Source organism: Sylvia atricapilla, chromosome Z (assembly GCF_009819655.1).
Source record: "Sylvia atricapilla isolate bSylAtr1 chromosome Z, bSylAtr1.pri, whole genome shotgun sequence".
Lineage (NCBI taxonomy): Eukaryota > Metazoa > Chordata > Aves > Passeriformes > Sylviidae > Sylvia > Sylvia atricapilla.
Window position 1 is genome coordinate 88,067,066 of NC_089174.1, and position 139,440 is coordinate 88,206,505.

The following is a 139,440-nucleotide window of genomic DNA, read 5'->3' on the forward strand; positions in this document are numbered from 1 at the left end:
ACACCCCAATCCCTGGGGACTGTCTGCAATCCCTGGGCAGGACAGGAGCCCTGTGCCTGTCCCAGCGCAGTGCACACCCCAATCCCTGGGGACTGTCTGCAATCCCTGGGCAGGACAGGAGCCCTGTGCCTGTCCCAGCGCAGGGCACAGCCCAATCCCCGTGAGGACTGTCTGCAATCCCTGGGGAGGACAGGAGCCCTGTGCCTGTCCCAGCGCAGTGCACACCCCAATCCCCGTGAGGACTGTCTGCAATCCCTGGAACCCACGGGTGGGATGTTTCCCCCGTGGCACCCAGAGCTGTCCCCGCAGGGCGCGGGGCTGGCCGAGGGCTGAGCAGCCCGTGGCACCGAGGGGCTGCAGGAATTCGTTTCCCGGCGTTCTGGAAGCTCTCGGGCCGGCCCGAGGATGCTGCACATCCCGTAATGTGTTCTGACACACATCAGCTGTTGTTTTGCAGTCTCAAAGGAAACCTTGTGGAATCTCATCCCTTTGACTGGATTCAATTAGCCGCGAACGTCGTCCTTTTTTAAGCGCAAACTCAAGGCCTCTCTCGCGCTGGCAAAAGGAAGCGAGGATGGCAAAAAAAAAAAAAAATCTCTTTTCAAGGCATTGTTTCTTTGGAGCCCCGCTTTACCTTTGCTTCCCTAACAAAGTCAATTAATAAAGCGAGGGGTAGCCGAGTTGTTTCTATAGCGATCCCCATGGAAACATCAAAAAATGCCACAAACGCTCGTCCTCAGGCTCCAGCTCCGCGGAGAGCGGAGCTCGGGGGAGAGCGGTGCCACGGCTCCTGCCTTCGGGCCGGCTCCCTTCAGGAGCTTCAGCCTCAGCTGCCCCAAAGCGGAGTTCTCACTCCGTCCCTCTGGGCGGAGCTGGAGCTGCTCGTCCCTTCCGCGGGATGTCCTTCCAAAGGTCCTGTCCTTGGAGGGGACAGCAGGGTCCGGAGATCAGGCACATCCCAGGGCTCAGCCCCCAGCCGGGCTGGGCTGGCTCCCGCTGCGAGCAGCATGGTTATTGCAGCATTCCCTTCGTATTTTTACAGCTGTTTTATTACTAACCGCGTCCAGAGCGCGCCAGGCAGGGTTTGTTGGAGACACCTCAGGAAAAGGAAGGATGTAAATAACAGATGGGCGAGGAGCAGGCTCCCAAACAGGCACCGAGATATTCCCAGCTCGCTTGGGAGGAATCTAAACAGACAGATTGGAGATAAACAGGCCGAGCGAGGAGAGGAGAGGAGAGGAGAGGAGAGGCTGCAGAAAGTCACAGCTGCCCGGGGAGCCCCTCCCATCCCGCGGCGGCCTTCCCTGCACCCCTCCAGCCTGGAGATGGGCCCTCAGGGTCATCCCAGCGCTTGGCCTTGACCTCTGCCCTCCTGTGCCATCCCGCGGCGGCCTTCCCTGCACCCCTCCAGCCTGGAGATGGGCCCACAGGGTCATCCCAGCGCTTGGCCTTGACCTCTGCCCTCCTGTGCCATCCCGCGGCGGCCTTCCCTGCACCCCTCCAGCCTGGAGATGGGCCCTCAGGGTCATCCCAGCGCTTGGCCTTGACCTCTGCCCTCCTGTGCTTTGCCTGACGCCGAGTTTGCCGTGCGAGGAGAGCAGGGGCTGGGGTTACATTGTGCAGTTCCAGGGGCTGTTTTGTCTCTTCACCTCGGGCTCTGGGCCTGCAGTTGTGCTGCCTGTCCTCGGTGTGCAGCGGGAGGGGGATTTGTCCTGTGTCCCCACGTGTCCCCAAGGCACGGGTGCCTGTCCCCGCCTGCGGGGCTCCACCACGAGAGCCTTTTCCTGCCTTCCCAGCCGCGATGGGGACAGGGACAGGGATCAGACAGGTCATTAACAGCTGATTAACGCCCTCCGAGTGCGGGCGTGGCCCCGGGCAGAATTCCCCGATGGAAAAGGTGCAGAGCTGCAATCCCCATTCCTGCAGGGATTCCCCGGGGCTCTGTGCAATCCCCATTCCTGCAGGGATTCCCCAGGGCTCTGTGCAATCCCCATTCCTGCAGGGATTCCCCAGGGCTCTGTGCAATCCCCATTCCTGCAGGGATTCCCCGGGGCTCTGTGCAATCCCCATTCCTGCAGGGATTCCCCGGGGCTCTGTGCAATCCCCATCCCTGCAGGGATTCCCCAGGGCTCTGTGCAATCCCCATTCCTGCAGGGATTCCCCAGGGCTCTGTGCAATCCCCATTCCTGCAGGGATTCCCCAGGGCTCTGTGCAATCCCCATTCCTGCAGGGATTCCCCGGGGCACTGCTGGAATCCCCATTCCTGCAGGGATTCCCCGGGGCTCTGTGCAATCCCCATTCCTGCAGGGATTCCCCGGGGCTCTGTGCAATCCCCATTCCTGCAGGGATTCCCCAGGGCTCTGTGCAATCCCCATTCCTGCAGGGATTCCCCGGGGCTCTGTGCAATCCCCATTCCTGCAGGGATTCCCCGGGGCTCTGTGCAATCCCCATTCCTGCAGGGATTCCCCTGGGCTCTGTGCAATCCCCATTCCTGCAGGGATTCCCCGGGGCTCTGTGCAATCCCCATTCCTGCAGGGATTCCCCGGGGCTCTGTGCAATCTCCATTCCTGCAGGGATTCCCCGGGGCTCTGTGCAATCCCCATTCCTGCAGGGATTCCCCAGGCTCTGTGCAATCCCCATTCCTGCAGGGATTCCCCAGGGCTCTGTGCAATCCCCATTCCTGCAGGGATTCCCCGGGGCTCTGTGCAATCCCCATTCCTGCAGGGATTCCCCGGGGCTCTGTGCAATCCCCATTCCTGCAGGAATTCCCCAGGACACTGCTGGAATCCCCATTCCTGCAGGGATTCCCCAGGGCTCTGTGCAATCCCCATTCCTGCAGGGATTCCCCAGGGCTCTGTGCAATCCCCATCCCTGCAGGGATTCCCCGGGGCTCTGTGCAATCCCCATTCCTGCAGGGATTCCCCGGGCTCTGTGCAATCCCCCATTCCCTGCAGGGATTCCCCGGGCTCTGTGCAATCCCCATTCCTGCAGGGATTCCCCAGGGGCTCTGTGCAATCCCCATTCCTGCAGGGATTCCCCAGGGCTCTGTGCAATCCCCATTCCTGCAGGAATTCCCCAGGGCTCTGTGCAATCCCCATTCCTGCAGGGATTCCCAGGGCTCTGTGCAATCCCCATTCCTGCAGGGATTCCCCAGGGCTCTGTGCAATCCCCATTCCTGCAGGGATTCCCCGGGGCTCTGTGCAATCCCCATTCCTGCAGGGATTCCCCGGGGCTCTGTGCAATCCCCATTCCTGCAGGGATTCCCCGGGGCTCTGTGCAATCCCCATTCCTGCAGGGATTCCCCGGGGCTCTGTGCAATCCCCATTCCTGCAGGGATTCCCCGGGGCTCTGTGCAATCCCCATTCCTGCAGGGATTCCCCGGGGCTCTGTGCAATCCCCATTCCTGCAGGGATTCCCCCGGGCTCTGTGCAATCCCCATTCCTGCAGGGATTCCCCAGGGCTCTGTGCAATCCCCATTCCTGCAGGGATTCCCGGGGCTCTGTGCAATCCCCATTCCTGCAGGGATTCCCCGGGGCTCTGTGCAATCCCCATTCCTGCAGGGATTCCCCGGGGCTCTGTGCAATCCCCATTCCTGCAGGGATTCCCCGGGGCTCTGTGCAATCCCCATTCCTGCAGGGATTCCCCAGGGCTCTGTGCAATCCCCATTCCTGCAGGGATTCCCCTGGGCTCTGTGCAATCCCCATTCCTGCAGGGATTCCCCGGGGCTCTGTGCAATCCCCATTCCTGCAGGGATTCCCCAGGGCACTGTGCAATCCCCATTCCTGCAGGGATTCCCCGGGGCTCTGTGCAATCCCCATTCCTGCAGGGATTCCCCGGGGCTCTGTGCAATCCCCATTCCTGCAGGGATTCCCCGGGGCTCTGTGCAATCCCCATTCCTGCAGGGATTCCCCGGGGCTCTGTGCAATCCCCATTCCTGCAGGAATTCCCCAGGACACTGCTGGAATCCCCATTCCTGCAGGGATTCCCCAGGGCTCTGTGCAATCCCCATTCCTGCAGGGATTCCCCGGGGCTCTGTGCAATCCCCATTCCTGCAGGAATTCCCCAGGGCTCTGTGCAATCCCCATTCCTGCAGGGATTCCCCAGGGCTCTGTGCAATCCCCATTCCTGCAGGGATTCCCCGGGGCTCTGTGCAATCCCCATTCCTGCAGGGATTCCCCGGGGCTCTGTGCAATCCCCATTCCTGCAGGGATTCCCCGGGGCTCTGTGCAATCCCCATTCCTGCAGGGATTCCCCGGGGCTCTGTGCAATCCCCATTCCTGCAGGGATTCCCCGGGGCTCTGTGCAATCCCCATTCCTGCAGGGATTCCCCAGGGCTCTGTGCAATCCCCATTCCTGCAGGGATTCCCCGGGGCTCTGTGCAATCCCCATTCCTGCAGGGATTCCCCAGGGCTCTGTGCAATCCCCATTCCTGCAGGGATTCCCCGGGGCTCTGCTGGAATCCCCATTCCTGCAGGGATTCCCCAGGGCTCTGTGCAATCCCCATTCCTGCAGGGATTCCCCGGGGCTCTGTGCAATCCCCATTCCGGCAGGGATTCCCCGGGGCTCTGTGCAATCCCCATTCCTGCAGGGATTCCCCGGGGCTCTGTGCAATCCCCATTCCTGCAGGGATTCCCCGGGGCTCTGTGCAATCCCCATTCCTGCAGGGATTCCCCGGGGCTCTGTGCAATCCCCATTCCTGCAGGGATTCCCCAGGGCACTGCTGGAATCCCCATTCCTGCAGGGATTCCCCAGGACACTGCTGGAATCCCCATTCCTGCAGGAATTCCCCAGGACACTGCTGGAATCCCCGTCCCTGCAGGAATTCCCCAGCCCCGGGGCTGTGACACTGCTGCCATCCCCATCCCTGCAGGAATTCCGCAGCTCTGGGAATGTGTCACTGCTGCAATCCCCATCCCTGCAGGAATTCCCCAGGACACTGCTGCAATCCCCGTCCCTGCAGGAATTCCCCAGGACACTGCTGCAATCCCCATCCCTGCAGGAATTCCCCAGCCCCGGGGCTGTGACACTGCTGGAATCCCCATCCCTGCAGGAATTCCCCGGGGCTGTGGCTGTGCACAGCGGTGTCGGAGCTCCATCCCACCCTCATTGCGGCACTCCAGAGGATTCCCGGCTCCCTGTGGCAGAGGGATTCCCGGAGCTGGCTGCGGGAAGCCGTTCAGGAGAAGGGAAAGGCGGGGAATGGTGCCGCTCCTGTGCCGAGCTCGGCGCTCTCTGGGCACATCAATTGCCCCGTTATTGCCGGGCTGCCCTTTTCCAGCAAAGGCTAAAGGAGATTTGTAGGAGCACTTAGCACGTGTAAATCCTCACCTCTCTGAGGAACGGGGCCGTAAATATCCCCGGTCTCCTGGCCTTTTGGGGATGGAACCTTTCCCCCTCCTCTGGCTGCAATTAGAGCCTTACTCTAACATTTCAACCCTCCGACTGCTCAGAGGCAGCCCAGATCCGTGAAAACTCCGATTTGAGGGATCATTACAGCCCCTGTGGCCCTCCAAACTCCCCAATCCTGCTCCTGGCAGGATTCCTGCCAGGATTCCTGCCAGAGCTCAGCCCATCAGGACAGAGGGGACAGGGAAATGACAATCCCACCAGGACAGGGAAATGACAATCCCACCAGGACAGAGGTGACAGGGAAATGACAATCCCACCAGGACAGGGAAATGACAATCCCACCAGGACAGAGGGGACAGGGAAATGACAATCCCACCAGGACAGGGAAATGACAATCCCACCAGGACAGGGAAATGACAATCTCACCAGGACAGGGAAATGACCATCCCACCAGGACAGGGAAATGACAATCTCACCAGGACAGGGAAATGACCATCCCACCAGGACAGGGAAATGACAATCTCACCCGGACAGAGGGGACAGGGAAATGACCATCCCACCAGGAGAGAGGGGACAGGGAAATGACAATCCCACCAGGACAGAGGGGACAGGGAAATGACAATCCCACCAGGACAGAGGGGACAGGGATGACAATCCCACCAGGACAGGGAAATGACCATCCCACCAGGACAGGGAAATGACAATCTCACCCGGACAGAGGGGACAGGGAAATGACCATCCCACCAGGACAGGGAAATGACCATCCCACCAGGAGAGAGGGGACAGGGAAATGACAATCCCACCAGGACAGAGGGGACAGGGAAATGACAATCCCACCAGGACAGAGGGGACAGGGATGACAATCCCACCAGGACAGGGAAATGACAATCCCACCAGGACAGAGGGGACAGGGAAATGACCATCCCACCAGGACAGAGGGGACAGGGATGACAATCCCACCAGGACAGGGAAATGACAATCCCACCAGGACAGGGAAATGACCATCCCACTGGGCACACGGGATGGGGTCGTGGTTTTGGAGAGGAACGAGCTGGAATGTTGAATACATCTCCCCCAGTTTTTCCCTTTCCATCTGTCGCCGCTGCCGTGCGAAGCCGGGGCTCTAATAACGAGATTTCGGGATTATTACTATTATTATTACTATTATTAGTACTGTTATTATTATTGTGGCAGACATGTGGCTGATGGGACAGACCCAAAGAGGGAACAGAGCCCCTGGAAGCAGGGATTTCCTGGAAGCAGGACAAGCGGTTGTGGCCTTGCCCTCAAGGAAAGGAGATCAGTATTTCCGTCCTCACAGCTCCCTCTCCAGCTGGGAAATCTGCTCGTGGTTCCTTTAGGGAAAGAATCCCTGCAAAATCCCCTCCTTTGCTCCATGCAGATCCTTGACCAGAGCTTCTCTCTCTTGCAGGAAGGATCCCCAATTCCCCAGGGAACTCCCGAAGTTGTGGATTGCGGAGGATTGCTCCCCCGAGGATTTCAGCACCAGGGTAAGAGCTGCCGCAAAAGCTGCTTTGGCTCAGACTTTTCAAGGCCTGCAGTTTGTTTTTTCGCTCAGCCAGAGGAGCCGGTCCAACATCTCTGGAATTGTTGAATTTCCCTGTTGCTGTAGGGATTGATGAAATCAAAGCCCGGCTGCTGATGGTCCCCACGGCGATGCGCTCGGAGCTGAGTCACATTCCCTGGCTCCGGCTCCGCGGGAGCTTTGGCCAGGCCGAAGGAGGAAGCGAATTTCCTCCCAGACACATCCCACGGGATGCTGGGCAGCAGCTGCAGCCCCCCCGAGGCTCAGCCTCTTCCCCAAACAGCCAGCGACGAGCTGGGGACAAGCCCAGATGGGAAACGAGCTCCAGGACGCGTGATTCCCCCTTTCCTGAATCCCTGCCATTCATTTGGAGTCCCTCTGGGTGGGGTTTTTCCCTACAGCCACCCAGCATTTCCATTCCCAGCCCTGTTCCTGCGGGCAAACACGAGCACCAAATCCCTTGGAGGGGCTGGCCTTTGGGATTTTCCCCTGGGAACGGGGAGAAAAGGGGACAAAAGCCACATTTTATCCAAAACTTCCCCTTTCTGCTGAGAGGTGGCACCTACAGATTTTCACCAGGCTCTGGACACCCAAATCCCAAAAAAAACCCCCCAAAGGATCTTGTTGCCCCTCCCTGCCCAACCTTCACACGGCCCTTGGCAGGAAAGATTCCAGAAAAAAGGCCCAGGAAGCTCTTCCCCAGCACCCCTTGGCTCGGGAAAACCCAAATCCCAGTTTTAATGAGCGATTAATTAACGAAGGGCCGAACTGACTGGGGAAAGGGGGGGTTTGGGGCTGCTCCCATCCCGGGATGAAATATTCATGGGCTCGGCACCGGTCTGCAGCCATTAGCGCTCATTTGCATATTGATGAGCGCTCATAAATGTTGAATTGAGCGCAGAGGAGCCTGAGCCGGGCGGGGCCGGATTCAAAAAGGCACAAAAAGAGGCGAGGAATTCCTGGCTGCGCCCAGCTCCCACCACCGGGCACCTCCTGCTGTTGTCGCAGCTTTTTGGGGGGATTTCTGTGCCAGGAATGGCACAGCTCCTGCCAAACCCTAGGGACAGAGGAGGCAGCCACTGGGAACACCCCAGTTCGTACTGGGGCTGTGGTCATTAATTTGGATTTTATTTTGGTTAATGCACCGGGTTTGTAGTGCTTTAGGTGCTGGCTGTACTCCTTCACTTTGATTTTTTATTCTGGGAGAAAAGTCTCTAAATCTGTCTAGGACAGATTTATGGCCAGCAACAGGAAAGAGTGACATGAAACTGGGACAAACTGGTTTTTCTTCCTCACGCACTTTTCACTTCTTCACTGGCGCATCCCACGGCGGTTTCGAGGCACTTTGATCGCCTTAAAACTCATCAGTTTTATTTTGATTACTTGAAAGCAGACATTAGTTTTTAGGGAGAGGAGAGGGGTTTTTTAGAACTCTCACAGAGACAGTTTTTAGTGGCTCCCGTGCCACAGATTTCCCCCGATTTTGTTCATTTTGAAGGCAGTCACTAATGAGTTTTTACTCTCTGTTGAATCAACTCCAGGATGAGGCAGTGAGGAGAGAGCACAGGCTCAGCACCTTTCACAGGGAAAAAGTGAGATTTCTGCAGGAGAAGTGGGAGTTCTGCAGGGAAAATGGGATTTCTGCAGGGAAAATGGGATTTCTGCAGGAGAAGTGGGATTTCTGCAGGGGAAATGGGATTTCTGCAGGGAAAATGGGATTAATACAGGAGAAGTGGGATTTCTGCAGGAAGAGTGGAGTTTCTGCAGGAAAAGTGGGATTTCTGCAGGAAAAACAGGATTTCTGCAGGGGAAATGGGATTTCTGCAGGGGAAATGAGATTTCTGCAGAAGAAGTGAGATTTCTGCAGGGAAAATGGGATTTCTGTAGGAAAAACGGGATTTCTGCAGGAAAAGTGGGATTTCTGCAGGGAAAATGGGATTTCTGCAGGGAAAATAGGATTAATACAGGAAAAGTGGGATTTCTGCAGGGGAAATGGGATTTCTGCAGGGAAAACGGGATTTCTGCAGGAAAAACAGGCAGGAAAAGTGGGATTTCTGTAGGAAAAGTGGGATTTCTGCAGGAAAAACAGGATTTCTGCAGGACTCCCACTGCCCTGCAGAACCCAAAAGTCACCCAGCACAAACCACATTGTCTCCTGCTGCCGCAGCTGGGAAATGTGTTCCTTACTCCAGGTACCGCTCTGCTCATTAGCCAATTAGCTGGAGTGCCTCCCGGTGCATTAATTGCTGCTCCGTGGGACCTCGCTCCTGGTGCCTGGCAGTCCCTGGGACCCTCAGCACCCCGAACAGCGGTCAGGGAATCATTTTGGGCTAAAAAACCCCACCTCCGATGGTGTAAATGATGTAAAAGCATCATTTCCAGAGAGCCGTCACTTGGTGCCACCCAGCTGGAATCCGGGGAGAAAAACCCCCCAGGAGGTGTCAGGGCAGGACAAAGTGACCACTCCTCGCCCTGGGACTGTCCTTGGCCATTTGGGGGTCACGGGGAGTTTCCCAGGCAGCAGGGAGAGGGGATTCAGCCCGCGGTGGCTGCAGATGGTGGCAGAGATGCCCCAAGGCCCTGCGGATGGGCGAGGAGGGGCTGCGCCGCCCTTCCCGCAGCTCTTCCTTCTGCCTGGCTGCCCACACGGCCAGCCCAGAGCGTCCCGGAGGAGTCCTGCCACGGCCCCCCAGCCCTGCGGGACAACTCCAGCCCCTGCTGGCCAGAGGTGGCCCTGAGGGTGTCCTGCAGCACGCACGATTCCAGCCTGAAGGAGAGGTGTCACCCCTGGGACAGCCTGTGCCCAGGCTCTCGGGTACCCCGCGGTGGGATGGCAGAGTGAGCCCGGAATCCTGGCGTTTCTCCTCGCCAGGGCAGAGCTGGGAGTGCCTCCTGCCCTCTGGGGAGAGAACTGCGCTCTCCCTGAGCTGGGAACCCCCGCCTTGGTGTTCTCCAGGCGCCCAGAGATTCCTGGCTGCACACGGAGGAAAAGCCTCGCTGGGAATTCTCCCCGTCCGGCTCCGACAGGGGACGTGTTAATCGGGAGGGCAGGTATTAATCAGGAGGGCAGGTATTAATGAGGAGGGCAGGTATTAATGAGGAGGGCAGGTATTAATCGGGAGGGGAGGTATTTATTAATCAGGAGGGCAGGTATTTATTAATCAGGAGGGGAGGTATTTATTAATCAGGAGGGGAGGTATTTATTAATCAGGAGGGGAGGGCTGCAAATATTTGCCCGTTGCCATAGAGATGGGGAGCCCACACACGCACACACACACACAAGGAGTACCTTTTTCCCACATGCCTTATCATCGCTGCCTAATCATATAATCGCCGAGGCAGGAGAATAAACACCATTAATTAACAGATTGATAAACCAGAGGAGGAGGAGGAGGAGGTGGAAAAAAAAAGCGCTTTTGGAGCAGGTTTTTGGGGTTTTCTCTGGTTTCCTGCAGGAAACTTCAGCGGCTCTTCGTGAGCTCAGCCCAAGGCTCCCTTCCCGAAATAAACGTCGTGACAAGTGTTGGAGCAAACAGACAGGCACGGCGGGGAAGTGTCACTGCACCGCCAGGGACAGCCCAGAGCAGGGCTGGGGGACACGGAGGGGGCACGGAGGGGACACCAGGCCAGCCCGGGGTGTCACCTGCAGGAGCCCCTCTCGCCCTGGGAGTTTGGGGGGTCCCTTCAGAGTGGGAACGGGATTTTTCCTGTCCAGCAGTGAAGTTCCAAACGGAGTTGCTTCAGTTTGTAAGGGATGACCCAGAGGACTGAACCCCGAGTTTCCTGGGGTGAAAGCTGCTCCTGCTGCTGGCGGTGGAGAGGAGCCATTCCCTGGTTCCTGCAGGGCAGAGACCCCTTCCCTCTGTGCCAGGGGCTCTGACCCGGGACACCCAGGGCTGGAAAATCCACAGGCGGCTCTGCACCCCTGAGCTGTGTCATTGCCATCAATGCCGTGATTGGGGCCGAGTTGGGGGTCATTTGGGGCTGCTGGCACACTGACCCCGCCCGGGGCGGTGTCCCATCACCTTGGCCGAGGCTGCCCGGCCGAGGGGTGCCGCAGAGGCTGAGCTGGAGCAGAGGCTGCACGGAGCTGGAGAATGGCAGTGCTGGTTATTGAAAGGCCTTAACGGGCTCAGCTTGGGCAGGACAAGGGCTGCACCCCGGGTGCGCTTAAAATGGACACAGAATGGGCACAAAAGGGACACAAAAGGGACACAAAATGGGCACAAAGTGGTCACCCTAAAAGGGACACAAAATGGGCCCAAATGGGACACAAAATGGACACAAAATGGACCTAAAAGGGACACAAAACGGTCACCCTAAAAGGGACACAAAAGGGACACAAAACGGTCGCCCTAAAAGGGACACAAAATGGGCCCAAAAGGGACACAAAATGGTCACCCTAAAAGGGACACAAAATGGGCCCAAAAGGGGCACAAAGTGGTCACAAAAGGGACACAAAATGGGCCCAAAAGGGACCCAAAATGGGCACCCTAAAAGGGACACAAAATGGTCACCCTAAAAGGGACCCAAAATGGGCCCAAAAGGGGCACAAAGTGGTCACAAAAGGGACACAAAAGGGACACATGGCCACGGGGTCTCACACTTTGATAAGTTTGGAGCTCTTTGCACCTTGAGGTTGAATTGTCCAGTTTTAAGTTGAGGCGGTGAGGTCCCCTCCTCCTCGTTGGCCGCGGTTTGCGCTTTGGGCCTGAACACTTGCCCTCGGTCTTTACGCGGAGGAGGATTTGCCGCGTGTCCCTGCTCTGGGTGACACTGCCAGCTCAGGGGCTGGGATACACGGGAGCAGAAGCTCAGGGCGCGGCTGGGAGCACGGCCACCCTTGGGTGCCGCCGGGAGCCGCTCGGCGGCTGAGCGATGTGGGTGCTGCCGGGCTGACAGGCTCATTATGGAGCATAATTGCCAGGCAATCTGCCGGGAAACAGCGGGTTAAAGCCCCTGCGAGGCGCTCGTTCCTCTCCTTATTAATTAGCACGCGTCCACTCCGCCAGATCCCGAGCCCAAACTTCATTTGTTATGTTCAGCCGAATGCATGAGTAGCTTTGGAGTAATTATTTTCCAACATCATCTAATACCTCTCCGCACATCAATTAAAAATCCTCTTAACAAGGAACTGCATTTTGTTTGAGATCAAATGCCTCGTCCAAAGCTGTATCAATCATGTCGAGCTAATTAGTGGGTCTGCTTTATATCATTTGTTTTACTTTATTATTCTATTATACACTTCCTAATGAAACCAATTGAACAATTTGGAAATCTTTGTTCAATTAATTGAAGGCTTAAAGGCCAGCTCCCTTTTTTTTTTTTTTTTCTTTTTTTTTCTTTTTTTTGCCTTTAAAAAGCACCGATGCCAAGGGAAATGAAATTCCCTGCGTGTTTTCTATCTCCTCCTGCTCCGGGGTAAAGGCTCCACAGCTCCTTTGAAGGCTGGGAGCCTTTTCCCCGTGCTGGGAAAGGAGCTCGGGGATCTCCTCGTGGGAAACACCAAAACTGCCCGGTGCCGCTGCAGGAGCAGGGGTTTGGTGCTGCCTGAGCAGCCCCTGTGCAGCCACGGTGAAAAGCTGCTGGGCTAAATCGAACTGACAAACCAGCAGATGCCGAGGGGCTCGCGGCAAATGGACTGCGTCGCCTTTTTCCCATTCAGAGGGAGGGTTAAAATAGGAATGGCTTTCGCGTGCCGTCAGCCGGCCGCGGAGAAATCGAGGGGTGTGCTGGAAGCGCGGCAGCAGAGGGAATTCAGATTTAGACCTCCTCAAATCTGGCCTTCGAGCTGAGTTTCGACTTCTCAGCCATGGAAAAAAACCCACCTTTTTTTTTTTTTTGTGTGTGTTGTATTTAAAGGCGCAGCTCTGTCGGAAAGAGGAGCCCAGCAGGATCCACGGGGGCTGGGGTGTCTGGGGGCTCAAACCCCACCCACTGGGGTGGTTTGTGGGTGCCCTGGGGTGGTTTCTGTGTTGTCTGTGTGCACACAGGGTGCCCTGGGATGGTTTGTGGGTGCCCTGGGATGGTTTGTGGGTGCCCTGAGCTGGTTTGTGGGTGCCCTGGGATGGTTTGGGGGGTCCCTGGGATGGTTTGTGGGGTCCCTGGGGTGGTTTGTGGGTACCCTGGCGTGGTTTGTGGGCGCCCTGGCATGGTTTGTGGGCGCCCTGGGGTGGTTTGTGGGCGCCCTGGGGTGGTTTGTGGGCGCCCTGGGATGGTTTGTGGGTGCCCTGGGGTGGTTTGTGGGTGCCCTGGGGTGGTTTGTGGGTGCCCTGGGGTGGTTTGTGGGTGCCCTGTGGGCACACAGGGTGCCCTGGGATGGTTTCTGTGTTGTCTGTGTGCACACAGGGTGCCCTGAGCTGGTTTGTGGGGTCCCTGTGGTCACACAGAGTGCCCTGGGATGGTTTGTGGGTGCCCTGGGATGGTTTCTGTGTTGTCTGTGGGCACACAGGGTGCCCTGGGATGGTTTGTGGGTGCCCTGGGATGGTTTGTGGGCGCCCTGGGGTGGTTTGTGGGTGCCCTGGGATGGTTTGTGGGTGCCCTGGGGTGGTTTGTGGGTGCCCTGGGGTGGTTTGTGGGTGCCCTGGGATGGTTTTTGGGCGCCCTGGGATGGTTTATGCATGCCCTGGGATGGTCTCAGAGCTGCAGCAGCTGGCCTGAGGCAGGACACGGGTGGTCCCTTTGATGTCCAGCCCAGGTAGGAGAGGCTTTGCTGCGGGCCATTTGGGAGCCGTTAGCATCCCTCACGCTGCACACACAGCCTGCTCTCCATCCGCAGCATCCCTTTTGGATTAGGCCTGCTTCCTGTTTGTGAGCTGCGGGCAGAGGAGCGGCTCCAGTTGGCGTGCAGCTCCCGAACAACAGCACACACACACACACAGCGCAGAGCTCAGCTCCACGGGGAAAACCAGCCACGGGCGTCTCTCTCCTCCTGCAGAGGAATTTAGAAGTTAGCATTTAGGAAGCACAGCCCTCTCCTCATTGATATTTTGTTGTGGAGCTCGCGGCGCGTTGGCAGCGGGTCGGGACAAAGGTGGGCAGAGGCGCCCCTCCCGCTCCTGGCGCACACAGCCCGGGCTCCTCTCCTCCCCCCGAGGCAGCCGGAGCCATCTGGAAATTAATTCGGAGGCGAGTGTAAAGGGAGAAGATTGGGGTGATCTAATGCCGGCGGTGCCATTATTCCGTTTGTTCCCGGCGAGGCGGGGCCACGGGCGGAGAGCCGCCGAGGCGGCGGGGACATTGTGCGCCTCCGCTGCTCTAAAGGGCCAATTAGCCCCCTTCAGTCCTTGAGTTTCGGGAGTTGCGCGGATAAAAGTGGCGGCCTTTCATCTGGAGGACTGAAGTGCCGCTCCTCCAGGCGGACCAAAGCCGCATGGAGTGGGTTGGCTTCTTTTCCTCCTTCGCGCATTATTCCCCAATGGGATTATTAAACATTAGTGAATAGGGGATTCAAGTTGGCGGCATTGACGGCTGATTAATTTTTTTATATTATTATTATTATTATTAGGCAAAAAAAAAAAAAAAAAATTCACTCACCGTCAAAAATATAACTTGAACCTTTGAAGGGAGCTTCCAAGGAAAAACAGAGCGGTCGCTGTTTTCCCGGCTCCTTTGGGGAACGGTGCACGAAGGGGGAGTTTTCTTTGAGCTGCCCAATCAACTCCAGATTTGAGTCCTGGAACTGAGGCACTTGGAGGTGTCCTGCCCCAGGAATGCCCCAGAGGAGGTGCCCAGGAGCTCGTGGGTACCCAACCCCAGCCCAAATATCTGACTGAGGGCAGCTCCTGGAGCCCCCGGGTCACTGAACCCCGATATCTGACTGAGGGCTGTGTGGGGCAGCTCCCGGAGCCCCCAGGTCACTGAACCCCGATATCTGACTGAGGGCAGCTCCTGGAGCCCCCGGGTCACTGAACCCCGATATCTGACTGAGGGCTGTGTGGGGCAGCTCCTGGAGCCCCCGGGTCACTGAACCCCGATATCTGACTGAGGGCAGCTCCCGGAGCCCCCAGGTCACTGAACCCCGATATCTGACCGAGGGCAGCTCCTGGAGCCCCCGGGTCACTGAACCCCGATATCTGACTGAGGGCAGCTCCTGGAGCCCCCGGGTCACTGAACCCCGATATCTGACCGAGGGCAGCTCCTGGAGCCCCCGGGTCACTGAACCCCGATATCTGACCGAGGGCAGCTCCTGGAGCCCCCGGGTCACTGAACCCCAATATCTGACTGAGGGCTGTGTGGGGCAGCTCCCGGAGCCCCCAGGTCACTGAACCCCGATATCTGACTGAGGGCAGCTCCTGGAGCCCCCGGGTCACTGAACCCCAATATCTGACTGAGGGCAGCTCCTGGAGCCCCCGGGTCACTGAACCCCGATATCTGACTGAGGGCAGCTCCTGGAGCCCCCAGGTCACTGAACCCCGATATCTGACTGAGGGCAGCTCCCGGAGCCCCCGGGTCACTGAACCCCGATATCTGACTGAGGGCAGCTCCCGGAGCCCCCGGGTCACTGAACCCCGATATCTGACTGAGGGCAGCTCCTGGAGCCCCCGGGTCACTGAACCCCGATATCTGACCGAGGGCTGTGTGGGGCAGCTCCCGGAGCCCCCAGGGGGATGCTGCTGCTGCCTGCGCTGCCAGGGTGGGATGGAAGGCTCCATGAGCACGGCCAGGAGCACTCACACACACACACACACACCCCCCTGGCACAGGTAGGCAGCAATTGCTGCACAGCTGCTCATAAAGATGCATGGCTGTGCAGAGCTCCAGCTGCGCTGCACCGCGCCGCCTGCCTCAGCTGCCAGCCGTGGGACAGCCCTCAGCAAGGCTCCTCCTCGGCTTGGTGACTGCTCCCGGCCCTGGGCTGTCCCCACCCCGATCCTGGGCTGTGTGTGACCGGCTCTGGGTTGGTGACAGCTCCCAGCCCTGGGCTGTCCCCAGCCCGATCTGTGTGTGACCGGCTCTGGGTTGGTGACTGCTCCCAGCCCTGGGCTGTCCCCAGCCCGATCTGTGTGTGACCGGCTCTGGGTTGGTGACTGCTCCCGGCCCTGGGCTGTCCCCACCCCGATCCCGGGGCTGTGTGTGACCGGCTCTGGGTTGGTGACTGCTCCCGGCCCTGGGCTGTCCCCACCCCGATCCCGGGGCTGTGTGTGACCGGCTCTGGGTTGGTGACTGCTCTGAGCCCTGGGCTGTCCCCAGCCCGATCTGTGTGTGACCGGCTCTGGGTTGGTGACTGCTCCCAGCCCTGGGCTGTCCCCAGCCCGATCTGTGTGTGACCGGCTCTGGGTTGGTGACTGCTCCCGGCCCTGGGCTGTCCCCAGCCCGATCTGTGTGTGAGCGGCTCTGGGTTGGTGACTGCTCCCGGCCCTGGGCTGTCCCCACCCCGATCTGTGTGTGAGCGGCTCTGGGTTGGTGACTGCTCCCGGCCCTGGGCTGTCCCCACCCCGATCCCGGGGCTGTGTGTGACCAGCTCACGGGCTCAGGTCACCCCGCAGGGTCTGAGCTGGGAGGGATTTGAAGGTTGTCTCTCGCCCCGAGGGCTCCAGCCCACAACTCTGAGGAAAGGGAATCCTGCAGCTCCTCCATGGATTCAGGGATCCGAGGGATTAGGGGCTTTAGCTGTAAACCCAGCTCAGGCTGCTCCACAGCGCTTCAAAACTCCTAATTTCCCAAAATCTCCGCATCTCCCGGCCAAGATCTTTGAGCAGATTTGCCCCAGACTGTTAATCCCACCTTTCATCCTTTGCTGGGCTGTTTTTAGAGGCTGAGCAGTGTAATCCTAATTTAATCCTGCCCGCGGAGGGAGGCAGAGGGGCAGGGCTGCAGTGTGCGAAGACGGCCGTGGGCTTCAGCAGGGAAAGGTTTCCCAGGAATTCCCTCTGTATTCCCGGGGGTGGGAGGGGCAGAAAGGGGATTTCAGGGGTTTCCAGGTGGCTTTTCCCCCCGTGGAAGGTGAGTGGGGAACTTGGATATCTCCACCAAGAGCAGCCTCGGAGACAGCCTCAGTTTCCTCCTTCCCTGAGCCCTCCCGGCTCCTGCTGGAGCTGCTGCCGGGATAAAACATTTGTCACCTTTAGTTCTGAATTCCAGAGTGACCCCGGAGTGTTTCCTCCTGCCCTGAGCCCTCCCGGCTCCTGCTGGAGCTGCTGCCGGGATAAAACATTTGTCACCTTCAGTCCAAGGGACGAGCAGAAGGCAGAGAGCAGGGCCCAGGCCCCAGCCTGCAGCCCCTTGCCCCAGTCGGGATTTAGGGGATTAGTGGGATGGATCACCTCACTTCCCCCAAAGATTCCCGGGGCCCGTGCTTTGTGCCCGCTAAGCCACTGTAATGATCAACAATCCTTTTTATTAACGGGCCTAAAAATAGCAGCTGCAGCCAGCCCTTACGTAAAGCAGCAGGGCCGTGTGCCAGCCCCACGGAGCCGCTGCAGCCTGCGCCTTGCCCTGGGGGAAAGGGGCATGTGGGGCTTTTTCCAGCACAGAAAGTGGGATTTTAGGGCTGTTGGGCCTCAATCCACCAAATTTTCTTTTTTTTTTTTTTTTTTGGTGGATATATCTTCAGCTTTATTTTGAGCTATTGGCATGTTGCTGCCAGGACACCCCACATCCCTCCACTCCCACGGGAGGATTTAATACCGGTTTTACCCCCAGCAGAACTGTGACCACTCACTCACTCACACACACACACATCAGGGGCTGCTTCCTCCTTTGGCCAGCAGGTTTAGGGGGACATCAAACCCTCTGGGATTCCCTGGATTCACTCCGAGATCACCGGAGCACCTCGTGGGCTGTGCCTTTGGGAATGAGGCCAGCTTTGGCCGAAAGGGAACAATCCTGTCCCTCCTCAGGGAACCAGCTGTGGGTGCCCGGCCCAGCTGCAGTGCTGTCCCCAGAGCCCTGAGAGCTGTCCCCAGCTCTCCGTGTCACAGCAATCAGGAGAGAAGAGCCTCCTCCTGCTGCCGCAGCCTGTCGAGTGCCTGGTGCCGCGTGATGAGTTGGCACAGCTCCGGCCGAGCGCTGGGTCCTGCCAAAGGCCGTGCCCTTGACTTGCACCTGCCCCTGATTGCAGGAAATGGATGGCTTCACTTCCCCCTTTTAGCTGGCTGGGTTTGTTTTCCTCTCTACCGCTTCGCTTTGGTTCTTTTTTTTTTTTTTTTTGGGTGCAGCTGTGAAACTGCTGTAAGGAAATCTTGTTTGTCTCAGCCAGAAAGTTGAACTTCTTCTCTGGTCTCAGGAGGCTGCCAGGAGTGCAATCCTCTGCCTCAGCCTGGCTTCGGGAAGCAATGATTCCTTTAGGGAAGCCGTGCTAATGGATTTTTTGTTCCTCGTTTAGGAGCTGGGATGTCCCTGCGCTGGCCAGAGCTGGATCTCTCCTCCCCGGGCTCTGCAAAGGGTGAGTGCAGCCAAAAATGGCCGTTCTGTCTCTTGCATCCAGCGGAGCAAAGAAAGAGCTTTTATCCCTGGTGCGGAGTTCTGTGGCACAGACAAGAGGGGCGAACCCACCCGGGTTACTCACTGAGGCGAGGAAAAGCCCTCGGGGACGGCTCATGGACAGCCAGGAAATGTCCTGATCCCCTGTGACCGCTGGGGACCCGCAGGCACATGAAACAGGGTGGGGACACTGCTGCTCCGTGCAGGGCTTTGGTGGCCGTGCCATGGACGGGGCAACAGGATGTCACCATCCATCAACGGGGAAACTTGGTGCAGAAGTGCCACCACTGGGGCATTGGTGAGCCGTGTGACACTTGAGGAGGTGCTCCTCGTGCCCGGGAGGGTTGGAATTTCCACCCTGGAATCGTCACCCGGGCCCCTGGGCTTGGGAGGGCTTGGAAGGATGCTGGTGGGTGGAGGATTTGCAGGTGGGAAGCAGACGTGGAGAACAGCCTGAATTGACGGTGAGTCCAACAAATGGAGTGTGACAGGGGAAAAAAAAAAGAGAAAAAAAAACCCACAAAAAAAGGCCAAGTCTTGCCTGGCTTTGCTTCCCGGGAATGACACGAAGTCAAGTATCTTATTAAGTTCAAGAGAATTACATTTTGCATGCTCCAGCGAGAGACACGGGGCCCTTTGGAAAATCATAATGAACGGCTTTTCTGCCGCCCTCATTTACATGCCTTTGATAAATGGCCGTAACCAGATTAGGGAGATAAAATAAGCACTCTATTAATTACAGTGATTATTATTTAATAGAAAATGGGATTGCGGGCGCCGTGGCCGGGCAGAGGGAGGCTTAGCAATGCATTATATGGATGTGCTGCTTTATCTTTAGGAGGGAGATAAGTGTCCCGGCTCTTCTGCAATCCAAAGAATATGTTCATTACCTGGGCGAGATTTATAAGTATAATTGAGGGTAATCATTTAAAGCTCTTTTTGCCTTATTTGGTGGACGAGGCAGGGCCGCGGCTTTAATTAAGCTGGGTAAACGCCTCGCTGAAGTTATCACGCAGGGGCCCATTTGTAGGAAATTACTGCCTCGTTCCGGAGGTTCGGGGGGCTGGAGCAATCCCGGCCCCGCTCAGCTCCATCCGCAGCCTCCGGGGGAAATTCAAAGCTGCCGCGGCCCTGGGCTGTCAGCAGCGTGTCCGGGATGGGGCCGGAGGGCCGCTGACGAGCAGGGCGAGGAGAAAAGGGGCTCAGAGGGGACAGTGTGACCCCTGTGTGACAGGGTGGCGCTGGGCTGGAATGGCCTGTCCCCGGTGACACGGCTCCGGAGCAGGGCGAGGAGAAAAGGGGTTCAGAGGGGACAGTGTGACCCCTGTGTGACAGGGTGGCGCTGGGCTGGGATGGCCTGTCCCCGGTGACACGGCTCCGGAGCAGGGCGAGGAGAAAAGGGGCTCAGAGGGGACAGTGTGACCCCTGTGTGACAGGGTGGCGCTGGGCTGGAATGGCCTGTCCCGGTGACACGGCTCCGGAGCAGGGCCAGGAGAAAAGGGGCTCAGAGGGGACAGTGTGACCCCTGTGTGACAGGGTGGCGCTGGGCTGGAATGGCCTGTCCCGGGTGACACGGCTCCGGAGCAGGGCGAGGAGAAAAGGGGCTCAGAGGGGACAGTGTGACCCCTGTGTGACAGGGTGGCGCTGGGCTGGAATGGCCTGTCCCGGGTGACACGGCTCCGGAGCAGGGCCAGGAGAAAAGGGGCTCAGAGGGGACAGTGTGACCCCTGTGTGACAGGGTGGCGCTGGGCTGGGATGGCCTGTCCCGGTGACACGGCTCCGGAGCAGGGCGAGGAGAAAAGGGGGCTCAGAGGGGACAGTGTGACCCCTGTGTGACAGGGTGGCGCTGGGCTGGAATGGCCTGTCCCGGGTGACACGGCTCCGGAGCAGGGCGAGGAGAAAAGGGGGCTCAGAGGGGACAGTGTGACCCCTGTGTGACAGGGTGGCGCTGGGCTGGGATGGCCTGTCCCGGTGACACGGCTCCGGAGCAGGGCGAGGAGAAAAGGGGCTCAGAGGGGACAGTGTGACCCCTGTGTGACAGGGTGGCGCTGGGCTGGGATGGCCTGTCCCGGTGACACGGCTCCGGAGCAGGGCGAGGAGAAAAGGGGCTCAGAGGGGACAGTGTGACCCCTGTGTGACAGGGTGGCGCTGGGCTGGAATGGCCTGTCCCCGGTGACACGGCTCCGGAGCAGGGCGAGGAGAAAAGGGGCTCAGAGGGGACAGTGTGACCCCGCGGGTGGCGCTGGGCTGGGATGGCCTGTCCCGGGTGACACGGCTCCGGAGCAGGGCCAGGAGAAGCGGGAGGAGGAGGAGGCGGTGCCCCGTGTCCCGGCCTGCCTGCCACGGGGAAGGGAATGAAAGATAAATGGTGCCATCTGTGCCCGCACATGCCGCGGCGGCGGGGGAGGCCGAATGCTAACTGGAGCACGAGACGTGGCTGCCGGAGCCACCTAGGCAGAAAATGAGCCTGTGCCCGCCTCCCGCCGCATCCTCGGGCCGGCTCTGTCCCCTGTCCCCTGTCCCCTGTCCCCTGTCCCCTGTGCCCCCTGTGCCCCCCGCCGCTGCCGTGTCACCTCTCCGGGTGCCGTGTGTCACCTCTCCCGTTGGCAGCATCAATCCATCCATCCTCCTCCTCCTGCGGAACTTCTCCTGGCAGCCCTGGGCTCACCCTTCTGCTCGAGGCGTTGTTGTTTTGGGCAGAACGCTCGTTTGGGAGCCGCTGATTGATTGATTGATTGATTGATTGCTGGGGTTGGTTCCCGAGCAGGCCGGCAGCGGGCTGGGAGGTGACACACGGTGCTTGTCACATCTGTCACACTGCTGTGGGGGTCAGCAGCGTGTGCCAGCACTGCGGCACGGCCCCGCTCGGGTCACGGCTCCTGGGCTTTGTCACCGGCACCGGCCGCTCCCTCAGAGCCCGGGAACGCTCCGAGCGCACATCTGGATGGCAGCTGGAGCCCGGGGCACCCCACACGGGGCTGCTCCTCCAGCAGGGCCCCCAGAGCCCAGGGCAAACCTCCAGGCTCCGGGGGTTTGGGGAGCTGGGGTAAAACACTGTCAGTGCTATCCCCATGATCATTCCGGGGATTTGGGGTTCTGTTATCCCCCTGATCATTCCGGGGATTTGGGGCTCTGGGGGTCAAACTGTCAGTGTTATCCCACTGCTCACTGCAGGGATTTGGGGTTCTGTTATCCCCCTGTTCATTCCAGGGATTTGGGGCTCTGGGGTCAAACACTGTCAGTGTTATCCCTCTGCTCACTGCAGGGATTTGGGGCTCTGTTATCCCTCTGCTCACTGCAGGGATTTGGGGCTCTGGGGTCAAACACTGTCAGTGTTATCCACTGCTCACTGCAGGGGTTTGGGGTTATATGTCACAGGGGATCCCTGAGCCTTTCCCCTCGGAACACACGTTCACACAGCTCCCTTCCCTTCAGGACGCCACGAGGAATCAGGGGAGTGGTGGTGGTTAATAATAAACCAGGCAGCAGGCAAAGAACAGATTGCAGTGGGAATTACTGTCTTTCCCGAGATTGGAGGGCTTGGGGGGGAACTTTTTTGGGGTTGTCGCTGTCGTTTTTAGCTGCGAGATCCCAGCTGGGCCTGAGAATCGGTGTGTGTGTGTGAGCGGGGAGTTATTTCCCTGCTTGTCTGTGCCTCCACGGGGAGGCTTTAGCAGATATCAGCCACGGGGTGACACACACAATTCCTGGGGGAAAGAAAAAAAAACTCTGCTCAGGAGAGAAAAGCGGTGCTGGGACAACAATGCGAGTGTCAAAAATCGGAGCCCATAAGGCCTGTAATGGGCGCCTGGTTGGGAGCAGCCGGCGCAGACCACGGCAATAAGGAACCACAAATGCATAAAGGAGGAGCTCAAAGCCAGCCTCAGGAGTTCGCTCAAGAGCGGGGAGTGACCTGTGATGAAGAGATCACTGCCAGCAGCGCTCCCATCGGAGCAGCCGCCTGGAAATCCGGGGATGCCTGTGCCCCACCGAGGGCTGCGGGTGACACGGCCCAGGGGCTGGGACACTTGTCAGAAGCCTGCTCGCATCGGCCCCCGCAGCTTTTCCTGCCGAGGGGAGGGAGCGGAGTGACGGCGCGGGCGGGTTCGTGCCCAGCGTGCTGGCCTGGCTGCGGGGAGAATTCCCGGCGGAGCAGAGATGGAAAAGCGCCACAGGGCTGAGGAGCAGCTGCCGAGCTCAGCCCATCGCCTGCTGCAACAACAACCGCAACAACAACCCCATCAGAGCGGGCCGCGGTGGAGCCACGTCCCCAGCCGGGAATCTCCCATCCCTGTGCCAATCCTGCGGCTCTGCCGCTCCCCTTCGCCCCTTCCCAGCCCCACCGAGGGAAACGGGAGCTTCACACCTTCCCCAGGAGCAGCTGCCTCGCTGAGACTGCTCGAGCTTCCCCACGGCGACATCCCAAACGCAGCAGGGAGAGGAGCCCCAGATTCCCGCAGAAAAGCTGGAAAGCCCAGCTGGAAAACCCTGCCAGCAGAGCGCTGGGGGTGCACAAGGGATTCCTGCTCTGGGGCTGAGGTATTCGGGTTGGAAAAGCCTTCCAAGCCTCCCCAGTGAAACCTTTAACTCCCTCCATCCTGCCTCTTCTCACTCTTTTCCAGCAGGGAATTGTCCAGTGAAACCTTTAACTCCCTCCATCCTGCCTCTCCCAAGGCTTTCTCACTCTTTTCCAGCAGGGAATTGTCCAGTGAAACCTTTAACTCCCTCCATCCTGCCTCTCCCAAGGCTTTCTCACTCTTTTCCAGCGGGGAATTGTCCAGTGAAACCTTTAACTCCCTCCATCCTGCCTCTCCCAAGGCTTTCTCACTCTTTTCCAGCAGGGAATTGTCCAGTGAAACCTTTAACTCCCTCCATCCTGCCTCTCCCAAGGCTTTCTCACTCTTTTCCAGCAGGGAATTGTCCAGTGAAACCTTTAACTCCCTCCATCCTGCCTCTCCCAAGGCTTTCTCACTCTTTTCCAGCGGGGAATTGTCCAGTGAAACCTTTAACTCCCTCCATCCTGCCTCTCCCAAGGCTTTCTCACTCTTTTGCAGCAGGGAATTGTTTTTCCCGATAGCCAGACTGATCCTCCCCTGAGCTCCAAAATCCTGCTTTGGAAATTCTCCCATGGCCCTGGAACTCGGGAACTCGGGACACTCTGCCTAAAACAGGGCAGGGGAGGAAGGATCGCTCCCGTTGCCTCAGGAAAGTCAGGGAAGGAATGGAAAATCCAGGTGCTTTCAGATCTTCCAAGGCTCCACCTAAATGACAGAGAACGCAGGAGCTTTTCATTGTTTGAGTTTGGAATAAAAGACAGATAATTAGGAAATTGGGAGCCTATTAATTTCCCAAATTTACTCAGGCACGAAGCACTGAGCTCTGGTGATATTTGCTTACCTCGTCATTATGCAAAAATATATTAGCTAATTATTTTGACTAATGCAATTAAGATATGCATATTTAGCAGAAACTCCACAATAGAAACGTTCCAGTCAGCAGTTGCCGCCTTGCACTCGTGGGCAGCCGAGAGGGAAAAAGGCAGACAGGGCTCTCTCTGGCTCCCGCTCCCTGCCAGGGCTGCCAAAACCACCCTCGGGACGCTCGGGGCTGCCTTTCGTGGCGTCGTGGAATGTTTCTGGCTGCTCTTAGGGGTCTCTGGGTCAATATCCCAAAATCCCATGTGGGAAAAAGCCTTTCCCCGTGTCCCGGCCTTGTCCCCAGCCCTCCGCAGCGCTGCTGCAGCCCCTTGAGGCCCTGCGAGATGCTGGCAGCTCTCCCCGGAGCTTCTCCTCTCCCGGGGAAGAGCCCAGCGCTTCCAGCCGGGCTCCGGAGGGGCCGGAGCATCTTTCCGGGGCTCCTCATTTCGGGTGTCATCCCGCGGCCCTTTCCCCGGAGTTTGGAGCGGCTCAGCGGTGGCAGCCTTGCGCTCGTGGCGTTCCCGGCGTCCCGAGAGAGGCCACGGGGAGCTGCAGAGGGCTGGGAAATCATCTCTGCTCTCCTCTCCCGGGCTGGCAGGAGGAGCCACTGCCGCCTTTCTTTGCCTGAAGGCAGGCGCGGGGATTTTTGCAGGGATTTTTGCAGGGATTTTTTTGCAGGGATCTTTCCGGGCCGTGTGCGGCCCAGATGTGGCTTGGGGAGTGCGGCTGCCGGAGGCGCGTCCCCAGAGGCAGGAGCGGCAGGGACACGGAGCTGGGAGTGTTTGGGTGGCTCCCCGAGGCTCGGCTCCAGCTCTGCCCGGCGCTGGCTGTGCTTCCAGCGGAGCCGCTTGGGTGAGTTCCTCCCCGAGCCATGTGGGCTGTCAAATGGCTTCTGCTGTATTTTGTTGCCCTTTCAAATATTTCTCCGAGAGTGGGATGTACCATCTGCTGGCCAATCTGGCTGTGTGTGCGGCGGCGAGGCTCCCAGCGCCGCGCCCATGGGCGCTCAGCACCCCGAGGGGGCCCGCACCTGGCTCCCGGAGCCCCGCACGGTGGGCACAGGTGTCCCCAGAGCACCGCAGGGTGGGCACAGGTGTCCCCAGGGCACCGCAGGGTGGGCACAGCTGTCCCCAGGGCACCGCAGGGTGGGCACAGGTGTCCTCAGGGCACCGCAGGGTGGGCACAGCTGTCCCCAGGGCCGGGCACAGCTGTCCCCAGGGCACCGCAGGGTGGGCACAGCTGTCCCCAGGGCCGGGCACAGCTGTCCCCAGGGCCGGGCACAGCTGTCCCCAGGGCACCGCAGGGTGGGCACAGCTGTCCCCAGGGCACCGCAGGGTGGGCACAGCTGTCCCCAGGGCCGGGCACAGCTGTCCCCAGGGCACCGCAGGGTGGGCACAGCTGTCCCCAGGGCCGGGCACAGCTGTCCCCAGGGCACCGCAGGGTGGGCACAGCTGTCCCCAGGGCACCGCAGGGTGGGCACAGCTGTCCCCAGGGCCGGGCACAGCTGTCCCCAGGGCACCGCAGGGTGGGCACAGCTGTCCCCAGGGCCGGGCACAGCTGTCCCCAGGGCACCGCAGGGTGGGCACAGCTGTCCCCAGGGCACCGCAGGGTGGGCACAGCTGTCCCCAGGGCCGGGCACAGCTGTCCCCAGGGCACCGCAGGGTGGGCACAGCTGTCCCCAGGGCCGGGCACAGCTGTCCCCAGGGCACCGCAGGGTGGGCACAGCTGTCCCCAGGGCACCGCAGGGTGGGCACAGCTGTCCCCAGGGCCGGGCACAGCTGTCCCCAGGGCACCGCAGGGTGGGCACAGCTGTCCCCAGGGCCGGGCACAGCTGTCCCCAGGGCACCGCAGGGTGGGCACAGCTGTCCCCAGGGCACCGCAGGGTGGGCACAGCTGTCCCCAGGGCCGGGCACAGCTGTCCCCAGGGCACCGCAGGGTGGGCACAGCTGTCCCCAGGGCCGGGCACAGCTGTCCCCAGGGCACCGCAGGGTGGGCACAGCTGTCCCCAGGGCACCGCAGGGTGGGCACAGCTGTCCCCAGGGCCGGGCACAGCTGTCCCCAGGGCACCGCAGGGTGGGCACAGCTGTCCCCAGGGCCGGGCACAGCTGTCCCCAGGGCAACGCAGGGTGGGCACAGGTGTCCCCAGGGCACCGCAGGGTGGGCACAGCTGTCCCCAGGGCCGGGCACAGCTGTCCCCAGGGCACCGCAGGGTGGGCACAGCTGTCCCCAGGGCCGGGCACAGCTGTCCCCAGGGCACCGCAGGGTGGGCACAGCTGTCCCCAGGGCACCGCAGGGTGGGCACAGCTGTCCCCAGGGCCGGGCACAGCTGTCCCCAGGGCACCGCAGGGTGGGCACAGCTGTCCCCAGGGCCGGGCACAGCTGTCCCCAGGGCACCGCAGGGTGGGCACAGCTGTCCCCAGGGCACCGCAGGGTGGGCACAGCTGTCCCCAGGGCCGGGCACAGCTGTCCCCAGGGCACCGCAGGGTGGGCACAGCTGTCCCCAGGGCCGGGCACAGCTGTCCCCAGGGCAACGCAGGGTGGGCACAGGTGTCCCCAGGGCACTGCAGGGTGGGCACAGCTGTCCCCAGGGCCGGGCACAGGTGTCCCCAGGGCCGGGCACAGGTGTCCCCAGCGCTGTCCCCACAGCAGGCAGGGGCCCCTGGGTGCCAGCACGGCCCGGGGCAGGGGCTGAAGCTGGCCGGTTTGGGGTCCGTGGTGCCACGAGGAGTCACCTGGCTGGGGGCTGTGGTGTCCTCACGGTGTCCCCTCTGTCCTCAGGCACAGGCAGGGTGAGGACTGCCCTGCGCTGGGCGCTGCTGTGACACAAGAGCCGAGTCTCAGAGCTTTTATCTTTAGTTTCTTGTCGGGTCCTGCCGAGTGCAGAGCGCTGCCCGTCCGCAGAGAGCAGCAGGAGCATTGCTGACTGAGCGATCCTCGTCGCTGCCCTGCCACGTGCCCTTGGGGACATCACGGCGGCGCTAATTGCCCGGGGATTGCTCGGGGCTGGAGGATCAGCGGGGTGCTATCAACGCTCTCCTCCCGGCGCGGCTGAGCAAATCATCTGGGCAGATAATCTCCTTAAGCGTGGCCGATGCTGAGAACAGCCTGAGTAAGGCCCACACCTGGAGTAGGGCAGCCCGTGCCAGCAGTGCGGCTTCTCACCCCAAAACCTGCTCCTCGGCGAAGCCATCGAGTGCAGCTCGGCTCTGCTTCCTCCCCTGGGGATGGGCTGGGCACTCCTGACTCTTCCAGGCTCTTTGATTCCTCCAGGAGTTTCCTGAAAACGGGAATTTGGTGGTGGCTGCGGGCTCTGCCCCTCCTCGGCTGGATTTTCATCTTCCCTGCGTTTAGGGGACTTGAGGCCGCCGTGATAGCGAACTGGAAAAGCCGGGGGTTGTAAGATCAAGGCAGGAAACCCGCCGGGTTTATTCCTGCACGCCCGAGATCCCAGCACATCCCAGCTGCTGCTCAGGGTCGCCCCTCCACAGGCAGCGATTTGATCTCCCCTCCCTCGCTGCGGTTTGGGTTTTTTTTTCCCCTTTTATTCCTTATTATTTTAGAGACGCTTAACAAGTGTGATGGGAGCGGCTTTGGGGGCAGATTATTGGCGGCGGTGGCTGGAACGCAAATCCCATTAGGAGCCTGTGGCACACATCTGACAGCGATATCTGGCAGCCCCATCTCGCTCCTGAAGGGAAGCCGCCGTGCAACTTAATCGGGAATTACACCCTCTAAATACCCGCCGAGGAGAGAGTGGACTTTGCAAACCCAAAGCCCTTAATCTTCTTAGGTAATGAGGGGAAAAGCGACGGGCAGAGAGGAGAGAGACGGCGCTGGAGCTCTCCGAGGGGGAAGAGCGGCTCCGGTGATTGCGGGCTGCAGGAAAACCCCGGCTCTTCCTCTGGAAAGGGAACAGCAGCTGCCGGCAGCCGCCTGAGGAGGCCTTTTCCTTGCCTTTTTTCCCGTTAATGCGGGGCAGCAGGCGGATCCCGGGACATGCCGGCAGAGGATGAGGATGCCGCAGGCTCAGGGGCTGTTGGGGCAGAGCCTCCCGGAGCCCTGCGGGCCCCCGGAGAAATCCTGAGGGCGAATTCCCGCTCTGCAGAACTCCGTGATGGCCCAGGAGAGGGCTGGACACACACACAGCTCTCCAGCCGAGGGGGTCATCATTAACGCTTAGGGTGAGGGGGGAATAATTACTGAGGTCGTCACTGCACACAGAGAGGGTGAACTGAAAATTGGGGATGTTTCTCACCCAGCAGAGGAAAGAACTCCATGTCCTGATGTTTTTATCCCCCATGGATCAGGGAGGGAGCGCTGGGTCCCACGGGCACGGGACAAGGCCCTGAGCACACCCAAAACTGAAAATTGGGGATGTTTCTCACCCAGCAGAGGAAAGAACTCCATGTCCCGGGGTTTTTATGCCCCATGGATCAGGGAGGGAGCGCTGGGTCCCACAGACACGGGACAAGGCCCTGAGCACACCCAAAACTGAAAATCGGGGATGTTTCTCACCCAGCAGAGGAAAGAACTCCATGTCCCGGGGTTTTTATCCCCCATGGATCAGGGAGGGAGCGCTGGGCCCCACGGACATGGGACAAGGCCCTGAGCACACCCAAAACTGAAAATGGGGGATGTTTCTCACCCAGCAGAGGAAAGAACTCCATGTCCTGATGTTTTTATCCCCCATGGATCAGGGAGGGAGCGCTGGGTCCCACGGACACGGGACAAGGCCCTGAGCACACCCAAAACTGAAAATCGGGGATGTTTCTCACCCAGCAGAGGAAAGAACTCCATGTCCTGATGTTTTTATCCCCCATGGATCAGGGAGGGAGCGCTGGGTCCCACGGGCACGGGACAAGGCCCTGAGCACACCCAAAACTGAAAATTGGGGATGTTTCTCACCCAGCAGAGGAAAGAACTCCATGTCCCGGGGTTTTTATGCCCCATGGATCAGGGAGGGAGCGCTGGGTCCCACAGACACGGGACAAGGCCCTGAGCACACCCAAAACTGAAAATTGGGGATGTTTCTCACCCAGCAGAGGAAAGAACTCCATGTCCTGATGTTTTTATGCCCCATGGATCAGGGAGGGAGCGCTGGGTCCCACAGACACGGGACAAGGCCCTGAGCACACCCAAAACTGAAAATTGGGGATGTTTCTCACCCAGCAGAGGAAAGAACTCCATGTCCCGGGGGTTTTTATGCCCCATGGATCAGGGAGGGAGCGCTGGGTCCCACGGACACGGGACAAGGCCCTGAGCACACCCAAAACTGAAAATTGGGGATGTTTCTTACCCAAGAGAGGAAAGAACTCCATGTCCTGATGTTTTTATCCCCCATGGATCAGGGAGGGAGTGCTGGGTCCCACGGACACGGGACAAGGCCCTGAGCACACCCAAAACCGGGGATGTCACCCCAGCAAAATCAGGAGCGCCAACAAAAGAAGGAACAGCATTTCCAGGGCAGCTGAGGCCCCACGAGGCTCTGAGAAAACTCAGAGAGCAAGGGAGAAGCCTAAAGGAGTTGGGGGTTTGGGAGACCCGTTTTCATTAGGGTTTCCATCGCAATTTTGCCTAATTAGTCTCCAATAATTAATGCTGCGATGGAATCAGAGGAAACGCTGGCGAGGCAGCCCCATGGAAGCCATCCGTCTTTGGATAGTAATGATTATGTTCTTTTTTATTATTAAAGATCCCATTAGAAAGAATTTATGATTTTTTTTTTCCCCCCTTTGCGAGGGAAATCATCAACATTCCGGCGGCTGCTCCCGGTTTTTTGGTGCGGCTCCGTAATTAGGCACAGTTAAAAAGAGATTTTGCCTGAATGGCTTTTGGGGGGGAACATTACCCGTCCAAATTGCAGCGCCGCCGATTTATTCCCAGGGAAAACAGGCTCCCGATCCATCAAACTGGCTGTGAGGAGAAGACGGGAGATCCAGGGGAGAACAGGTGGGCAGAGAGGATGTCCCGGTGCTCCTCGGTGGGACACAGCGGCCAAAACCGTGCCGGGGTTTGAAAGTGGCAGAGAGGGGCTCCCTCAGCTCTCCGTGGACATTCCCAAACCATCAGGCTGGGAATTTTGTCGGGATGGAAACAGGATTTTTTTGGGCCGGGGTCAAGGTGCAGGTGCCCACCTCCCAGCCGCCCTTTGGAGATCGTCCCCACGCTGGGAAATTTGCAGCCATTTGATGCAAACGTTGGGTTTTGATGAACGAGTGGAAAGATCCACAGAGTTTGACGCTGTCGGATGTTAACGAGCGACGCCTGCACAACTTCCATTTCATTGTGGGGAATTCAGCTTGTCATTTCATCATTTCCAGCCCTGAGCCTGGCAGGCAGCTCCCTTCCTTCCCTCTGCAGGCAGCGTGGAGCAGGGAGCCTTTCCCCAGCCCCAATCAAATGGAATTGGTGATTTGCATGCACCTTTGGAGTCAAAATCAAACATTTGCCCTGCCTTGGCCCTCGTTTAATTAAAATGATGAGAAGGCGCGATAGGCTTTTGGTCTGAGGCAAAAAGGATGCACAGCCCTGAAATTTGGAACAAACATAAAAAAAAACGCGAAAGGCATGGTTGGAAGTGATAAGAAATGCCAAGACTATGTATTACACGGGATCACGGGATGAAAATAGAAAATATCCGTAAAAAAAAAAAAAAAAAAAAATCCCGGCGTGCCGTGAAAGTGGTGTAGGAAGGGCTGGATTGGATTACAGGCTTTATGGATAAGCGCTGGGCAGCCTTGTCACCCAGCCCAGGGGCGGGGAGGGAAGGAAACGGGCATTTTCTCTGGGATGTGGGATTATTTGCATTTGTGAGCGCAGCCTCATTTCGTTAATTGGGTGTCGCACGCGTTGGAAAGGAGTGGAAATGCGAGTTCTGGGAAAGAACTGCTCGGTGCGGGTTGGAGCACAGGCAGGGAAAGGGCTGCAGAGTTTGGAGAACGCCTCGTCCCCACCGAAGTAACAACAAAAAAACCGGAGTTTAATTTAAAAACTGTAATTTCAGATGGCTGTTAGAAGAGCCGATTGAAACAGAGGGTTGTTGGTTTTTGTTTTTTTCTTCTTCCAAAATCACCACTTTGAACAGCTGAGTTATTTTTAGCCCCCAAAGCTTGGCGCTTTCAAGTTGCCCGTTTGATAGCGGTAAACCAAAGAAGAAAGGTTTGGAAGAAATCTCAGCCCATTTCACCCTCGGAGTGTGGGTTTAGGCCGGTCCCTGCGTGTCCTGGAGCCGTGGGAAGGCTGCTCCAGGACATCCATCCCACCCGGACACTGGGCAGCGCTGAGCTGGCTCTCAGGTGGGAATGGGAATGGGGATGGGAGTGGGGATGGGAATGGGAATGGGGATGGGAATGGGGATGGAAGGCGAAACTCCAGATGATTTGGGAAAGGGATGCCCAGTGCCTGAGCTGAAACTGAGGGGCTTTGTGCCACTGGCACCATCCGTCCCCTGAAGGGAGAGGGCAGGGTAAGGAAATTCCCGTTTTTCCCTGCAAGTGCAGCAATATCCCCAGGAGACTCGACTGCCCAGCTCCCCCTGTAATAATCCGTGCTGTCACCTTGAAACCGAGGCGCTCCTGAGGACAGCGCCTCCCCTGCTGCCTTCCCTCTGCCAGGCCCAGCGGCTCCGTGCGGTGGTCCCAGAGCAGGAAAAAGGCCCCTGGAAAGTGCCAGGATGCAGCAGATCCATGAAGCGGGCTGTGCTGGCGGCCTGCCAGGCTTGGAGGGCTGGCAGGAGTGGCCTGGCCCTGCGGGAGTGGGGCTCAGGCACCACATCATCCATCCATCCATCATCTATCCATCCATCCCTCCATCCCAGGCTCCTCCTGCAGCCTCCAGGCTCTCCCTGCCCTGCTCCAGCCCACCGCTAACACGCTCAGCCACGGAGCCACGGCCCCCCCTCTCCTCTTCTGCCTCGCCCACAACATCTGGTCACCCCGTGGCCTTTTTTTAATCCGGCCCTGCCTCTCCGTCGGCACGTTCCGTGTGCCAGCAGCTGAGCCGCGGCCGCTGGCACCGCGGAGCCGTTGTCACCGCCGCCGCTGTCCCTGAGGGAGCAGCCCTGGGGGACACGGGGCGGGCCCCGAGGGCTGCTGTCACCCGCAGCAGGGCCGAGTTTGGGGGTGTTGGCTCCGTCTGGGGCTGCCCTGGCGCTGCCACCGCCGGGCACACTCCCCCTCTCGCGTGGGCTCCCGACCGAGCCGTGTGAAATGTTGCCGTAATGTCCAACGAGCCCCTCAGGACCGCCACATTTCAGAGGCCTGATGTGGGAAAAGAAAGCCCAAGGATGTGAGAAGGAAAAGAGCTGGGCCTGGAACGGGGATCTCCAGCGCCAGAACGGGCTGGGGCTGTCCCAGGGCAGCAGGAGCATGGCCCCACAGGAGCAGGGACACGCGTGCGGTGGCGGTCCCAGGTGACATCCGTAATCCTGGCACTACCCAAGGCCAGCTCCACTCTGTGCCACTGTCCCCCTGCAGCTCCCTGAGCCGTGCCAGGAGCGCTCCGGGCTGTCACCGCAGGGTCACACAGCGCGGGCTGGGCTGCTGTGGCCAGCTCTGTGCCACTGTCCCCCTGCAGCTCCCTGAGCCGTGCCAGGAGCGCTCCGGGCTGTCACCGCAGGGTCACACAGCGCGGGCTGGGCTGCTGTGGCCAGCTCTGTGCCACTGTCCCCCTGCAGCTCCCTGAGCCGTGCCAGGAGCGCTCCGGGCTGTCACCGCAGGGTCACACAGCGCGGGCTGGGCTGCTGTGGCCAGCTCCGCTCTGTGCCGCTGAGGTTTGAGAGGCTGAGGCCAGAGGAGAGGGCAGTAACCTCCCCAGCGGTGGGAAACGCTGCTCCTCGTTCCTCAGGCAGGCACGGAGCAGCCTGGGCTTGTTCTCCGAGGCGGGAGTGAGTGTTTTCTCACCAACATCGCTGCACAGAGAGCCTCGTGCACAGCTCCGGCCTTCCCACTGCACTGCTTCAGGAGCCAAACGGCCCCAGCGCCAGCCGAGCCGCTGGCCTTCACCCGCCCGCCTCGGGTGGCCTTTGGGGACAGGGTTCCTCCTGGGAGGGCGGGCAGCCTGCCACAGGGCGTGTCCTGGCGCCCTGGCACTGTCACACGCCGGGCTGGAGCAGCCCGGGACAGCGGGCCGTGTCACTGCCATGGGGACACTGGCACTGTCCCCTCCATGGGGACACTGGCGCTGTCACTGCCAGGGTTACACTGGTGTTATCACTGCCATGGGGACACTGTCATTGCCAGGGTTACACTGGCTGTGTCACTGCCATGGGGACACTGGCGCTGTCATTGCCAGGGTTACACTGGCTGTGTCACTGCCAGGGTTACACTGGCGTTATCACTGCCATGGGGACACTGTCATTATCACTGCCAGGGTTACACTGTCCGTGTCCCCGCCGTTCGGACAGTGTCCGTGTCCCCGCCGTTCGGACACTGTCGCTGCCAGGGTTACACTGTCCGTGTCCCCGCCGTTCGGACACTGTCATTGCCAGGGTTACACTGTCCGTGTCCCCGGCGTTCGGCCCCCGGCCGTGTCCCCGCCGTTCGGACACTGTCATTGCCAGGGTTACACTGTCCGTGTCCCCGCCGTTCGGACACTGTCATTGCCAGGGTTACACTGTCCGTGTCCCCGCCGTTCGGCCCCCGGCCGTGTCCCCGCCGTTCGGACACTGTCATTGCCAGGGTTACACTGTCCGTGTCCCCGCCGTTCGGACACTGTCATTGCCAGGGTTACACTGTCCGTGTCCCTGCCGTTCGGACACTGTCATTGCCAGGGTTACACTGTCCGTGTCCCCGCCGTTCGGACAGTGTCCGTGTCCCTGCCGTTCGGACACTGTCGCTGCCAGGGTTACACTGTCCGTGTCCCCGCCGTTCGGACACTGTCGCTGCCAGGGTTACCCTGTTCCCGCCGTTCGGACACTGTCGCTGCCAGGGTTACCCTGTCCCCGCCGTTCGGACACTGTCATTGCCAGGGTTACCCTGTCCCCGCCGTTCGGACACTGTCGCTGCCAGGGTTACCCTGTCCCCGCCGTTCGGACACTGTCGCTGCCAGGGTTACCCTGTCCCCGCCGTTCGGACACTGTCATTGCCAGGGTTACCCTGTCCCCGCCGTTCGGACACTGTCGCTGCCAGGGTTACCCTGTTCCCGCCTTTGCGGCGCGGGCCGCCGTTCCCGCCCTCAGGCCGGCCGCCAGGGGGCGCTGCCGCTAACGGCTCTCCCCTCACGGAGTTGGCGGGAAGCGGCGCCGGGAGCGCGGAGCGGGCGGCTCGGCACGGGAGCGGCCTCGGGGATCGCCCTGACACCTTCCGCAGCCCAGGTAATTCCAAACTGTTCTGGGGCGCTTCCAGGGACGGGGCAGCCGACGGTGCTCCGGGAAACCTTTGGCGGGGCTCGGCACCCTCACGGCCGGAAAGTGCTGGCCGAGGCCCCGGCTGGCCGCGGCCCTCAGGCGAGGGGAGGCCTCTCCCGCTTGCCTTGGCGTTCCAGGCCTCGCCCAAAATGCCCGTGCCGCCCTCCCGGAGCCCCCTCAGGCGAGGGGAGGCCTCTCCCGCTTGCCTGGGCGTTCCAGGCCTCGCCCAAAATGCCCGTGCCGCCCTCCCGGAGCCCCCTCAGGCTCTGGAAGGGGTCCCAAAGCCTCCCCATCCCGGCAGGGGAACATCGGCCCTCTGAGGCTGGAATGAAACACATGACAGATGGCTTAAAAAAAACCGAAAAAAGCAATTATCAAAGGGGAAGGCTTTGGAACGTGTCCTTTGAAATCCAAATTTGTTTAGCATTTTTAGCAGCTGAAATAATTTTCGGAGCATCTGATGAGAGCTTTGAGTGCTTCCTTCCCTCCTCTCCCTCGCCAAACCATCCGTTCGAAGGCTGCCACTGGCACAGCCAGTTCCCTGCTTTAGTGCTCTTGGAATTTTTCATTGGGGAACGCTGGAGTGAGGGGCTGAACCGCCATATCCCGCCTGAATGTCCTTTGGAAACGTTCTGGGCCTTTGCAGAGGATGGAAGAACCGTATACGCTGCGATTCTTCAAATGTAACCGAGGCATGGCGATGAGTCTCATTAGAGCTTCCCTTCCTTCCTCACTCTCTCCTGATCCTCTGATCCCCCTCCACCAAAAAAAACCGGGAATTAATCATTCCCTTTGTCCATTAGCCGTGGCAAGTCCCAGCTCACTGGGAAAACTAACGCCAGCCCACAGCTGAGGGGTGAAGGAAGCACCTTTTGCTCACAGGCAGCTGCTCAAGTGTCCTGATGTTTGGAGAGTGCTCCAAGACATTGCATTTCCCTGAGGGGACGGTGGGGAGTTCCTTGGTCCCATGGCAGCAGGTCGGGGCCATGGAGAGCTTTTCCAGCCTCCCCACACGGCAATTTCCCTGTTCCACCTCGGGCCCGCGGGCAGCTGAGGGCTCACAGCCCCACTCCCCCCGCCGGGAACCTCTGGAGAGGCTTCCCAAAGCCGCGGGATGAGTCTCAGAAAAGAGGATAACAAGGTCCTGGAGGAGATTAAAGTTCGCTCCTTCTGGTGTGAATCGGGAGGACAAACAGCCTCTAATCCCGCTCCGAAGGGGAGAGCCGGGCCCTTTAAGTCTCTTAAGCCGCCGTGGCTCGGGCTCGGCCGGGAGCTGCCCTCCGGCTCTGCTGGCTGCTGCCAGCCTGGGCACGGGGGGCCGTGAGCCCCCAAATCGGCCTTTTCCCTGCTGTCCGGTCAGTGCCGTGGCCACGGCAGCAAGGCTGGGCACTGGGTTTAATTGTGGGTCTCCATCTCTGGGGATTGCCAGAGCCGCGCTTACAATCCGGCAGCGTCCCTAGAAACATGTAACGCGGGCTCGGAGCAGCCTCCCGGTGTGACACTTGTTTGTCCCTGTCATTAGCGCTCATGGAGGCAGGGCCCGGCTTGCCTAGGATGGATGGGGCAGTGAAATGAAGCCGGTGGAATCAGGGAGGCTCGGTCAGGAAGGCAGAGCGGAAAGTGTGGGGGCGAGTTTGGAAACACGCCGGGGCTTTGGGGGCTTTGGGGGCTGACCGAGATGTGCCTCACCCCGAGGGACGGGCAGGAGGTTCTCATTCGAAGCCTCCCTGCCCGTTCGCAGGCTTTCCAGCAGGGATCACTCCATTTTCACCGCCCGGGGACTGGTGAGGTGCAGTGAGCATCTCGCTGTCCCGGGGAGTGCTGGAAGGCTCCGGCCGGGCCGGGAAAGGTTCCCTCTGCAGGAGGAGAGCGCTGGCGGTGCGGTGAGGAGGCGGGAGGCGCTGCCAGGTGCGGGGCCGGAGCGGGCTGGCGGCCGCTGAGGCGCGCCTAATGTAATTACACCGCCGCTCCTGCGCTGCAGCGGCCGGCCAGGCAGCACTAATCCCCGGCGCTGAGCTGCGGGGCCGCGGCCGGGAACAGCTGTCGGACAGCGGGGCACGGCACGGCGGCCTCCGGCTCTGCCGCCGAGCCTCTGCGGCCTTCCCGCCCCGGTGCTCTGACGGCCTGCGGCTTATTCCCGGGGACCTTGCGGGGAATTGCTCCCGCTTCTGGGTTTGTCTCTTTGTGTCTGTGAGGGAGACGGTAAAAAAGGTAAAATATTTGTCTGTGCGCACCTAAAGGCGTTGCCGTAACGCGCTCCCGGGAGTCGATTCTGGAAAGTGCAGGAGGTGTTCGGGAGCCTCTGACCCCCCCAGAAATAGTCAGTGGCTCTTTAAAACACGGATTTATCAGGTACGGCACAGCCTCCCCCAGGATACGCAGCTTCCTGTGCCTGGGGGCATTTTCCAAAGGGTTTTCACTGCCTGGACTTGTTCCAAGCCGAGGATTCTGGGTGAGCAGCAGCTCCAAGCAGAGACACGGGCATTCATCGAATCCATAATTGTGGTGTATTCATAAAGCTCACGAGGTTGCGGTGTGTGGGGGTAACGAGGTGTCTCTATGACGGGATAGGTATTCCGTGTGAAATTCCCTGTGTTATGAGCTAATGTTTATTAGACCATCCTCGGGTCGGGGAAGCAGCGATCGCAGTGGAGGCTGGTTTTTAGCGGGGATCGGAGCAGGGCCGGTGTGTGATCCGCTCCCTCCGCAGGCGGGGTCCGGCACTCCCGGCACGGCCTGGGGGGGATTGGAGGGTCACCGTGAGCAGGGGCAGCTCCCACTGTGGGAATGACGCCCCGGCTGGTATTTCCCCCGCGCAGATAATGATCGCCATTTCACAGCCACAGCGCTGCCGGCTAATGGCCCCGCGGTAAGGGAGGTGTTCCGAGGATGGCTGATTGTTTTAGGAACCCAGTGGGAGAAATGCACCGTGTGTCCCGGGGCGGCGGGAGCGCAGACGCCGGCTGTGATGAGCCGCCCGGTTTCCCGGCCGAGGCGGCGTTGGGAGGCGGCGGGGACGGGAGCGCTCATTGCCCGCTTGCCGGGGAGCCATGGGCCGCTCCGGAGCCGCGGCTCGGGCCCGGGGAGCGCGGGCGGCTGCTGCGGGTGCTGCCATGGCTCCTGCAGGAGCTGGGCTGGCGCTGCCGGGGAGCCTCTGTACCGCGGCACACATCTCCGCTCGCTGTCCCTGCGGGCCTGCCTGCCTGCCGCAGCCCCAGCCGGGATACCGTGGGCAGGGGCCGGGAGACACAGCGGCCCGCACGGGCCCTGGGGTCCCTCGGCGTGCTGCCTGCGGCTGGTCATCGCTCCTGACCCACAGCAGCTCAGCGCTGCACTCGAGGCCTCGGGCAGGTGCGCGGGGACGGTGCCTCTGCGGCTCTAGCCCGGGTAATCCCAGGCACCGGGCTCACCGGGGGCGCTCCGTGCCGTGCCGTGCCGTTCCCGCTGGCCCCAAAGGCCGGGGAGCGCCTGCCGGGCGCCTCGGAGCGTTTGGGAAGCCGCTGCTCTCTGGTCAGGGCCCGGCAGCTCCGCGGCTCCCTCCGGGCCGGCAGCAGCTGCGGCTGCAGCGCTTCCAAAGGTCAGAGGAATTCATTACAGCGGCTCCCGGCCACCTCGGCAGATGCCGCCGCATCTCGGCGGCCACGACCTCGGGCAAAGCTGCCGCGGCGGCCGCAGCGCTGGGCTGGGCCTCCCTGGGGACGGCAGCGGGACACTGTCACCTGTCCCGGGCACAGGGGACAGCCCGCGGGGATGGGAGTCAGTCCTGCCCGAGGGCATGGCGCTGCTGCCTGTCCGGGTAACTGCACCCTGGGAGCTTTCCTCCCGCCCTCTGCGTCTGTTGGGGAACCGCTCCGTGCGGCTTTGGCCTCAGAAATCCCACTGGCCACTCCCTGCGTCCTGCCCCTTCCCGGACAGCCCGCTCCTGCTCGTGCGGGAGCTGCTGGGGCCGGAGCGGGCCAGGAAAATTCCTCTGGAAAACATTCCTTCACCCGGAGGAATGACGGAGTCAGAGCCGCACATCCGGCTCCAGGGGCGCGGCCCCTGTGCTGAGGGACGGCAGAAGGTGGCCGGGGGCTGGGGAGGGACACAAACGCTGCGGGGCGATGAGGTGACCCCGCTGCCGATAAGGAGCCCCCCGCTATCAGCGCTGCCGATAAGGAGCTCCCCGCTATCAGGGGCACTAGTTGCCGGGTTTGTGTTGGCGGTGGGACACGCGGGAATCGGTCCCCCGGGGATGTTGTGGCACGATCCCGGGGCTGCCGGGCCCGAGGCCGGAGCTCCGCTGGTGGCCCGCGGGAGTGGCCGTGGCCGTGCCCGGGCACCGGGGGCCATCCCCGCGGGGCCCTTTGTGCCAGCCCTCGCGGCCCCACGTGTTTACAATTCCTTCTGCTTAATATTTCTGCACTCTTCTCTGGCATCATCCACTCGGAATTTTTCTCCTCCCACTTCACACCTCGGCGGAGCCTTCTGGTCCCGCAGCAGATGCATTGTGAGGCTTCTCCTTCTCCGGCGCCCGCATATGCTCCATTAAAAGTGTTTGTTTCTTTGAGCGCCTCCGAGTTGGGATGTGACAAAAAAAAAAAGAAAATTAAAAAAAAAAAAAAAAAGAAATAAAAACGCTCCCAACTTTTTTTGGCCCGGGCCCGGCAGCCCCCCGCCCCGCGGAGCCGCAGGGTCCCCGTGTCAGGCGCGTTCCGTGTCCCCGCGCGGAGCCTCCGCCGTGCGCTGGCGGCCAAAGATAGAAGCGGGGCTCGGCTTCCCCTGCGCGCCGGGAACATGGTGGGAGGTGCCAGCTGGGAGCCGCGGCCGCCGCTCGCCCGTTGCCTAGCGATGGCAGCGCGGGCAGGCTGGCGCAGCCCCCGGCCGGCCCCGGGAACCTGCGGCCCGGCCTCGCCCTGGGCTCCGCTCCGCGGGGACTCCCCTCCGCACCCCGCCTCTGCGCGCCCTTCCGCCGCGGCAGCACCGCACGGCTCCGGCCGGCAGCCGGCAGCCGCCTGGGGCCGGCCGCGCTCCGCTCGGGAGAGGGCTGAAGGCTGTGTTCGCTCACAGCGCCCGGCTGAGGCCGCTCACGGGCACCGGCAGCTCGGGCTGCGCTCCACGGCCCCGGGACAGCCCGGGAGGCTCCGCAGGGAATGTCCCCTGCCCCAGGGATAGGGCGGGAGGCCGCGGGGACACTGTGCCCGCTGCCGCTCGGCCTGGAGCCCGCCGTGCCCCCGCTCTGCCCCCGTTCCGCAGCCAGCTCCTCCGCTGTCTGGCGTGAAAAATGCGGCTGCCGCCGCTCCCTCTCCCGGCAGGTACCGCTGTCCAACATGTTGCCTTCACACCATGACGCGGAGCCTAAAAACTCACCGAGAGACTAATTACCGGCGGCAGATCGCGGCGCCGGCCCGGCTCCCGGAGCTCGGCTGACGGCCCGGCTCCCGGAGCTCGGCTGAACCCCCGGCCCGGCTGCTCTCTCCCGGAGCTCGGCTGAGCCCCCGGCCCGGCTCCCGGAGCTCGGCTGACGGCCCGGCTCCCGGAGCTCGGCTGACCCTCTGGGTTCCCACCTGCCGGCCCTGCCCGGCCGCCCCGGGGGTTTATTGATTCCCGGAGAAAAGCGGGATTCCGTTCATGCCTCGCTGGCTGCACATAATCCTCTGCCTGGGAGATCGGGAGGGATAATTGGTGTGGGAGCTGAGGTGGGGCTCAGGAGTTGGCTCACATTTACCTGGGGGTGGGTAAGAAATGCGGTCTGGAGCGGTTCTATCCGTCTGGATATTTCAGATCTCCCTGGAATCGGGAGACAATGTCTCGTGAATTCCTTGCGAAGCCATTTAGGCGGGGAGAGCACAGTTGCCGTGAACAAGTGGGGTCATTCCATCCTCTGAGCAGAAGTGAGGAGGAAAAGCATCTTCACTCCCCTTGGAGCTGCCTGGGAGGTGTGAAAGCTTTAAATTCTGGTGGTCAGAGAATGTCACCAAATGCCATCGTTTGTCTCCCGTTTATTTCATCAACATTAAAATGTAATAAACAGAGAAACCCCTCAAACTCCCTTTCCCATTCCCATTCCCTTTCCCGTGTCCGTGTGAGTTATTTGGTGAGCTGATCTTGATGCGGATAAAGAGTAATAAAAATAATAAATAAGAATAAAGACTACCAAGGATGTCAGCCCTGGGATGGAGACCCGGGGGTATTTTATCCATCCTGGGGCTCTCCACGGTCGGGGAAGCGCAGGAGGAGTCTGGAGCGGGAATGCAGCTGGAGCCCGGAGGTAAGAGCGGGGTTCGTTGTGCACGTGTGGGGACTGTCGCGTCCTTTGTGCCTTTGTGTGTGTGCCCCACGACCCCACCGTCCTGCGGTGCCTGGCTGCCCTCCGCTCACCGAGGCGCAGCAGCAGCCGGCGCCGCAGCAGCGCAGGAAAACCGGCGAGCGTGGCCTGGTGCCTCACGGGGGAAAGGCCTCGGCCAGGGAACGTGTGGGTATTGATTTCCCGGGCGTTTGTTTAATGCCCACAGGAACAGTGTGTCTGCGGAACGAGGTTTGACAGCGGGGACACGCGGCCCTGCGGTGGGGCGGCAGGAAACGGCTCCCCTTGGCTGGGGTCCGCCAGCCCCGGCCCGGACAGCTAACGGGGTGACAGGGTGACGGGGTGACGGTGTGCGCAGGGAGGGCTGGGCACCATTAATGAACGCTAATGAGGGCACAGCTCCTGCTGCCCTAACGGTGTCCTGTGTCCTGCTCTGGGGGACACACGGGTGTCCTCTTCTGGGGGGGACACACCTGTGTCTTCTGGGGGTGACACACGTGTGTCCTGTGTCCGCTCTGGGGGTGACACACCTGTGTCCTCTTCTGGGGGGGACACACGTGTGTCATGTGTCACTTCTCAGGGTGACACACCTGTGTCCTCTTCTGGGGGTGACACACGTGTGTCCTGTGTCCCCTCTGGGGGTGACACACGTGTGTCATGTGTCACTTCTCAGGGTGACACACGTGTATCCCCTTCTGGGGGTGACACACGTGTGTCCTGTGTCCCCTCTGGGGGTGACACACGTGTGTCCTGTGTCCACTCCTGGGGGTGACACACGTGTGTCCTGTGTCCCCTCTGGGGTGATACATGTGTGTCCCCTCTGGGGGTGACACACGTGTGTCCTGTGTCCCCTTCTCAGGGTGACACACCTGTGTCCTCTTCTGGGGGTGACACACGTGCGTCCTGTGTCCACTCCTGGGGGTGACACACCTGTGTCCTCTCCTGGGGGTGACACACGTGTGTCATGTGTCACTTCTGGGGGTGACACACGTGTGTCATGTGTCACTTCTCAGGGTGACACACGTGTATCCCCTTCTGGGGGTGACACACGTGTGTCCTGTGTCCTCTTCTGGGGGTGACACACGTGTGTCATGTGTCACTTCTGGGGGTGACACACCTGTGTCCTCTTCTGGGGGTGACACACGTGTGTCATGTGTCACTTCTCAGGGTGACACACGTGTGTCCTCTTCTGGGGGTGACACACGTGTGTCCTGTGTCCCCTCTGGGGGTGACACACGTGTGTCCTGTGTCCCCTTCTCAGGGTGACACACCTGTGTCATGTGTCACTTCTCAGGGTGACACACGTGTGTCCTCTCCTGGGGGTGACACACGTGTGTCATGTGTCACTTCTCAGGGTGACACACGTGTGTCCTCTTCTGGGGGTGACACACGTGTGTCATGTGTCACTTCTCAGGGTGACACACCTGTGTCCTCTCCTGGGGGTGACACACGTGTGTCATGTGTCACTTCTGGGGGTGACACACCTGTGTCCTCTTCTGGAGGTGACACACGTGTGTCCTGTGTCCCCTCTGGGGGTGACACACGTGTGTCATGTGTCACTTCTGGGGGTGACACACCTGTGTCCTCTTCTGGAGGTGACACACCTGTGTCCTCTTCTGGAGTTGACACACGTGTGTCATGTGTCCCCTCTGGGGGTGACACACGTGTGTCATGTGTCACTTCTCAGGGTGACACACCTGTGTCCTCTTCTGGGGGTGACACACGTGTGTCCTGTGTCCCCTCTGGGGGTGACACACGTGTGTCATGTGTCACTTCTCAGGGTGACACACGTGTATCCCCTTCTGGGGGTGACACACGTGTGTCCTGTGTCCCCTCTGGGGGTGACACACGTGTGTCATGTGTCACTTCTCAGGGTGACACACGTGTGTCCTCTTCTGGGGGTGACACACGTGTGTCCTGTGTCCCCTCTGGGGGTGACACACGTGTGTCCTGTGTCCCCTTCTCAGGGTGACACACCTCTGTCATGTGTCACTTCTCAGGGTGACACACGTGTGTCCTCTCCTGGGGGTGACACACGTGTGTCATGTGTCACTTCTCAGGGTGACACACCTGTGTCCTCTCCTGGGGGTGACACACGTGTGTCATGTGTCACTTCTCAGGGTGACACACATGTGTCCTCTCCTGGGGGTGACACACGTGTGTCATGTGTCCCCTCTGGGGGTGACACACGTGTGTCCTCTTCTGGGGGTGACACACGTGTGTCATGTGTCACTTCTGGGGGTGACACACCTGTGTCCTCTTCTGGAGGTGACACACGTGTGTCCTGTGTCCCCTCTGGGGGTGACACACGTGTGTCATGTGTCACTTCTGGGGGTGACACACCTGTGTCCTCTTCTGGAGGTGACACACGTGTGTCCTGTGTCCACTCTGGGGGTGACACACGTGTGTCCTGTGTCCACTCTGGGGGTGACACACCTGTGTCCTCTTCTGGAGTTGACACACGTGTGTCATGTGTCCCCTCTGGGGGTGACACACGTGTGTCATGTGTCCCCTCTGGGGGTGACACATGTGTGTCATGTGTCACTTCTCAGGGTGACACACGTGTGTCCTCTTCTGGGGGTGACACACGTGTGTCATGTGTCGCTTCTCAGGGTGACACACGCGTGTCCTCTTCTGGGGGTGACACACGTGTGTCCTGTGTCCCCTCTGGGGGTGATACATGTGTGTCACTTCTGGGGGTGACACACGTGTGTCCTGTGTCCCCTCTGGGGGTGACACACGCGTGTCCTCTTCTGGAGGTGACACACGTGTGTCATGTGTCCCCTCTGGGGGTGACACACGTGTGTCATGTGTCACTTCTCAGGGTGACACACCTGTGTCCTCTCCTGGGGGTGACACACGTGTGTCATGTGTCACTTCTGGGGGTGACACACGTGTGTCCTGTGTCCCCTCTGGGGGTGACACACGTGTGTCCTCTTCTGGGGGTGACACACGTGTGTCCTGTGTCCACTCCTGGGGGTGACACACGTGTGTCCTCTCCTGGGGGTGACACACGTGTGTCATGTGTCCCCTTCTCAGGGTGACACACGTGTGTCCTCTTCTGGGGGTGACACACGTGTGTCCTGTGTCTCCTGTGGGGGTGACACACCTGTGTCCTGTGTCCCCTTCTCAGGGTGACACATCGGTGTCCTCTTCTGGGGGTGACACACGTGTGTCCTGTGTCCCCCACAGCGTCGCACGGGGTGTCCCGCATGCTCTAGGGGATGACTCACCCCGAGCGGAGGACACAGGTCACCTGTGTCACTCTGCAGGACATGCTCAGCGCTGGGGACACACAGGGGTCACCCCATCAGGGGGACATGGGACACACAGGTCTCACCCCGAGGGGACACGGGACACACAGGGGTCACCCCGAGGGGACACACAGGGGTCACAGGTCTCACCCTGAGGGGACACGGGACACACAGGGGTCACCCCAAGGGGACACACAGGGGTCACCTCGAGGGGACACAGGGGTCATCCCGAAGAGGGGACAAGGGGCACACAGGGGTCACCCCGTTAGGACATGGGACACACAGGGGTCACCCTGCAGGGTACACCCAGCACTCCGGGACACACGTGTCCCATGTCCCCCTCTCGGGGTGATCCCTCAGTGTCCCGTGTCACCTCGGGGTGACCCCTGTGTGTCCCCTAACGAGGTGACCCCTGTGAGTCCCCTAACGGGGTGACCCCTGTGTGTCCCCTCGGGGTGACCCCTGTGTGTCCCCTGTCCCCTAACGGGGTGACCCCTGTGTGTCCCCTATCGGGGTGACCCCTGTGTGTTTCATGTCCTAACGGGGTGACCCCTGTGTGTCCCCCTAACGGGGTGACCCCTGTGTGTCCCCTATCGGGGTGACCCCTGTGTGTCCCCTGTCCCCTAACGGGGTGACCCCTGTGTGTCCCCTATCGGGGTGACCCCTGTGTGTTTCATGTCCTAACGGGGTGACCCCTGTGTGTCCCCCTAACGGGGTGACCCCTGTGTGTCCCCTATCGGGGTGACCCCTGTGTGTCCCATGTCCCCTAACGGGGTGACCCCTGTGTGTCCCATGTCCTAACGGGGTGACCCCTGTGTGTCCCATGTCCCCTAACGGGGTGACCCCTGAGTGTCCCCTGTCCCCTAACGAGGTGACCCCTGAGTGTCCCTTATCGGGGTGACCCCTGTGTGTCCCATGTCCTAACGGGATGACCCCTGTGTGTCCCATGTCCTAACGGGGTGACCCCTGTGTGTCCCCTATCGGAGTGACCCCTGTGTGTCCCGTGTCCCCTATCGGGGTGACCCCTGTGTGTCCCCTGTCCCCTAACGGGGTGACCCCTGTGTGTCCCATGTCCCCTAACGGGGTGACCCCTGTGTGTCCCCTCGGGGTGACCCCTGTGTGTCCCCTAACGGGGTGACCCCTGTGTGTCCCCTATCGGGGTGACCCCTGTGTGTCCCCTGTCCCCTAACGGGGTGACCCCTGTGTGTCCCCTAACGGGGTGACCCCTGTGTGTCCCCTAACGAGGTGACCCCTGTGTGTCCCCTGTCCCCTAACGGGGTGACCCCTGTGTGTCCCATGTCCTAACGGGGTGACCCCTGTGTGTCCCCTAACGGGGTGACCCCTGTGTGTCCCCCTAACGGGGTGACCCCTGTGTGTCCCGTGTCCCCTAACGGGGTGACCCCTGTGTGTCCCCTAACGGGGTGACCCCTGTGTGTCCCCTATCGGGGTGACCCCTGTGTGTCCCGTGTCCCCTAACGGGGTGACCCCTGTGTGTCCCCTATCGGGGTGACCCCTGTGTGTCCCGTGTCCCCTAACGGGGTGACCCCTGTGTGTCCCCTAACGAGGTGACCCCTGTGTGTCCCCTATCGGGGTGACCCCTGTGTGTCCCCTGTCCCCTAACGGGGTGACCCCTGTGTGTCCCCTAACGGGGTGACCCCTGTGTGTCCCCTAACGAGGTGACCCCTGTGTGTCCCCCTAACGGGGTGACCCCTGTGTGTCCCCCTAACGGGGTGAGCCCTGTGTGTCCCCTGTCCCCTAACGGGGTGACCCCTGTGTGTCCCCTAACGGGGTGACCCCTGTGTGTCCCGTGTCCCCTAACGGGGTGACCCCTGTGTGTCCCGTGTCCCCTAACGAGGTGACCCCTGTGTGTCCCCTATCGGGGTGACCCCTGTGTGTCCCCTATCGGGGTGACCCCTGTGTGTCCCCTGTCCCCTAACGGGGTGACCCCTGTGTGTCCCCTAACGGGGTGACCCCTGTGTGTCCCCTAACGAGGTGACCCCTGTGTGTCCCCCTAACGGGGTGACCCCTGTGTGTCCCCTCGGGGTGACCCCTGTGTGTCCCGTGTCCCGTAACGGGGTGACCCCTGTGTGTCCCCTAACGGGGTGACCCCTGTGTGCCCCCTGTCCCCTAACGGGGTGACCCCTGTGTGTCCCCTGTCCCCTAACGGGGTGACCCCTGTGTGCCCCCTGTCCCCTAACGGGGTGGCCCCTGTGTGTCCCCTAACGGGGTGACCCCTGTGTGTCCCGTGTCCCCTGGGGGTGACACCCCTGTGTGTCCCGTGTCCCCCGCTGTCCCCGGCGGTGTGTGGCCCTCTGGTGGCCATCCCCGGCGCTGCACGGTCCCGGACCCGGATGGTGACGGCGAAAGAAGACAACCAACCCTCTGTCCCCACTCCTCAAATATGGAAAGGACAAAACCAAACAAATGAAAAAAATCCCAAAAGGAGTAAAAATAAACCAATAAAAGTCTATTTTACCAATAAGCTAATTGTTATCGAGTGTTTTAACGCTGAGTGGGGTTATGTTTATTTGTAGTCCAATTTATTACTATTATTATTACCATTATTATTACTATTATTGCCGTTATCTCAGCGGGGGCCCGTCCCGCTGTGCCCTGCAGTGACACGGGCTGCCACAAGGCGGCGACACTCGCCGTGGGGACACGCAAGCAATTAAAGTAAAGAAATTAAAATAAATAAACAGAAAACCAAATAAGTAAATGTAAATAAAAATCAACCAATAAATAAAATAACAACACTTAAATAAATTAAGTAATGAATCAAATACATACGTCAAAATAATAGAATATGTATGTAAGATAAATCATGGAAATAAAATAAATAAAATAACCAAATAAATTAAAACAAATTAGTAAATAAAAGAAATAATAAAAGAACCTAAAAAAAGGAAATTAAATAATAACTAAAATTAAATTAATTACATAAGGACCAAAATAATAGAATACGCAAATAAAACCAAGTGAACAAAATACATAAACAATTAAATTAATAAAATTAAATTAATAAGGATCAAAATAATAGAATAAACAAAATAAATGAAATACAGAAAAAATAAAACTAAATAAATTAAAAAATTAAAAAATACATAAATTAAATAAAATTAAATAAAAAATAATAGAATACATAAAATACAGAAAGATATTAAATAATTAAATTAACTTAAAAAGGAACAATAATAGAATATATTAATAAAACCAAATAAATAAATTAAATGAAGAAATAAAATCGAAATGAAACCAAACTAAAAATAAATAAAATAACATAAAACTTCACGTAAAGAAACCAACCCCAATTTTAAAAAAGGAACTCTATAATTTTAACCAGTGTTAGGGGAGAGGAGCCCCGAGGCCTCTCCCAGCACACACTGAAATAACAGAACAGTTTCTGATTTTTAAATTTATTCTAATTATATCATTTTTTTATTTTAATTTAAATTTATATTCTTTTTATTTAATATGTTAAATTTTTTTTATTTTTAGTATTTTTACTTTCTTTTAAGATTATTATATTTTTATTTTATTTTTTAAATTGGTTTATAATTTTTAGGATTTTTATTATTTTCTTTTACGATTATTATAATTTTATTATTTTATTTTTTAAATTGTTTTATTATTTAATTTTTGTTTATTTTTAAATGTAATCCTTATTTCCTTTTTGGTTTTTCATTTTCTTTTCAATTCCATTTTTAAATGTGTTTTTTTTTAATTACTTTTCTTTTTTTAGTTTTATCTTTAAAATTATTTTTCTATCTAACCTTTCCATATTTAGGAGTTTTTTATTTCTCTTTTTTTTTAATTTCCCTTTGAATTTTTGTATTTCTGTAGATTTAATTCTGTTTTTATTTTTATTTCTATTTTCCCCTGTCCCCCGTGTCCTGCAGTGCCCGGGGCTGCCACAAGGCGGCGACACTCGCCGTGGGGACACATAAAAAATTAAAACTTAAATTAAAATATCGAAAGAAAAGAAAGGAATTATAAATAAAGAAATGCATTAAATAAAAATGATAGACGTAATGTAATACGGTCAAAATAAAATGAAATTTAAAATAGAAAAGATTTAAACATTTAAAAATACAATTAAAAAATTTAAAATTTAGGGGTTTGAATTTAAGTTTAGCTCCCATAATAAATTCTTATTTTAAAAATTTAATTCCTATAAAATATAGATTCTATATTGTATATTCAAATAAATTCCTATTTAAACCTTTTACTGCTTATAATAAAATTTCTGTATTCTATATAGACTAAAAATAAATTCCTATTTAAAATATGTAATCCCTACAATATCTTATTTCTATATTCTACATATATTAAAATAAATTCCTATTTAAACCATTTACTGCTTATAATAAAATTTTAATTTCTGTATTCTGCATAGTTTAAAATAAATTCCTTTTTAAAATCTTTAATTCCTACAATATCTAATGTCTATATTCTATATATATTAAAATAAATTCCTATTTAAACCATTTAATTTTTATAATAAAATTTAATTTCTGTATTCTGTATAAATTAAATATAAATTCCTATATAAAACATTTAATTCCTACAATATCTAATTTCTATATTCTATATAGATTAAATATAAATTCCTATTTAAAAGATTTTATTCCTGCAATATTTAATTTCTATAATCTATAAATTAAATTCTTATTTAAACCATTTATTTTTTATAATAAAATTTAATTTCTGTATTCTATATAAATTAAAAATAAATTCCTATTTAAAATATTTAATTCCTACAATATCTAATTTCTGTATTCTATAAAAGAAATTCCTATTTAAAGCATTTATATTTTATAATAAAATTTAATTTCTGTATTCTATATAGATTAATTCCTATTTAAATATTTAATTCCTACAATATCTATATTCTACATATATTAAAATAAATTCCTATTTAAACCATTGATTTTTTATAATAAAATCTAATTTCTGTATTCTATATATAAATTCCTATTTAAAATCTTTAATTCCTGCAATATCTAATTTCTATATTCTATATATATTAAATTCCTATTTAAACCATTTCTTTCCTAAAATAAAATTTAATTTCTGTATTCTATATAGACTAAAAATAAAATAAATTCCTATTTAAACCATTTAATTTCTACAGTATCTATTTTGTATATTTTATTTATATGAAAAAAAATCCTATTTAAACCATTTAATTTCTCTAATAAAGTCTAATTTCTATATCCTATATAGATTAAAAATACAATCCTATTTTAACCAGTTAAGTCCTCTAATAAAATCTGTTTTCTATATCGATTAAAAATAAAATAAATTCCTATTTAAAATGTTTAATTCCTACAATATCTAATTTCTGTTTTCTATATAGATTAAAAATAAAATATATTCCTATTTTTTAAAATTCCTATTTTAAAAATTCCCATTTTAAAAAATTAATTCTTTTATTATTTAATTTCTATATTCTATACATTATTAAAATTCTACATAGAAAAAAACGAAGAGGTGTGTAAAAATAAAATTAAAACCCATCAATAGAACTAGTCAAATGAGAACTATAGCCCCCTTAAGAATAAAAATCTAAAGAGAGAATTAAGACTCGAACTGTGACACAACAAAATCTAGAAATGAAGAGACCAATGAGACACTGAACACAGGGGAGGGGCGGGGGGAGGAGAGGTGGGGATCAAAATCTCTTTATTTCTCTGCACAGGGCCGGGTTCGGGGTGTCCTGGGCACACAGAGGGGAGGGGAGGGTGAAAATCTCTTTATTTCTCTGCACAGGGCCGGGTTCGGGGTGTCCTGGGCACACAGAGGGGAGGTGGGGATCAAAATCTCTTTATTTCTCTGCACTGGGATGGGTTCGGGGTGTCCTGGGCACACCCAGGGCAGGGGAGGGTGAAAAATCTCTTTATTTCTCTGCACAGGGCCGGGTTCGGGGTGTCCTAGGCACACCCAGGGCATGTGGGGATGAAAATCTCTTTATTTCTCTGCACAGGGATGGGTTTGGGGTGTCCTGGGCACACAGAGGGGAGGGGAGGGTGAAAATCTCTTTATTTCTCTGCACAGGGATGGGGTTGGGGTGTCCTGGGCAGGTGAGGATGAAAATCTCTTTATTTCTCTGCACAAGGCCGGGTTCAGGGTGTCCTGGGCACACCCAGGGCACGTGGGGATGCAGATATCTTTATTGATTTCTCTGCACAGGGATGGGTTCGGGGTGTCCTGGGCAGGTGAGGATGAAAATGTCTTTATTTCTCTGCACTGGGCCAGGCTCAGAGTGTCCTGGGCACAGAGAGGGGAGGTGATGATGAAAATCTCTTTATTTCTCTGCACAGGGCCGGGTTCAGGGTGTCCTGGGCAGACCCAGGGCACGTGGGGATGAAAATCTCTTTATGGATTTCTCTGCACTGGGCCAGGCTCAGGGTGTCCTGGGCTGTGCCCACCCAGGGAGAACCAACCCAGCAGTGCCCAGAATACCAAACCCCGCACACAATTCCCAGCTCTGGTTGAGCAGGACACTTACTGGGGATGAGCAGCTGCACGTGCCAAGGCAGGACAGAGCTGCCTCGGCATCAAAAATGCAAAAAACTGAACTTGACAGAATGAATTCTGGCAATCAAACACACAGCAGAGCTTTCCTGGGAATCCTCAGAGTCCTGTGGCTATGGTGCTGAGGAAGGCCTCCTTTACCAACCTTCACTGGTACCAAAATTCCAGTGAGGATGGAAAACTGGCACTGGCTATAAATATTCCTTTACTAAAACCCATCACATAACAGGAAGGAGTAATACCTAAATCTCAGCTTACCTGGGAAACAAGCTCAGGAATTCCTAACACTGAAAACTTTCAGAACAGTCAGGAAGTTGGTGGAAGTTCATGGAATGATGACTTAAAATCTGCTGCCTCTGCTCTGACTATAAAGGGAAACGAGAATTAAACAGGTCTAGTTACTCTTATCCAAGAATTATCTGTGGTTTGTGAAAGTAACAATCCAAAGCAACTCCAATCTTGTATTTGACATCTGAAACTCCCAGCAGAGCTGGCAAGTTTCAGTGGAACAAAAGAGCCACAACTGCTGGAATAACAAAATTCCACTCGGCCAAAGTCAGGAATTCTAGTTACAAATCCATGGAGGAGGAGGAGGAGGAGGACACCAGGAACACACTCCAGCTGAAAGCAACCATTTATTGGAAAAGGCAGGAAATCAAACGGACAGTCTGTGGTTATGGCCAAGCAATTATCCAGGAGTCAGAAAAAAAAGTGGGAATCTTGGATGGGATAAATGGGGTAAGGCCTTCCAGTGGCTTCAGTTCCTAGTGGCTCTCTCCCTTTTTGCCAACTACCTGCAAGAGGAAAAGAGGCAGGGATTTATTCCAGAGGGGTCCCAAGTGTCCCTCAGCCAGCCAGGATTTCTCTCCGCCTCTGCCCACTGCTCTCTGAGGACACAAACAGCAGTTTTTCCCTGGAGCTCCCCTTTCCACCAATGCAAAGACTTCGGTCCTCCTCCAACTCCAGCGCCAGGTAGGAAAACAGGAATGTTACCATTGCACAGACCGGCCAGGAGAGTGTGCCTGAGGCAGGAGCACCAGCTCCCAATGCACTGCTGCCTCTGGATTTCTAAACAGTACCTTCCAGCCTGCCCTTCCCAGCACCACTCCCTGGGTGCCACGTCCACAGACACCTTTCACCATGCAGCTTAAAACCCACAGAAACCAAAAGAAAGAAGATCAAAAAATCTATTCACGTGTTTCTAGGCTGGAGAGAATGAGGGAGGTCTGAAATCTGTACTTATTTTAGAACAGTAGAGCAACTTTTCATGACCTTGAGTGGCAGTGCAGGGCAGCAAAAGCTGACAAACTCCTTTATTAACTTATTAGCAGCAGAAAAATTACGTTTTAAGTTTAATCAAGATCAAGATTTGCTGCTAAAAATGAAGGAGGTGCCATGTTAGTGCTTAGTGCTTTTAACCTTCTGACATTAGAGGGTATTTGTACCATAGATGCAACACTGAAGCAGTTTATTTCAAACTAAGACTTTTTGCAATAATGTTGCCTAAAAAGAGTATCCCAAAATCCAGGTCTAAATCTCACAGCTGTTAAAAAGTTGCCTTTGGTGTGTGTAACTTGGCAGCCCCTGGTGTTTTCAGTCCTTACCGGTTATTGTCACCAAGCTGATGATTAAAACCTTTGCAGAAAGGTCAGAAAAAACCCAGGACAAAGGTCCCCAAGTCCCCTGAGTGTGGAACTGATTGTGTCACCCCAAGTGTTTGCCCCAGAGGGGGTTAGCAAGGGACTCACTCGTTTGAAGTCGTTCATGTTGGTGGCCTGCACTGGAGTGCCAATGAATGTGAAATATGTGATTCTTGTCGTCTCTTCGTCACCATGATTGGACTGCACAAACAACTGAGGAGGGAAAAGAGCCAAGAGAAGGACTTTAATTTCATCCCTGCATTAATACCTAAAGCATCAGCGGCTCGACAGGGGTGAAGTGACAAATAAAGGGCTTTTCCCGTTATGAAGGGCTCTGTCCTCTTCATTTCAATAATTAGAGAACGTGATTGTTTTCCTGGAAATTTGTTAAAAGTTCTCCCAGCTGGGGTGTTCCCACTTCTCACATTCAGCCAGCAAACCCAGGACCTAAGAAGTCACAGCTTCAGTGGGATGTGGCTAGAAATTGGATTCCTGTCTGGTCCCTCCCAGAGGTCTGGCTGTGTCCTGGAACCCTGGGCAGTGAGACTTTCTGTGCTCACAGGCACTGACAGCCCCAGGAGAACACTGCATTTGACCTGAGCCTTCCAAAACTGAGTGACAGCACTGCGATTATGGCTGTGGACTTTGGGTAGAAGGGTGTGATATCACAGGGTGCCAAACTCAGAGTTTAAGGCTTTAGAGTATAGTACTATCCATAAAGCAAGATGGAGGTTTTAGGGGGTAGGCTGAGTCCTCCTTTTTTCTTTCCTCTTCCTGGGTCTGGGTGGTGTTTTGTAATTGGACAGGGAATTCCCCATTGTGGGCCATGGGCGGTTGGTTACTGGGCTAAAAGTAAAAATAACTCAGGTGTCATTTCACAGTTGGACAGTTTGCACTTCACAGGCCTCGGAAAGAAAGAGACAGAGTTGGCTGACTCTGTCAGCTGGAACTCAGAGCCTGTGAGACTGTAAGAGCAGTAAGAATGGATAAACACTCAAGGACACCATCTCTGGAGCCTTCAGTGCGGGCTCTGGCGGAGCAGCAGCTAAAAAGCCCCCGGTGTCTGTGCATTCCCGTGCTCCCTGAGGGACAGAGCACTTACAGTGACGCTGTTGACGTTCTGGAATTTGACGTAGCGGAGCTGGATGATGCCATCCTCCCTGATGTCCTCGGGGCCCAGCTCCAGGGCCTGCGTGGGCTCGCTGCGCTCGGCCTCCTCAAAGTCCATGGAGCGCGGCAGGTTGATGAAGATCTTCACGTACTTTGGCCCTTGCCCTGGGACAAGAGACAGCGCTGTGACTCCCTGGGGACTGTCAGCCCACAGTCCTGCACCAGCAGGAAATGTGTGTCACTGGACAACGCCAGCTCAATGGCTACAGGAAGAACAAGGTGACACTTGCAGTGGCTCCCACTTCAGCCTGGAATGACATCCAAGTGTCTCTCTGCAGGGTACCAAACTATAAGCAGTGATATTTGTCTATCAAACTACAATAAACACTTCTAGTTGTGTATCAGACTACAATAAACACTTCTAGCTGTGTATCAAACTACAATAAACACTTCTAGCTGTGTATCAAGCTATAAAAATACTTTAGTTGTGTCTCGGGCTATAATAAATACTTCATTTGTGTGTAAAGCTATAATAAACACTTCTATTTATCAAACCAAGATAAATAATTTCATTTGTGTATCAAGTGGTAATACATTTATTTGTGTATCAAACTATAATCTCAATTGATAATGAGTAGTTCTACCTGCACCACTCACCGTTGTCTGGCCCCTGAAGTTTCATAGAGTAAAGCTTGACAGGTTGGCTAAAAGCTACCGTGATAAGGAGCTGTGGAGGCAAAAAACCCACAATTATACACTGCTTTCTTCACTGGAAACCAACTCAGCACAGGGAGCAGGGACAAGGGAACACAGCGATGTGGTCACACTTTGGGGCCCCTTCTATCCCCACAGGAACTCTCCCACTCAGGAATTCAGTGTGGGAAGCACTGGCACCCCAAGCTGTGCCCCCCAGGTGTTCTCCCCCACTCAGGAATTCAGTGTGGGAAGCACTGGCACCCCAAGCTGTGCCCCCCAGGTGTTCTCCCCCACTCAGGAATTCAGTGTGGGAAGCACTGGCACCCCAAGCTGTGCCCCCAGGTGTTCTCCCCCACTCAGGAATTCAGTGTGGGAAGCACTGGCACCCCAAGCTGTGCCCCCCAGGTGTTCTCCCCCACTCAGGAATCCTGTGTGGGAAGCACTGGCACCCCAAGCTGTGCCCCCCAGGTGTTCTCCCCCACTCAGGAATTCAGTGTGGGAAGGGCTGGCACCCCAAGCTGTGCCCCCCAGGTGTTCTCCCCCACTCAGGAATCCTGTGTGGGAAGCACTGGCACCCCAAGCTGTGCCCCCCAGGTGTTCTCTCCCACTCAGGAATTCAGTGTGGGAAGCACTGGCACCCCAAGCTGTGCCCCCCAGGTGTTCTCCCCCACTCAGGAATCCTGTGTGGGAAGCACTGGCACCCCAAGCTGTGCCCCCCAGGTGCTCCTCCACCAGGGAACCTCCCCGTGGACACAGGAGTGCGTGGGCTGTACCTGCTCGTCGCAGTCAGACTCCAGGTAGGAGGAATCCTTGCGCAGGCAGTTCTCGAAGCCGTGCTCGTCGCTCTCGTTGAGGCACTCGCAGCCAGCCTTGTTGATGAAGGGTAGCAGGTCCATCTGGGGACACAGGGCACAGCTGGCACCACCACACACAGCCCCCAGGTGCTACCAGCACGGAGCAGGTGGAGTAGCTGGACTTGACAAGGCATTTAAAGGAAGGAATTACTGGTGAGTTAGCAATAAATCACGTCAGCATCAGCAGGAAGTTAATTCCTGTGTGCCACTCGGGGCAGGCACATCACCTTTCCCAAGTATGGCTGTGCCATACTGTTTGGTTTTGTTCTTTTATAGGCACAGAGAAACACAAAGGGGCTGCCTTTAGGAGCATCCACCCCAGTGAACCTTAGGAAAATGAAGAATGAGACTTTTTGCACTTTAGGAAATGTTTGGGATGGCTGAGAAGGAAAAAGTTCATCACGGGATAGAAAATTCATTTTAATGACCAGGGAGACTTTCCATTCCTAAGAAACGTGTATGTGCAATATTTTCAGGTTTTTTCTGGCAAAGAAAGCCCAGCCAAACAATTTCCTGGGGCAGCTTTGCCCCAAATCCTTCAGGTGGATTTGCCTTAAAGCACATTTGAAAACCAGTTTTTTTTCCACCTGAGCTACACAAGCACGCCAAGCACACTGTGGGGAGATACACACATATCCTTTGGGGATGTCTGTGTCCTCGCTGTTGCCGGGGTCGTTCTCCAGGTGCTGTTTGATTTTGTCCTCCAGGCCCACGGCATCTGCTCCCTGGTACTGGTCGATGCGCACCTTGTTGCGGAAGAACAGGAACGTGGGGGTCGCCGAGATGTTGTTGGTGGCAGCTGTGCCCTGAGAGCAGAAAGGGGTCACTGCTTTAGGTCCCTGCACCGCTGCGAGCCCTCTGCTCCCACTAATAAATCCAGCCATCGAGTTCTGGCCTTCTGACTGCAAGAACTGCACCGATACTTAGCTGGGAAGGCTCTATTTAATCCCCACTGGTGCTGTGTTCGATACCTGTTATTTTTGCCATACAAACAGCGGGGGCTGTACGTGTTCATTAACTAATTCATGTGCTTTCACTCTGCCCAAAGGAAGGGCAGCACAGAGGCCACTGCAGGAGTATTTCTCCCCGAGAGGGATTTTGCTCTCCCTGTTCAGGAGAATTTGGTGTTACTCTCTGTGATTACTCAGCAGGCACAGCGAGAGGCACAGACACTGCTCCCTGCCAGCATTTCCTTGCAGCTCCCCAGTCCCTGCCCTTTTCCCAGCCCCTGCCCTGGCAGGAGGATTGGGGGCACACACCTGGCACTGGTGCACATCCACCTCCAGGAATGTTGCCTGCGGGTATTTGTTGCTCAGGGCGTTGAAGGCTGGAGCGATCCTCAAGCAAGGGCCACACCTGAGGGAAAACACTTCCACTTAATTCCACTTTTCAAATTATTTTTCAATGCCTGTCCCAAACAGAAGCAGAACATTCCTGCTCTTCCCTGCTGTGAAAATAACCTCTCTACCTGCCTGCCAGCTGGCAATACAATGAAAGATGCCATGTAGGAAGCTGCAATTTATTGTCTTTACTTGCAGCATTTTCATCACAGTCCTGCTCAACAGTGCTACAAAGGAGGGCAAAATCAGCAAAAAATACTATGAACAAAAAACTCTTATCATTAGCCCATGTTACCTCCTGGGAATGAAATTATATTTACACATAAATATTTAATGGTCAACGTGTATCAAAGCTTCGGGGGATCATAAAATTCGTCCCACATTAAATCTCATTTACACCTGTAACACTTATTCCCGCATCTTTATTTGGCCCTGGGAGAACAGAGCTGGTTTCTTCTGATTTAACTGCATTGCCTTGGCTGAAAATGTGTAATTTTTTACTTATTCTGTGTGAGCAAAAGGGTAGGAAGTGCTCAGCGTCACCAATTCCTGTAAAGGGAGTTTCTTGCTGGGAAGGAGAAACGCAAAGTGAAAATAAAAAAACCCGATGTAGAAAATCGGCAAAAAAAAAACCCCCATGACCAAGAGGCAGCAGCCAGAGAATAATGACGGGCCATATGAAACCCCAGATTCCTGAGATTATCGCTATTCTCCCTGATTTCATAGAATTCAGTGGGAATCATTCGGATGTTGAGATTTCTTTGGTGACAGATCCATCCCCATTTCGCCGCAGCCGCACCTCCCTGCTAAGGAGGGGGAAAGGGACAAATCCACTCGTCCTGGGCTAATGGGGTGTAGATCCAGACAAGTTTGATGGGGCAGAAGATGTTTTTGCAAGTTTTTAGGTGTCTTTAGTGTTGTCCGTGCCTTGTTTCCATCACTTGCCCGCCCTTTAACGGGGCCTTAAAGCAGCGCAGCCCCTGCTCGCTCAGAGCGCTTGAGGGCTGGCGGCTCCGCAAGGCAGCGGGATCGGCGGGAAAAATGGGAATTTATTGCAGGAACCAGGAACACGGCGTTGAAAATAACACAACTGATAAAGGCGCTGATGCCGTGAACGCACTGACGCGTTCCGGAGCAAATCGCGCCGGAGAACGGCGCCGGGCGCGTTCGCAGGAGCCGCGGGTAACAACACGGCAACACCGGAGCCCATCCCGGGAGCCTGAGGCGGGAGCGGCGCGCAGGGAGCCGGATCTCGCCCTCACTCACCCCCTCATGGTGAACTTCACCACGGCCAGGCGGGAGCCGGCGGCGCTCAGCTCGGGCTGGAACTCGGTGTCGTTGGCGATCACCTTCACGCCCGCCATGGCCGCGGGCCCCGGTGGCGGTGCCGGGTGCGATGTGCAACGTCACGGCGGGCAGGACGCCCGGCATGCACCGCTGGGGCGGGCGCAGGCGCGGCCGCCCCGCTCCCGCCCGGCCGCCATCTTGGGCCAGGGCAGCGCGGGCCCGAGTGACGCCGCCGGCCGCCATCTTGGCTACGGGAGGGCGGGAAAGGCGTCTGGACGCCGGCGGCCATCTTGGGTACGGGCAGGGCTGAGGGAGCGAGGCCGCTGGCGGCCATTTTGAAAACGGGCAGGGCTGAGGGAGCGAGGCCGCCGGCGGCCATCTTGGGAACGGGCAGGGCTGAGGGAGCGAGGCCGCCGGCGGCCATCTTGGGAACGGGCAGGGCTGAGGGAGCGAGGCCGCCGGCGGCCATCTTGGGAACGGGCAGGGCTGAGGGAGCGAGGCCGGCGGCGGCCATCTTGGGAACGGGCAGGGCTGAGGGAGCGAGGCCGCCGGCGGCCATCTTGGGAACGGGCAAGGGCGGGAATTCTGTGAGGGGAGACACGCCTTTAAATTTTAATACCAAACTTCAGTACTAGTTTCGTCACTAACTCGTTTTATGGTGACGTTATGGGGATGACCCTTCTGTCTCGCAGGCAAGAACTTAATGTCAGTTTTTGTCACCTTACTTAAATTCTGTTTTTTAATAAACCCAAGCAGTCGCGATACTGAAAAGAATCCTGAAATAAACGCTGAAGCAAAAAGGGGATAATATTCTAAGAGCGAACTTTCGTTTTCCGCAGGGAGAAATAAATGAATAAATGCTTGTCATGACCACAACGTCAAACGGAAATTAAACCGAGGACTTTCTCCTATCGCACTTGCAGCGTCATTACCGACAACTTCCCAACGTACTTCCTAACACTCACATAACAAATATCACATCAAGATGTCTCGTATTTCCCCTTTTCCTGCTAAAACCCAGCAATATCCCCAGCATTCTCTCCCGCCCGCTGTAATTTAAAAGCCTTACAGGAACTCCTAAAGAATTAAGCAAGCGAGGACATCACCGGCTCCGCGCGCGCCCTCAGGGAGGCCAGCCGTTTCCACGGCGGCGGCGCCTGCCGTCAAGCGCGCCGAGCGGCGCTGTACGCCAGTGTCGCGCCAGGCGGTGTCGTCCGGCCGCTGCCGCACCGAGCGCGGCGGGGCCGCGGCTCCCGGGACGCGTGAGGGCCGGGAAAGGCACCGGCACCGGCAGCGGACAGGTGAGACCGGGGACAGGGGCGGGAGAAGAGCTCAAGGACAGCGGGAGCGGTGCGGTGAGCCCCCGGCTCCCCTCAGGCCCCCACAGCAGCCGCCCCGGGAGCGCTGAGGAGGCTGCGGCAGCGGGAGGCGCAGGGCCACGGGCGGTCAGGGGTCCCCGGGCTCGGCTGGCCGGAGCCCACGGATCCCGGGATCCCGGGGACACCGGGATTGCCCCGCGCTGTTAACGGGGCAGGGCTGGGGTTAGGATTTCACCGGGTTTCACCTCAGAACGATCCCGGGTTATTAACGGGTGGAGGTTTCCATCCCTGCTAACGGAGCCTCACCTGAGGGTACTGATCCTCTTAGGGGCCTTCAGTTCTCTTTAATACCAATTTTTTGCTGCCTTTCTCGGTTTTATTTCCCTTTCGTGCGCCAGACACGGTGCTCTTGGCACCCAGGGGTGGGATTTGGGGTTCTCCAGCTGCTTTGGATAACTGTCCTTTGGGACAGTTTGAAACAGGGAAAAATTGCTTTGAGTTCAGTATGTCATCAAATTAAACACCAGGAAAACCTGCAAGTGGCTTCCAAAGGTGTTAATTAACTCCCATCTCGTGGCCCGAATTAGCATTTCCTTCACTGTCTGGGTTAGGAACCTCCTGCATGCCCAGGGAAGGTGTTTTCATGGCATTCTCACTCCCTCAGTGGTCCCTTTTCTCCATCTCTAAATGATACATAGAAAATCTAATCTGTAATTACATTTTAAATGGTTAGATTTTTCTAAAATGCATAAACAGCCCATTCATAGCTGTTTCATACTATTTAACACTGTTTTGTGCTGTTTAGTAGTATTTTGGGGGCAGGTTATTGTATGTGCACACACATATCCTGAGATTAATTCCTTAATTTATGGAAATACATGTGTTTGGGCAGAGTTGCTCCGGTGTAAAAAAGGTGGGGTTACTTTTGTTTTCTGCCTCTTCCTCCCGTGGATTTATTCTGTCTGGGGGCTTTTCCGGCTGAAATCTGTGGATTTCTGGGTACACAAAGTGGAAAAAGTGTTCAACCGAGTCTTGGATTCAGTATTTAATGCCTTGTACTTGAAAAATCAGTTTAGTGGCTTTATTGAAATAGGAATTGATCCGGGATTATGAAATGTCCCTAAATCCCACCTCTAAGCAGAGCAGTTCAAAGAGTCACTGGATTATTCTATGAGGCTAACACATAATTTAAATTCTTTTTTTGTTCCCTTCCTCATTGAAATAATGGCTTTCTGTTGAAATATTTTAAAAATCCTCTTTTCAGAAAGGCGTTTTTCCCCATCCCTGCGTTTGTTCTGTTTATTGTAGGATGTTATGTGCATTCCCACATCCCTGCACTTCTTTTATGTGTAAGATTAGAATTAGTTCTATATCATTTATTTGTTATTGGCAAAGTTTTGTGTTAGAAATTTAAAGTGAAGGAATTAAAGACAAGGATGATTAGATAGATAGATATGCGTGTGTTTCCCTGTGGACACGGACTAACAGAATAATCTGTTTATTGTGTTTGGGGAAGAAAGCCAGGATTTTTGTGGAAGTGATGGGGACAGATTTATCCCCTGGAGACATTGGTGTGAACAGGAAGACCTTTACTCGCGGCATCTCCATTTTCCATCTCCCTTTTCTGCAGGGAATAGTGGGTCTGGGGGGGTTCTGAAGGGCTGGGATGTAGGGCTTGGTGTGGGCTGATTCCCTGCCTGCTTTTGGGCCGGTGTCGATTTGCTCCTGTACTTTGTCATCCCTGATGGCAAAAAATGGAATTATTGATTGTATTCAGACAAAAAGGGATTTTGGTGCTGGCAGGGGCTGCAGTTGGTGTTTGCCCGGGCTAAGCTCTGCACTCCAAATTCCTGGGGAATTGAAATGTGGCTTTTCCTCAAAAGGAAGTTTTTGATGAAGGCCTTGCGCTGCCGTAGTCAAAAACTAGAAGGAAAGAGGTAGTTTTTGTTTTTCCTCTCCCTCCCAGGGCCTTGCTATGAAATATTCTGAGAGCTGTGTTTGAAATGGGACTGTCAGGGGGTTGGTAATGTGGACAATCTGGCCTCTCTGGGGTTGGTTATGTGCTGATGCTCCTGTACGTTCCTTTAGAAAATTCCCTTTATTGAGTGGGCTGGGTTTGGAGGTGTTCAGAGGTGGCTGCAAATGCAGAACCATGACGTGCAGGATGCCAGGCAGTGATCCTGTGCCCCACTAGGGGAGATTCTGTATTTATTTAAAAATGCAGCTGGTTTTGACAGCCAGCTGACACAGGAACACTGCCACTTGTTCCCTGAACTGGGAGCAGGAGCACAGCAGAGGAGTGGGAGGGGATTTTTGTGTTGTTTATTGGCGTTTTTCAGCTCTGGTTTAGTCATTTTTGGCTTGTTTCCTCAGGAAAATAGGGTGGGTATTTCTGTTTGCCGTGGGTGGTTTTGTTCTCGTTGTTGATATTTGCATTTTGTTCCCTTGCATCTGGACACTTTATTCCTGCCTTTATTCTATTTTTATGATGATTTGCCTGCAAATCAAGCCTGCTTTAATTGCAGCTCTTTGTTTGTCACCCTGTTGTTTAAAATGCTGCATTAATTTCTCCTTCTGCGTTGTGATGGCCCAGACAGAGCCATTGATCCAGCATTGCATAACAATTAACTCTGCCGGGCCAGGTGTGGTTTGCAGTGTGGAGAAAGACTGGAGTTTTTTTGGTCTTTATTGATCCCGATCATAAAATCTGAGCTCTTAATTACAGAGCTTTTCGTGAAGGATGGGCCAGGCAGAAACGAGCTGCTTTGGTGGGAAGGGTCATTTGATGTGCCGTGACCGATTTGGCGCTGCGGGTTCTGTGGAAACCCCACCATTGATCCCTGACTCGTCAGGAGCCTCCCGGGAGCCGTGTGTAATCCTTAGCCATTCATTACCCTTGCTCCCTCCCTTCCCCCTTTTTTCCAGTCGTGTTCCAGTTCTCTCCCTGGCTGCACTCATCAGATGGAGTGACACCTCCCGTGGTTGTGACACAGGAATTTCTGTTGCAGCACATCGGTTGTGCAGGGACACCTTCCACTATCCCAGGTTTCTCCAAGCCCTGGCCAGCCTGGCCTTGGACATTTCCAGGGTGGACAGGGCTGGGAAACCTCCCCGGTGTGGCAGGAGAACGCTGCTGGTTCCTTGTATCCATCCCCGTGGTTATCCCAGCTCCTGCTGCTGGAGCTGGGAGCCTCACTCACATTCAGGCTGACCTTTATTTTTTCTGTCATAATTCAGATTTATTCCCCCCGAAGTGCTGGGAAACAGGTTTACAGACCTGTGAGAAATGCAAATATTGCTGGGGGCCTCAAGGTAGTAGAATGTGTATATAGGTATAAAAAAAAAAAACAGGAAAACACACATATTTTAAAACCTGTTTTGGTGTGTTCGTGCTCCTCTAAATCAGAGCCCTGGTTTGAGCTGGAGTGAGTTCAGAGCATAAACCTCCACTGGATAATCCGCAAGGAGATTTTGGTTATTTGTTTAACACGACCTTTCCATCGATAAGAAAACCTCAGTTCTGAAAACATGGAAGTGCTCAGCAAGCTGGGAATGTTGCTACCACAAACACAGGGTTGTTTTGGAGTTTAAATCTTGTGCAAATCCAAGTGGGTTTTATTGCCACAACTTGAGTTTCTATTCCCAGTCACCGAGACCATTTTGGCCCGGGGACAATTGAAATTCTGCTTTGTTTTTTGTGTCAATACATTCAGAATATCTGAAATGTTGCTGTAAAGATAGCACTGGACCTATTTCCTGCTGGAGAGTGGCCAGGATCCAGTTTATCAGTGGATTATACAAGGTTGATTTCACCTGAGGCAGGGTATTCCATATTCCGACATGAATGTCTTTGTAGCAGGGACATAATAACATCAGGGATTTAAAAACAGTTTCAGCCTCGGGGTTTAAAACATTTTTTACATTGAAATTACTCTAAAAAGAGGGATTTGGGCAAAAATCCTTATGTGCACACTGTTAGGCCCCCACCTTTTACTCCCTTCCCTCTCGGTTTAAAGGATAATATTTTGGATTTTGGGAGACTGCACACACATCCCTGCCCCAAAGCAAATAAATGGCACCGTTGCCTCCTACCTGGGGGGTCATGTCTGTCTGTCCATCTGCTGCATCCTGGGACCCCTCAGCCGTGAGGGGAAAACGGCAGGAGAACTGTGAGGGGAAAAGGGGCAGGAAAACTGTGAGGGGAAAAGGGGCAGGAGAACTGTGAGGGGAAAAGGGGCAGGAGAACTGTGAGGGGAAAAGGGCAGGAGAACTGTGAGGGGAAAAGGGCAGGAGAACTGTGAGGGGAAAACTGCAGGAGAACTGTGAGGGGAAAACTGCAGGAGAACTGTGAGGGGAAAACTGCAGGAGAACTGTGAGGGGAAAAGGGCAGGAAAACTGTGAGGGGAAAAGGGCAGGAGAACTGTGAGGGGAAAAGGGGCAGGAAAACTGTGAGGGGAAAAGGGGCAGGAAAACTGTGAGGGGAAAACTGCAGGAGAACTGTGAGGGGAAAAGGGGCAGGAAAACTGTGAGGGGAAAACTGCAGGAGAACTGTGAGGGGAAAAGGGGCAGGAAAACTGTGAGGGGAAAAGGGGCAGGAAAACTGTGAGGGGAAAAGGGCAGGAAAACTGTGAGGGGAAAAGGGGCAGGAGAACTGTGAGGGGAAAACCGTGAGGGAAAAACCGTTAGGGGAAAAAGGCGGGAAAAACCTGAGGGGAAAAAGGGCGGGAAAACCGTGAGGGGAAAAGGGTGAGAAACATGAGGGGAAAAGGGTGGGAAAATCTGAGGGGAAAAGGGTGAGAAACATGAGGGGAAAAGAGAGGAAAAAAGGGCAGGAAACATGAGGGGAAAAGGGTGAGAAACACGAGAGGAAAAGATGGCAAAAACATGAGAGGGAAAGGTGGGAAATGTAATGGGGAAAGAGCAGGAGTCATGAGGGAAAAAGGGCAGGAAAGGTGAGGGGGGAGAGGCAGGAGGCATGAGGGGACAAAATGACAGAGCGGAGAGGGAACAGGACGGTGGAAAGAGGAGGGGAAGAGGCGGCCGAGGCACGGGCAGCCCTGCTGTGGCTGACATTACCACGCTGCTGCCATTGCAGGCACTCCGTGGCCATGGCCGGGAACAGCCTGGTGCTGCCCATCGTGCTGTGGGGCCGGCGCGCCCCCACGCACTGCGTGTCCTCCCTGCTGCTCGTCGATGGCTCTGTCATCGTCACCGGCTGCCACGACGGCCAGATCTGCCTCTGGGACCTGGGCCCCGAGCTGCAGGTAATGGCTCCCCGTTCCCTGCTCTGCCCTCTCTGCGTGCGCTTTGTTACTGCTCCTGGAGGAAGGGCTCTTTTAACTCATTCCTGCTCTAAAGGCCTTGCTTTCTACTTAAGCTGCTTAATACTGTGTTGTGAGAAGGAATTCCTTCCCAGTGTCCCATGCGGCAGTGGGAAGCCATTCCCCCTTTTCCCTGTCCCAGGTCCCTCTCCAGCTCTCTTGGAGCCCCTTTTGGCACTGGAAGGGCCTCTCAGGTCTCCCCTGAGTTATATACAGGAACTCAGCTGGGCAAAGCTCTTAATGTGCTCTTTAAAATTCAGCCAAACTCAGTTTAAATTGAATTGAGCCAAATTCAGCTCCTGATCTGTAAATATGGAGAGCAGTTTACAAAATGCATTTCCCCCCCAAATTCTCATTCCTGTGTGAAGTAGAAGGTCTTCCAAGATGATCCATCCACTGCTGTGCTAATTAAATGTGTGTGCACCTATTAATGGATATATAACACACGAAGTAGAAAGCTGGGGTATGCATATTCTGGTCATTTGTGTTATTTTGACTCCCTGTTTTCTTTTTCCCTGATCCCAGATCAATCCCAGAGCTCTGCTCTTTGGTCATACAGCCTCAGTGACTTGTTTATCCAAGGCCTCAGCTTCCAGTGAAAAGCAATATATAGTGAGTGCATCAGAGAGTGGGTGAGTTTCTCAGTGTTTATTGATGTGCAGAACTGCAGTAATGGGAATTTGTCCCCAGTTTATCCATGTATTCACCACTGTGTTTGATTTTTATCCTCAAGAAAAAGATTTCTCAGCAAATACATTTTTTTTTTCATTGGTTTTATTTATTAATTGTAGAGTAGCAGTTTAGAGGTGGAAGCAGGAAGGATTTCTTGTGCAATTAATATCCAAATAGATAGAGATTTTATTTTTTTTTTTATCCTAGAAAGGCAGGGAATGATTTGCCTAAGTAACCTTTTAGCAAGGAATTTGAGGGGAGAATGTGTCAAAATTTAGAATTTCCACCTTGGGCTGATTTTAGGGCTAAGTCATCTCTTTCCATTGGATTTAAAACCAAAATGTGTTTTCATCAGGAATTTATCTGTCTGATGGGAAGGAGAGGGCACCTCACAAATTTAATCAGAACGATTAAATTTGAATATAAAGTTTTAAATTAAAAAATACACAGGGCGATAGCTGCTCGTTTGAACTGCTGCAGGTTCTGTAATTTATCCTCAGAGGGAACAGGAGGATTTGGGAGGACTGGGAAGCCCAGTAGAATTTGAGTTTCTCTAAATACCCTTGATACAATCCCCAATAAATGGTTCAGCTGACGTTCCTCCCGAGCTGAGGGGGCTCCAGTGCTTGGAGGGCTGGACTGTTCTCCACGTGGTTTCCCTGTGTTTTAGGGAGATGTGCCTGTGGGATGTGAACGACGGGAGGTGCATCGAGTTCACCAAGCTGGCCTGTGCACACACGGGCATCCAGGTGAGGTTGTGCTGCTGGTGTGCTCCTGCAGGCAGCAGGGAGCCATCCCTGTGCTGCCTGGGCTCCAATTCCTGTTTGTTCCCATCTGGGCAGTTCTATCAGTTCACCGTCGGCACCCAGCGGGAAGGGAGGCTCCTGTGCCATGGACATTACCCTGAAATTCTGGTGGTGGATGCAACCAGCCTTGAAGTTCTTTATTCTCTCATCTCCAAGATCTCTCCCGACTGGATCAGCTCCATGGCCATCATCCGCTCCGACAGGACACAAGGTGATTATTCTTTGTCCCCATCCAGCCTGGCCTTGGACACTTGCAGGGATCCAGGAGCAGCCACAGCTGAAGTGCCACCTGAGCACAGAGCAGATTTGTTCTGCTCATTAGTGATAATTTGGTGGGCTTTCCTTTCTGGCAGCTGAGTGTCTCGTTGTGGAGACTGGAATTGCTGAGAGGTTTGGGGAACACGGAGGAGACAGTCCTGACTGAAGGACTTCTCTCTTGAGTTAAGGCTCAGCAACAGTTCTGAGCTGGGCATTGCCAAAATCCTGGGGTGGGAAAGCTCAGCTCTTGTCCCCACAGCAGATAAATTGCTGGGACACCAGGAAATGAGCTCTGGTGTGAAGTGTTTCCTGCTAATGCCTCTCGTTTATTCCTTGTTCCGTGAGCATCTCTGCAAATAAACATTCCATTCAGAACAAATGCTCCAGGATGAGGCTTTCATTAATGCTCAGATATGCAGAGGTGAGGCAGTCCTGGTGGCTCAGCCCCATCTTTGTGTTTCCCAGAGGACACTGTGGTGGCCGTGTCCGTGACTGGCATCCTGAAAGTCTGGATCATCACCTCGGAAGTCAACCGGCTGCAGGTAGGCAAAGGGCTGGGTCACTGACACCTCCTGTGGCATGGAGCCTTCTGTTCCTGATGGTCTTTTTCCTCTTGGCCAGCGGGAAATCAGCTGACTGAATTTTCCTTTACTCATTTAACTTGCCGTCAGAATTCCTAATGCTTCTCAGAGAACTGATTTCCCAATTAACTGTAGGGCTTTTTTAACTGTCCAACTTTTCCAAATCTGTTTTTTATTTGTACCATGGAGTGATTTGTGTTAGTGTTTTGCTGAGCAGACCATACAATTTTTAGGAATACTCATAATTCAGGATTATGTCCAGCTCTCTTTGAGAGTTATTTGGCATTTCCTGGGTCCTAATGAATAAAAGTCCTAAAGGAGATTTGCCCCAGACCTGTGGTGAATCAGCTCTTCACAGAAACCTCTTGTAAAAGATATTTCTCAACGGAGGAAAAACCCTCCCTCTGTTTAGGAGTGGAATCTGCTTCATTGCAGCTTCCTGCCTGGCTGCAAGGTCAGCAGCCCTAATCTGTGCTGCTGGGCAGACTGGGAGCTTTGAGTGCCCAAAGAGGACACCACGTGCTGCTGCAGATCTGCTTAGGGGGAGGAACGGAGCAGACACTGCTCCCAGGGCTTGGGTTCTCCGTAGCTGTCACTGTCTGGCACGTGTAAAGTGCCCCAGTGTTTTCCCCTGGGCTCAGCTGGAGCAGGGAGGAGTTGGTTGAGCGTTGTTTCTCTTTGGTTTAGGACACCACGCCGGTGTTTGAGGAGGAATCCAAACCCATCTACTGCGAGAACTGCCAGAGCATTTCCTTCTGCTCCTTCACGCAGCGCTCGCTCCTGGTTGTGTGCTCCAAGTACTGGAGGGTAAGGCAGCACCCCTGGGGCCTTCTCCCTCAGGAGTCTCAATTAAACTGCAGGAAAACAGTCCCAGTGAGATGCTCCAGGTCTCTTTAATGCACCTCTATTATATAGTTCATGTATTTCTAGATGGTTAATCCCAGTCTCTGCCTGGGCTGCAGGTTTGGAAGGAGATGACCCTAAAGTCTTTTCCCACCCAAACCATTCCGTGGTTCTGTGATACTGGCCCCAAAATCATCAGCTGCCTGGGCGTTTAATGTGTAATTAATTGGCTCATAACAACAGACTTTGTTTCCTCGCAGGTCTTTGATGCTGGAGATTATTCCCTCTTGTGTTCAGTGCCCAGTGAAAATGAGCAGACCTGGACTGGTGGGGACTTTGTGGCAGCTGATAAAGTGATTGTGTGGACAGAGAATGGACAAAGTTTCATCTATAAATTACCAGCCAGGTACTCAAATGAGATTACCTCATTTATTTAATTTTTGATTCATTTGAATTAATTGAAGAACTACTGAAATATTAGTCCAGTAAGGGAAGACATGTAAACACAAAGCTATAAGATTAATTTAAAATTTGGCAACAAAGAGGTAAAACATGACAAGAGTAAACCCAAAGTCTTTCTGACATCTTCATGGTGTGCAGATGTGTTTGTTCTGGGTAGAGATAGTGTTTTATCTTGAATATTCCCACATGAATCAAGTGGGAACTCCTTCCTTGCCCTCACACGATCAGAGTGGGAGCAACGTCCATGTCCCACTGTCGGAATCCCTCTTTAACACAAGGAATTTCCCTCCTCTCTTTGTTGTCACACCCAGCTGCCTGCCAGCCAGCGATTCGTTCCGCAGGGATGTGGGGAAGGCAGTGGAAAACCTCAATCCTCCTTCCTTGTACAGCGTGTTGGACAGAGCAGAGAAGCAGGTACACCTCTTTCCTTGGAGCTTTTCTGCTGGGCTGTGTCAGGCTTGCTCCTGCTTTAAAAGGAAGGAAGCTGGGAGCTGAGCACGTGCTTTGTGTGTGGTCTGAGGTTGTTCCTTGTTTCTCCACCAGCTCCTTATATGTCCTCCAGTGACTCGGTTCTTCTGTGGCCAGAGAGAGTTTTCCTACAGGCTCTTAATCCAAGGAGACTCCTCAGGGAGGCTCAGCCTTTGGAGCATTCCTGACACCCTTGACCAGCAGGAGGGTGCAAAAGGTACCTGGTTAATAATCAGACCTCTGTGCTTTTGCTGGATAAAGCCGTGCTGGTTCTCCCACAGATCATGAGGCTGGGGTTTAATTGTTACCTCCTTGTAGGAGCTGGAGTATCTTTGTCTTATCAGATGTGCTCAAGCCTTCATTAGCATTGTAGCAGTGTCATTTTAGAGGGTGGAGCTGCTACCTGTAGTCCCCATAAGCGTCTCCTGTGGAAGATTCAGACCAAGCAGGTCCACACATTACACACACCAAAGCTCAGCAAAGAGAGGCAAGCAGGGCCTTTGTGTGAGCAGTTCAGTGGGGTTTATTCCAGCAGGCTGAAGGGAACCAGGAGCAAAGACCCGACCATGTGCTGTGCACGGGGTTAAAGAGAGGTCAGGAACCAGTGGGCTGAGGGCACAGGGGCAGGACAAAGGGCAGTGATCTGTAGGGACACAGAGCTGGCCACCAGGAATTCCACAACCAATGAGGAAGCAGGGAAAGAGGAAACTGTGAGAACCAGGGGCATCTCCTCAACCTGGGTGGAGAACTCTGCGGTAGATCTTTCCAGGGCAGGACCCGTGAGAAGTTTGAGGCATTCCACGTAGCATTACTCTTGTGGCGAATTCATTTCCAGCAGAAAATCCCGCAGAGGGCTGGGAGAGACCTTAAACACTGAATTCCACCTCCCAGCACCTTGCAGCTGCCCCAACCCCTGACGCAGAGGGCTGAGAGAGACCTTAAACACTGAATTCTACCTCCCGACACCTGGCAGCCACCCCAATCCCTGACGCAGAGGGCTGAGAGAGACCTTAAACACTGAATTCCACCTCCCAGCACCTTGCAGCTGCCCCAACCCCTGACGCAGAGGGCTGGGAGAGACCTTAAACACTGAATTCCACCTCCCAGCACCTTGCAGCTGCCCCAACCCCTGACGCAGAGGGCTGAGAGAGACCTTAAACACTGAATTCCACCTCCCAGCACCTTGCAGCTGCCCCAATCCCTGACGCAGAGGGCTGGGAGAGACCTTAAACACTGAATTCCACCTCCCAGCACCTTGCAGCTGCCCCAACCCCTGACGCAGAGGGCTGGGAGAGACCTTAAACACTGAATTCCACCTCCCAGCACCTTGCAGCTGCCCCAACCCCTGACGCAGAGGGCTGGGAGAGACCTTAAACACTGAATTCTACCTCCCGACACCTGGCACCTGGCAGCCGCCCCAATCCCTGACGCTCTCCCTCCTCTCCTGGCAGGCCTGCAGAGCAGCACGTCCATCTCCCTGCAGGAGGCCTTTGACCAGCTGAGCCCGCGCCCGGCGGGGATCATCGACCAGCTGAGCACGGCCCCGCACGGCGCCGAGCCGCTGCGGGTCACGGCCAGCGTCTACATCCCGGCCCACGGGCGCCTGGTGTGCGGCCGCGAGGACGGCAGCATCGTCATCGTGCCCGCCACGCAGACCGCCATCGTGCAGCTGCTGCAGGGGGAGCACATGCTGCGCCGAGGTACGGCCTGCCGCCTGCGCGCGCACCCCGGCGGGGTTCGGAGACAGGGCAGTGTCCCCCCTGCTCCTGGCACTGCGGCGCCGGGGGCTGAGGAAAGCTCCCTGGGTTCCTGTCCGTCATGCTCGGGCTGCTGCTGTTGTGGGGGAAGCCTGGAGAATTTCAGGCTTGCTGTGCTTTCTTGCCTCAAGTAAGCACTACATTTGACCTGAGGCCGTGGAACAGGCTTCCCAAATTGAGTGGTGGCACTACATTTGACCTGAGGCCGTGGGACAGGCTTCCCAAATTGAGTGGTGGCACTGCATTTGACCTGAGGCCGTGGGACAGGCTTCCCAAATTGAGTGGTGGCACTACATTTGACCTGAGGCCGTGGAACAGGCTTCCCAAATTGAGTGGTGGCACTACATTTGACCTGAGGCCATGGAAAAGGCTTCCCAAATTGAGTGGTGGCACTACATTTGACCTGAGGCCGTGGAACAGGCTTCCCAAATTGAGTGGTGGCACTACATTTGACCTGAGGCCATGGAAAAGGCTTCCCAAATTGAGTGGTGGCACTGCATTTGACCTGAGGCCGTGGAACAGGCTTCCCAAATTGAGTGGTGGCACTGCATTTGACCTGAGGCCGTGGAACAGGCTTCCCAAATTGAGTGGTGGCACTGCATTTGACCTGAGGCCATGGAAAAGGCTTCCCAAATTGAGTGGTGGCACTGCATTTGACCTGAGGCCGTGGAGCAGGCTTCCCAAATTGAGTGATGGCACTGCATTTGACCTGAGGCAGTGGAAAAGGCTTCCCAAATTGAGTGGTGGCACTGGGGTTGTGGGTGTGTCGTTTGAATAGTGTTGTGTGATCTCACAGGGTGAAAAGCTTCGAATTTAAGCGTTTTTTAATAGTAATATATATGGGGCAATGTGGAGGATTTAAGTCCTTCTTCTTCACCTTCTTCTTCATGGTTTTGGTTCTCTAACTGGGTGAAAAAGGTCAGCATTGCAGACCTTGTGTGGTCAATTACTTGTTGAAAGTATAAATAATATAGGTGTCATTTTGTTATTGGACACTTAATGCTTAAAAAGACACCACAGGAATAGTTAGAGGTTCTTCATTTTCTGCCTTGTTAGCTAGAGCTCAGAACTCGTGAGGCTGTGATACACTGGGTCCAAACACAAAACTACAGCTCCTGTGTATCAATGCCAGCTCTAACACAAAGAAAAGGAGATAAAACCCTCACACTGCTGGACGTGTGGGTTCCATAGAACGTTACCTTCCTCGTTTGGGGGTGTGAGTGGCAGAGCAAAGGCTGTCCTACTGAATTCCTCTTCTCCCTCTCTCCCGCTGTGCTCCCCGTGGCAGGCTGGCCCCCTCACCGCACGCTGCGAGGCCACCGGAACAAGGTGACGTGTTTGCTGTACCCTCACCAGGTCTCCTCCCGCTACGACCAGCGCTACCTCGTCTCCGGCGGCGTGGACTTCTCCGTCATCATCTGGGACATCTTCTCGGGAGAGATGAAACACATCTTCTGCGTCCACGGGGGAGAGATCACCCAGCTGCTCGTTCCACCCGAGAACTGCAGTGTGAGTTCTCCGGGGTAGCCTCGTCCAGCTCCTCCCTGAGGATGGGAATGCAGCGTGGAATGCCGGGGGTGTGGCGCCGACCCAGCCCTGGCAAGAGCCTCACTGAAAGAGCTGGGTTATTCTGTTATTTATGGTTTCTTCCATCATGTTTGGATTGAAAATAGGGGCTTTATTAAACCTATTAAAATAGGGTTTAGAGACAGTTTTGTCTCTTGAAATGTTCTTAGCTGAATAAGTAGAATTAATGAACAAAGCAACAGATTGAAAACCTGGGGATTTGCTTAGCAAAATGGGGTTTAATACCCATTTTCTCTCTCTGATGTGCAAAGGATGGATTAAAGGGAATTTCTGGTCAGGGAATTCTGTTCTCAGTGAGTTTGAACATTGATGTAGGTACCTGAGTTTTGTTCGTTAAGGAGGCTTTTGGTCACCCTGCTTGGCCCAGTGCAGGAAAAGGTTTCTAACACCACCTCTGCATTATGATGAAGCTTTTTCTCTTTCTCCCTTGATTAGGCAAGAGTCCAGCACTGCGTTTGCTCTGTGGCCAGTGATCACTCCGTGGGCCTGCTGAGTCTGAGGGAGAAGAAATGCATCATGCTGGCCTCCCGCCACCTCTTCCCAATCCAAGTGATCAAGTGGAGGCCCTCCGATGACTACCTGGTGGTGGGGTGCTCTGATGGCTCCGTGTACGTCTGGCAGATGGACACTGGTGAGCCCAGACAGGGAGACTGATCCATCTGGGATGGGTATAAATGTAGCTCTGCTTGTGTCACTTTGGCACGTTTCTGTTTGGAGTTTATCACTCCAGGTGTTCAGTACAGAATCACCCCAGGGCTGTTTCTGAACCTCATGGAAATTTGGGGAACGTGCCATCTTTTTAGGTGTTGGGATTCTGGAAGCTGAGAGTTTCAGGCTTTCTGTTCTGAGGGGCACTGGCCCTCAGGCAAGCACTACATTTGACCTGAGGCCGTGGAACAAGCTTCCAAAATTGGCTGGTAGCACTGGGGTTGTGGGTGTGTAGTTTGAATAGAATTGTGTTGTCTCACAGGGTGAAAAGCTTAGAATTTAAGGTTTATTTTATAATTATATCTATGGGGCAATATGAAGGATTTAGGGCATTGTCTAAGTCCTTCTTCTTCCTGGTCCTGGGTGGTTTTTTCTTACTGTGTGAAAAGGTCCTCCTTGCAGCCCTTTGGGTTTTGGTTATTGGGTTAAAAGCATAAATAATGTAGGTGTTAGTTGAAAAGGCTTTGCAGAGATGGAGAGGCATCCATTTTGCACCCCAGTTAGTCAGAGTGTAGCAGAACTGACGGCTGGTGAGGCTGTACTATAGACAGGAGTTAATACACATCTAAATCCGAGCACCAGCTTGGCCTCTCCTGTACCATCCCCACCTGGGCAGAGGAGGAAGCCAGGACATTCAGGAGCACTCACTCAGGGCCCAGCTGTTCAAACACAGCGTCACTCCCTGTGCTGTGTGGTGTGCTGAGCTGTCCCTGCCTCTCCCGCCTGCCAGGGGCCCTGGACCGGTGCGTGATGGGGATCACGGCCGTGGAGATCCTCAGCGCCTGTGACGAGGCCGTGCCGGCCGCCGTGGACACGCTCAGCCACCCCGCCGTCAACCTCAAGCAGGCCATGACCCGCCGCAGCCTGGCCGCCCTCAAGAACGTGGCCCACCAGAAGCTGCAGACCCTGGCCACCAACCTGCTGGCCTCCGAGGCCTCCGATAAGGTGGGTGTGCTCCGTCTGTGCAGGGGGAGGTCAGATCCGGGAGGTGCCGTCCTTGTAACCACAGGGTTCTGGGCCAGAGCTCTCCAAAACCTGAACCTGCTTCTCCAAAACCTAAATGTGGTTCTAAAAAACCTAAATGTGGTTCTCCAAAACCTAAATGTGGTTCTAAAAAACCTAAATGTGGTTCTCCAAAACCTGAACCTGCTTCTCCAAAACCTGAACCTGCTTCTCCAAAACCTAAATGTGGTTCTCCAAAACCTAAATATGGTTCTCCAAAACCTAAATGTGGTTCTCCAAAACCTGAACCTGCTTCTCCAAAACCTAAACGTGGTTCTCCAAAACTTAAACCTGGTTTTCCAAAACCTAAACACAATTCTCCAAAACCTGAACCTGATTCTCCAAAACCTGAACGTGGTTCTCCAAAACCTGAACGTGCTTCTCCAAAACCTAAATGTGGTTCTACAAAACCTAAACGTGGTGCTCCAAAACCTGAAGCTGGTTCTCCAAAACCTGAACCTGCTTCTCCAAAACTTAAACCTGGTTTTCCAAAACCTAAACACAATTCTCCAAAACCTGAACCTGCTTCTCCAAAACCTAAATGTGGTTCTCCAAAACCTGAACCTGCTTCTCCAAAACCTAAATGCGGTTCTAAAAAACCTAAATGTGGTTCTCCAAAACCTGAACCTGATTCTCCAAAACCTAAATGTGGTTCTCCAAAACCTAAATGTGGTTCTCCAAAACCTAAATGTGGTTCTACAAAACCTAAACACAATTCTCCAAAACCTGAACCTGATTCTCCAAAACCTAAATGTGGTTCTCCAAAACCTAAATGTGGTTCTCCAAAACCTAAATGTGGTTCTCCAAAACCTAAATGTGGTTCTCCAAAACCTGAACCTGCTTCTCCAAAACCTGAACCTGCTTCTCCAAAACCTAAATGTGGTTCTACAAAACCTGAACCTGGTTCTCCAAAACCTGAACCTGGTTCTCCAAAACCTGAACCTGGTTCTCCAAAACCTGAACATGGTTCTCCAAAACCTAAATGTGGTTCTCCAAAACCTGAACCTGGTTCTCCAAAACCTAAATGTGGTTCTCCAAAACCTAAACCTGCTTCTCCAAAACCTGGACATGGTTCTCCAAAACCTGAACGTGGTTTTCCAAAACCTAAACACAGTTCTCCAAAACCTAAACCTGCTTCTCCAAAACCTGAACCTGGTTCTCCAAAACCTGAACCTGGTTCTCCAAAACCTAAACGTGGTTCTTTCCCAGTGTATGGTGGTGTCCATGATACCACTGCAGTGTGTAACCTCCTCTTTGGTTTTATTTATTTATTGCTATTTATTTGGAGTTACAGCATCTTTTTGCAGTCAGTCTCCTTATTTTCAACATCCTGCTTCATTCGTTTTTCTTTCTGTGACACTCCCAAAGAAATGACTGGACATCTGAGTGCTTTCAGGAAGAAGACACAATAAGCAGTTACTGATCAGGGAGACACCTTTTTATTGCGTTTTGGGAGTAACTGAATTTTATGCTCTGATGTATTTGCATTTTAATCGTTTGCCAGTTCACTGCAATGAGCTGGAATGGCTTAGGCTGGAAAAGCCCTCTTAAAATCAAATCCAAGCATTCCCCAGCCCTGCCAAGCCCACCACTATCCCGTGTCCCCAGGTGCCAGATCCCCAGGGCCTGGAATCTTCCCCTGGTCTGGGTTTGGGGCAGCCCATTCCATGAGGAATTGCTCCAGTATCCAGCCCAAAGCTCCCCTGGCGCAGCTCGTGGCCAGCAGAGTGCAGCAGAGCTCCGTTCCCAGCTTTATCCCTTTCTTCTGCCTTGTGCTGTCACCTGCTGTCGGTGAGAAGCAATCTCCCTCCCTTAGAGCACCGCCAGCGTGTTTCCATGAAAAAACGTGTGCTCAGGGTCCCTGCTGCTGCTCCTGCCGAGCACAGGCAGAACTGGGAATGTTGTCTTTGTACCTGCAGTGTTTTATGTGGGCTCCTCACCCAGGGCAGGTGCTGGGAGTGAGGGAGGTGTTAGGGAGAATAATGCTTAAAAACTTAGGGTAACGTTCTGGTTTCCAGTCTCCTTTCTTCAGCATTTATCCCACAGCACCTTCATTCCCTTCCTCGTCCTTTTTTCCCCTCGGCAGAGAGGGAGGGAAGGAGGAGGAAGATGGACTGAAGGGGAATGACCAAGTGGTGCAGTAATTAATTGCAGGTCTGGGTGAATCTGAGCAGCTTCTTTTCTAATGGCACGTATTGATTCCATACTTCACCCTCCAAGTATGAAATACTTCATGTGTTTTAAGCTTAATAACTAAAGATTGGAATTTTGCTGTTCCTTGGAGTCTAGCTACGATCTCCTGGGTTTCAGGAGGAGGAAATGTGAACTCGTGGCTCACCTGCAGGGCTCAGCTTACCTCTAAACATCTGTAAATTGAATTTCTGCGGTTCGTGGCTGCGTTTCAGGCTTTGCCTCATCCACGACTTCCCCGGTGGTGGCAATTTCCCTTTGCTCTCTTGCTTTTCCAGGGGAATCTACCCAAATACTCCCACAACTCGCTGATGGTTCAGGCCATCAAGACCAACCTGACAGACCCGGACATCCACGTGCTGTTCTTCGACGTGGAGGCGCTGATCATCCAGCTGCTGACGGAGGAGGCCTCTCGGCCCGACACCACCCTGGTGTCCCCAGAGAACCTCCAGAAGGCCCCCGGCGCCTCCGACAAGGGCGGCTCCTTCCTGGCCGGCAAGCGCGCGGCCGTGCTCTTCCAGCAGGTCAAGGAGACCATCAAGGAGAACATCAAGGAGCACCTCCTGGACGACGAGGATGAGGACGAGGAGGCCGTGAGGCAGAGGAGGGAAGACGGCGACCCGGAATATCGCTCCAGCAAATCCAAGCCGCTGACTCTGTTGGAGTACAACCTGACCATGGATACGGCCAAGCTGTTCATGTCCTGCCTGCACGCCTGGGGCCTCAACTCCGTGCTGGACGAGCTGTGCCTGGATCGCCTGGGCATGCTGAAGCCTCACTGCTCCGTGTCCTTCGGCCTGCTGTCCCGAGGCGGCCACATGTCCCTGATGCTCCCTGGCTACAACCAGCCCGTGGGCAAAGCCAGCCTGGAGGAGCCGGGCAGGAAGATGTCCGTGACGGAAGGCTTGGGAAAGGGCACCTACGGAGTGTCCCGGGCCGTCACCACGCAGCACCTGCTCTCCGTCATCTCGCTGGCCAACACGCTGATGAGCATGACCAACGCCACCTTCATCGGGGACCACATGAAGAAGGGCCCCAGCAGGTAGCTGTGACTTCAGCCTAGCCTTGGGTTTGGGCTGGTTTACCCTGGAGCCTCCGGGGCTGATTGTCTCCCCCTGGATGTTTCCTGTTTAGGCCGCCCAGGCCAGGCACCCCCGAGATGGCCAAGGCCAGGCCGCCCCCGCCCGCCTCCAGCCACGCAGCACAAGGGCAAATCAAACAAGGTAAAAGCCTCTTCCTTGGCTACCCTGCCTCTGTTGTCCCAGCTCACCGCTCTGAATTTAACGCCTTGTTACCAAGAGATAGAATGATTGAGTGCCAGGAAAAAGTATTGTGGTAATGTAGTGTTAATCTCAATGAAATTATTGGGGTTAGGCCTTGTTTAAGGATCAACACAAAGTGCTGGTTCTGCCATGACATCATTCCCCACTCCCCAGGAGTTTCTGCCTGTTTCAAATTCTCCCAAACATTCTGGCTTTGATTAGGCTTAAAGCCTGCAGCTAAAGGCTCCACAGCCTCATTCCCAAAGTGTTTCTGGGGGAGGGATCCCAGCTTGGTGCCAGGATCACTCCTTGGCTGGTTGGAACTCCTCACACTGGAAGAGAGTGAGCAACTCCAGCAACATCAGGCAAAAAACTCTGGAGTGAAGCTTTAGTTTCAGTCTGGGGTGGGTTTGTGCAGCTGTAATTGATGGTTTTAGTACAAATTCAAAATGTGTGGAAATACGGGAAGAAGCAGCAAAATTGCCAGCTTTCTAATTTCCAGTCAAGCATGAAGTGAAACCAAACCCCCCCTGCCTAAAAGCAGTTTAAAAATCAGTTGATTTAGATGTACTCTGGTCTTTTCAAAACATCCCAGTCTCTCTTACTGTCTCCATGTTCCTCTGCAGCTGCATGTCTCACTCTTCCTTCTTGGAAAACCTGGAATTCTCCTTAAGTTGAATATTATTTTGAAGCTGAGTATTATTTTGAGTTGACCATTATTTTGAAACCGAGTATTATTTTTAAGTTGAATATTTCAGTTGAAGATCATCACAAGCCTCCTCTTGTTTTCCATCCTTCAGTGATACTAATCCGTTTTTCTGCTGCTGCTCTCCTCACTTCCCTCTTGTTTTTTTTTCTCTCTCTTTTATTTCTTCTTCTTTCCTCTGCAAGTTGCTCCTGCTGCTGCTTCCAGCACGGAATCTGGGCACTCTGACACTTCTGCTTTCCATTCCTGTTTCTTAGTCAACGAAGGTACTCCTTCCTCACTTTTCTACTTACCCTTTACTTCAGCTAAAATCCTTTCCCATTGTTATTTTTGTTTGATTTCCAAAGCAGTTCTTTGAACACAGCCATACCTGGGGTAGGGTTTCCTGTTGGCTATTAAAAAAAAAAAAAACAAAAAAACAAAAAAAAACCCAAACAAAGGGCAGTTTCACACCACTTAAATCTGAGTTTTGGTGTTGATGGAGATTTGAATACGATGCCGGAGATAATATTGGATGTGTGTTTGATATAATATGGAGTATTTCAGGAGCATTGTGTTATTTCAACAATTTGTTTTACCTACATAGTTCTGCAGACGTGCAGTAGGAATTCACCTGGATCAGGAGTGCTAAAATAAAGATTCAGGTGGATAACAGGGGTAGCAGGCAAACTGTGCTGGGGTGTATTTGCTAACTCGAAATGAGGCCAGAGAGCCCCTTGAGGGGGAAATTTTCATGAGTTTGCTGTGATTTATTTCTGAGATGTCCCCACAGATGACCGTCCCTGCACTGGAGGATGTTTGTCTCCTGTGTTTTCCAGGCTGGAGCCAGCTGGCTGCCATGCACTGTGTGATGCTCCCAGACCTGCTGGGGCTGGAGAAATTCCGGCCTCCCCTCCTGGAGATGCTGGCACGCCGCTGGCAGGACCGCTGCCTGGAGGTCAGTTCAGCCCCGGTGCTCTGGGGCTGCTCTTCTCTTCCAGTGCTCTTTCAGTGGCAGGAAAGCCCTTTTCCTCACCCAGAGATGCCTCCTGGGAGCTGTTTTAAGGACTTCTGTCCCATTTTCAGTCTCATAGAAGGGTGGGATCAGTACAGATCTTACAGTTCACGCTGTCGCAATCAGAAGCCAAACTATTTCCTAATTAATAAGTGTTTTTTAGCAGCTTTTTCCACAGCATGCTGCTAATGCCTTAAAGCAAATCATCTAAAATACACACACTTAAATCTGAAATACCCCACAATACATCTTCCACGGCTCTATTTCTCAAAAATATCTGGTCTCTTTGCAAGGCCATCATTTGAAACTTGTTTCAGTTTCTCTCTCAACAATGTCCATCCTATTCCACGGCCTTTCTAAGCCAGCATACTTGATCTCAGAGCTTGCACAGAGATGCATAAGGCTGTGTGAGCCTTCTGTCAGGCTTTGAGAATCCTCCACAAATCCATTTCCCACAGGTTCAACTTCCCCTATGCACAAAAAGCCCACATTAATTCTTTCCCAGTGCCTCAGCTCTTTACCCAGCTCTTTTCATTCGTGCTCCCTGGTAGAACTCTGTTTTAACCCTGTGCAGAACAAGAGGAAATCCTGGAGCAGTGTGGGTTGTGCAGCTCCTGGAGCAGAGTGTTCTGAGCAGTATGGGTACACAGCCCCTGGCGCAGTGTGTTCTGAGCAGTGTGGATGCACAGCCATGCTGCAGGAGCAGTGTGGGTGCACAGCCCCTGGAGCAGTGTGTTCTGAGCAGTATGGGATGCACAGCCATGCTGCAGGAGCAGTGTGGGTACACAGCCGTGCTGCAGCCCCGTGTGTGTTGCAGAGCCCCTGGAGCAGTGTGTTCTGAGCAGTATGGGTTGCACAGCCCCTGGAGCAGTGTGTTCTGAGCAGTGTGTGGGTACACAGCCGTGCTGCAGCCCTGTGTGTGTTGCACAGCCCCTGGAGCAGTGTAGGTTGTGCAGTGTGGGTACACAGCCGTGCTGCAGCCCTGTGTGTGTTGCACAGCCCCTGGAGCAGTGTGTTTTGTGCAGTGTGGATGCACAGCCCCTGGAGCAGTGTGTTTTGTGCAGTGTGGGTACACAGCCGTGCTGCAGCCCTGTGTGTGTTGCACAGCCCCTGCAGCAGTGTGTTTTGTGCAGTGTGGATACACAGCCCCTGGAGCAGTGTGTTTTGTGCAGTGTGGATACACAGCCCCTGGAGCAGTGTGTTTTGTGCAGTGTGTGGGTACACAGCCGTGCTGCAGCCCTGTGTGTGTTGCACAGCCCCTGGAGCAGTGTGTTCTGAGCAGTGTGTGGGTACACAGCCGTGCTGCAGCCCTGTGTGTGTTGCACAGCTCCTGAAGCAGTGTGTTCTGAGCAGTGTGTGGATGCACAACCATGCTGCAGGAGCAGTGTGGGTACATAGCTGTGCTGCAGGAGCAGTGTGTGGGTACACAGCCCCTGCAGCAGTGTGTTTTGTGCAGTGTGTGTTGCACAGCCCCTGCAGCAGTGTGTTTTGTGCAGTGTGTGTTGCACAGCCCCTGGCGCAGTGTGTTCTGAGCAGTGTGGATACACAGCCCCTGGAGCAGTGTGTTCTGAGCAGTGTGTGGGTACACAGCCATGGTGCAGCCCTGTGTGTGTTGCACAGCCCCTGCAGCAGTGTGTTCTGTGCAGTGTGGGTGCACAGCCGTGCTGCAGCCCGTGTGCACTGTTCCCTGCCCCGCAGGTGCGGGAGGCGGCGCAGGCGCTGCTGCTGGCCGAGCTGCGCAGGATCGAGCAGGCGGGCCGCAAGGAGACCATCGACACCTGGGCTCCCTACCTGCCCCAGTACATGGACAGCGTCATCTCCCGTAAGGAGCTGCCCCTCCCTGGGGACACGGGGGGAAAGGGGCCTCGGGATCCCCGCATTCCCAAAAATCCACCCGCTCCTGCTCCTTAAATGCCTCCTGCAGTAGGTGTCAGGGCCTCCAGGGGATGCACGGATATTCCCCACAACCAGAAGGTCTCCATGGGCTCATCTTCCTTAGAATGAGGTTTTTTTCCCCTAAAAATGTGGTTTCTGTGACTCACCGACTTCAGGGTGTCTATCAGGGTATTAAATCTTCATGGAATGCAGGAATTCTGTGGGTGGTAGGATGTGGTTTGAGTTTCTCTGAACTCAGTTAGACTGGAAACCTTTCCAGGGGGTCAGTAGTAACAGGTTGGGATTAGGTTTTTGTGGTAGGTGTTGAAACTCTTGGAATTCAGGATACGCAGTTGGAGGAATGGAAAGGAATAAGAATTATTTGGGATGTAACAGACTTGACAAGTCTCATTTCCTGCTAGAAGGAGAGGGAGAAGAATAGGAAAGATAAAGAAATATTCCTTTTGTCCTACGTCCTCCTCTCCTCCCAATTCTGCCATTTGATATTGGGACATAAATTATTAATAATAAATAGTGATATGAGGCAAAAATCGGCCAGTTTTTGGGTCCAGCAGATTCAAATCAGTGTCAGATTCCAGATGGTTCCAGGCCAGGTGCAGACTGGCCTGGGACACTCCCAGGGATGGGGAATAATCCATGTCAGCCCCAAAAAGCCAAATAAATATCCCATTTTGCTGTTTCTAGATGAGGTTGAGCATCTTGCGCGAGGTTGGAGTTGAAGGAGCCCAAAAGCGAGGCAGGAGCTGAAGGAATGAGACGAAGTTTAGCTGCTGCAGGAAAAAGCAGGGAGTTCTTTGCCCCAATCCCTGATTTGGGGCTGTTGGGTTGTTCCCTGCAGCTGGAGTGACCACAGAAGCCCTTCAGACAGTGACTGCCAGCCCAGATCCCTCAGGGACAGAGGCCAAAGTGCAGGAGGAGGAGCACGACCTGGCCGATGACGACATCGCAGCAGGTGAGCATTCGTATCATTAATGTCATCAACGGAATTCCCTTAAATCATTTTAATAACATTTAAATCTAGTTTAATACACTTGGAGCTCTTACATCTGCCCACAAGCCACAAGAGTTCTTCCAAAACAAAGGCTGTAAGTTCTTTATAATTTTTTATAATGGTTCCTGAAATAATTGGTTCAGGAAGATCTGATTTGAGGGTGCTGCATCCTGAATTTTGGGTTCAGCGGGATACAGTGAGGTTTGCACTGGGAGAATAGAGGGAAAAATAAGAATTTGGAGACACTTTCACCTCAGTTTCTTTCCCTGATGGCCCCATTAAGACCAATATTTATTGGTGGGATTGCTGGTGTGTGTGGTGCTGACAGGATCTTTTCCAGCTTGGGATTCCCCAAAAGCTTCCAGTTACGGAGATCATTTCCTAAATGATCATTTGCACCTCAGAATTTAGGGAGAGGGAAACATTTTAGCTGAGCTGCCTAAGGATTTCGTTGGAAATACATTCCAGTGGCTTTTCAGCTGTTCAGAAATTATTTAGAAAATTTGGTCCATCCTCAAACCTCCTTTGAATGCCCGAAAGGCTCTTTTGGGCCTCAAAAACAGAATAGATGTTTTGTTTCAATAATTCACACATTATTGAAAAAAAGCAGCTTTTTTCCCCAGTTGGGCATAAATTCTCCTGGCTCCAGCCGTCAGAATTTGGGAATTTGGTGAGTTGGCTTTATTATTAATATTCTGAGTAATCTTTATTAATATTTCGGTTACATTTTGAATTGCATTGTATTGTGTCATCTATAGACTTCCTGATTTTAGTTCCACCTAACTGAAGTAATCTAAAATTAATTCCAAGGCGATTTATTACTTGTTCTGGGTGATATTACAGTTGTTTTACTTGAAGAAATCATAGTTTAGAAGAAAATACTACAGCAACCAGCAAGTGGTTGTTTTGTTTTTTTTCATTTTGGTTGCTCATGTTGAGTTTTCAGCAGAATGAATTTTTAATAACACTGAGTTCTGGGGCTTCTTTGGAAGTTTCTCTCCTTGCTGCCCCAGGGGTTGGAAGGGAGAGCAGCAGGTGCTGCTTCCCATTGCCTCCCTCCTGTTTTCCAGCCCTGGAAAATTCGGGTTGGAGCTCCTCCACAAACGGCACCATCTGGCAGCCCCAGCAGCAGAAACCCCACGAAATTCCTGCTGCCTTTTCCTTTCAGGAGGTTCCACTGGAGCTCAGCACCTCCCAAAAACCTGTCAGGGGCACTTTGTGTCCTCCACACCCGCTGGCAGAGAGGGGGAACACTTCGAGTTTGTATTTAACCCTTCCCTGGACCCCATCCAGCACGTGGAGGAGCATTGTGCGGCCATTCCCAAAAAAAAAATTGAGGGTTTGTCATCCAAACCTCAGCCCCTTTCAGATGCTAATGGGGAAAATGCCTGTTACAATTGCAAATGGGACGGCAATGCAGGGTATTTTACAGGGAGAAGTTGGGCTCCCAGGGACTTTTTGGGATGTGCTGACAGGAATCCCCAGTCTGAGGGAACATCCACGAGGTATCTGTTCCCAAAGGAACAGAGGATTCGGCTTCCTGCTGTTTGCAGGCAGCTGTTAGTGGGGAGAGCGTGAAATCACGAGGCACACTCCGTTCCTTTTTCCCTTTTGAAGGAGTGTGGCTCAGGGAGAAGGGGCCTTTGCAGCACAGCCCGGGCTGGGAAGCTGTGGGCATCTGCCAGGGAAGCAGATGTCTCCCAGTAAGGCCCATTCAGCTCCCCCAGGGCTTTGGGGCCGGACATCTGTGGGCTCAGCATCGTTAGGGAAGTTCCCAACCCCACAAACCCCGTTTGGGGCCCGTTTCCAATTAAGGGAGAAGCGTTGGAGAGGAGTTGGGAGCTCAGCCCAGCAGCTGCCTCATCCCTGGAAGTGTTCCAGGAGCAGCCTGGTGCAGGGGAAGGGTCTGAAAAATCCATGTTTCCTTAGGAAAAGTTGCGTCTCTGTCTTAAAACCATTTTTCCTGTCGTTTTCCCCTGTTGGCTCAGGGGTGTGAGGCAGGAACACTCCAGTGGGATGCTTTCCTGACCTCCAGGAGTGTTGGCATTGAAAACTTCCCGGGTTTCCTGCGTTTTCCTTGGGGATCTCACAGAGTTGTGATGTTGTGGCTCATCCCTCAGCTCCCTGCAGACAGGTGCTGGGGTTCCTGCAGGCTGTGCAGCTCCAGGAGAGGGATGGGCAGGGATGGAGAGCTCCTGATGGAACTGTGCAGGTTTGAAAACATCCTCTGGTTCCTGACTGAGAGAGAAATCGAGGGGTTGGCTCCGTGAAATCGCTTTGGAAATGGCATTTCTCGATTCGTGAGTCCATTTCTGGGGGTAAATTTCTGTAGGTAAATTGATGCCAACGACTCTGAAGCTCCAAATTCTGGTGGAAATTAAAAAAAAAAAAATCCTTACTGCACTGGAAAGTCCTTTTATTCTGAGGGAAATTTTGATGGATGGAGCCAGCGCTTTGAAACCTGGCTGAGAGGTGCCTGATATTCCCCATCTGAGCAGCATAGAATCCATTTTGTCTCTGCCTGTTTCCCTGGAAAAGGCTGCAGCATCCTCACCCATTTTGTGCTGCAGCACAGTGAAATATTCCCTCATAAAAGGGAGCAGAAAATTCCAGTAAAGTGCAGGAGAACGGGAATGGCTGCAAAAACACTCGTTTTCTGCATGGAAAAGCACATCTTTTACCTGCAATTAAAGAAATTAAGTTGTAATTTCTACTAAGGCGTGACAACTCCCAGCACTTAAAAGAGCTCTGCCATTGAAATATTCCCAATTTAGAATTCCAGATATTCCAGAGCACTGATTGTATTGACACTGTTTTATTAGAAACGAGTCATTGGCATTCAATTATTGTGGCAGACAGAATATTTTGAACAGGATTTAATAAGCTGTTAATAAGGATGAATAATTAATGAAGAAGAAATCCTTGCTGAATTCCAGATCTTTCTAGATAAAGGTAAGACTCCAGTCAAACCAGTCCAAATCTGGATATCCCACTTGGAATGATGCTGATGTTTTTATTCCAAGGAACTGAAGAGTTCCATTTAAATAGTTCCATTTAAAGTGGGGTGATTTAAAATCCCTTCCAGCCCATGCCATGATTCTCTCCCAACATCCCCAAGGCCAGGTGTGGAGCTCCTGTGGGCAGAATTGGGATGTTCCTGGTGGCACATGTGGGGCTGGCAGCACTCAGAGCTTCCTCCAGGTTGGTTGGAGCTCCCAGGGGTGGATTTAAAGCCCCTCATGGCTTAAAGCAGCCCCGGATTTGGGGTGTTTTGGGAGGAAAGGAGAGTTCACCCTTCTGAGGCGTGGGGATCCCTGCTGGGGCCCTTCATCACCCTGTTTTCAGTCAGCAAACCCAGCAGTCCCCCGTTGTGGCACCCAAATGCTGCCTCTCAGGGGCAGATGGAATGCCAGCACTGGAGCTGGACATGGATCATCAGCTGCAGTGTGGGCTGGTGCTGATGTTTGCCAGGTCTGGGCTTGGTTCTGGGCACAGGGAAAAGATGGAGGAGAAGATGGCTGAAATCCAGGTTTGGTTCTCCCTCCTCAGAACAGGAGCTCCTGGGTCTCAGAATTCCCAGACACAGGGAAGAGCTCCTTACCTTCCCACATGGCCCTGTTGTGCCAGGGTGGGCTGCCAGGGAGAGATTCCCACAATTCTCTTGGTGGTGTTCCTTCCAGGCAGGAATTCCAGCTCCCTGGCCGGGCTCCCGGGGCCCCTTCTCTGCTGGGCCAGCTGAGGGAGCTGTGGATGTAGGAATGGCCTCACTTCCAAGCCATCCAGGGACTTTTGGTGACAGGAGGTTGGTGATGAGTAACCACAGGTTTCATAAAAGATTTCCCTGCATTTTCTTCGTGGTCGCTGTCCCTGGGCTTCCTAGATGGTATTTTCACTTCTGTTTTGTTTGGAGAGACTCCTCAAGGCTCTCTGTGTGTCGGGCAAATAATTTGATTCCATTTGGAAGCTCCATTTCCAGTGTTTCTGCACTCCCAGGTGCTCTTTTCTGCACGTGTGTGAGTAAATCCCAGTGCTGAGCCTGATGGGAGGGTTGTGTAGCTGCACCCCTGAGCTGGGCTGGGCCGCCTTGGGGTTCTCTGGCTGTTCAGAGCAGGGGTGGACGCAGCTTTGGTGGGTAGGATTTTAGGATTGACTCCTGCCTGTGTCCCTGGGAGCACGCCCAAGCTGACAAACACAGAGCTCACCTCTCCTCAAACCGCCTTAACCCAAACCCATCGATTCCTCGGCCGGTTAAACCTGGAGAACTTACTGGGCCTTTAATCCTTTTATTGTAAGCTGGGCTGAAATTAATTTTCCCCCCAGAAGTGTGCAAAGCCAATTAAGGGGAGCTGAGTGCTCCGAAGTGTTAACTGCAGCCTGACCCCGTGGCTGCACGCCACCGTCCATCGATCCTGCTGGGAAACCACGGAAATTTGGGCACGTTTCACCCACGCTCCCAGCCCTTCCCCACTCTGCCTCCTGCACCTCCGGGCCTTCAGTGCTTACAGATGGACAGGGTGAGGATCAGTTTGGTTTGTCTCGCCCTGAACTGGGATTTTTCCAGCTCAAATCCCGATGGGTTTTTGTCCTCCTGGCGCCGCAGCTTGTGTTTTCCACGCGGAGCTACTGGAGGTTATTAATTTTCTCCCTGTGATAGGGTGATCAAGCGTCCTGTCAGGAAAATGGATCTGTGTGTCAGCCCTGGCCGTGATTAAAGGGAGGCACAGTGCAGGGAGAAAATACCAAATTTTCATGGCCAAATCAAAGGGCTCCTCTTCCAGGTGTTACTGCAGTGGGAATTCTGCCTGGCAGTCCAGCTGGGGAAAAATCATTCCCATTAATTGGGGGCTTCCTCTAGTAATTAAAAAAAAAACCCTAAAACAAATCCAATATTGAGGAGTTTTTATCCCCCTCTATTTAAGCAGGTTTTCCCCCCATCCAGAGGTTTCCAGGGGGATGGATTTTTCTGTATTTGAGGGGCTCTACAGCTGTGAGGATCAAACTGTCACATTCCAGATTGCTGATGGAACACTGTGGATCTTTCCCAGCCTGTCCTGGTTGGGATTTCTTGTGGGCTTAACAAAGAGTGATGGCTTGGCAGCAGGAAGGAGCTCAGCTCCTGGTCCCTAGCCCAGGCCTGGGGGTTTTCCCAGTGGATGAAGATCAGATCGAGATGGAGCTTGCAGATTCCCAGAAGGAGTTTTTTTGCCATTCTGGGTTGACACATAAAAAATTCTCCTGATACAGATTCTGCTGGGCAGTGAGCTTGTGGACTGCCCATCCCTGGAAGTGTCCAAAGGCAGGTTGGAAACAGTGCTGGGAGCAGCCTGGGCTCATGGAAGGTGTCCCTGCCCGTGGCAGGGGGTGATCCTTAAAATCCTTTCCCTAATGTGAAGGATGCTCCTGAGGGATGTAGGGAAGGGTTAACTCGGTGCTGCTGTAATCCCTGGATGTGGGGGGAGGCCCTGCAGTGTTTAATTTCCTCCTGGAAGCAGCACATGTGTTGGCTTTTCCTTTCTTCCCTGCCGGGGTTGGGGTCTGGCTATTGATCCACATCCCGCTGCCCTGCTCCAGCATCTGCTGCGCTCCCGCTCCCGGAGAGCTGGGATCCACAGCCAGGACACAGGACAAACCATCCTGGAGAGGGGCTTGGGGCCGCTCTGGTGTCTCCTGAGCACGTGGATGGGGATAAACCGTTCTGGAGCAGGGCTTAGGGCCACTTCAGCCCCACCTGAGGTTCCTGAGCACCTGGAATGAGGCCACCCCGGGGTGTGACATCCAGTGGGACACGTGCAGAGGTTACCCAGGCTGCTGGACAATTCCAACTGTTCCTTCTCTGCTTTGTTCCAGCCTGTTTTCATCCTTCTTCCTCCAAAGGCAGTTGCTATTGATTTTTTTCCCTTTTTTTTTTTCCTCCTCCCTTCCCATTGTTAAGCTTTCCCTTGTTTTTGTCTCCCTTTTGGCTGACGGGGTTGCCTGAGCACAGCTCCTAACGTTTGGTTCGCTTCCTTCTTTTCCTCTGGAGCCCCGTGGAGGTCATTAACAGAGACATTCATTAGTGCACCCTTCGTTAATCCACGAGCCTCAGCCCGTGGCAGGTGATGCCTCCCAGCTCAGCACTTGGGAAGGGTTAAAACTTCCTTATTTTTGTAGGACAAGTGGTAGGGAATTCCCCAGGACTGGAGATTAACATCTAGGTAAGAGTGGACTTAATTTGTCAGAATAACTGACTGCTGTTTCATTCCACTAATTTCTTCTTAGATTTGGAGATTTTACTCCAAACAGAAAAACCTCCTCTGCTTATGGAATTCAGGATCCCTGGACTGTGTTAAACTAGTAACACATATTTCACTTTTATGTAAAATTCATGATTATGGCTTCATCCCATCATTAAAATTCCATAGGTGACGTTTTACTATGTGAAAATACCAGTTTGGTTTAATGGTGTGGACTGTTATCCTATAGTTTAATAGGAGGCTGGATGTGGTGATGGATCCCATATCCAAAAGATGCTTTTATATCAAACATCATGCAAAGAACTTAGCCTGGAAAAAAATCCCATCTTTTAAAACCAAGAAAAATTGCAGCTTGTCAATTGAAAGTGAACAAGAAGCAACCCAAAAATCACTAGATAAACTCAGAATTCCATGGATCTTCTCTCGCTGAGCAAACAAACCTGGGAATTCGGGAGTTTTCTGGTGCCTTTTCCCCTCCCCATGAATTCTTGGCAGGTTCCAGGGGCTCTTTTGCCTCGTCAGGAGGTTTTTAGAGGTGAATGGAACCACCGCCACGCTGCTCGCAGAGACGCGATTCACGTTCCTCCCTTTTTCATTTTCTCTGCGGAACACCCCTCGCAGTATAACCCCCCCTGTCCCTCTGTGCCTTTCCCCTGCTGCAGGCTGCCTGTCGGGGCTGCCCCAGCCCAAGAAGGTGTCCACGTCCTACGAGGAGAGGCGCAAGCAGGCCACGGCCATCGTGCTGCTGGGCGTCATCGGCGCCGAGTTCGGCGCGGAGATCGAGCCGCCCAAGCTGCTGACACGGCCCCGCAGCTCCAGCCAGATCCCCGAGGGCTTCGGCCTCACCAGCGCTGGATCCAACTACTCCCTGGCCAGGCACACCTGTGAGTACAGCCCAGGCCTCTCCTGCCTCCCCTGGCACGGGGATGTGCCGAGCAGCTCGCCGGGAAACAGTGAGGTTAGGGCAGCGTCGGGAGCTGCTGGAATTCTCACCTGCTGTGGGCTCCTCCCAGCTAAAGCACTGCATTTATTGCATTTGTTCTTGGCTGTTTGTCCCCGTGGGCTGGGACACCTTCTGCTAGCCCAGGCTGCTCCAAGCCCTGCCCAACCTATGAGAGAAGACACAGAATAAAAATAAAACTGAAAATTCACCGGGCCGGGAGCAGAAAGAGATGAAGGGATATGGAATTTTCACCCAGCTCTCCACTGGAGAGCTGGGTGAATTTCTCTGTGGACAATTTCTCTGTGGACAATCAGAGGGAAAAAAAAAATCATCCAGAAAGGGTCACAATCAAGTTAAATCCTATTCTTGGAGTCCATCATTTGGATTTAGTTGGATCTTGATCAGAGTTCTCAGTGTCTCGTTCCTGCCTGGGCTATTGATTTTCCCGAGCAAATAATTTCATTTTTTAAAATCCATTGGCAAACTGGGGATAACAAGGCTGCCTGGAGCCGTGTGCTCGCAGAGATTCCGCAAGGAGAGACATTTTGGGAATCCAGGGGCTTCTGTGCAGTGAAGAGAAGCGATACGTTTTAGCATTGGGGGGTTAATGTTAGCATTCTGGGTTAATCAGGTGATGTAAGGAGCAAATGTGCCAATGCAGAATGAAACCCCCGGGCTAAAATTCTATTTGAGCACCACTGGATGTAGGAATGGCACACCCTGAGCTCGAGGAATTGTGCCCGGTGAGTCACAGCCCAGTTTTTGTCTCGGCAATACAAATGGGCAGCGGCAGATCCTGCAGCCCGGGGATGCTCATCATCCTCCCAGGATATTCCAGCCCCGCTGTGCCGAGCTTTTCCAGGGCTAATTACCTCGTGGCTGCGCTGACTCTAATGTGACATGTTTATTGCCCTAACGAACAACTCATTAGCGCCGGGATGTTTTTGTCAATATTAATTCCTTCGCTTAAGCCCAGGCAAAGCTTTAAACAAAGATGTCCCGCCCTGGGACCCGTGGCACCGGGACTTTGGATCCCTCCTGGTGTTCCTGAGGGGAAAGGTGGGAGACTTGCATTGGAGTGATGCTTGAGGAGGCACGTTTTTAATAAGGTTGTGGGCCAGAGGCATAAAATTGACCTGGTGGCACGCCAAGAAGGAATTTTGGAGGGTGTTTCATGCAGGATTGCTTGGTGTGAACCAACTGGAAAAACTCTATTCACCTTTCCCAAAAAACAACAGGAGGCTTGTTTGATAAACAAAACGAGCAACCTGTTGAGGACAGTGGAAGAAAACCCTGATAAAATCAGTAATTATCTTCACCACAAGGAACAGTAGTGAGGGGTAATAAATAACGATGGAGAGATAACGATGAATTGGCGGTGAGCCTCGCTGGGTTCAGCCCTCCTCCATTTAGGTGTAGGTAATCTTTACTTTGATTTAAAAGCAGGCTGGTAAGGGGAAGTATTAATAAGGATTGCCACTCTATTTCCAAAATGTGCACATTCTGGAAACACTTTAAATATTTGAAATAAAGGTGCAGGATAAGTATCTCCAAAATGTGCAGAACCTGGATGGGGTTTCAGGATTGGCGAAGTTGCTTGGGACGTTTCTCTCTCCTTCCCTCTCGAGCTCTGCCTCTCAGAAATACTTTAGGTGTGTCTACTCCTATTTTCCCCCCCAAAATTTGTTAGGCAGTGAAAATACTGGAGAGTCAGCAGAGGGTGTCCCAGGGTGGGTTGGACAGGGCAGGTTATTTGTTAGATAGTGAAAATACTGAGTTGGAGAGTCAGCAGAGGATGTCCCAGGGTTTGTTATTTGTTAAATAGTGAAAACACTGTGTCGGAGCAGTGGCCCAGAGGGTGTCCCAGGACTGGTTATTTGTTAGGTGGTGAAAATACTGTGTTGGAGAGGTGGCCCAGAGGATGTCCCAGGGCTGGTTATTTGTTAAACAGTAAAAAACACTGTTGGAGCAGTGGCCCAGAGGGTGTCCCAGAGCTGGTTATTTGTTAAATAGTAAAACCACTGTATTGGAGCAGTGGCCCAGAGGGTATCCCAGGACTGGTTATTTGTTAAACAGTAAAAAACACTGTTGGGGCAGTGGCCCAGAGGGTGTCCTGGGGCGGGTTGCACAGGGCTCGGAGCACTCCGGGCTGGAGGAAGGCGTCACCACCCGTGGCAGGGGTGGCAGTGGGTGCCCTCAGAGCCCTCCCTGTGGCAGTGGGAGCCCTCGGGGCCCGTCCCCGTGGCAGTGGGTGGCAGTGGGTGCCCTCGGGGCCCGTCCCCGTGGCAGTGGGTGGCAGTGGGTGCCCTCAGAGCCCTCCCCGTGGCAGTGGGAGCCCTCGGGGCCCTCCCCGTGGCAGGGGTGACAGTAGGTGCCCTCGGGGCCCGTCCCCGTGGCAGTGGGTGACAGTAGGTGCCCTCAGAGCCCTCCCCGTGGCAGTGGGTGCCCTCAGAGCCCTCTCTGTGGCAGTGGGTGCCCTCGGGGCCCGTCCCCGTGGCAGTGGGTGCCCTCAGAGCCCTCCCCGTGGCAGTGGGTGACAGTAGGTGCCCTCAGAGCCCTCCCCGTGGCAGTGGGTGCCCTCAGAGCCCTCCCCGTGGCAGTGGGTGACAGTAGGTGCCCTCGGGGCCCGTCCCCGTGGCCGGGGCAGCTGCCCTGAGCCCCACACCCGTGCCCTGCAGGCAAGGCGCTGACGTTCCTGCTGCTGCAGCCGCCCAGCGCGCGGCTGCCGGCGCACAGCACCATCCGCAGGACGGCCATCGACCTCATCGGCCGCGGCTTCACCGTCTGGGAGCCCTACATGGACGTGTCGGCCGTGCTCATGGGGCTGCTGGAGCTCTGCGCCGACGCCGAGAAGCAGCTGGCCAAGTGGGTGCCTCCGGCCGGGCAGAGGGCGGGAGGAGGAGGAGGAGGGAGCCAGGGGAGGGAATTCCTGGCTGTGAGGGTGGGGAGGAAGGGAGTTCCCTGGAAGTGGGCCAGGGTCAGGTTGGATGGGGTGTGGAGCAGCCTGGGCTGCTGGAAGCACCTTCCGCTGCCCGTGCCCGTGATGTCCTTAAGGCTCCTTTCAACCCAGACCACTCCACGATTCCATGAAATGTTCACTGACAGACAGAATTTAAGTGGCACCTGCAGTAAGGAACTGTTTTAATCCCGGAAGTGCTTTTTCACATCCATCCATGGTGAGGCTTCTGACATTATTCCTAAGGTAGATGCTGCCCATTTTATGTAAGTTTTCATTTCCTCAGCATAGAAGGAATGAGTCCTTGCCCTGTGTTGGCAGGAGAAATCTGGACAAATTGGATTAGCATTGTTTTTTGTGTGAGCTCCAGTTATTCCTTGTAGTGTGACAGGAGGCACCGGCACCTTTTCCCTTCCCAAAGCCTCTCCTAAGCCCCGCTTTATGTAAATCCCGACTTCCAGGATCCAAGTGACCAGAGTTCTTCAGCAAGTCCTTTTGCTGGTGTGACTCCATCCTTAGCTGTCAGGAAGATTAGTCCGGCTCTCTCCCCCAAAGAGCAGGGAATAAATGGAGGGATCAGCGTGGAGCCTTGAGGAGCCCGGCGCAATTTTCCTCGTGATAAATTGCATAATAAGCGCGAAAGCGTTTGCTTATTAATCCATAACAAGATTTAGATTGAAAATGGCCTGTTACATCCCTGACAGATCCAGGGTGGAGGGAGACGGGGAGAAATGGAGCAACAATGTGTGCAGGGGTTAAGTGTGGATCTCACCCTCCCGGAGCCCCGCTGAGCTCCCGCTTTGTGCCGGATTTGCCGCGGACACAATAACGGCACACAGCTGCCGGCGCCTCTCCCGGAGGTTTTATTAAAGAGCTTTTATGTCAAGCTTCTGCTTTTAGATAGAAAAGAAGAAATCACATTTATTGACCAGGAAAACGAGTGGGTTTCTTTTTTCCCTGCTGAATCAAGGGAATATCCGAGCTGTTAGGCAAAACTCGGGTGTTCGGAACTCCCTCTCTTGCCCGGCTCATCCTGTTTCCTGAAGGTTAGGCTGTGCTCAGAGAAGCTGCTCAGTTGCGAGGATAAGGAGTGTTTTCCCAGCATTTTTAGGCTTTGATGTCTTGGCTGGGATGAGGCGTGTGTATTTTTGCTTTTGGAATTAAGCTAGGTTTCATGCAGATTTTCATGAAGTGGTTTGGGTTGGGAGTATTTTAAGGATCATCCCATTCCACCCCCAGGAGCACCTTCCACTAGTTCAGGTTGCTCCAAATCCCATCTTGCCTGGCCTGGAACCATTCCAGGGAGGGGGCAGCCACAGCTTCTGTGGGCACTGTTAGGATCTGAAACACCCAAATCAGCAAATCACCTCCAAGTCAATGCACAGGTTTTTATCTGTGCCTTGTAGCAATCCCACCTGGTGCAGTGGGATGGGTCTGGAGGCTCTTGTCCTGGCTGCAGCGTGCCATTCCCATCCCCTGATCTCCTCACATCCTGCCAAGCACAGGAATTCACTGAAAGCCTGTTGCTTTCCAGGAAAATGCACACTTGGCCAAACATCCTGTAAGGAAAAACATTGCTGGCTTTGGGAACCCCTGCAGAGGTTAACTGGGAGAGCTCCTTCCCTGGCTTATCCCTTTTTCATGGAACACCTGGACAGGAGTTTGGAAGTTACATGTGGTTTTCCAAGGAAAGGCCCCCAAGGGACATCACCCTGTGGAACAAACTTTATTTAGTTTCACATTTGGGAGTTCTAATCCGTACAGTGATGGTGAGGGATGGGAAAGGAAAATAAACTGAAAAATAAAAGGGAAAACAAATCAGTCAAAGAGTATGGGGAAGACTGAGGAGCCCCTTCCACAGGCTGTCCAGAGAAATCTGTGCCTGCCCCATCCCTGGCAGTGTCCAGGGCCAGGCTGGACAGGGCTTGGAGCAGCCTGGGAGGGTGGAAGGTGTCCCTGCCCGTGGCAGGGAGTGGAGCAGGCGATCCCTAAACCCCCCTGCACCTCAAACCAGCCTGGGATTCCATGTTTCTACATTCTGGGGAAATTTTGGATAACGTGCAGGGCACGTAGAAATTTTATTTTTGCAGTTACTGGGTACTTAGCACTTTATTGCTTTTTGCTTTTATCTTGTCACAGCAAGTCAAGGCCTTGAATTAAAGAGAATTACTCTGGCCGGGGGATTTTTCAGGCTGTGTTTAAAATACAGTAAAAGACCAAACCATAAATCCTTGGGAAGACGCTCTGGGCTCGCCTGGGCCTCCGTGGGGGCGATATGTATTCAGCACATACAGATAATTTGTTAACAAGGCCTTTTGCCCACTTTGGACAGATGCACTTACTGTTTTCAATCTTCATGGTTAATTATTCGATTTGGGGTTGATGCTGGAACACCCTGACTCCTAATCACTGCTCTTTGTTGGGAGTCCATTATATTGGAACTGCCGGAGTGCTCCCGGTGACCTTGAACTGACATTATAAGCTGGTTTCTAATCTTTTCACTCTATATTTCCACCGCCGGCTCTGCTTTGTGCCTGCCTTTGTGTGTGTGTGTGTGTGTGCCGGGCTCCCGTTTAGCATCACAATGGGGCTGCCCCTGAGCCCCGCGGCCGACTCGGCGCGCTCCGCTCGCCACGCGCTGTCCCTCATCGCCACCGCCCGCCCGCCCGCCTTCATCACCACCATCGCCAAGGAGGTGAGCACCAGCTTCTCCTGGGCACCAGGGGGGCTTCTCCTGGGCACCAGGGGGGGCTTCTCCTGGGCTCCAACGGGGGCTTCTTCTCCTGGGCTCCAACGGGGGCTTCTTCTCCTGGGCTCCAACGGGGGTTCTTCTCCTGGGCTCCAACGGGGGCTTCTCCTGGGCACCAATGGGGGTTCTTCTGGGCACCAGCGAGGGTTCTTCTCCTGGGCTCCAATGGGGGGTTCTCCTGGGCACTGACAGGGGCTTCTCCTGGGCACCAGTGGGGGGTTCTCCTGGGCTCCAATGGGGGCTGCTCCTGGGCTTGGGGCTTCTCCTGGGCTCCAATGGGTTCTTCTCCTGGGCTCCAATGGGTTCTTCTCCTGGGCACCGACGGGGGCTTCTCCTGGGCTCCAACGGGGGCTGCTTCTCCTGGGCGCCAGCGGGGGCTTCTTCTCCTGGGCACCAACGGGGGCTGCTCCTGGGCACCAGTGTGGGCTTCTCCTGGGCACCAACGGGGGCTTTTCCTGGGCACCAACGGGGGCTTCTCCTGGGTTCCAACGGGGTCTTCTCCTGGGCACCAACAGGGGCTGCTCCTGGGCACCAATGTGGGCTTCTCCTGGGCACCAGCAGGGGTTCTCCTGGGCTCCTGGCAGCAGGACAGGGAGCTGGCTGAGCGTGGGCCACGGTGGTCTGAGCCACCCCAGCCCCAGCTCAGCGGTGACACGGAGGTGATGGCTGCCTCATCTCCGAGGCCTTCTCCAAATGTGGGAGATGTTCTCCACTAGGCACACCAAAGGGTGGGCCTGGCCTGAAACCGATGGCAGAGCTGGGAGCGTGGAGACCACTGGGGTTCCTGGGAATGGGAGTGGGAATTGGAAAGGGAATGGGGCACTTGTGCTGGTTCCCAGGGGGATTTGGGGTTCCTCATTTTCCGAGGGGTTTTTGTGGCTCCCATGGTTTCGTTCCCAGAGTTTTCCTGTGGCTTTGGCCCTGAATTCCCGGGTTTTCCGCTGTTGCCGTGCCTCGTCCCCGGGTTTCCCGTGGCCCCTGGCCCCGGTGACAGTCCCCATTGCCCGCAGGTGCACAGGCACACGGCGCTGGCGGCCAACACGCAGTCCCAGCAGAACATCCACACCACCACGCTGGCCCGCGCCAAGGGAGAGATCCTCAGGGTCATCGAGATCCTCATCGAGAAGATGCCGGCCGACGTGGTGGACCTGCTGGTGGAGGTGAGGCCGGGGATGGCTCTGACTCCTCCCCAGGAGTTCCCTTCCACAGCTTGCCTTATCCCGAGGTCATCTCTTAAACCTGAAGCTGCATTAAGTGAATCGTGTTTATTAAGCTAAAGAAGGTGACAGCCAGGTTGGACACTGGTTGGAACAACCTGATCTTTTGGAAGGTGTCCCCTTGGACACCCCTTGGGGTGGGGTGACCTTCAGAGCTTTAATTATGGAACGTAAAACACACATCGTCAGCCAATGACTGTAATTTTTGTTTCCAAGGTGATGGACATCATCATGTACTGCCTGGAAGGATCTTTAGTGAAGAAAAAGGGTCTTCAGGAATGTTTCCCAGCCATCTGCAGGTGAGCCCTTCCTCTGGGAATACTGTGAAGTAAATGATAGGATCACCAGCGGGATATATTTCCTAATGAAGAGGGAAGCAGCCTTTTAGGTGACACAAGAAAGAGTAAAAAAAGGTGATTGATAAAATGGAAGCATTTCCAGCATCTTTAAACATGGACAAATATCCCAGTCATCCTCTTAAACTGGTCCAACCAATAAATTCTAATAATCACCTGTCGGCCATTACATTTTAATTTAATAACCTATTAAAATATTGAATAGTTTCAAGGAAAGAACAATTATCCTGTTGCCAGGTAGGATCCTGATGGAGATGATCTTCCTCCTTCCTGATGCTTTAAGTGGCTTCCCTTAAAACATAAAGGGAAGGATAAATGGGAATGAGTGCCCAATCTCCCTATTCCTGTGTCCATTTATAGCGTTGCAGTATTTTACAACTCGCTGCAATTACTGGTCATATTTCCTGGTTATAGGCAGAGTAAAAATGATCCAGCACCCAGCGAGGGCATCGCAGAGCCCGGGGGAAATTGTCATCAGGTTTTGGCAAAGGGGCAGATCCCTGCAGAGATTCCAAGGGGAAGCACTTGTACAGCATCCCAGGGTCAATCCCTTTCCTGGGACTCTGTTCCCTTACGGCACTGGGAATCCCAAATCTGGAAGATGGGTTGCTTGAAGCCCTAAACATGCTCAGCAGGATTCTTCTGAGATGGACTCCAAGTGGTTCTGGCAGATTTCGGTAGAGGGAAATCCACCTGCAAAATTCCAGCGTGATTTGGAATGCAGTGGGCACTTCCACAGGTCTGCTGTCCCTGTGGGAAGGCACAGTGATATCCCCAAGGACTGGAATTTGCAATTTAGTGTCTCCTGGCGTTCAAGGTGCTGAAACTCCTTGGATTTTGCAGGAGTTCCAATAAGTGCCACATGGTCACCCTGGGTGTTAAGGACTATTGCAGGCTTTACCCCCAGGGTGTTATTGCAGTAGAGAGTGTTTGATGGCAAATTTCCCTCTTCCTTTTGCTTTCTGCCCATCAAAAATTGATGAGTTGGCTTATTTCTCCTTCCGCTTCCCTTCCTTTCCATTTGAATTTCAGAGGAAATGCCCTGAAGTCACTCAGGGTGTTGGATGGGCATTTAACCATTGGGCTTCCAGCTTTCCTGAGCACAAAGAATACACACCCAAGGCCATCCCACAGACTATTCCCAAAGGAATAAATCTGATCAGATTCCACAGTAACCTCTCACCATCGGTGGTTTTTGCGGGATGCCAAGCGTTAAACCGGCAGCGAGTGGATTTTGAAATTACATCTCTGCTCCGGCCCTTAACTAATTACGAGTGGAGTCCTCAATGGGTGTAATCTCCCAGTGTCACCCTGTTTTCCCTGTGTGACTCCTGCTCTCCCTGCTGCCCTCAGGTTCTACATGGTGAGTTACTACGAGCGCAGCCACCGCATCGCCGTGGGAGCTCGCCACGGCTCCGTGGCCCTCTACGACATCCGCACCGGCAAGTGCCAGGTAAGGGCTGCCCACCTGGGGGTTCTGCCCTGCCCACCTGGGGCTTCTGCCCTGCACAAACGGGGTTCTGCCGTGCACAAATGGGGATTCTGCCCTGCCCACCTGGGGGTTCTGCCCTGCACAAATGGGGATTCTGCCCTGCCCAAATGGGGGTTCTGCCCTGCCCAAATGGGGATTGCTGCACTGCCCAAATGGGGCTTCTGCCCTGTACACCCGGGGCTTCTGCCCTGCCAAAATAGGGGTTCTGCCCTGCCCAAATGGGGATTGCTGCCCTGCCCAAATGGGGCTTCCTGCCCTGCACAAATGGGGCTTTCTGCCCTGCCCAAATGGGGGTTCTGCCCTGTACACCTGGGGGTTCTGCCCTGCCCCAAATGGGGATTCCTGCCCTGCCAAAATGGGGGTTCTGCCCTGCCCAAATGGGGTTCTGCCCTGTACACCTGGGGCTTCTGCCCTGTACACCTGGGGCTTTCTGCCCTGCCCAAATGGGGCTTCCTGCCCTGCCCAAATGGGGCTTCCTGCCCTGCCCAAATGGGGCTTCTGCCCTGTACACCTGGGGCTTTCTGCCCTGCCCAAATGGGGCTTCCTGCCCTGCCCAAATGGGGCTTCTGCCCTGTACACCTGGGGCTTTCTGCCCTGCCCAAATGGGGATTCCTGCCCTGCCCAAATGGGGCTTTCTGCCCTGCCCAAATGGGGTTCTGCCCTGCCCAAATGGGGTTGTGCCCTGGCCAGCCCTCCTGGGAGCTGCTGGCACCATAGGGCTGGGTAAGGAGTGCCTGGGGATTGCTGCCCATCCCACAGAGCTCTCGTGTGTGCTGAGCTGCTGGAACACTGTGCAGAGCGCCCAGGGGATCAATAGTTTAATGAAGGGCTGAAGGATATCGAGTCCTGCTGGCTCCATTCCCTGGGACTGGATTAATAAGGAAAAGCTCAGGCTTATCTCCTGATCGGGAAGTTTGGGAGTTATTTCCCCCCAAAATTCCCAATTGTTTACTCTGGGGAATATTCACAGCATTTGGTTCCTTACTTTTCTTGATAATCTTCCACATTAACTACAGAACACAGAGCTGGGGGTGACCAGAGGGACTCCCAGGGTAATTAGGCCAGGTCCTTTTCAGGTTTAATTATTATCCATGAGATATAAGAATTTTCCAGATAAATTACTGTGAGGCAACACCATCTCTTGCCCCCAAATCCGATTTTATATGTAATTTCTCACAACTGCAGATTTTCCTGCCTGCTCAAAAGCATGGAATATCTTGAGGATGGGGCAGCTGAAAAAGTTGTGTCATTGGAGAAGAGCTCAGGGTTTTATTTTCCTTTCCTGTGAGGGGTTTTGGGATCCTGAAAAGCATTTTGGGTTTGGGTTTTTTTTCCCCTTACAGGTAATTTTTAGTTTTTTTAAGAAAGGTGGCTGTAGGAACTGACTGAGAAATTATTTGGTATGATCAACAGGATGATGGATATCAAAACTCCTCCTTTTGAGTAAAAGTTCACCCAGCATTTACCTAGGATGGGGTTTCCCCGCAGTAAAATTTGCTCTATTAGTAGACTGCATTATGTCTGTCCCAAATGCACATGCTGTGATCTATTCTCCCATAATCCAGTCTCCAAACCAGGTTGTTTCTCCTCCTCCTCCGATGAAATGACTTCATTAGGCCCATGAGGTAAAATTTGTGTAGTAGATTGCATTATGACTATTCCAAATGCACACACTGGGATCTATTTTTCCATAGTGCAGTCTCCAAAGCAGGTTGTTTCTCCTCCTCCTGTGAAGTGACTATTTTTTAGCCCCTGGGTGAGCTGCTGCTGTTCTCTGTGTGGGGCCTGGGCACGGCTGGGCTCTGTGGGGTTTTTGTGGCTCTGGGCATCGGGCAGTGCCCTTCCCATGGTGGGTTCATTTGTCCCTCAGCTCTTGGCAGCTCCCAGAGATGCCAGGGCCGGGCTGCTGATCATTCCCACGAGGTCTCTCCGAGGTATTGATCCTGGCTCCGTGTGCCCGTCACCACGGCACTCACCAGAACCTGCCCCAGTGCTCCCTGCCCCTGCCAGCTCCTCCTCAGCCAGAGCTTCTCCCTCTGGGAGACACCTGGGGACATCTCCCCGTGCCAGGGAGGAGCCCTGCCCTGCCCTCAGGGTCTGCCCCACACAGCAGCAGCACCCTCCAGATTCCCACTCCAGATTCCCCCCACACATTTCTCTTCAGTCATTGTTCCTCCCCCCCTCACTCATTCCCCCTCCATATTCCTCCTCACACACTCCTATTCCCCCTCACACATTCCCCCTTCAGATTTCTCCATATTCCCCCTCACACACTCCTATTCCCCCTCACACATTCCCCCTTCAGATTTCTCCATATTCCCCCTCACACACTCCTATTCCCCCTCACACATTCCCCCTTCAGATTTCTCCATATTCCCCCTCACACACTCCTATTCCCTCTCACACATTCCCCCTCACTTATTCCCCTTCATTCATTGTTCCTCCATATTCCTTCTCACTCATTCCCCCTCATATTCCCCCTCACACATTCCTATTCCCCCTCACACATTCCCCCTTCAGATTTCTCCATATTGCCCCTCAGCTATTCCCCACAGAGATGGTAGGAATTCCATTCTGGAGGTCAGAATTCCTTGAAAAGCCGGCTGAACTCTGTATAACGCTGGCAGTAAGTAGCTGTGGTGTGAGCTGTTGAATCCACGGTGCTCTCCGCGGCTGGAGAGGTTTGGGAGCAGGTGGTGTGAAATCCCTCAGTGCAGGGTTTTCCTGGCTGGATAAAGGGATGTGAGGGCTCTGGAGGAGGATTTCCCTCCCAGCTGTACTGCGTGGGCACCAGCCCCTCAGGAGCTGCTGCTGAGCTCCATGGATGGTTTTATCCTGGGATTTCTCTCTCCCCACTTTCTCCTGGATCGCAGGAAGCCGCCTGCCTTTGGCTGGTGGTGTTTCCCTGCCAGGGGCTGTGACCTGAGGCCCGGTGTGGTTTGTGTCCCTGTTGGGGACGCAGAGGGATGGGTGGCTGTCCCCGCCATCCCAGCAGGACCGGGGGCACAGCCGTGTCAAACACAGCCCCAGAGCTCAGGTAAGGCAGAGGTTAAACGTGAGCAGCTTCCCAAAAGCAGGTGGAGCTCCCAGCAGCAGCATCCAGCAGCACAATCCGATGATGACTATTGATTCCTTCCTCCCCGGCCTTTCCCTGGCTCTGGCCTTGATGTACACATTGCTCCAATAAGGCTCCATCTTGATCAGGGGCTGAGATGAGATCCTGGGATTTGATAAAGATAATTGATGCTTCACAGGGAATTGGAAAACAGTTCCCAGAGCAGCAGCTCCACCTGGAAATGTGCCCTTTGTTTTCCCAGCTTGAAACCCTCCAGCCATGAGCCAAAGGCACGGGATTAAACACATTTGATCCCAAAACGAACCGCTTGGATTAATAATTACGGCTTTAATTAATTTATAACAGTATTAAAAGGATTAGGCGACAGGATTAAGGTATTGTTGAGCACAAGCTCTGTTTGCCCAATTAAACACGGAAACAATATTAAATTCCAACAAATTGTGAATATTTTGGATAAGATTCCTAATTGTGAACACGGAGTTAGAAATTCTGCACTGAAGCTGCAGTGACACAGGAGAATACTGATGTTATAAAGTGCTGGTTTATGTATCAAATGAAACACTAAAATCAGACTGGAGAGAGAGATTGCAGGTAACTGAATTTTGGGGATCCCTGCCATTTGATTTTGGGATGGTGGGAAAATACAAATATTTCCCCAGGTAAATTCTTGCTGAGTACCAGAGCCTGACCCAAAATCCTCCCAATTAATTCCTTAGTACAGGTTATTTAATTATCTTCTTTTCCTTGAGGAACGTATTTGGGTCTATAAGGAGAGACTCTGAAATATTCCATTTTTATTGATTAAATCTCGGGATTCATCATAAATATTTAGTGCTGCGTTTCAGAAATACATGTAATTTTTGTACCTAAAACCTGGGTCATTTGCACCAGAAGATTAAAGAGAAACATAAGTTATTTTGGGCTTATTTCAAAGCAAAAACTACTTTTAAGCCTGGGCTGGAATCAATAATGCTTGGTCCTGGGTCCTTCCAGAATTAAAATCCCAGCAATCCAAGCATTAATTGGATTGTGCAGGGCTGATTTTATTTCAGCCCTGGATGCCTTGGCAAAGTTTGATTTATGTGGAAGGCAGAGAAGGATTTAATATTCCATTTGGAATGAATCGTGGCTTGGCTTAATTAATTACAGAGGAAAAGCTGCTGGTGTTTAAAGCAGTGCCTGAAAGGTGTTTATCCTGCAGTGCACACCTGCATGTCCAGGGCCAGCTGAGGCAGGAAAACCTGAATTTCATCCCTAAATTTCACAGCAAAGGTCATTACTGAGTATAACCTTAATTGGATAGGCCAAAGGCCTTTTCTTAACATGCCCAATAACAGATGAAGGGGGTTTTCATTAATTGATTTATTCAATCAAAGGACGAAAGGTGCTGAAAACTGCTGGGAGTGAACTGAGATTTCCAGTGCATTGCTTCCAAAACAGAGAATTCTTGGGACAAGCTTGGCAAGAACATTTTTATTTTCTCTCATCCGTGGCTGCACACTCCTCCAGGAAGGGGCTACGGGGTCACCTCCTTCAGCTGCCAGTGACATCCCTGGATGGTTTGTGTCCTGAGCAGAGCTTGGAGCTGACAGCTCTCTGCAGTGCCCTGAAGGTTCCCAGCCTGGGCACTGCTGCTTTCCCCCACAGGGATCATTGCCACTTTTATTTAAGGAGCCCCTGGCATTTGGAATGAGAAATAGATAATCAAAGGGATCCAATATTAGGGGACATTATCAATTTGAAAGCTGCATTTAGTAACACTAAATTGATCCAGTGTGGGGGTTTTTAAGTCACCTCTAGTGGAATATTGCAGTTCAACAGAGACTTTCCCAAAGACTGGGCTTGGAATTGGCTTGGAATTGTTGGAATAGCTCGGGTGTGTCCTGTGGTGCAGGGGGGCAGCTCAGAAGCCCAGTCAGCTCCCAGGAGCATCCCCTTGCCTTCCCATTAAAAACCTGGGCAGAGGGAAGCTGGAAGCAGCTGCATTTGGTCCCCTCCTCCTTGTGTGACAGGGTGAAGCCATCCCCAAACTGCTGTCACACAGATTTCTCCAGATTTCCACTGTGGGCTCACACAGTGACTGCTCCAGAGCTGCGTGGGGGAACTGGCAATATTTGGAGTGAGCAGCAGTGATCTGGCTTGGCTTCACTTCCTCGTGGAGAAAACAGGCTAGCACCACGAAAATCCTGGCTGGAAAGGATTAGCATCAATTAGAGAAGCACTCCCTTTAAATAACAAAGCAGCTGGATTCCCTGAAGGATTTGTGCTTCTTGGAACGTACTGCAGGAGTAAAAAGAGCAACAAGTGTGCTGCTCCTATTGATTTCTACCTTTGTCTCACCAAAACATGTTTTATTGACAAGTGTTCCGTGCTTGTTAAGTGCTAAAGAGTGGGCTGGGGCTAAACGTGGGATCAGCTAATTAACTGTGCAGATCCCATTAAAGGGAGACATTTGGGGTGCACTCACCTTTTCCACGAGGAGTAAAGTAATGTATTCATAGGTTCTTCATGCAGCAGGCTCGTTCCAGGTGCACACACCGAGCAGGGCTTTAAATAACCCGGGGATGGGCACAGCAACACTGCTAAGGCTGTGTTTTCCCAGGAGAAAATCCTGGGGCATCTTGGATTTAACACAGACTTGGGTTTTCTGATCCTTTCTGGGGGGCCCTGCTGTGGCAGAGGAGCTCCCTGGGGAGACATTTCCGTGGGCTGCTCCTGTTTTTGGGGCTGCCCGGTCCCGGATGTCCCACAGTGCTGTTCTCTGCCCTGTTCCCAGACTATCCACGGCCACAAAGGAGCCATCACTGCCGTGGCCTTCGCCCCCGACGGCCGGTACCTCGCCACCTACTCCAACTCTGACAGCCACCTCTGCTTCTGGCAGGTGAGGACACCTTCCCAGCCCTCCCTCTGTGCCCTGGGAGGGGGATTTGAGCCCTTCCCAGCGGGGAGAAAAGCCCTCAGGGGAGAAGGTCACAGCTGGGTTGGGCCTGGAGCAGCCTGGACTTGTGGAAGGTGACCCTGCCCATGGCAGGGGTGTGGAATGAGGCAATCCTTCAAATCCCAACACAAGGGGTTAAACCACCCTGGTGCACTTCTCAAATGTGACCTCGTGCAATGGTGATTTTTCCCTTCCGTGTCCTGTTTGGCACGATTATTAATGCAGGAAAATCAGGGACATTAGTCATCCTAAAAGGGTTATTACTCAAGATGATTTAAATTGTGAAAATGTCAGCGGGGCTCGCACGCTGCTGGCTCCGGATGCCGTGATTTACACCCCTGACAGCCGAGGAGAGCCGGGAGAAGGGATAGCTGGGACAGCGGCCTGCTCGGAATTCAGGCCAGGGAACAGCAGTAAAACAGCCCGGGGCTTGCCAAGGGCTCCCGGGGACAGGACTCCTGGGGTTGCCATGCGTGTGGGGAGATGGAGAGGGATGTCCTGGGGGCTTGGCTTGGGCCATCTCAGTTGGAGAATTTGGAGCTGGCACCAGCAGCTGTTTCCCCAAGAGTGGGACCCAGCAAGTGTCCAAGGCCAGCTCAGACAGGGCTTGGAGAACCCAGTGGGAAATGGGGACGGGTGGGTGGGACTGGGTGAGCTCCGAGCTCCCACCTGAACTATCCCCTGATCCCTCAGTGTGGCCTCTCGCTCGGCCCTGCTCCAGGCACTCTCTGGAATGTGGGACTCCACAGTGTCACAGTGCTCTCTGGGCTGTGGGGATTCAGTGTCACAGTGTCACAGCCCCGCTCCGGGCACTCTCTGTGCTGTGGGGTTCAGTGTCACAGTGTCACAGCCCCACTCTGGTGCTCTCTGGGGATTCAGTGTCACAGTGTCACAGCCCCACTCCGGTGCTCTCTGGGCTGTGGGGTTCAGTGTCACAGCCCCACTCTGGGCACTCTCTGTGCTCTGGGGTTCAGTGTCACAGCCCCACTCTGGGCACTCTCTGTGCTCTGGGGTTCAGTGTCACAGTGTCACAGCCCCACTCCGGGCACTCTCTGTGCTGTGGGGTTCAGTGTCACAGTGTCACAGCCCCACTCCGGGCACTCTCTCTGCTGTGGGGATTCAGTGTCACAGTGTCACAGCCCCACTCCGGGCACTCTCTCTGCTGTGGGGATTCAGTGTCACAGTGTCACAGCCCCACTCCGGTGCTCTCTGGGCTGTGGGGTTCAGTGTCACAGTGTCACAGCCCCACTCCGGGCACTCTCTGTGCTCGGGGGTTCAGTGTCACAGTGTCACAGCCCCACTCCGGTGCTCTCTGGGGATTCAGTGTCACAGCCCCACTCCGGGCACTCTCTGTGCTGTGGGGTTCAGTGTCACAGCCCCACTCCGGGCACTCTCTGGGCTGTGGGGTTCAGTGTCACAGTGTCACAGCCCCACTCCGGGCACTCTCTGTGCTGTGGGGTTCAGTGTCACAGCCCCACTCCGGGCACTCTCTGTGCTGTGGGGTTCAGTGTCACAGTGTCACAGCCCCACTCCGGGCACTCTCTGGGCTGTGGGGTTCAGTGTCACAGTGTCACAGCCCCACTCCGGGCACTCTCTGGGCTGTGGGGATTCAGTGTCACAGTGTCACAGCCCACTCCGGGCACTCTCTGTGCTGTGGGGTTCAGTGTCACAGTGTCACAGCCCCACTCTGGTGCTCTCTGGGGATTCAGTGTCACAGTGTCACAGCCCCACTCCGGTGCTCTCTGGGCTGTGGGGTTCAGTGTCACAGCCCCACTCTGGGCACTCTCTGTGCTCTGGGGTTCAGTGTCACAGCCCCACTCTGGGCACTCTCTGTGCTGTGGGGTTCAGTGTCACAGTGTCACAGCCCCACTCCGGGCACTCTCTCTGCTGTGGGGATTCAGTTGTCACAGTGTCACAGCCCCACTCCGGTGCTCTCTGGGCTGTGGGGTTCAGTGTCACAGTGTCACAGCCCCACTCCGGGCACTCTCTGTGCTCGGGGGTTCAGTGTCACAGTGTCACAGCCCCACTCCGGTGCTCTCTGGGGATTCAGTGTCACAGCCCCACTCCGGGCACTCTCTGTGCTGTGGGGTTCAGTGTCACAGCCCCACTCCGGGCACTCTCTGGGCTGTGGGGTTCAGTGTCACAGTGTCACAGCCCCACTCCGGGCACTCTCTGTGCTGTGGGGTTCAGTGTCACAGTGTCACAGCCCCACTCCGGGCACTCTCTGGGCTGTGGGGTTCAGTGTCACAGTGTCACAGCCCCACTCCGGGCACTCTCTGGGCTGTGGGGTTCAGTGTCACAGTGTCACAGTCCCACTCCGGGCACTCTCTGGGCTGTGGGGTTCAGTGTCACAGTGTCACAGCCCCGCTCCGGTGCTCTCTGGGCTGTGGGGGTTCAGTGTCACAGTGTCACAGCCCCACTCTGGTGCTCTCTGGGGATTCAGTGTCACAGTGTCACAGCCCCGCTCCGGGCACTCTCTGTGCTGTGGGGTTCAGTGTCACAGTGTCACAGCCCCACTCTGGTGCTCTCTGGGGATTCAGTGTCACAGTGTCACAGCCCCACTCCGGTGCTCTCTGGGCTGTGGGGTTCAGTGTCACAGCCCCACTCTGGGCACTCTATGGGCTGTGGGGTTCAGTGTCACAGTGTCACAGCCCCACTCCGGGCACTCTCTGGGCTGTGGGGATTCAGTGTCACAGTGTCACAGCCCCGCTCCGGGCACTCTCTGTGCTGTGGGGTTCAGTGTCACAGTGTCACAGCCCCACTCTGGTGCTCTCTGGGGATTCAGTGTCACAGTGTCACAGCCCCGCTCCGGGCACTCTCTGTGCTGTGGGGTTCAGTGTCACAGTGTCACAGCCCCACTCTGGTGCTCTCTGGGGATTCAGTGTCACAGTGTCACAGCCCCACTCCGGTGCTCTCTGGGCTGTGGGGTTCAGTGTCACAGCCCCACTCTGGGCACTCTCTGTGCTCTGGGGTTCAGTGTCACAGCCCCACTCTGGGCACTCTCTGTGCTCTGGGGTTCAGTGTCACAGTGTCACAGCCCCACTCCGGGCACTCTCTGTGCTGTGGGGTTCAGTGTCACAGTGTCACAGCCCCACTCCGGGCACTCTCTCTGCTGTGGGGATTCAGTTGTCACAGTGTCACAGCCCCACTCCGGTGCTCTCTGGGCTGTGGGGTTCAGTGTCACAGTGTCACAGCCCCACTCCGGGCACTCTCTGTGCTCGGGGGTTCAGTGTCACAGTGTCACAGCCCCACTCCGGTGCTCTCTGGGGATTCAGTGTCACAGCCCCACTCCGGGCACTCTCTGTGCTGTGGGGTTCAGTGTCACAGCCCCACTCCGGGCACTCTCTGGGCTGTGGGGTTCAGTGTCACAGTGTCACAGCCCCACTCCGGGCACTCTCTGTGCTGTGGGGTTCAGTGTCACAGTGTCACAGCCCCACTCCGGGCACTCTCTGGGCTGTGGGGTTCAGTGTCACAGTGTCACAGCCCCACTCCGGGCACTCTCTGGGCTGTGGGGTTCAGTGTCACAGTGTCACAGTCCCACTCCGGGCACTCTCTGGGCTGTGGGGTTCAGTGTCACAGTGTCACAGCCCCGCTCCGGTGCTCTCTGGGCTGTGGGGGTTCAGTCCCACTCCGGGCACTCTCTGGGCTGTGGGGTTGAGTCCCACTCCGGGCACTCTCTGTGCTCCGGGGTTCAGTGTCACAGCCCCACTCCGGGCACTCTCTGGGCTGTGGGGTTCAGTGTCACAGTGTCACAGTCCCACTCCGGGCACTCTCTGTGCTCCGGGGTTCAGCAGCAGCCCCGGGCTCAGCCGTCGTGTCCCCGCAGATGAACACGTCTCTGCTGGGAAGCATTGGGATGCTGAACTCGGCTCCGCAGCTGCGCTGTGTGAAGACGTTCCAGGTGCCCCCGGTGCAGCCGGCGTCCCCCGGCTCCCACAACGCGCTGCGCCTGGCGCGCCTCATCTGGACCTCCAACCGCAACGTCATCCTCATGGCCCACGACGGCAAGGAGCACCGCTTCATGGTCTAGGTGTGCCCGGGGAGCCTCATGCCATCCCTGCCGGCCCGCCGGGAGCCCTGGCAGCTTTTCCTTGCGGGCAGGAGCGGGGCTGCTCCGGGGCTGCTCCGGGTGCGGCTGGCAGAGCGGGAGCCGGAGCTCCTCCTCGGCTCCTCCGGGCCCTTTTCCCTTCAGAGCCTCCCGGAATGTCAGTGTTTACCAGAAAGGCTCGCGTTTACATGGATGTGCTCCCGGTGCCCACGGGGTGCCCCTGGAGCTGCCTGGAGAAGGGGTGCTGGAATTTGGGGGGCACAGCCCGTGTGCTGATCCCAACGGGGTGAACTCTCCATTTCTGAGGGGATTGGAATTGCTGCTCTGCCCAGGCTGGAAGGAAAAGTGATAGTCCACGTGTAAATAAATCATTCAAAACTCCTGGTAAATGGCAGACTTGGAGAAAAGCAGTATTTGTATAGAAAGGTGGCTTTTGCCACCAGTGAGGTATTTATTTAAATAAAGGACAAAGGGGGCCATTTTGAATGGGAAAATTATCAGAATTATGGAAAAAATAATTATTGACTGGATGTACTGAAATATCTCCTTCAGTAGGAACATTCCTGTGTGACACTCGCTGTGACTGTGTTTCCTTCTTACATATCTGATTTTGTGGAATATTTTGTGTGAAATTTGCTGGTTTCTGCTCATGGGAAAGAGAAATATCTGAAATCCTCTTTTATTTCAATATCTCTTTCTGTGCAGCTTTTCCTTGGCTGCAGAGCTCAGACCTGATGCTGGCACTACCTGCTAAAGCTAAAAACGGTACTTGGAGTCCTGAAATGAAGGAATTAATTTTTTCACATGGCTCCAAAAGAGCAAATAACTGTGTTTGATTCCGATTTGGGGTTATTTGTGTAGTGCCCAGGTGGGGTTTGCAGCCCAGCCACTCTCCATATCTCCGTGCTGTTCCACAAGAGTTCCAAAGCAGGAAGCTCAGAGCGTTAAGGAATGCTGAACACGGGTTTTGGTCTGTCCCAGAAGCTGTTCCCATCCCGCTGTGAGCTTTCCGTGCCTGTCCTTGTCGCCGTGTTTGTCCCTGTACGTGTGGAGGTGTCCGTGGCTTCCATGGCAGCTTCCCGGTGACACAGTGGGACACCTGGATCACAGGGGGGTGACAGAGTCACCGTGTGACTGTCCCAGTGTCCCCTGCTCCACTCCCCGCCCTCTCCGGATTCAAATCCCTGGTGTAAATATGCTCGTGGAATAAAGCTGGACTGAAGCCTGTTGGTTTGTGTGGGTGTCAGTGATCTCCTGCTGCTGAGGCTTTGCCCAGCCACCTGCGGCTCTTGAACAAGTCTCTCCCATCTCCCTTGCAATCCTGGAAGGGTTGGGGTTGGAAGGATACAAAGGGGCACCTTGTTCCCTGCAGCCCTTGTCCCCAGTCCCTCTCCAGCTTTCCTGGAGCTCCTTTAAGCCTTGGCAGGGGCTCTGAGCTCCCCCAGGCTGGCCGCAGAGCAGAGGTGAATTCCCCCAGAGGAATTAACTGCAGGAAATAAATGGACTGGACTGCACTGTGGACGTGGGATACCCTCTGTTAGTGAGGCATGCAGCCCTCGGCCTGCAGAGGAAGCCCCTGTGCCGTGGGATGCTCGGGAGCAGGTCAGGAATTACCTCATCAGTCTCCCAGCACAAAGCCCGCAGGAGCTGTGTGACTTTTCCCCTTTCAGAGTGTGTGGATGCGTTCAGCCTCCGTCCCTGGAGGCTGGGTGGGCCGTTCCCGCGGGGATCCAGGGAGGGAGAGGCCTCTGCTCTCCTTCAGCCGCAGGGCAGAGCTGAGCCTTGGGGAATCCATAGCTGGGAGCCAGAGGGAAACAAGTGACTGGGCCGGGATGCTCCAGCAGTGCAGGAGAGGGAGGGAAGCAGAGCCGTTTTTAACACCCGACACCTCAGCGTGGGTCTGGGCAAAGGGTACAGCCAAACACCACAGGCCGTGGAGCAGAGCCTGCAGAATTCCCAGCGCAGGATGTGCTGCTGCCGTCCCGTGGCTGGGGCAGGCACCCGGAGGGAGCTCAGTGCTCGCTGCCGTCTCCTTCAGCGCAATGAGCACACCGGGAGCCGCTCCCCTCCTGCCCCCGGTGCTCAGGCCCTTCGTTCTGCTGGCTGTGCCCTGGGCTGTCTGTGTGTCCACGCACAGAGCAGTGGTCCTATTCCAGGAATAGAATCTCGGAATACCCGGCTCAGAGCCGGGGCAGCCCGCCGCCCTTCTGCTCCTCCACCTGGGAGCTCACCATGGCTTCAGGGAGCTCAGGGGGCAGCAGAAGAGGCTTTGCTTCTGGCCAGGCTGTCCCCAGCTTTTAGAAAACTTCAGCAGCATTAATACTTTTGTCTGAACCAAAAATAAAATAAAATAAAATAAAAATCAGGGAAAATCTGGATGGGCGCCTCCGGTGTGATAAATTGACACTCGATCCAGCGGTTGCCTGGAGCGCGCTTTGAAGCGGGAGAGGCTCCTGGGGAACTTCCCCCTCTCTCTGATGTCTGAAAATTAAAAATTAATCCGCTATGAAAAATTAAAAGGTGAAACTTTCTGCTCTTTCAGCAGCAGAGCTTTTGGAATGCTGATGTGGGGCTTGGAGTGGAGGCTGAGTGACATCTCCGGGAACATCACCGTGGGCTGGTGCATTCTAATATCAGATTTTAATTGATTTTTGTAAATTGGAAACCTGTTTGCACAGGGCTCGAGACGCTTAAAAAGGGGTAAATATTTATTTATTGATGTAAATAACCTTAAACAGGCATTTACTCACCACTGCAGAGCTACTCACAGATTACAACACAGTGAAAGGAAACCGATGCTGCCAGCTTGGAAGTGATGCTGGAATCCGCACAACCTGCAAGGTTTCATTAGGCTTTTTATTTTAAAAAAGGCAGAAAATGGGTCAAAATGCACTTTATTCCAGGAGCAAAGAGCGAAGAGGCTGCTGGTGGGAGGAGGCAGTGTGCTCCATAGGTGAGGGTGGCTGCTGGGCTGGAAGGAACCGGAGCAAACGGAGGCAGAGCCCCAATGCAATCTGTGAAATGGATTCAGGGATTCAGCCAAGCCGAAAGCGGCCGTGTCCCACCCCGGGGATCCGCGGGGCAGCCGTGGGGAGAGCAGAGATGAGTTCCCATCAAGTGCACTGGCTTGGAAAATGGGCAAGGTTTAGGGTCAGGCGCACACAGTCCCGGGGGAAGCTTTGCCAGGGGAAATGGGAAGAGCTGCAGCCGCCGCTGCTGTGATTGCTCCTTTCAGTGTCAATTTTCTGTGGGTTTCGGTTCTCCAGAGCCATCCACCTGCTCCTGGAGCACTGCTGCGGGGAGGGACAGAATCCCGGAGTGCTGGAGTGCTTGGGGCTGGAAGGGACCTAAAGCTCTGCCCTGGGCAGGGCCACAGCCCAGGAGAGCAGCTCCCCGATGGAATTGTGTCAGACACGTGATGGGAGCATCGGGGAGGAGGATAAGTGCCACTTGTGGGCTCAGAACCACACACTGCCTGTCAGGGACAGCTCCTGCAGTCCCTCTGCAGCTCCTGGGAGTGACTCCCTGTGGGGAGGAGTGAGAGCTCCAGCTCCAGACCTGTCCCAACATCCCAGCTCCAGCTCCAGACCTGTGCAGGAGGCTGGAACTGGATGCTCTTCAAGGCCCTTTCCAAGCCAAACCACGCAGGGACTCAGCAGGGCGCAGGGCACCTCCTTAAATCCTTTTTTTCCTCCCAGACTGGAGGTTTGGATAATTAATTGCTCCCTACAAATGAAAGCTGGAAATTACCACCCTCCATCTACAGCAGATTCCTTCTGCCACTCTCCTCGGTTGTCTCTGCTGGGGAAAACACACATGGAGGGTAACAAACATTCCCTTTCTTTGGCAAAACATTGCATTATCACAACTCTATTGCTAGTGGTGCTTACCTGGGTCTCGAGATCAACACTTGAGTTAAGGATTCCTGCAAATTCCACCCCAAACTGCTTGGAGCAGGAAAAAGGGGTGCCAGAGGGGGCTAAGGGCAGGCACGGAGCCCTGGGATACAGAGCACGGCTGGTTTGGAACGCCGTGCCCTGCTGGGAAGGGCAGCGGAGACAGGTATGGATCCAGGTAAGGGACGAGAAGGGCGAGTGCCCAGGCAGCCCCAGGGAGCCCCTCCCAGCTTCTCCTCGGAGCATCTCGGCCAACTCCGCTAAAGGATTTAAACACCCGTTGAAATTAATCTGCTGGATAAAACCTTTTCTTCATAGTCTTCATTAATCACCCGTCCTTCCCGTAGCTCCGTGCAGGAAAATAGATTTTTAAACCTGTCAGCTGTGGTTTTGTGGGATTCGTTTCGTGCCTGCTCTGTCTGTTCTCCTGCACTGCCGGGGAGGAGGCAGACAATTAACCCAGCGCTTAAAAACTCCGCGTGCGAGAGCGGAGCCGAGCCCGGAGCGGGGAATTATGTAACCCCTGGGTGGGCTGGGGGCATTAGATACAGACTTTGGGTCGGGGGCTTTCTGTTTCCCAGCGAGCGGGGCGTTTGGCGGGGCCGAAGCCGCCCGGGACAGCGGGGCCGCCAGCCGTGTCCCCATGGATTTGGGAGGGGGAACGAGGCTCCAGCCCTGGCGACGGCGCTCGCACGCCTCGGCATGAAGCTCATCCCTGCTGAGGAGCCCACAGAGGGCAGGTTTCCATCCCAACGAGCCCCATCCGTGCCGCCCCCGTCCCCAGAACCGGCTCGGGATCACACAGGACGCGGTGCAGCTTCCCAGCCCAAATGCCAGCTCCGGGCCCGCCAGAGCGGCGAGAGCTCCCAGGCGGGCATCAATTATGGATTGAGGCGGAACTGCGGGGCCCGGGGAGGAAACACTTCCAGGAAAGGCAGCGGAGCAGCCCCCGGGGAGCGGCGCCCAGGGAACGCGCCTGTCGCTCCCTAACGAGCCGCAGCAATTAGCGCCGGCGGTGCCGGGAAGGGCGGCGGCGCTGCCAGGGCCCGCGGGGCGGAGAGGGGAACCCTCCTCGATACACTGCCCTCCTCGATAAACTGCCCTCCTCGATAAACTGCCCTCCTCGATAAACTGCCCTCCTCGATACACTGCCCTCCTCAATGAACTGCCCTCCGCAATGAACTGCCCTCCTCGATAAACTGCCCTCCTCGATAAACTGCCCTCCTCAATGAACTGCCCTCCTCGATACACTGCCCTCCTCAATGAACTGCCCTCCTCGATAAACTGCCCTCCTCAATGAACTGCCCTCCTCAATGAACTGCCCTCCCCGATAAACTGCCCTCCCCGATAAACTGCCCTCCCCGATAAACTGCCCTCCTCGATACACTGCCCTCCTCAATGAACTGCCCTCCCCGATACACTGCCCTCCTCGATAAACTGCCCTCCTCAATGAACTGCCCTCCCCGATAAACTGCCCTCCTCGATAAACTGCCCTCCTCAATGAACTGCCCTCCTCGATAAACTGCCCTCCTCAATGAACTGCCCTCCCCGATAAACTGCCCTCCTCGATAAACTGCCCTCCTCAATGAACTGCCCTCCTCGATACACTGCCCTCCTCAGTGAACTGCCCTCCTCGATAAACTGCCCTCCTCGATAAACTGCCCTCCTCGATACACTGCCCTCCTCGATAAACTGCCCTCCTCAATGAACTGCCCTCCTCGATAAACTGCCCTCCTCGATAAACTGCCCTCCCCGATAAACTGCCCTCCTCAATGAACTGCCCTCCCCGATAAACTGCCCTCCTCGATACACTGCCCTCCTCAATGAACTGCCCTCCTCAATGAACTGCCCTCCTCGATAAACTGCCCTCCTCGATAAACTGCCCTCCTCGATACACTGCCCTCCTCAGTGAACTGCCCTCCTCGATACACTGCCCTCCTCAATGAACTGCCCTCCTCAATGAACTGCCCTCCTCGATACACTGCCCTCCTCAATGAACTGCCCTCCTCGATAAACTGCCCTCCTCAATGAACTGCCCTCCTCAATGAACTGCCCTCCTCGATACACTGCCCTCCTCGATAAACTGCCCTCCTCGATACACTGCCCTCCTCGATAAACTGCCCTCCTCAATGAACTCCCCTCCTCAATGAACTGCCCTCCTCGATAAACTGCCCTCCTCAATGAACTGCCCTCCTCGATACACTGCCCTCCTCGATAAACTGCCCTCCCCAATGAACTGCCCTCCTCAATGAACTGCCCTCCTCGATAAACTGCCCTCCTCAATGAACTGCCCTCCTCGATACACTGCCCTCCTCGATAAACTGCCCTCCTCGATGAACTGCCCTCCTCGATACACTGCCCTCCTCAATGAACTGCCCTCCTCGATACACTGCCCTCCTCGATACACTGCCCTCCTCGATAAACTGCCCTCCTCGATAAACTGCCCTCCTCGATACACTGCCCTCCTCGATAAACTGCCCTCCTCAATGAACTGCCCTCCCCGATAAACTGCCCTCCTCGATAAACTGCCCTCCTCAATGAACTGCCCTCCTCGATACACTGCCCTCCTCGATACACTGCCCTCCTCAATGAACTGCCCTCCTCGATAAACTGCCCTCCTCGATAAACTGCCCTCCTCGATACACTGCCCTCCTCGATACACTGCCCTCCTCAATGAACTGCCCTCCTCAATGAACTGCCCTCCTCAATGAACTGCCCTCCTCGATACACTGCCCTCCTCGATAAACTGCCCTCCTCAATGAACTGCCCTCCTCAATGAACTGCCCTCCTCAATGAACTGCCCTCCTCGATACACTGCCCTCCTCGATAAACTGCCCTCCTCGATGAACTGCCCTCCTCGATACACTGCCCTCCTCAATGAACTGCCCTCCTCGATACACTGCCCTCCTCGATAAACTGCCCTCCTCAATGAACTGCCCTCCCCGATAAACTGCCCTCCTCAATGAACTGCCCTCCTCGATACACTGCCCTCCTCAATGAACTGCCCTCCTCGATAAACTGCCCTCCTCGATAAACTGCCCTCCTCGATACACTGCCCTCCTCGATAAACTGCCCTCCTCAATGAACTGCCCTCCCCGATAAACTGCCCTCCTCGATAAACTGCCCTCCTCGATACACTGCCCTCCTCAGTGAACTGCCCTCCTCAGTGAACTGCCCTCCTCGATACACTGCCCTCCTCAGTGAACTGCCCTCCTCGATACACTGCCCTCCTCAATGAACTGCCCTCCTCGATAAACTGCCCTCCTCGATAAACTGCCCTCCTCGATACACTGCCCTCCTCGATAAACTGCCCTCCTCAATGAACTGCCCTCCTCAATGAACTGCCCTCCTCAATGAACTGCCCTCCTCGATACACTGCCCTCCTCGATAAACTGCCCTCCCCGATAAACTGCCCTCCTCGATACACTGCCCTCCTCGATACACTGCCCTCCTCGATAAACTGCCCTCCTCGATACACTGCCCTCCTCGATACACTGCCCTCCTCGATAAACTGCCCTCCTCGATAAACTGCCCTCCTGGATAAACTGCCCTCCTCAATGAACTGCCCTCCTCAATGAACTGCCCACCTCGATAAACTGCGCCCGGAGCAGCCCAGAGCAGCAGGGGGACCGAGGGCATCCCCGGGGTGCAGCGGGGCATTTCGGGTGCGGGATGAAGGGCAGCGCACGACTCCCAGCAGGAGGAACTCCAGCCTCGCAGGAGGAACTCCAGCCTCGCAGGAATCGGGGATCACGAGTGGGGGACCCCGCAGCTGGTGTGAGCACGGGGAGCAGCTCCCGGAGGTCGGGGAGTGTCCCCCTCTGCTCCGATGTGCTGAGAGCCCTGCCGGAGAGGATTTAGATGGGATTTGGGGAAGGAATTCCTGGCTGTGAGGGTGGGGAGGGCCTGGCACGGAGAAGCTGCGGCTGCCCCGTCCCTGGCAGTGCCCAAGGCCGGGTTGGAGCGGGCTCGGAGCCACCTGGGATAGTGGAAAGTGTCCCTGCCCATGGGACTGGACGGGCCCTAAGCTCCTTTCCCACCCCACCCACGGTGGAACTGCCTTTGAGCACACAACATCACCACCCGGGGAGGGCTCTGAGGCTGCTCCAGGGGAGAGACAGGGCCCATGGCTGTGCTCGTTTCCCATATGGAGAAATCCATACGCCGGTGACATTTCTAGGACACGCTATTTTTGCCTTGTGAGGGGGCTGGAAAAAATCAGAGTGGCTTTCAAGAAATGAAAGCACCTCATTTAAGCTGAGGAAATTGTTCTTGCTGATGAACCTGGAGCTTTTCTGCAGTGAACATACGGTGCCATAACCCCAGAGGCTCTAAGGTGGAAAGGACAGGTGTAGGGGAGGTGCTGGAATATGCAGTGGTGAAGGGTCCACATGGGGCTTGGGAACCTCTGGAGCTGCTCCCTGGGGATGTGTTGGGGTGCTGTAAATAGTTACCTTGGAAAATAACCCTCCCAAAACTGGGGGTCAGAGTCTTTGCTCCTCAGCAAAGAGCAGTGGGACACGGCAGCTTGGAAGTTACAAAAGGAATTCCCCGATGGAAAGCAACCACGGATTTAGGTGGGCAAAGGGGCAAAAAGGCAGAAAATAAATTCCCCCAAACTTCTTGTACTTCATTTGCTCCTGAGTTTGCAAAATTTCTTAAGTTCATCGATATTTTTTTATGCAGGAAATTCCATGAAGTTCATGACAATTCTGGGAAGTGAAAACCAGCACTCAACATCTCTGGTGGTGTAGATCCAGCGGGGGGGGATTTAGCTCTTGCAGCCTAGAAACACACCAACTGCAGTGTGGAGAGGCTCCCAGACTTTCTTTCCCTTTCTTTTTTCCCTTTTTCTCTCCGTGGGGATAATAATAACAGTGTCAAGGACACCATTCAAGCTGATGCCTGGAGAGCTATTCAGTCCAGGCCTATTTACGGCCATTATAAAATGCCTGTGGATAGTTCAACGACCGATTTTCAAGAGTCTTTCTCTACCTTTTGAAGGCTCAGGAAAATCTATCAAACTGCAGAAATTAAGCTATTTTTCTTCAGGGGAAGAGAAACAGAGCAGGGAGCTTCTCGCATTAAAATGCTGCCGTAGATTCCCGATGAATGAAAAATTGCCCGGCATAATAATGAGGCGGGAGATGGATTTTGAAACAGCTCCAACCCCCTCTCCAGGCTCTGTGGCAGCAGCGCTGGGCATTTGGAGGTGAAGGATGGAGCTTCTCTGGGTGCTGCTGTTCCCACATCCATCCAGGGAGGAGGGCAGCGAGGGAGGGATGCGGGCAGGCCTCAGAGCATCCAGCAGCTGCTGTGATACAACCAGGGCTGCCCTTGCCATGGCACAGGCATGGAGCAGGGAGTGTGGAGCATGGAACATGGAGCATGGAACATGGAGCACAGAGCTGCTCGGGATCAGTTGGGCACATGTCCCTGCAGCAGCTCCCTGGATGTGCACAGGGAGAGGGAAGTTGTCCCTGTCACACAGGTGCCCTCAAGTCCAAAGTCAGGAGGAAGCACACCTGAGTGTCCCCACTGTCACCCTGCCCTCCTCGTGTCTCTGCTGCAGCAGCCCTGGAGAGCAGCACACGGAGCAGTTTGCTCTGGAAAAGGTGCGCTTTGAGCGCTGTATGTGAACTGCTCACACCACAAAAGCACTCCGTGTGCTGAACAAACAGCTCTCCCCCAGATGGGCTCCCAGCACGATTTGGTTCTCAAAGCCCTGCCCTCCTGCCATGCCAAAGCAATCAAGGGAGCCCACTGGCTTTTCCAAAGCCTCCAGTTACATTTAATTGAGTGGGAAAGACACTTCTTTTTTCCGAGATGCCAGCTCCCTCCTGTGTGTAACCACAGAGCATCATCTCCCCTTGCTCCAGGCAGGGTGGGAGCCAAGGGCCCAGCCCGCTTCCCACCAGGAGCCCAAACCATCCAAGGACACGTCCTTGCCTTGGGGAGCAGCCCGTGCTCCTCCAGCTCTCCTCCTGTCCCTGTTCCCTGGGAGCAGAGCCCAAAGCCTGTCTGGCTCCCCCACTGCTGTCAGAGGAGTGTGGAGAGCCAGTGAGTCCCTCCCGAACCCCCTCTACTTCTTTGCTTGTGCTCTCTGGAGCTGGAGGGGCTGTGGGGCACTCCGGGGTTGGCACATCCTGGCCTCCGAGGGCTCTGGGGACGCTGCCACGGGGGGTGCCCTGCCCTGCCCTGCCCTGCCCTGTCCTGCCCGCCGGGATGTTCCTCCCTGTTCCCACGTCCTGCTTTCAGGGCCAGACCCCGCTGCCGGTTCTCCCTCCTTCCCAGCCCGGCCCCACAGCCCGAGTTCCCTCAGTTGTGCTCTCCGAGCGGGAGCGATCGATTGTGTCTCGTCCGAGCCCCCAGTCTGTACGAGGGGAAGATGAATAAATAATGCCGTGTGCATGGAGGGGATTTGGAGCTGCCACGTGCTCCTCGGGTTGGTAAAACCCTCTCCTCCAAACAGCAGCCGTCGCCTGTGCCACTCCTGCCTTTGCTTTTCTGCTGCCGAGGCTTTCGCTTCCCGTTAGAGCAGGAGCTGTGCCCAAGGCATTCCCGAGGGCCCAGAAGTGGGGTGGTGAATTTCCACAGCTGACACGATGCTGTCAGTGCTCCAGGACCCTTTGCCGTGGGGTGGTGCCGCAATGCAGGGCCTTGGTTTACACCCAGCGAGCAGGGATTTGGGATCTGCACCGGAGCGGGAAAAGGAACGCCGAGTCCCTCTGCTGGGACGCACCTTTGGGTGCCCAAAGCGTGCCTGGTTGGGATTTGTTCCCTGCTGGGGGGACGCTGGGACACACCTGGGACACACCACACTGCTCGGGGGTTCCCTCCGGTGTTTCCCTCGCGGCTTTTCTCTCCCAGCACCTCTGATGCCAACACTCCCGGCTGGTCTGAGCGGGACAGACGGGGAAAGCCCTTGGCACCGAACTGTCACCGTCAGCAGGCGGCTGCCAGGTGAGATGCAGGAGCGGCCAGGGCACGTCTCCCTCCTCCTGCCGCCCATCCCGGCTCCGGAGCGGCGCCTCCCCGGAGCTCCCGTGCCCGGGCCGAGGCTCAGGTGTGGCCCCGGGGGGAGCTGAGCCCCTGGCAGCCCCGCGGCTCCCGGCGGGACGCGGGGACAGGACGGTCCCCGCGGGCAGCAGCTGCCCGCTCCCGTGGGAAAGGCCCCGGCCCTGCGCTGCTCCCGCCGCCGCAGCACTTTGTTCTTTGTCAAAAGCGGGAGCTGCAGCCGCTCTTTGTGCCGCCGATTTGAATTTGACCCTTTCCAACACCAAAAATCGATATTCCCGGGGAGAAGCGGTGGGTGCTATTTTTCCAAGCCCTGTTTACAGCGGAGCGGTCCTCGAGGCAGATGTTATCTGGCGGAGACTTTACCAAATTTTACAAAGCATTTTCTGAGCACATAATGACAGTATTATCTTTGTCCACCTGCTGAGAGGAGCGGTGGGCTCACAATAAATATCGGCTTCCGAGCCGGGCGAGTCAGAGTCCGTCTTATCTGTCCAGATGGGGGGAAAAAAAGGCCCTAATTTACATCCCAGAAAGCACTGGGGTGTGACAAAGGTCATCGGCTGACACTGTACCCTCAACTGCGATGAAAAATACGCGAGTCGAGGCTGCATTGTGCGAAGGGGACACAGTCCCCTCCACCGGCTCCTGTCCCCTGTGCCACCTGAGCATCCCCTGGCCGGCCAAGAGCACGGATGTGTCACTCCAGGAGCACCCCCGGCTCAGGACCTGTCCCCCGGGAGCTTTGGGGGCTCAGACCTCGGGGTTTGACCCTGCCAGCATTCCTGCAGCGTTCCCAGCTCGGCCAGCAGCTCTCCCCCATCGCTCCACTGGGTTTGTCACCACGTGCCACGTTCACACAGCTCCTCCCTCTCCCCTGAGGAAGAACCTCCACGCCACTGACGGGGAGGATGGCAGCAGATCCATGGGCTTGGGCCCAGGTGTCACCTCTCATGGAGTCTCCTGGGCTACTCCCTCCTTTTCCTCCATTTCCAGGAAACGTTCTGTGTTTTACAAATACTCCCCAATTAGTGAGCTAATGAGCTAATGAGGGAGTTCTAGCCAGCTTCCCTCTCATCTGAGACCCCACAGGATCCTCCCTGCTCAGCAGCAGACCCGGCACAGCCTCCCTGGGGCATCCCGGGGGGCACAGCCCATTATGGAGTGACAGATTCCTGGAATTAGTCATTAGATTAAAGTACATGGCCCTGGAATTAGCAGAGGCCCGTGTGATGCTGAGGTGGGACCTGAGGGGGCCAGAGGAGTCAAACCAGGGGCGTGGGCTCTGCTCCACGCAGGCCCCGGCTCCTGGGATGTCACTGTGGAACACGTCCCACTGCCCCATTAAAATGACAAAAAGACAAAGAAAAATGAGTGGGGAGTCAGAAGGGAATATAAAATCATTAACACAGCGCCTTATACAGTGGGAGAAGTGTCAATGGGGACGCTGAGCTAATGGGTTAGGCTCCTCCAGAATTTTATGAGCCCTGAAGTTTTAAATAATGCAGCACATTCGGATCCCCGTGTCCCTCCTGCCATCAAGCCGTGATTCCCCAGTCCAGCACGAGGAAGTGGGAAACCAGAGACACTCGCCCTTGTCTACACATTCTGCAGGTAGTGATCGAGCCAAGATTTATTTATTAGTCAAGCTGTGATTGATTTAGAGGAGATTTGCTTGCTGGAGTTAATTACAAGCAATAACTGGCTGCCCGGAAAGCCAGGCTGCTGCTCCAGGGACATCCTGGGCTGTGCCTGCTTCTCCTCGTGCTTTGGGATCAGCTACCTGGGGCAGCAGATGCACTTGTTGCCAAGAATAATCCCCTTGGTTTAATCCTGTACCTGGGAGCGTTCAAGGAGCTCCTGCCCTCAGCCAGAACCAGCTGACGCTCAGCTGAAACAGGACAGAAACAGCTTCTCCAAGTGGAAAAGGAACAAAACGCTTTAAAAGAACCCAAACAAGTGGGAAAAAAGCCAACAAGTCAAAATCCCAAACAAGTAGAAAACCCGAAACAAGCTCTTTAAATTTCATCTCCCAAGGCAAATCCTTTCATGTCAAGGTCAGGGTTTTTTGGCTTTTTTTTGCTCATTCTCACCCTGTAAAGTGCCTGCTAGAGGGATGTTTCCTGCCCAGGCAGCGAGGTTTGTCATGGAAAAGCTGATCCGCCCGAGAGGGAGCAGGGCTCCCGCTGGGAAAACATCCTGGCATGAGCATTCCAGGGGCACTGCCCTACTCAGGGGTGGCACGAATGGCACGGCCTGAGTGTGCCCCAGGTCACCCCAGGAGTGACACATGCACAGCCACCACAGTCCCTGGTGGCTCTCACAGGGTGTTAACTAATGAATTAATTAGCTGTCTCTCCCTGGTTGGCTCTTTGGGTCAGGCTCCCAGTGCCCATCACAGTGAGAGCACCCCGGGGAGCCCTTTGTTCCGCAGAGGTGAAAAACTGTACCCACAAAAAGAGTTCCCCCTGCGATCAATTCCCTCTAACAACTTTATTGATTAGCTGCAGTAACATCTCCCATTTATTAATTATGAAGAAGATGTTCCAGTGATTCCTTAAAGTTAACTGTTGTGCTTTCCCTCTGCCCTCAGGCCCCAGCCCAGCCAGCACTGCCCAGAGTGGAGTCCCCGTGGCTCTTGGGGACGTGGGTCAGTGGTGGCCTTGGCAGTGCTGGGGGAATTCTGTCCCAATGAACTTGGAAGGTTTTTCCAGTCTTTAGAGATTCCACAATTCCTCTCGGCCCTTCTTGTTCCAGGATCCCAGAGCTGGCACCCCTCCATGGATTTGTGTCCATGCTTTGTCCCAGCTCCTCTGCACAGGGAACAACCAGGAGGTCTCCGTGGCTTTCCTCGTTTGGAATTACTGACAGCAGAGGTGACAAATGCCGGCGCTGGGACCAGGAGTCCTGCACACACAGGGAGGGGATGTTTTTCCAGGCAACATGCCCAATTCCAGCCAGGCAAGGGGCAGCTCCCGACTGTGCTCCAGGCTCAGGAACAGGCCACCCCAAAACCCCAGTGTCACCGGGGCCGAGGGGGCTCGTAAACCACGGTGACACCGTAAATTGAACACAGGAGTCAAGCGAGGGCAAGGAAGCCCAGGAGCAAGCTGGAAGCAGGGGTAAGGAAAGAAAAGGAAGGTCAGAAGGAGGGTAATTAAGGAAATGCAGCGAAGAGAAATTATACAAGAGAGGATTAGAAATGTACAATTGGTGTCGGTACCCGGGGCCATAAATCACCCGCAGTGGGAAGGAGATGCTGAAGGAAGCTGAGGGTGATGCTGGACTGATTATGAGTTTGAAATATGGCACGTTGGCAAAAAATCCACGGCGATTTATCTTCTGTCACTGGCCATCCCGGGAAGGTGGCAGCCATCCCCACACAGCTCTTCTGAGACTCAAACTCCAGTGCTGAATTGATTTCTGAGCCTGCCAGCTGCCTGCCTTCGTCTGAGCAGGTAACAAATAACACAGGGAGGGAAAAATTGGGAAATTAAAGACATCACAGTCCCAGCAAAACAAATGGATGGAGTGGAGGACAGGGATTTGGATACCCCAGACTCTATTTACACCCTGAAAGCAAACAGAACGAATGGAACCCCAAATAAGCCTTTAGCGTGGTGTCCTGGATATGTAAAGATTTAATAACTCAGAATTGCAGTCCTGCCCACACAGAGCGATTGCCAGCCCAAGAGAAGGGTGAAAAATCTATACTTTTAGCAAATATCTAGATCTAAAAATAAAAGGGGGATAGAAATCCTAGCAACACAGAGGGGTTAGTTGGGAGGTGAAGGAAATCTCTGGATTAAAATACGAACATGTGCTGTAATCACCAGCCAAAGCCCCTCCATGGGCACAGTGCAGGGGCAGGGCTGGGGCTGCCTGGGAGCCAGCCAGGAGGGCCTGGGGAGGGCTGGAGATGCTGCAGGGCCAGTGGGAGGCAAAGCAGGAGCCTGAGAAAAGCTCCAGAAGGATCTGCTGGCAGGAAGCATAAACCAAAAATAGGCAGTGGCAGGAATCAAGGCGAGAGTGGGGAAAATGGAGACGGCGATCAATACCTGGAGACCAGGAACACAGAGGATGTGAACAGTTTTTATTCCCGACCTGTGCAACCAGGGGCTGAGCTGAAAACCTGATTTCTCTTAGAGAAATGATAGGCGTAGTTCAGAAACATCTAAAAATGAACCATGCAAATGAGGACGTTGACTGCAGGGTGTCCGTGTGCCTTTAGCACTCCTGAGCTGCTCCCAGAGGCTGGATGGGGTCCTGACACAGGGAGAGGGAAGCCTGGGGCATCTCTGCCCAGCCACATGGGCACAGCTCAGTTCTGGGATCAGGGAGTGTGTCCCTGTCCCAAGACAGTGACTGGCTGCTGCTGCTGCTGCTGCTGCTGCCCTGAGGGGGCTGGAGGGGACACAACCTGTGGGTTCTCCAGCTCACTCACGGTGAAAATGAAACGAGCAGGGAAGAGCCCAGAGGTGGAGCTCCATCATCCCACAGAGAATAATCCCAGCACAGGGCTTGCTCTCACCACCCTGGCCGTTAGGAAAACTGCCCCATTTCCTAAAAACATGAACCTAATTGGCCCTTGTGCTTCATCTCCCCATGGGAGCCCAGCAGCAGAGCACCACCGCAGTTTTCCTGCTGTCCCATTCCACGCTGGCTCTGTCTGGGAGACAAGGAGGTCACAGGGAGTGGCTGGTCCGGGATGGCCACATTCGGGATGGCACTGCTGAGATTAGAGCCAGGGAGCCCCAGGGTTCAGGGTCCTCCCCTCAGCACGGGAGTCCTGCTGGAAAACAGATGGTGAGGAAAACTGACTGGAGGAGGAGATTAATCGTAACACCGATAGAAAACCAGATCGAAGGGATCAGGGCATAGCAGAGGGGCTGAGCGGTAATTTGGTGCCTTGTGGGAAATGAGGAGGACAGATGCTTGCCTAAATTCGGGGATTAGGTTTTGTAGCGTAAAGAAGATAATAAATGAAATGATTATGGCATTAAAGTGCTGGTCCCTGTGGACAAGCAGGTTGGGAAGACCCTTGGCATTAAGAGACAGGGATGAGGGGACAGGTCAGTTTTAGGGTACCCTGTCAAAGGTCATCATCTCCTGACTGCTGAGAGCTGCTTTAGCCCAGGGAAAATTCCTCCTTCAGGATATCCATGGAGCACGGGACAAGGATCCTTTAGTCACGATTTACCAGGAAATTTTAAAAAATCAATTGCCGGTTTTCATTTTCTTTTTACCTGGCTCATGCACTGTTTGGGCTTTGGGGAAGTCATGGCATTTTACTGGGACAGACTTCCAGGGACATCTTCCTGGGGTAAGCTGGAAGGACAAGGCTGTGCGGAGCCACCAAAGCCAGGCTGCCCTGGCAGGGGCACCCTCAGCCCAGCCCAGGCTCCACACCCAGAGCTGCCCTGAACAAAGACAGGCTTTTGTTCCTGGCGTTTTCCCTGCCTCTCGTCCGACACTTGGAGCCCGAGCGGCACCAGAGCAGACCCACCCTGCTCAGGGGTGCCTGGGGCCGCCGGAGCTCTGCGGGCTCCCCTGTGCCCCCAGCTCCGGAGGGACGATCCCCTAATTCCCGCCTTGTTCTCCCTGCGAGGGTAATCGGCACACGGGCTCCAGATGAAGATCCGGCCCCGCTGTTAAGCAGCGCTCCAGTTAAAGAGTTTCCCAGGGAGAAGTGGCTAATGGTGGCCCGAAAAGATGAGCAGGGAGGAGGCATCTCCTGCTCGGCAAAGGCAGCAGCCCCTCTGGCCGAGAGGGAAACGGCGTGGGAGAGCTCGGGAGCCGGGAGGAGGAGGAAGAGGAGGAGGAGAGGGAAGTGCTTTACGAGGGGAGCCTCTCCTCTCCCAGCACAAATATCTAAAAACTATTAATTTCGGGCAGCAGCTAGGAAGAAATACATGAAAGGGAAATTGATTTCTATTTAAATGGTATGTTTTCATCACCTTTTTTCAGAGCATGAACATTCATCTCTGAGTACCTGTGCTAATTGATTTCAAATGCAATTCAACACAATCACTGTAGAATAATAAATCTGGGGGCCAAGGAGGGAGAGGAGGGAGATCAGGGCCGGGAGAGGGAGAGCCCGCGGGTCTGCCAGCCTGTCCCGGAGACAGGAGGCACATCCAGCCCGGAGAAGGTGGGCACAGTCCCATCACAGCCGCCACCTGGGGTCCAGCGAGGTCTGGGGAGAACACAAAGGGACCTGCCGATCCACAGGAACTCACAGACTGCCGGGGAGACGGGGCACAACCCAGGAAAGGAGCCGAGCACATCCCGGGGCTGGGAGGGACCTTACAGACTGTCCAGTCCCCTCGCCGTGCCCTGGGCAGGGACACCTCCCACCAGAACAGGTGGCTTCACAGCCCACCCTGAGCACCTGCAGGAATGCAGGGACCAGCAGCAGAGGAGCAGGGGGAGGTTTACTGCAGTAAAACCTGCAGATGCAGTGTCACACGCCGCGTCCTGGGAGGGCACCGCAGAGGAGACCACTCCGGCAGCAACGGCTCTGAAAAGCATCCAGCTTTTAGGTGTTTAGCCTCAAATAAATAATGGAACATGATACCCAAAAAGCTGCTGTGGGAAAATGGGCTAATGGAAGCCGTGGGTAAATGCAGGTGAGGCACAGGGGAGCTGCTCCTGCCTCAGCATGGGGCACTTGTGGCCAGATATTGCAGTGCTACAGCCTGTTGTGGTACTCAGGGCTCGAAAGGATGCTGGAAACTGGGAGGAGAGAACAGAAAATAGCCGTAAAAATTACCTGCAGCCAAAAATACACTGCACGGCCACCAGCTGAAAGAGCCTGACATGTTTAGCTCATCACGGGAAGAGGGGAAAATGCCCTGATAGCTGGATATGGGAACTTGCGCAGGAAAAACGAGGGAATAACAAGGCACCTTTCACCTGAGGCTGCTCCATAAGGAAAGAGCCCCCAGACTGGAGCCGGGGGGAAGCTGTGCAAGCCCTTCCTCACTGGCACAGGCACACGCTCCTGGGCACCAGCAGGATTGAGGAGTGAAATTCCAAGGCCTTGGTAAATGAGCAATCTGTGCATTTGGTATGGCACTGTAAGACAAAGCTCAGTAGCAATATTCACAGGGAGTTATCCCCATCTACCCCGCCTGGTTTGGCTCCCAGCTCATCTCAGCCATTTCACACATCCCTGGGAAGGGAAGGGGGTGTATGTGGGCACTGCCCAAATCGGAGATGATGCTGCAAATTCTCTGTTCTTTTGCTCTCTCCACTGCTGGGACAGAGACAGGAATTTTTGCTGGACTTTTCTGAAGGAGTTTTAATGGATGTCATCTTTTTCCAGGACCTGTAACCTTGCCAGGGAGAGGGTTAGAGCTCAGAACCCACCTCCAAAGCACTTGGAGCTCTTCTATTGATGCAGCTGGGACTGTAAGCAAAATAAACCCAGTGAAATAATGGCCAGTGGACAGGCAGAGACCGTGGAAAGGATATTGATTGGAACAGGGTCTCTTTTCTGCACAGCACAGTGAGCTCCGAAGGGCTGAGCTTCAGGTAATTTCTAGCAAATAATGTGTTGTACACTGTTATTTGTGGATCCTGGAAATCAAACCGGAGCATCTGGGGCTCTTGTCTAACAAGTCCCTGTAGCTAGAACCAAGCAGCTGGTGCCTTCAGAGAGGAATAAAAGCAGCAAATCAGAAATAAATCAGAATAAAATAACCCCCAGCACGTTTGGCAGAGGTGGGACACGGGGTGCACCCCCAGGCGGCAGCACCTTCCCTGGGTCCGTATTTCCTGCCAGGAAAACCTCCTGGAACCCAAATGAGATGAAGTTTTCCAGGTGCAGAGGTGCAAGGTGGGATGGGCCACAGGGCCACAGGCACGGGACAGCCGGGAGCAGCAGCTCCTCCTTGGATCCCTGCGATGAAAAGAGATGCATTTATTTACATTTACTGGAGCTGCCAGCACTTGCTGCTGAAGGGTTTGGGGCAGAACACATCTGCCCATGGCAGAAGGGACGGCAGGAGCCCTGCCAGCCCCGGCTCCGAGCTCCACAGCCCCGGAATCGCGGCTGGCTTCGCTCCGCCTGCCTCCTGCACGGGTAACAAAGAGATTCCAGCAGCGGTTCAGAGGTGGGGAATTTGATAAACTGGCTCATATTTTTAAATGAACAAATGACACTTCATCGTGGCCATGACAGAGGGCTCGGCGCTGCTTTACAGTAATCTATGCCTTCTTTAACACACGGCTGCGATCCCGGCTGCCGGCAGATGAAGGATGGAGGAGCAGGCAAAAGGTTAATAGAGCATTGGGCCTTTTTTAATTGAAAAAATGACTGAGGGACCATGTAGCAGAGCGAGCAGTAATATTATTACAGGCTGTAAGTACTGTTCCAGAGACTTACTGTTCATCTGGGAGCAGAGTAATGAGCGCCGGGCTGCGGCTCCCGCCTCGGCCGGAATGCCGATGGCTCGCCAGCAGGAACCAGCTGCCCTGGGAAAGGGACAGCGCGGCCTAAATGTTTGTCTCCCTTTGCAAACTTGGAGTTTCTGCAGGAAGGAGTACCCTGGCTGGCTGGCAAAATTGATTCCCGCACATGATGCCTCAGCCGGATCAACGCCGGCGTGCGAGGAGCTCCAGCTGGGCTGGGATTTGTGGTTCAGGGCAGAGGCTGCAGGGAGCTGCCTCCTGATCCAGCCCGTGTGGCACAGGGTGTAAATCAGCCCAGCTGTGTCCGTCTCAGGGAGTGACAGACCTTTACACCACCGTGGATGGGCCCTGCGGTCTTCCCTGGCACTGCTGGTGCTCCCTGCTGCCGGCCTGGCACAGCCTGGCATGGAGCATTCCTGCACTGGGACATCCCTGTGCTGAGCGTCCCTGTGCCAGTTCCTGCACTGGGATACATATCCCTGTGCCAGTTCCTGCACCGGAGCATCCCTGTGCCAGTTCCTGCACTGGGACATCCCTGTGCTGAGCGTCCCTGTGCCAGTTCCTGCACTGGGATACATATCCCTGTGCCAGTTCCTGCACTGGAGCATCCCTGTGCCAGTTCCTGCACTGGGATACATATCCCTGTGCCAGTTCCTGCACTGGAGCATCCCTGTGCCAGTTCCTGCACTGGAGCATCCCTGTGCTGAGCGTCCCTGTGCCAGTTCCTGCACTGGGATACATATCCCTGTGCCAGTTCCTGCACTGGGATAGATATCCCTGTGCCAGTTCCTGCACTGGAGCATCCCTGTGCTGAGCGTCCCTGTGCCAGTTCCTGCACTGGAGCATCCCTGTGCCAGTTCCTGCACTGGGATACATATCCCTGTGCCAGTTCCTGCACTGGAGCATCCCTGTGCCAGTTCCTGCACTGGAGCATCCCGATGCCAGTTCCTGCACTGGGATACATATCCCTGTGCTCCTGCCAGGGCTGCCCTGGTTGGGATGTGCAGCACAGACCCTCTGCTCATCCCCGACACCCCGGGGAGCTGCGTGAGCCCACAGTGCCATCTGCTCCAGAGGTCGGGAACAGGGATAAACGGCACACGGGAGCGCCTGCCAGGAGAGAGGGGACGAGGGGGAGGAAGATGTCCCGGAGAAGCCGGCAGACAAGAGGAAATGGCCTTTCAGCCCGCGGCAATGGAAGGAAGGCCACGGTCGGAGGTTTATTCCGGAGCAGGGTCAGTGCCCGGCTCAGCCGAGCGGCGGCGGGGGCCCAGCGGTGCCGACAGGGCTAATTGATGAGGAATTGCCACCGGAGCGCTGTGTCATCCCGGGGAGCTGGACTCGGGGCTGGGGGAAGCAGGGCTGTTAAACAGGCTGTGGCGGCACTTTGGGCTGCCAGGATTTATGCTCCGCAGGAGCAGCTCTATCTGTCATCTGTGAAAAGCCTCATTTACAGAGAGACTCCGTCAGGAAAGGCAATCAGCCTGGAACCTGCTAGGCTGGGAATTTATAACCGCCCTGCCACGGAGAGCTCATCCCTCGCTCCCTTCCTCAGCAGCAGTGACAGGAGCCGAGGGACCTGGCCTGCTCTAGGAATGGGGGTTTGCTCCCACAGCGAATGCCCCGGGACCAGCACCCCCTCAAAGAGCTCCACGTGTGGAGAGTGAACACGGTGATGGGAACACCCGTCTGTGGCACAGCTGGGAATGCTTCTGTTCGGAATTCTGTTAGGAATACACAGACCTCTGTCCGCTGGGCAAAAAGGAATTTTCAGGGGAAAAAGGCAGGGAAAGGGATGCAGGTTTTGCCTCACCTCTGGGCATGGTGACGCCCCAGGGCTTTGCCTCTGGTGTGGAGGATTTCCAGACATGAGAAACCACAGACCCCCAGAATGGTTTGATCTGGAAGGGGTCTTAAAGCCTCTCCAGTGCCATCCTCTGCCATGGGCTACCAAAGGCTACCTTTCCCTAGCCCAGGCTGCTCCAAACCCCTCTCCACAGCCTGGTGTGGAGTCTTCTCCTTCCCGGGAGCCCTGGGACCCCCAGAGGGGCACAGCACCTGGGAGCAATGGGTGATGGAGGCTGCACATGCTCCTGCAGCAGCAGAGCCCAGGCTCCTCCAGTCCTGCCATGATGGACCTGAGAATAAAGGCCGTGACTGACGGATGGATGGCTAACATCATCATTTGTGCTGCATTTTCCTCTCCCGTGGAGGATGAGCTCCAGTTACTCCCATCCATCTCATTCTTTCAAGTCATCTTCATTCTGCAATTTCCCCTCACCCCGAAAAGAGTCAAAGATCGATCCATTTCTTTCCAATTTCAGCCGGGGAGAGGCAGAGGATGCCTTTTGCCTCCCCCAGCATGTGCCTGTCCGCCTTCCTCCCCGTTGAGAGCGGGAGCATGGCTGGCTGGGTATTGATCCCTCCCTGGGAAGTGCTGCAGCCCGTGCCCTGACCTCCTGCTCACCTGCCAGAGACAAAAGTAGTGGGCTTCGGGGTCTCTGCGAGGCAGAAAAGAGAGTTTCTCCCCTCAAAAAGGCAAAGGGTCCCCCAGCCACTCTGCAGCAGCACAGAGAGGAGCTGGGAATAAATCCCGACAGGAAGAGGGTGAGCCCTGCCCACATCTGCAGTGAGCTGTGTTTGGTCTCAGCTGCTCCATTCGCAGCCAGGTGGGACCCTGAGGATGGCAGTGAGGGATGTGGCACTCCGATAAAAAATGGAATTGCCACCATGAAACGGCACAGACCCGAACATCCCTGCCACAGCATGGGCACTGTACCGCTAAATCCACACTGAACCCACACTCCAACACATCCCTGTTGTGCCCCTTGCCGTGTCTGGTAACAAATCTGAGTGTAGGTGTCATGCAGCAGGTGTTTAATTATCAGAGACAGGGCTTAATGGCATTTGTGTCCCAGCAGGGAGCAGTTTGGATGCGTTTTGGCTCCAGGAGCTGCCAGTGCTGCTTCCCCAACTCCCTCTCTGCTAACAGGTGCTTTTACAAACATTGTTAAATGAGACGGATTCAAAATAGGCCTGGTTTTCCCACCTGATCAATAGATCTGAAAGGAACGATGCCAAATATCTGGAGTTATTGTGCAGCACTGACGGCTGTCAGGACAATGGGCAGAGCAAAGACAAATACACACCTTTGCCTGGGTTATTACTTTAAGCCTGTTATTATCATTATTATGGGTGATTAAAAATCCCATTAATCAGATGCTAAACAGATTAAGCCCTATGAATTAATTTTCTGGAAATAACTAAGACAAACATTCTGTGCAGAGCTCATTTAATGAAATAGAAGCTGTTTATCTGCAAAATTAGGGCTTGAGCTGAGGTTCAGCTGGAAAACTCCAGCACGGTGTGGGCACAGGCTGGAGCCAACGCCGATTTTTTTACCCATTCTAAGTAAAAGAAAAATCTTGCTGTAAGTAATTTATGATACATTACACAAAGAGCTCATTAGCGAGAGCTCCCAAATAAAATTACAGTCAGTTAGGAAGTAATGCCTTGATTTAGTGTGTGGGGAGAGGAGGCTGACGGGAGCGCTGAGCTCTGCTGGGGCACCACCCTGCCTGCCCCACTGCTCAGGTATGCCCAGCACCTGACACATCTAGGACGTGATGGCAGCAGCAGCAGCAGGAGGCTTCCAAGTTGTTTTTTTGGAAGCAATTTCATGGCCATGTCAGGTCATTCTCATGACTAATTGCTGACACTTTTTTAATGACTGTGTATCACACACTTCCACCTGCTGCTGGGTCCAGACAACTTCAGGCCTGTTCTGCAAAGGGGAGAATGAGCTGGAAGGAGAAGCCTAAGGTCGAATTAAGAATGTAAGACACCAAAATATAAGAGAGAAAGAAAAATAAGATGTCCTCTGGTGTGTTAGCAAACAGGGGTGAGATCTGGAACCAAGCAGAGGATTTTCTTCCTGCTTTATGTGCACCCCTGCACTACACACAACCTCCAGCCAAGACCCCTGGAAAACCATTTTCCCCTACTGACAGTTCCACAAGATGGTTCTTATCAGCTTTGCCATTAATGACAATGATATAGGAAATGAACATTAATTGATTTTTCACCACCATCTTTCCCTGCCACGATTATGGAGTTGCCACTGAGAACAAAACATTGGAACTAATGGGGTAAAGAGGTTTCACTGTGGTGAAATAAATACGAGAGCCATGCAGCTATGGCAGTATCCTCATGCTGAAATTATCCAGCTGTTCCTGCTGCTATCCCAGCCCTGGGGCGACCGACACCCCAATCTCCAGGGCATTGCTCTGGTTCCTTTTTTAAGAAGAGCTTCACAGCCCAGTATCCAACCCCTAAAGCATCACCAGGGACCAGTGGACCTTTCCTTTGCATCCATTTGTAGCCTTCCCCAGAAACTGCCTATGGAACTGCTGTTTCTTGTGTCTGTTTTAATAAAGGGGTGTGTTTGTTATTGCTGTTGAAAGTTCCGTGTTCGGCCTTTTTAAGTCATTTGATTAGGAAGTGGAGAATATTTTAGCAGCAGAGAAGGCTCTCACAATCAGCACTAGGAGGAATAATCCAATTTTCTTGGCAAAGAAGGGCAAGGGTCCTCCTAGAAGGTCAAAGCTCCCTTAGCACAATTAGAACTTTAATTAATGAAATTGGTTGAGCCTCCACCAGCAGAAGCAGCGCATTTGTGGAGCTCTGGGAGTGGAGAGACAGCAACTCCCTACTGGCTGTCCTGAGCACACCCTGGGCCCCCGAATGCACCCAGACCCCGCCATGGAGGGCGTTTATTCCAGAGATGCAACTCTGGGGCTCTTGGTTGAACATCAAGAGCCAGATTGGCCTCCCCAGCCTCTCTGCGAGGAGCGGCACGACTCGCGGTGTGTCGTGCTGTTCAGACATGCTGTCTGCAATTAATATTGCATAATGGCCTCCCGATTCCTAAATTATGTATTTCTCCTTCTCAGCATCGTGTGGTTTTTTTACAGGGTTAATTATTTTCCATCATTCTGCCTTTAGCAACAGTCGTCTTAATTAAGGGGGCCAAGTTCCGCTCTCTATCCTGCCTGGCAGATCCTAATGAAATCAATGGAGCCGTGTGGTGTAAATGGGAGGGACGCCGGCCATCCAGTAAAAATAAAATGTTCCCTCTCTTGTTGATTAATGCATAAAATTAACCCAGGCTTCATCTCCAACTCTTGACTGAGTGAGTCAGTGCAGAGCCCCCTCTGTGGGTGGCTGACGAGCAGTTCTGACCTTGTGCACACCAGCGGTGCTCTGCCACCACGGCAGCAGGGCCCGGCTGCTCCGCTCTGCTTCTGGGCTTGAGAAACACGGTTTGCAGCAAGTCGCTGTCACCTCTCCCTCCACTGCCTCCAGACGGGGCTGAGCGGGTGGTCCCTGTCTCTGTGCTCCTGCCCAGGGCTCTGCCAGCTCACCCAAAGCCATGTGCTGCTCCCGTCCAGGACTCAAACACCTGAGGGAGGCATTTAAACCAGCCCAGAGCCTCGACCCTGGCAATGCCCCTGGGCCCACTCCCGGCCTCTCCCCCCCACACCCTCGCCTGCTGGCACCAAAAGGGCTGATCCCCAGTTATTCCTCCCTGGCTTGCATTTCCTGACAGCCCAACATTAAACCAGGCCCAGGCAGCCATGCAGGGGAGGCTCCAATAAGTGGATCCACATGCAATATTCATGGATGGCTTCAGAATAGTTACAGATCCATCACACTTGGCAGCGGGATGGGGATGGGATGGGGATGGTGCTCTCCTAATGCTGGGCTTAAGCACCTTCTTGAACCCGAGCCCTGCGGATGGCTGACGGCCTGGAGCCAGGGGTGCCAGCACGCTCCCACTGCTGGCCTGGCCCCATCTGTCCTGCCAGAGCCCCCTGCCCACCTCAGGGAAGCCCTGCAAAGCTTTTTGGGGCCTGGGCATCCCCAGCCAGCCCACCATCCGCTGCTCCTGCGCCCAGCTGGAGCTCTGGATAAAGTCCCCTCAGCGCAGGGAAAATAAGGGAGCCACTGGAGCTTAATGCCCTCACTCTGGGAAAGGTTTGTTTACCAGCTTCTGGCCAGCACCACGCTGCAGCTCCAAACCTGATCTCATCCCCCAGGATTAATTTTTTACACAATCATTCCGCAGTCTATGATAATCGCTCCATAAAAAAAAATGAAGAGATTTGGGATTTTTCCCAGCGTGGAGGATTAGGTCTAAAGACAAGTAATCTGCAGGAAGCTCCGCTGCATGGCACAGCACTAATCGCTCCCTACCCTTCCCAGCTTTAGCTCTTTCATTAGGATTTTGCACAGTGGGGCTGCCTGTCCTTGCTGAGCTCGGCTGACACAGGCAGCAGACACATCCCGAGGGATGCCAGACCATGGGGGGCCACAGCAGCAGCCTGGGAGAGTGGCAGTGCCAGGAATCCCTGCAGTGCCATGAATCCCAGGGGTGCTGTGTATTCCTGTGGTGCTGTGCATCCCTGTGATGCTGGGGACACGGCTGGGCTCACCACCTCTTTCTCCACTACAAAGAGGAGCCCCTGGAATTGGTTCCTCACTCTGGGATGTCTCTGTTTTCCTTGGGGAGGAGGTGAAGCAATAGGCATGGGAGAAATCAATGCAGCACAGCAAACCAGGTGTGGGATGGTTTTAAAGTGTAATAAACTATTAAAAGAAATGATGAGCTTAAATCCTGAAGCCTTCAGTAAATTTCTGGTGGTTTAACTAGGTGAAGAGTGAACTAGCAACTTACCTGTTCCAGGGGCAGCTGTCTCTGTGTTCTCCTGAGCGCCCAGGAGCCTCCTTCAGCTGCCAGCCTTGCCAAGCCTGGCTTAACTTACCGTGTCCTGCACTAAGAGCAGCAGGGAGTGGAGGAGGTAGCAACACACACCCCAGTCCCTCCCCATGGGCACGCCAGGATTATTCCCACTGTTTCCCACTGAGGCTTGGGACCGAATTCCCAAAGATTCCCGATGGGTTGTGACCCCATGCCCGAGGCTCAGCAGGCTCCTGGCGCTGCCAGAAGGGTGAGAGCTCACAGGCTGAGAGAAAGCACTGCACGTTTTAGAGTCAGGTGGAGAGACGTGCCCGTTGTGCCCAGCAAGCATTTTTCCAAATATAATTAAAATAAGTACATCTCTGGGATGGCTCTGACCACAGGGATAAGGATGCAACGCCAGGTTTTTAAAACAAAATAACGTAAGCACTTAGAAAAGGACTCGAGCAGACTTTGGGTACTTATGTTCAAAATAATTGTCCCAGGAAACCCGATTCAGCAGCCACCCAGGCTGAAAGCACTTAGGCACACACGGGCAGGCGTTCAACAAAGCATTTAGTGACCCCGGCGCTGCATCAGCAGGAACGCGGGGCTCCGGGCAGGGAGTGACTCAGGGAAACCGCGGGGCTCAGGCGGACCAGGGCACACCTGGGATTCCTCCTGGACCCTGCCTGGACCTCGCCAGGGTCCCACCACCGTCACACCTGGTCCTGTTGGTCCCACTGGGATCCCACCTGGCTCCAGCCTCAATCCTGCCCAGCCCTCACTGGTCTCCCACTGCAGTCCCGTCTGGCCCCAGGCACCCACGGCAGTGTCCCCCTGTGTCCCCTCCTTGCCACTGGCTCCTGCCCCTGTGGCTGCTCCCACTGCCTTAAGGGCCGGGGTGTGAGGGTTCCTTAGCCCCGCAGGGTGTCCCAGGAGCTGCAGGAGCTCGCTGCTCACACCCTTCCCCCGGGAATACCTTTGCAGTCCAAGCGGAGCTGCTGTAATCCAGCAGCTGCTAAACGCAGCCGAGGCGGGAGGAGGCTGGTGGTAATAAATTCATGGATCTTCACAGCCCAGCAGGCTGACAAGCACCTGGTTTTAAAGAGACTTTAAAACCACTTGGAGTGCTGTGAGGCAGACCGAGAACCCCTTATGCTTGGAGACCCCAAACACCAGCTTCAAAGGAGGGAGGGAAATCGCAAAGATAGCCTGGAAAAAGTGGATTTCAGTGGGGGCAAACCTTCAAAGCACACGTTTCCTGCACTGTTATAAAGACCGTGCACCTTTTGCATGAATAAATCAAAAAGTGGGAACACTTTCTAAGTGCACACCTAACCTGACAGGTGGTTCCTCTGCTGGGCTGTAAAGCAGGTCGATGCTCCTGGCTCCTTTCACGTGGTGCAGCTGTGCTTCTCCTCGATGGGACCCCTCCCTCCTGCGGTGGACCCCTGGTGCCCCATGGCTCTGCCCCAGGACAGGGCGTCCATGGGTGCCCAGAGAGCAGGGTCTGTCCCACTGCCCAGCTGACAGGTTCCACACATTGCTCCTTGGAGAGCCTCAGATCTCAGCTAACCGGATCTGCTGCCGCTGCTGCGTTTTCCTGACTTTAGAGCCGGTGTTCCTCACCAGCTGAGGGCTCGGTGCACCTGGGGCTATCCCAGGGCTGGTGAGAAGTTGCTGGCAGCCTGGGACGTCCTTCCAAGGTGCCCTTTGTCCTCAAGGCAGCTTGCAGAGCACCCTGTGCGCAGTGAAAACACGGGCTCCCAGCCCAGTGCCTCCTCTGGAGCTGCCTAATTGAGGCAGGAGCAGTACCTGGGCCTCCCCGCTCCTGCCGCAGCCTCCGGCGAGCCGAGCTCTGTGTCAATTACAGGAAAATCAATGAAGAGAGTGTTCAGGACTCCTTTTCACCATTCAGCACGGATGATATCCTTCACTTTCTAGCACTGATTCATTTACTTTCGGCCTCTCCAGGGGCTCCTGACATATTGCTATCTCTGAAGAATCTGAAGCAAGAACTGCCTTTGTTTCCACTGCAACTTGTTGGTGGGGCTGGGGCTCACTGAGGGGCAGGAGAGAGGCTGCAGTACATGGCAGGGTTGAAATATTTCTCACCAAAACACCTTCTCAAAGTCCTCCCAGATCTCTTCTGCATGGACAGAATCAGGGGAAAAATGGGTCCAAACACAGGACCAGAGTAGCATCGATGTCCTTGCTCCAGCTCCAGGCTGCTCCAGCTGAGCTGTCCCCAAAAGCTGTGACACACACAGCAGGAGTGCTGCTTCTCTTGTTGGACAGGGCTTGGAGCAACCAGGTCCAGTGGAAAGTGTCCACGGCAGGGGCTTGGAACTAAATGGTCTTTCCCAGTCCAGCAGCTGCAAACTCTCCTGCAAGAGAAAAGCCAGGAGAGTGGTGAGGACTGTGATACCAGGTCTGCACAGTCTCACTCTGGTTTATTCCCACACCCAGGACTCAAGGTCAGAAACTACAGGAGACAACATTAAATGTTACAGAATTGATTTCTGAAATACTTAAAGCAAAAATCTGCAGTTGATTTATCCTGGGAAGCCCTTCACTGGGACAACATTATGCATGTTGAAGCTGGGGACACCGTGCCCTGGGTGGACAGTAAGGTGACAGTCACATAAAATGCCCATGTCCTGTACAAACCACTGCTGGTTCCTGCACTCCCAGCCTTTTCTCCCACTCCAGCAAAGCCACAGGCATCCCACAGCAACCAGATTTAGACCTCAGGCCGTACTCTGGCCGAACTCCCACTGCAGGCTGAAGAACCACACGGATGCAAACCCCAACCCTGCGAGCTCCTCATGTTCCTGCTCTTCAAAGAGAGCTCCGTGCGTGGAGAGCGGGTAGGAAATAGCCCAGAGCAAGGACGGGGCTACAAAGACAGGATCTATTATTTATGAGGCACTTCAGTGAACTCGGGACTCAGAGGCAGAGCAGGCTGGGGGGAGCTTTGTGAGGGGAAAAAATGGAGTTTGAAGAAACACTGAGAGTGATGCAGCATGCAGGGGTCGTGTTCATAAGAGACATCCCTGGGAGTGCAGAAGGCTCTCTTGGAGTTCACATGGGATTTGCTCTGTGGTTTAGAGGGCAGTTTAATGACCCGTGCTCCAAACACCAGGCTTTTAAAGAGCAAGGGGTCTTCTGAGCCAGTAGAGAATCTGTGCTGGGCAGCACAGGCTCCCACAGCTCTGTACATGCCACTGGTGATCTACGGTGTCACAGGGAAATGGGAGCTGGGCACGCCATGCACCCTCCTAGACAAGGGTCCCTCAACAGAGGCACAGGGTCCCCAGCAGAGGCACAGGTCCCCAGCAGCCTGAGCTCCCCAGGGCTGAGCCTTGCCTGATGTATCTGGGGGCTCCGTGGGGTCCCTGCAGCCCCAGGGTTCCAGGGGGTCCCTGTGGCTGCCAGGCTGGGCCGCGCTGGGCTTTTGGGAGGGTCACCCCAAGGCAGTGGGAAGGGCGGCCTGGGCTCCTCACGGAGAACACTGGAGATGTCAGGGTGGGCGCACTGGGAACTGCTGTGGAGGAGCCCCCGGGGTTGTTGGGGACGCTGGGGACGTTGTGGGGAAACCTGGCGCTGTCGGCGGGCACGCCGGGGCTGGGGGTTGCACAGGGGTTTAACGGGGCTGGCCGGGCCCGTCGGGAGGGAAGCATGGGGGTGCCGGGGATGAGCGGGGCGCTGGGCCGTGCCCGGGGCCGTCCCGCCGCGGCAGCGGGGGGGCCGTGCGGGGCCGTGCGGGCGCTCCCGGCTGCCATTTCACCGCCCCGTCCCTCCATTTTCCTGCGAGCGCGGCGGAGCCGGCCCGGCCCCGGCCCCGCCGCCGCCCCCAATGTAGCGGCGCGGCCGCCCCGCACCCGCCCAGCGCGGGGCCGCCTCCGGCATGCGGAGCTGCAAGATGGTGCGGGTGGCCAGCGTGCTGGGGCTCGTCATGCTCAGCGTGGCGCTGCTCATCCTGTCCCTCATCAGCTACGTCTCGCTCAAGAAGGACAACATCTTCGGGGCGCCCCGCGCCGCCGGCGCCGCCGGGCCCCGCATGTACATGTTCCACGCGGGATTCAGGTGAGCGCGGCCCGCCATGGCGGCCCCGGGGCCGGGCCGGGCACCGACGGCAGCGGGCGGCGGGGACGGGCGCAGCACGGCCGCGGCCCCGCCGGGCGCTCTCCGTGGTGCTGATGGCGGCGGCCGCGGGCCGGGCACGGCCGGCGAGGGGCCGCGGGTGAGCGTGTGCGGTGTGGGGGGGCTGTGGGGGGTGTGTGTGCTGTGGGGGGGTCTCTGTGTCCGCGTGGGTGTCCTCATGCACGCTGTATGGGTGTCTCTGTGTGTCTCCGTGTGTGTGCGTGGGTGTCTCCATGGGTCTGCCTGTGTGTGCGTGGGTGTCTCCATGGGTCTGCCTGTGTGTGCGTGGGTGCCTCCATGTGCGTGTGTGGGTGTCTCCATGTGTCTCCACGTATGTACGTGGCTGTTTCTGTGTCTCCATGTATGTATGTGGCTGTTTCTGTGTCTCCATGTATCCCCGTGTCTGTCCATGTGTGTGTGTGGATGTCTCCATCCGTGTATGTGGCTGTCTCTGTCTCCATGTCTCCATGTGTGTGCATCTGTGTGTGTGTCTCTGTGTCTCCATGGATGTACCTGGCTGTTTCTGTGTCTCCATATGTTGTCTCCATGTGTGTGGGTGGGTATCCACGTGTGCACACGGAGACACGGGTGTCTCCATGGATGTACGTGGCTCTCTGTGTCTCCATGTGCATGTGTGGGTGTCTCCATGTGTGTGCATGGGTGTCTCCATGTGTGTGCGTGGCTGTGTCTCAATGTGTCTCCATGTGTGTGCATGTTTTGGTGTCTGTGCCCATCTCCAGGTCCCAGTTTGCACTGAAGTTCCTGGACCCCTCGTTCGTCCCCATCACCAACTCCCTGGGCCAAGAGCTGCAGGACAAGCCCTCCAAGTGGGTCTTCAACCGGAGCGCCTTCGCCCACCAGAGGTGAGCAAGCACCTGGGCAGGGCCTGGGCTGTCCCCCTTTCCACTGGCAGGTCAGGGAATGCAGCATCTGCTAAGTACTCTGAACTCCAAGGATTTGCCAGCAGAAAGAGACTAAGGCTGAACCGGAGCTTCTCCCCAGACACTTGCAGCTGTCCTGAAACACTTGATTATTTCGGAGCAGGACACCAGGCTGCAACGCACATTATTGTACTAGAACGTGACCCAGTTTCCTGGTGTGCAAGTGGAATTGTCATTACTCCAGGATAAATAGCTGTGGTTTAAGGCTGGAAACACTTCGGGCTGTATCAGCCATGAAAGGCTGTGTTCATGGAGGCCAAACACACACAGAGAAACTTCCCAGCTGCTGGCAGTTCTGAGCAAGTGCAGTGCTGCTCCTGCCTCCAGCTCTGCTCCAGCTGCGGGGGCAGGCACAGAGCTTTGTGCTCTTTATACATACATCTATTTGCTGATGACATATATTAAACATTTCTATAAAAGAAAGTAAAACCATGTAGCCATTTAAGACAGCTCCTGCCCTCTTGGACTGCAGCTTTGTCCTGCCAAATGCCTGCTGGTTTAGGGCCTGCCTCGTGGCTCTGCTCATGTCCCACCTGGGGAGCACGAATCTGGCTCTGTGGCCAGGCAGAATGGAGCTGCTGCACCTCTCAGGGCACGGTTTGGCCTTTGCTCCTCCCTTCAGGCCACGGTCCAAGGACAGCAGGACAAGTAATTCCCTTCCAGTGCTGCCACACGCTGCCCTCAGGAGCTGTGGGCTACACAGAGGAGGTGGCGCTTTGTCCCATCTTTTCCCCAGGACCTCCCAGCCTGTGTGACAGTGGCCACCCTCAGTGCTGCTCCATCCCTGGCACCAGCAGCTCCATAAACCTGTGCCTGTGCTACCCCTCTGATGATTTCAGCTGATGCCTCAGGAGCTGCCTTTGCACTTGTCCGTCAGCCAGAACCCATAATTAGGGCACCCAGTGGGACTCCATTAATGCTCAGACATTGGAGGATGTGAGCTGGAGGAACAGTTGTTTGTTTTCTATAAACATAAGCAAATAAAGTCCAATTCAGTTTCTAATTTTATGCCCTGCAAGGGAAATTCCCAAGCAGGGTTGGTTTTGTTTGCTTTGTAAGTATCTCTAATAACCCTTTTAAGAGTGCTGCTGTGCTTGCCCAAATATGAATTAAGGAACTATATTTGCATAGATGGAGACAGCAACTGTCGCTTGGTTTTGTGATTGGAAGCTTGTTAATGAAAACATAAATATAAATATATATATAAATGGTCTCCTCTTGATTCAATTAGATATCCTGGGTTTGCTTCAAGTGCCTTGTGGCTGCACCAGGGGATGGAAGGCACCCAGAGGCCCAGCAGAAAGCTGTCCTCCCCCTGTGTCACAGCCCAGACAGGGCCATGCAGTGCACACCCCACACATAGCTGG

At 54.6% G+C, this 139,440-nt stretch overlaps 3 protein-coding genes across 6 annotated transcripts in view; 2 read left to right on the top strand and 1 right to left on the bottom strand.

Annotated features, from left to right (window-relative positions):
* Nucleotides 1-50,328: 50,328 nt before the first annotated feature.
* On the bottom strand, nt 50,329-57,292 carry TXNL1 (thioredoxin like 1). 2 transcript variants are annotated; one of them, XM_066338371.1, is made up of 8 exons: nt 57,065-57,292; nt 55,718-55,814; nt 55,091-55,264; nt 54,378-54,500; nt 53,566-53,635; nt 52,901-53,073; nt 51,907-52,011; nt 50,329-50,523 (listed from the first exon to the last, which is right to left on the bottom strand). In XM_066338371.1, exons 1-8 carry the CDS (start codon nt 57,160-57,162, stop codon nt 50,440-50,442), a joined length of 924 nt encoding a protein of 307 aa, XP_066194468.1. In that variant the 5' UTR covers nt 57,163-57,292; the 3' UTR covers nt 50,329-50,439. The 2 variants fall into 2 exon arrangements, with proteins under 2 accessions (XP_066194468.1, XP_066194470.1); XM_066338373.1 differs by lacking the exon at nt 50,329-50,523 and adding an exon at nt 50,781-50,952 and having other exon boundaries at nt 57,065-57,289.
* Nucleotides 57,293-58,291: 999 nt separating this feature from the next.
* WDR7 (WD repeat domain 7) lies at nt 58,292-108,143 on the top strand. 2 transcript variants are annotated; one of them, XM_066339285.1, is made up of 28 exons: nt 58,292-58,386; nt 63,500-63,668; nt 64,251-64,357; nt 65,068-65,146; nt 65,240-65,414; nt 65,927-66,003; nt 66,730-66,849; nt 67,146-67,291; nt 67,659-67,761; nt 67,891-68,032; nt 69,267-69,515; nt 70,861-71,081; nt 71,595-71,790; nt 72,598-72,812; nt 75,338-76,101; nt 76,194-76,282; nt 77,213-77,293; nt 77,846-77,964; nt 79,720-79,843; nt 80,756-80,869; nt 87,804-88,025; nt 90,763-90,949; nt 93,618-93,735; nt 94,800-94,949; nt 95,223-95,305; nt 96,716-96,815; nt 102,707-102,811; nt 106,695-108,143. In XM_066339285.1, exons 2-28 carry the CDS (start codon nt 63,513-63,515, stop codon nt 106,896-106,898), a joined length of 4,446 nt encoding a protein of 1,481 aa, XP_066195382.1. In that variant the 5' UTR covers nt 58,292-58,386; nt 63,500-63,512; the 3' UTR covers nt 106,899-108,143. The 2 variants fall into 2 exon arrangements, with proteins under 2 accessions (XP_066195382.1, XP_066195384.1); XM_066339287.1 differs by lacking the exon at nt 77,213-77,293.
* A 28,753-nt stretch (nt 108,144-136,896) lies between these two features.
* The window catches only part of ST8SIA3 (ST8 alpha-N-acetyl-neuraminide alpha-2,8-sialyltransferase 3), a 5,308-nt gene continuing 2,764 nt past the window's right edge, over nt 136,897-139,440 (top strand). Inside the window, exons 1-2 of one of the 2 annotated variants that reach the window (XM_066339924.1) lie at nt 136,897-137,075; nt 137,873-137,995. In XM_066339924.1, coding sequence (XP_066196021.1) covers nt 136,897-137,075; nt 137,873-137,995 — 302 coding nt within the window. Of the gene's footprint in view, nt 137,076-137,610; nt 137,996-139,440 lie in introns of those variants that run through there. The other variant, XM_066339923.1, reaches the window with a different exon arrangement.

What these genes read in the sequence shown, in the direction of transcription:
- TXNL1 (XM_066338371.1), bottom strand. Translation starts at nt 57,162, where the DNA reads ATGGCGGGCGTGAAGGTGATCGCCAACGACACCGAGTTCCAGCCCGAG. An exon ending in GTGAAGTTCACCATGAGGGG is followed by an intron (nt 55,815 to 57,064) that starts GTGAGTGAGGGC and finishes GTTTTCCCTCAG; the next exon opens with GTGTGGCCCTTGCTTGAGGA. An exon ending in CAGACATCCCCAAAGGATAT is followed by an intron (nt 54,501 to 55,090) that starts GTGTGTATCTCC and finishes CTGTGTCCCCAG; the next exon opens with ATGGACCTGCTACCCTTCAT.
- WDR7 (XM_066339285.1), top strand. Translation starts at nt 63,513, where the DNA reads ATGGCCGGGAACAGCCTGGTGCTGCCCATCGTGCTGTGGGGCCGGCGC. An exon ending in CCAGCAGGAGGGTGCAAAAG is followed by an intron (nt 68,033 to 69,266) that starts GTACCTGGTTAA and finishes CTCTCCTGGCAG; the next exon opens with GCCTGCAGAGCAGCACGTCC. An exon ending in GCCACCTCTGCTTCTGGCAG is followed by an intron (nt 102,812 to 106,694) that starts GTGAGGACACCT and finishes GTGTCCCCGCAG; the next exon opens with ATGAACACGTCTCTGCTGGG.